Source organism: Oratosquilla oratoria, chromosome 3 (assembly GCF_046742065.1).
Source record: "Oratosquilla oratoria isolate Oo_2021 chromosome 3, ASM4674206v1, whole genome shotgun sequence".
NCBI lineage: Eukaryota > Metazoa > Arthropoda > Malacostraca > Stomatopoda > Squillidae > Oratosquilla > Oratosquilla oratoria.
The window spans coordinates 56,802,130-56,927,497 of record NC_134779.1 but is presented as its reverse complement, the minus strand read 5'-3'; the positions used below and the strand labels follow the sequence as shown (position 1 = coordinate 56,927,497).

Here is a 125,368-nt window from a genome sequence, read left to right as displayed (position 1 = left end):
CATTGGTTTGTCAAACTTCATAACGAAAAAATTGACATCAAATTAGACAAACAATTCAATCCATTAAATACTATCTATATCAACTGTCTTAAACTTAATTTATTCAAATAAACATTTAGATAATATTTTTGTATTTAACAGCTTAATCATAATTGTAATTAATTTATAATCCAAATGGTCGACGTGTTGGTCCACAATCTTTCAAATGAAATAAGAACATAAGAATGAAGGAGACTGCAAGAGACCATAAGGCCTACACTAGGAACTATATAATTTTCTTACTTTTATGTGATTTTCTGTTCTCATCTTTTACTTTATCTTATATTATCCATTTACTTATTTAAGCATTATATATTTATTGATTCACTTGTACTTATTCACATTTTATTTCATATACTTTATTATATATTCAGTTATTGGTGTTTTTATATATTTTATTTGTTCGTTCATTTATATTCATTTAATTTATTTATCCATTTAGGTCAACCCAGATTTAGTGCAGATCAATGGCCAACCACTCCTCTTGGTTTCATAAAAGATTAAGAAAAAAATAAAATAAAAATAATAATAAATAATCGTTGGTCAAAACAAAAACAAATGTGTTAGTCTGTAACCCCCTTGCTTCGGAGAATTAAGGATTCTCTCTTCTTTGTTTGACCGACATTCCTCTTGCATTCAATGCTTCACCGTCCACCTTTCTCATTCTTGGTCTTCCCCTTATGTTCATTCAATCCACATCTACTTTCCACATTCAATTTTCTATTCTTTCCTTACAACATCCAATAGGATTGTTCATCCTTCTCAATACTAATCCTAATCCTGACCTTAATTCTAACCCTACCCTTGACCCTAATCCTAACCCCATTCCTGGTCCAAATCCTAACCTTTAATTTCAGCATCGCTACACTGAGAGCCGACACTCCAACTCTGGTTTACATCATGCCGCCCGTGAGCGGGCCTTAACGGATCCCCAACAAGATAGAAGATTCTTTCCATATGCCCAAACCATCCCAGAACTTTCTCATCAACACTATCTTCACCTCTTTCCACCCCCGTTCTCCACCTCACCTCCGTATTTCTCACTCTATCCATCCTCGTAAAATATACTTCTCAAACACCCTTAGGCTCTTCCCTCCAGTCTCATTCAAATACCATATCTCTGTTCCATAAAAAGCCGTGGGCACAATCACCCCCTTACACGGGTCGACGTCACAGTGGTACCATTCGCGACCGGTAACCCACCGGTCCGAGTTCGATTCCCGACCAGGGCTGAAATAATTTCAGCATCACTTCACTGAAAGCCAACACTCCAAATCTCGTGAATAGAGTTTTGCGTGTGTGTGTGTGTAAGGTCACAACATTATCCATAGATCGGGCATATACGAGCTCCGAGCTCTCAATCGGAAGGGTAACAGCTATCGATCACGAGTCCAACACGAGATCCAAAGACCGCGATGAGTCACAGTTTTCTCCTTAGGTTAATTCCCAGAGACCCATTTCTCAAAACACTTTTCACCGCCCCTCCTCCCTCCCTAGACATTTTATTCTCTATTATTTACTTCTATATTCACTCCTCCATTCTCTGCTACATGCGGCCCCAAAGACTTAAGAGCTTTCCACTTCTTCAAACCTCTCACCCTTTAAAACAGTGGTTCTTAACCTTGTTGGAGGTTCTGAACCCCGAAAGTTCCATACATGCATTCATCGAACCCTTCGTAGTTAGAATTTTTTTTTCAAATTCAAAATATAGGAACTATATACTGTATTAGTGCACAAACTGTGCCATGGATCATTTGCACACGAAATCACGGTGTTCAAAGACCAAAACCAACAAAACATGAATTTCACATAAAACAAAACATCATGAATATTTACTGCAAATCAATGTGACTTTTGTTGTTGCCTCTCAGAGACAATTTCAGAAATGCGCCGAACGCCGGAAACTGACTCACCGAACCCCTGGGGTTCGATCGAACCACTGCTTTAAAATTACTTCCAACCCTCCGTCACTTTGTCCATCCCATCACCTTACTCGTTCCTACATTTACTTTCAGCCTCCTTCTCTCACACACCCTCCCAAGTTCAATCTATCCTCAGAATTAGCTATAAGTGCAATGTCATCCGCAAACAACAACTGGCTCACCTTCCATGCTCACTCATCAACTCCAAACCCCACTTAGCACCCTCATATTCACTTCCCTCACCACACCGTCCATATACACGTTGAGCAACTATGGTGACATTACATAACCTTGACGGAGCTCCACCTTCAGCTCAAGCCACTCTTCCATTCCCGGCTCCTGCACGCGCTTTGCAACTCGTAAATATATATATAAATATATATATATATATATATATATATATATACGTATAATATATACATATATATATATATATATATATATATATATATATCCTTTCAGATATTTCCTTATCCCGCCAATCCCAAAAACATTACACAACTCTTCTCTGTCAACCCTGCCTCTTCCTTCATACAAGGGAGGTAGCCACCCAGGGCATGCACCCCACACCCATCTTAGCTCCTCGTGGATGAAGGGCCATTTCTATTTCCTGCCCGGGTCAGAAGCAACGTAGCAAGGCACAGCACACCCACAGCGGGACCAGCCGTTTCACTTACAAGATGACGGTCCCACTTCGTCCCGTCACGTGAACAATAGAGAAAACGAAGAGACATCCCTTCGAACTGCACCAAATTACCGTCCATTCACAATTCTCCACTCACATCTGTCCCCTGCCTTTTCCCTTCTCTGCTCAACAGGCATTCCTCTTTTTGCTCAAAGCCCTTTCCACCCCATTCCTTTCACGCTTTGTCTTCTGAGAAAGGAGAGTGGAACAGACCATGACAGCTCTACCATGGAAATTGAAGGTGAGGAGCCTAATACTCCAGGAGGCGCTAAGTAGTTGCGGCCGAAGCCGTCACCTTTGCCCTATGTATTTGGACTGCTGGAGCAGGTAACAACCGCTGCTGGAAATTGAAGAGAAGTGCGGGATTTGAACCCACAACTAAGCGAATGTGAGACAATCGAGATTCCGATTACGTAAGAATGAAGGAGACTGCAAGAGACCATAAGGCCTACACTAGGCAGCTCCGTAGCCTACACTAGGCAGCTCCGTAAGCCTACACTAGGCAGCTCCGTAGCCTACACTAGGCAGCTCCGTAGCCTACACTAGGCAGCTCCGTAAGCCTACACTAGGCAGCTCCGTATTACACCACTCCTGTACCAGGAAAGTTGGATAGTTGAAGACTTGTGTATAGTCTTTGGAATCAGACGAATATGTACAGAAGTGGAAGAATGAAAAAGAGTAATAAAAAAAAGAATGAGAACTAAAAATAGGAAACATGGGAGACAGAAAGACCATTCCCCACATAAACACAATCTGAGATACAGGTATACACAGCTTAAGTTTTATGTAATCAGTATTTTAGGGACTTCGTTGATATTCCTTCTGACCAGCATTATGCTGCCTTTTTATTATATTTGGATACAAAAAAATAATAATAATAATTAATAATAATAATAATAATAATAACAATAATAATAATAATAATAATAATAATAATAATAATAATAATAATAATAATAATAATAATAATAATAATAATAATAATAATAATAATAATAATAATAATAATAATAATAATAATAATAATAATAATAATAATAATAATAATAACAATAATAATAATAATAATAATAATAATAATAATAAAACAATTTTTCCATTCTACCATCTTCCTGAAATCTCTCCTTGACCACCTATACGACTCCACCTCTTCAATGTAATATTGTTTCCAAGGATAGAAACTAATGAAATACTCATGCATTCTCCCTTCACCGAAGTGCAAGAAACTTCTACTTACAAGTATTATTATGTTCACATCTGCTTCATGGTTCATTTTCAAGAGGATGAGGTCATCCATGAGGAGCTAAGAGGAGAGGGAAGAAAGGGTGGTGGATGGGAGTGGAATAGGTGAGAGTGGGTACGTGTTTTGTGACTTGGCTACCCTCTTGTAAGGGGGAAAATTCCCTTTGTTTAAGCCTGTGCAGTGGGGAAGTACTACATGATGAAACAGTGTAAGTAAAGCAGCTCTGGTGGCCGGATCCTCCCACAAAAGACCTATGCCTCGCTCCATTGCTTGTGAACATAAGCAGTGTGGCAGGGTAACAAGGTGACCTTTCATCCCCAAGGTGGGAGGTGGGGGTGAAAAGGGTTTTATTTGTTCATGATGATGAGTGTGTTTTGACTCGTCCATCCCCTCATGAGGAAGTAAAACCCTCTGATGCACAACAATTTAAGTATCTGTCTCACAACTTAAATAAAGTAACAGGTCATAAATCATATGTTCCTACAGAGCATTTTCTATTTAGAACTTTCAACTCTCAAAAAAATACATACATACATATACCAAAGGCTTTTGTCCCCTTTACATGGGGGGTAGCCAAAAAGAAAAAGGCATAGAAACCACTCCCACCCATTCCATCCCCTACATATTCCACTCCCCTCCACCCTCCTCCCTCCCTTTCATCTTGGCACCTCCTGGATGATGGGTCATCCCTACATCCTCTCCACTATCCTGGGTCAGAGGCAGTGTCGCAAGGCACAGCACATCCGCAGCAAGGCCGCTTCATTAATTCGGCAACCCCCCCTCTCTGTCCCCTCCCAAAGAAATAATAAATAAATAAAAAATAAACTAATATTTGACATATGAGATCCCCTGGGACCAAAGTCCAGTACCTGCTTGTATTGTTCTTGCAAGTTGGACAGCAAAGCTGCCCATTTTTAAAACCCATCTACCCCATCACCTCTGTCAGGAGGTGCAGCCCTGAGGGGATGACACTTGGTCTCCAGACTGAACCTTTAATCTCTTTCTACCAATTTCAGTTCCATTTCTTACACCTTTTCACACATGGAGAGCGGACAACTAGTGACCGGTCTCCTTCCGCTACTACTTTCCGCCAGTGACTCAGAAACAGTCCCACAGCAACGCAACACAAATATTCCAAAGTTTCTTGCAAGAGATATCTGTGGAAGGGCCTGAGGGCCGTTGCCAGCCACTATGAGGTAGGGATATTATACTCAATGAAACTCTAGGCTCCATGAGGAGCTAAAATAAGAGGGAAACAAAGATGGTGAACGGAAGTCGAATGGATGGGAGTAGGTGCATGACTGATTTGACTACCTCCCTTACAAGGGGGAAGAATCTCTTGATAAATAAACAGAAACTCTAGGCAAGAAATATTATTATTATAAGATCCACCAATCTATTCTTGAACACACAGAAATTTGGGGGTCCAGGGTTCTGTTGTGTCACTGGACAAGCTACAACAAACTAACTGCACTTAAGAACCTGACAATACCAAAACTACTTGTACCTGTATTTTTTTGTAAATAAAACTCAATCCACAATCTCGGGCTGAAATCCAAGAGCTTGGTGATAAATACCACAAAGGAGTCAATTGACGTTATGGCATCACACTGTGAGAAAATAAAGATGGAAACTCCTATTAGTACAAATGTACAACACATCAGCTGAGGTGTACATCAGTGGCTCTTTTGGAGCTTAAAAGTATAAATTCATTACACAAGAGATCCACAGCCCTCAGGTAACTGGCAACAGCCACCATGTGGAACCATAGGCACTGTTTCCACAATGAGATGCAGCCCCATGGGGTCTGTACCTGGTCTCCAGATTGGGCCCAGCTTAAATGAAATACTTAGTAAACAGAAAATTCCCTCTCAAGTGAGACAAGAACGATACTGGTATACAGGTACTTGTGTTCAGGACACTAGTTAATCTGTTGTCTGTGATATCTCTTGCAGATGACCCATAGCCTTCAGGAAACTAGCAACAGCCTCCAGGTGGGACCATAAGTCAATTAGGGAAGAGCTATTGTGTTGTTGTCTGAGGATTGTTAATGTGAGGCATTGTAGAATGAGGTGTTCTGTCTTCTGCGTGGTGAGATACAAGATGGGTCACTATGAGCAAAGCTCCCTTTCCTGTATAATTCAACTAGGTAAATACAAGGCTCCACACTAACAATCCAGATACAGCAACACAATATTTATTCCATGAGTAACTTATGGGCCCACCTATAGGCTCTTGCCAGTTACTTGGGAGCCATGGGTTTCCAAGAAGAAAGACGAAGAACAAAGGACTGACTGACTTTTTTGCAGGAAACCCATAATCTCCTCAGTGAAGAGATTCTGTGTTTTTGTCTAGAAGGGAGGAGAGTAGGGCAGTGTAGTATGAAGTGAGGTGCTCTATGTTATCATGTAATGATTGTATCTGGAACAACTGGAGTCTGGAAGCCAATTCATATTGTTTTAACATGGGGAGGTAACCTGACGTAGGTGTGTTTGTGCAATTATTTCCTGTCTTGCAAGTGGTTTCTCGGCCAGATTAATTTCTAGGGGATTTTAGGAATGTATAGTATTTGGTGGTCTATTAGGGGATGCCAGAAGTGGAGAGGCTGGAATTTATTTCATGCAAATAGGTCTCATAACAAAGCCAGTCATCTTTCATATTATTTATTTCTCATAAAGTTTTCAACAATTAAAAGACTAGGAACAGGAGGGGGAGTTTTGTACCCACAACAGAAGGCTATCTCTTAATACAGTTTGTTATGAGGCATATACTAATAATAATAATAAAAAATAATAATAATAAAATGTCAAGCCAGTTTGAGCAAGCTTGGTATGAGAGTTGCAATTGTGCCACAATAATAACATTAAGTTATTCTGCATTATCACGTGAATTTAACCTCAACAGTGGCATATTCTTAAGGTCCTGTGTTTAGTTAATGCCTGATAACTCAACTGTTGTCAGGTATTTTCAATTAATGGAGACTTGCAGTTCCTTTAAATGAATCAAATTCTCTCACAAGATCTATAAAATATGCTACTGTGTTGAGGGGTTTAAAGCTTCACTTAGAATAGAAAATTGTAATTCCTTTGTAGCTTTTGGGTCCCCCTGTGAAGGAACCCTCTACAGCAGCACTGAGAAATGCGGAAATAGTCACTGGCCAGACCCACAGATCATTTAACTCCTTCAATACAGTGAGGCATTTTATGTCATCTTCCTGCCAAAAGTTCTCTATCTCATCTAGCTGAGGGCTCGAACACAGGTTTTCAGGGGGTCTCGACCGACCAATGCCCCCTTCGGATCAGAGACCGGGTCCTCATTTGCATAAAACAGTCTTTCTTTAGACAGAACAAAGACCCGCCAATGACGTCACCATGTTGAAGGGGTTGATCGAGACCAATTCAGTCCAGTTTTTGGTTGTAACAGAAAATAGTATATTCAAGAGTAAAACATGTACATAATACAGGAGCACCTACATACCAAAGTTGATTTTCACAAAATGATGAATTTGAGGGTCATTTGAAAAAATCATCATTCAATCAATTCGTTCAGGCAATGGCCTTGATAAACTCGTGGACCAATTTAACTGTCAAAATATGTACAGGACCAAGTACCCAATAAAACAAATACAAAAGAAACTAGTTTGCTATGCTAACCCTATGAGTTGTACCAGTCAAGGAACAGGATGGTGAACGACATAACTATGAGGAAAAACATGATCCAGACTCGGAAGCCAGCATCCTTCCGCATTGCCTCACGCACCTAAATAAAAGAATGGATAATTGGTTAAGACAACAACATTAGACATATGGATAAAATGTATATCAAATGCTCTCATAGTTTTATGCTCTAGGCAGGTCCTAGCCAGGTCAATAAAATGGTCTTAAGTCAGTCAAACATTATCTATAAAGTGATTTTCCATACAAAATTATTAATGTTTGTAGTGCACAACGCTTATTTTAGAAACTTCTATACTCTCTTGATATGAGAAACACTGATAATGGTTCAATGTAGATAAATATGAGACAAATCAAGTAAATCATAAAGATTTGAGCTGAAAATAACTTGTGCAATTCCTTTTCAAGTAAACACTCAAACTTTTTCTTACATTTTGAGTAAAACCCCAAGTACAAAATAAACAACCTAAGTTATGACAAAAAAGAAAAGACAAAAAAAATGTGTCACCATATAATAAGACAGTAGGGACAATCCAAATGCTGGCGGAGGAAACTGAAAATAACTGTGGGCAAAAGTTAGATGATGAGATATACAAGGCACAATGGTTGAAGGGAAGTTTGAGGAATGAGAGACTGGTGGAAGTGGAGAACTAAGTATCTGAGGTCATGTTTGGGAATGAATGGAAGAGTGGAGGTGGAGATGAATTATGGCATGGAGAAAAATAAATGTGTGTGTGTGTGGGGGGGGCAAAGAAAAATGCCATGAGAATTGGGTATTTGGGGATGAATACAATGTCAAAGATGTATGTTGGTTGGTTAAGGAGCATCACTGAAAAATGTGCACCGCCTGGGAATAGAACCCAAGACATCCCACCATCCGGATAGGCATGCTTACTGACTACACTACATTTGCCTCTAGTGACCAATCACACCTCTCCCTTCCTTGGGCCTCCACCAGTCCAGGAATGTGCACTGCTGCAGGATCCTACTCACTGTGCCATGTTGCACAGGGAGCAGTTCTGAAAAGCTCACACCACCATGGAATTGAACCCAATAACTCCCATTGTCGAGGCAGGTGTGCTTAGTGATTACACCACAGTCACCTCTAATGACCACTTGCATACGGGATGACTGCACCCATGGCACTATTCAGGGTGGAGCCTTGACATTTGAGAGACACAGAAAGAAAGACCTTAAATGTGTTTGAGATGTATAGCAGGTATAACAAGGTGGTTCGAGAAATATGAAGGTGAGACAGTGAGCAGAAGTGGGGAGCTATTGGTCAAACTAGACTAAGGGACACTAAGATGGTTTGGGCATATGGAAAGAACAAGTGAGGAAAGGCTAGCATAAAGAGTGTAGAAGGCAGAATGAAAAAATTACACAGCCCAAAGGGATATTCTTGTCTGCTCTGTAAAATTTTGAGTGACAAAACACAATCATCTACAATCCAAAAAATAAAAACAAATAAAAATAACTTAATTAAACTGACCTGTTCATTACCCTCACGGACATTTTCTGTGGCAGCCATAACGCTGTCCTGTATGGATTCAATCTGGTGTGCTTGAATGTTCACATTTTCTGTCAGTAAATCCTGCATCTGCCCTAACTCTGCAACCTGATGGAAGAGGACTATGTTAACATAAATATATGGCACTAAAATGTATACTCCAAAAATTTCACTCCTATTAATGTTACGTACACACATACAGAAATATGACTAAAGGCACTTTCCCCTTATAAGGGGGGTGACCTAACCAAGGTATACACCCATCCTAGACCCATCCAATGTCCATTTGCTGTCCCTTTTATCTTATCTCCTTGGGGATGAAGGACCCAAAATATAAGGAATAACTAAACTTGCCCAATGGCAAAAATTCCCATGAGCTTCCTAATCACTCATATCAAACCTTTTGCTTCAACCACTTAAATAGAATGAAATTCACAAGCATAGGCAACAATAAAAACCATATAATATGTACACACAGCAATGAGGTTAGTTGACCATCTTAATCCCTGAATGACTTATGGTCCTGTCCGTAGGCTGTTGTCAGTTACCAGAAGGCCACAACTCTTCTGCAAAAGAGACTAGGGGCCCTTCACTATGACTGCATTCAGGGAGTGGACAGGATGCAAGGATGACCCGTCATCCAGGAGGTGCCAAGATAGGAGGGAGGGAGGAGCATGGAGGGGAGGTATATGTATGTATGTATGACTGCATTCCCTAAACTGAATAAGATTTTCAAATATGGTAGGCAAGTTCGTAGTAGAGGCATACTTTGTAAAATTCCTGTGCCTCTAAAAGGTTTTTACAAAGGGGCTCCACCCTCTCTCTCTCTGAGGGAGGGAGTTCCGTAATGTTAAAATGATAACAAAAATTAGCCGAATAAAATCTATTGCCTTACCACAACAAAGGAGTCAAAAGAGAAGTACCTGGTAAGTGAACCTGTCCTGGTGAAGAGAACCTACTCTACAAGAGGAACCATATCTCACCTCTTCAACACAATGACTGCTGGGAGTCCAAATGAAATCTCTTTCAGACCGGTCTTCTATTTTAAGAGAATAAAACCATCTGGCATTTCCCAAAACAAAAGCATGATGGTGAAGAATGGGTGTGTACTCAACATTTTAAAGGATTACAAAGGTAAAACATCCCAACAGGAGACCTTTTGGCCCATAACTAGGTCGGATGCAGAAAAAATGACAATAATGATAAATAGATAAAAGAAAAATAAATAAAAATTACATAAATATAAATAATAATAAATAAAATAAATAAATGCATAGGTATAGTTAAATAATAAACAGGTAAATAGTAAATAATAATAAATTGACAGATAACTGATAATAAACAAAAATCAACCAAATAATAATAAACAAACAAATAAACAAATAATATAAAATAAACGGCAGTCATTACATCTACCTTTATTGATAACTTCTCTCCATGATTTTGGTTTATCAGTTTAATGTCACAAATTCACGCTCTCTAAGACGACAGGAACACTGACTCTTTGCAGAAGACCTTATTTGAAGCAAGAAATTTAATGTAATATGCATTGACTATGAACTCACTTGCCTCAAACCACCTCCCCTCTTAACCTCTCACCAAAGTAGCAATGCTCTAAGCTGTTTAGTCAGCAAGCATTCCTCCTTCATGGTACCACCATTTTCTGAACAACATTTTTATTATAAAAATATTAGATACATTTCTTAATTACGACTCCTGTTATACAGTCACTACTAAAAGTTATATCTTCCCTCTTAGATCCAAAGATCCATTTCTGTAAGCATCACTTCCCAACAAGCGTCAACCCAGGAGAGGGTTATTTTGATGAGGCTCACATGAAAAATAGGTACACAAAGAAGACATGACATATACTACTTCACTTTATTAGTGACTATCTATCTATATACCAAGGGTTTTTTCCCCCTTACATGAGAGGTAGCCAAGTCAAAAGGAACACACCCATTCCCATCCACCACAGTTGTTTCTTTCTCATCTTATCTCCTCGTGGTTGAAGGGTCATCTCTGCCCACTCCCCTGGATCAGAGACGATGCAGCAAGACACAGTACATCCACAGCAAGGCTGATTCATTTAGTCAGTGATGCCCCCTCTCCATCTTTTCATGTAGAAAATAGAGAATATGGAGAGAAACCCTTCGGACTACATCAAAATACCATCCACACACGATTGGAACAAATTGAACAGTGAAACAGTTAATGCCAGAACTATACATGAATTCAAAAGCAAACTGGATGTGGAGAGATACAAAAACGGGTCAAAACGAGCATAGCTCTAGTCCCGTAAAATACAACTAGGTACAACTAGGTAAATACACAACCTTTCCCTACTCCCACCCTCCCTTCCTTGCACCACAGTATTATCTATGCACAGCCTTTTTCTACTCATCCCTCTCTCCTGCTTTCTCCCTTCCTTTCTCAACAGACATTCCTCTCTTGCTCAATAACCCCTTCACCCCATCCATCTATCTCATCCTTGTTCATCCCCTCAACTTCACTTCTTCCACCTCTGCCTTCCACACCTCTTTTACTAATCTTTCTTCACTCATTCTTTCCATGTGTCCAAACTATCCCAATATTCTTTCATCAGCCCTATCTGCGATCTCTTCACCTTGTTTCTCACTCTATCCAACCTTAAAACCCTTACCACACTTTTCAGACAATTTAAGAACAAACTTGATCTTGAGAGATACAAAAACGGGTCACCATGAGCATAGCTCCCCTTCCCATATAATACAACTAGGTAAATACAACAAACCTGATCTGCTTCTATTCGAGACTAACAGAAATAATAAGAGAGGGATAGTTGGGCAGACTGTGCCTTTCTAGACCTACAAAAAGCATTTGATAAGGTATCACACAAGAAACTAATAAGAAAAATAGAATCAATAGATGGTATCAGAGGAAAATTACTGGAATGGATGGAAGACTTCCTGACTGGGAGAAAAATTAGGGTAGTTATTAGAGATAAATACTCGAATTGGGAAGAAATGATAAGTGGTGTCCTGCAAGGTTCAGTACTGGCTCCAATCATGTTTGCCAAATATATAAATGACATGGATGAAGGAGTAGTGCTATGTGAATTTCTTCACAGATGACACATAAATAATAAAGAAAGTAAGAACAGAGGAGGATTGTGAATCATTACAGTTAGACCTGGATAAAATCTGGAAATGGACTCGAAAGTGGAAAGTGAACTTCAATAAGAAATGTAGTATAATGGAGTTTGGAAAAAGTAAAAACAGAATATCAAGAAATTATAAAATTGGTGAAGAAGTCAAAAAAGTGAGCTCGGAAAGAGACCTTGGAGTAATAATCAGCAAAGACATGACACCGGACAAACATATCAATAAAATAGCTGGAGAAATCTCTAATCTATTAAGGTCAATGAAAGTGGCATTTGACCACTTGGATGAGGAAATTATTAAAAAAATATTAATTACACTAATAAGATCAAAATTGGAGTATGCAGCAACACTATGGACACCCAGTACTAAAAAGAATATAAAGAAATTAGAATACAAAGAACAATGGCAAAATTGGCACCAACTCTTTCCAAATTAATATACAAACAAAGATTGTCCAAATTGGAATTACCAACTCTGAAACAAAGATGGTATGGATGATGTTGTGACTGCATGAGGAGGAATTTGCGGGGGGGGGGGGGTAGTATGTGTGAGTAAATTTTGACGCAGCCCGAAGGGATTTCTCCCCGTCCTCGCCTTATATGCAAAGGGGGACGGAGAGGGGGGGTCGCCGATTAAATGAAGCGGCCTTGCTGTGGATGTACTGTGTCTTGCGACACTGCTTCTGACCCAGGGCGGTGGGCAGGGTGCAGGGATGACCCGTCATCCAGGAGGTGCTCAGATGAGAGGAAGGGTGGGAGGGGTGTGGAGTGTATTTAGGGATGAAATGGGTGGGAGTGTTTTTGTGCCTTTCCCTTTTTGGCTACCTCCCTTGGAAGGGGGAAAAAGCCTTGGTATATGTATGTATGTATGTATGAAACAAAGAAGAGAGGAGATCTGCTGACTATCTATAGAATCATGAAAGGAATGGAAATCCTAGATAGGAATGATTTACTAAAATGGGACAATGGAAAAACAAGAGGACACAAAAAGAAAACCAAAAAGGATAACTATAGAAGAGATCTGAAAAAAAAAATAGCTTCCCACACAGAGTAATGGATGCCTGGAATAATTAAAATAAAGAAACAGTGTGTGCAAACACTATTCAAGATTTTAAGAAAAAACTTGATGCTGAAAGATACAAAGACCAGTCACCACGAGCATAGCTCCCTTCCTGTATAATACAATTAGGTAAATACATGTGGTAGGGAGAAGTAAGATTACTGCCACAAGAAGTCTTATTAGTGATACATACATATACCAAGGCTTTTCCCCTTTACAAGGGAGGTAGCCAAAAAGAAAAAGGCATAAAATCATTCCCACCCATTCCATCCCTAAATACACTCCACTCCCCTCCACCCTCCCTCCCATCTTAGCACCTCCTGGATCCTTAATCCTTATTAATGATAATCCTTATTAATGATAATAGGGGTATATTCTATATCTTGATGATTCTACCATGTTTGCTCACATATTACATCATACCTCAAAACATTTCAATCTTCCACTGAGACACATATACCAAGGGCTTTTCCCCCTTACAAGGGGGGTAGCCAAAGGCATAAATCCACTCCCACCCATTTCATCCCCACATACTCCACTCCCATTCATCACTCCTCCGAACCTGAGATATTGAAAATTATTCACAGTAATCAAATAGAAGCAAGATTTTTGCTCACGAAATTTTCACTCAAATGACTGAACTGCATGAACTAAAATTTCTTGAGGGGCAACATTCACAAAAAATGGGTCTCAAATTTAATAGTCATTACTGAGGATTTTATACATTTTCCTTTATATTAGCAGTTTTAAGGTTGATGAATATGTTTATTTGTATGAGAAGAGTGTTCGCTGATTTAGTTACTTTCTTACAATGGAAAAAGGATCTTTGATAAATATAAAATATGTACATGTTTAGCAATTTTTTTTTTTTTTTCAAAAGTATCCACAGCCAATGAATGGGCAACAGACTGATTGAACTACAGATTACTATCTTCATAGGTGCTTCTTATCAGCATAATTTGAGCAACAAGACTTTTGGCAGAAAGTGTACAGTGGGTTTTCTTCACTGACTCGCGTCATGCTACGGTGGGTTCCCTTCAACCAAAAAACTTTCCATACCTGTCGGGTGATCTGTTTCACTTCCTCCTGGTTGGACTGTAATTCCTGATAGATATGTGTGTTTTCCTCCTCCAGCATCTGCCGCTCTTCCACACTCAAGTCGTTGAGAAGGCCATCAATATCCTCATCCAGCAAACTGGTTTCACTGTAGTTAAGACTTCTACCACCAGGAGTGCTTGTGTTGCTTCCAGTATCCAGTTCTCTTGTGCTTAAACCATCAGTATTGAATCTATCTGTTAATTATGGACACATCACGTCAATTCTCAGTCAATTAAACTTTATACCCTTGAATAAATCATCTCAGGGTACTGAACCCCAAAAACTATAAAATATGCCAAATGACCAAAGGGCAGTCTAGTTTTAACCCTTCCAGTCTAATATCATCCAAAACAATCTATCAAGTGATGATGAGGTTGATGCAGATAATTCTAACTCTTTTAATCTAGGGGTTATTTCCAAGGAAAGAAAGCATCTGATATAATCCTGAATTATATAAAGTATGGTACTAGATTTGACTTCTGGTAAGATAAAAAAGGAAACAAATGGATGATGGATAGGGAGGAAAGCCTACTGGTATATGGACAGAATAACTATGCCCATAGAGTACTTGGGAAAACCATCAAGAAACCATAATTGGTTAAACAAACAACAAACAAATGTACATACATACATACATATACCAAGGCTTTTTCCCCCTTCCAAGGGAGGTAGCCAAAAAGGGAAAGGCATAAAAACACTCCCACCCATTACATCCCCAAATACACTCCACACCCCTCCCACCATCCCTCTCATCTGAGCACCTCCTGTGAAGAATAATAACTCGATCTGTTATCTGAAGTCTCTTGCAGGTGACCCATATGTCCCAAGTCAATGTCAACAATCACTAGATTGGCTCAAATGTGGAGAACAATTAAGAAGAAAAAATAATAAATAAATAAATAAATAAATAAATACATACACACATATACCAAAGGCTTTTTCCCCCTACACGGGAGTAGCCAAAAAGAAAATGGCATAGACACCACTCCCACCCATTCTATTTCCTATAAATAAATACATACATACATATACCAAGGTTTTTTTCCCCTTACAAGGAGGGTAGCCAAAAAGAAAAAGGCACAAGATCACTCCCACCCATTCCATCCCTGAATATACTCCACACCCCTCCAACCTCCCATCTCATAAATAAATACATTTCCTAAATAGATAAATAAAACAAATAACTGACACATGATCCCATATGAACATCCCAGAACAGAATACCATCACCAAAGCAACAACACTCTTCAACAACTTTGAAATCATATGGAAATCCACAAAAATAGATGGCGAAAGAATAATAATGAGCATGTCTGAAATAAAACTACAGTTAGCAATGACAGTTTTGCAAACTTTTCGAGTATGCATAACGGTCCGCGTTTTTGGGATCCATGTGATATCTCATTCACAAAAACCAAGCAGAAGAAAGTGACTAACTGGCAACCTTCAGCCATCCACCCACACAATAGCCACATTAAACAAAGCCAGTCAGTGTGTGACTGTCTTTCAGTGGAGGTGTTTTTTTGTTTTGTTTTTGTTTTTTGTGTTGCCACCAAGTTTCTTCGTTTTTCCTCATAGTGTTCACTGACTTTTGGGGTGTGCACTGCCTCTGCATGATGCCTGGAAATCACAAAGTGCATGATAACATTGCTTAAGTGACTGAACTACACAAAGTGGAAAAGAATAATCGAGAAATAGCCAAGGCAAAAGGTGGGACCGAGTGTACTGTGTCCCGACTCCTAACAAAATATTGCATGGGTGGAGGGGTTGATACCGTGTCCCTCCACAAACATGCCAGGGGCAAGGCCCTGTACATTTCCCTGAAGGCGTTGAGGCTTTTAAAACATCAGTTGGACCTTAACCCTTCTACAACTGTAAAGGAATTGAGGGAAAAGAACCTTAACCCCTTCCATACGGTGACACCTACGTAGTCGTCATGAGGAGCAAGTGGGTATGCGAGGATGCCAATGTCGGTGTCTTGATTATATTTTTTGTAGTTGTACCTACGTGACCCCCATACTCTGTAAACTGGCTTCATCATATTTTCTATGGTTATCAAAATTCACGGGTGAAAGAGAGAACAATCGATACAGCGGTGACTTTATTTTTTATAATGCAAGTATTATGACACAACATCGTACATCTGCCAGCTAATGCTGCCCGCAAGATTTTGGCCCGGAGTGAAGCGGTTAAGCTTCTTGGTGATGTCTCCATCAGGACAATTCAGGAAAATATTCAGAAGCAGTTAAATTACTTGAAAGTGAAAGCACGTGTGAAGCCCCTCATCACTGCAAAGCAAAGCAATGGTGCCGCCATGTCCAATTTGCCAAGGATCATCAAGACTGGGACCTTGTTTTGTAGTGTAAGGTCCTTTGGACCGATGAAGCAACCTTTTGTATAAGTGAGAGCAAAAGAACAAAGGTGTGGAAGTTTCATACCGCGTCAGCCTGTGACAAGCAGCACCCGCCCTATCTTATGATGTGGGGCGCCCTTGGCTATGGTGGTTTGGAGAACCTTGTATTATTCCCTAAGGGCCAGACTGTCAACTCTGAGCACAATATCAACCTTCTACAGGAGAATTTAGGGAAGTGTTTTGCAAAAACCGGGTTTGAGATCCTTCAGCAGGATGGCGGCCTTTGCCACACCTCAAGGGCAGCCAAAAAGTAGCTCAGTGATAGTGAGGTTGACTACATACAATTGGCCTGGTCAGTCACCTGATATTTCCCCCACAGAAAACTTATGGGACATCCAGAAAGTGTGGGAGGAAATTCCTGCTTCCCACTGTCAGAATTTGGCCAATTCTGTCCGTCCCCAAAAAACTCCAACAGGTCATCAATGTCAAGGGCTTCCCCATCGGGAAGTAGCATTGATGGCATAAATGTTTGGTTAATTATTTTTTGCAATTTCTTAAATAACTTTATTGAAATTTTTTGCGTATATTTCCAATCATTCACCCTAAAAGACACAGAGAAGGCAATATACATCCTTAAATAAAAAAATACATACATATATGCATACACTAGAAAAGAATTCAAGGCAAGGTTTGACAAATAGAGGAAAAGAGATGGGATTCCATGAGCATTGCTTCAACCCTTTACACTACAACTAGGTAAATACATGCAAACATGCATAAAATGGGACAAAAAAGAAACAAGAGGACACACAAAAAAACTAAAGAAAGGCAGCTACAGAAGAGATCTGAAAAAGAACAGTTTCCCACACAGAATGATTGACGTCTGGAACAAATTGAACAGTGAAACATTTAATGCCAGAACTACACACGAATTCAAAAACAAACTGGATGTGGGGAGTTACAAAAACAGGTCAAAACGAGCATAGCTCTAGTCCCGTAAAATACAACTAGGTAAATACATACATGCATATATAAATGACATAGATGAAGGTGTAGAATGTTATATGAACTTCTTTGCAGACAACACAAAACTTCTAAGAAAGTAAGTACAGAAAAAGACTGAATCACTACAGAGGCCTGGACAAAGTCTGGGAATGGAACTAAAAGTGCGAAGTGAAATTCAACATTAAGAAATGTGGTATAATGGAGTTTGGAAAAAGTAAAAAAAGAACATCAGGGCAATATAAAATTGGTACAAAGGAAGTAAAGAAAGTTAGTTCCAAAAAGGACCTGGGAATAATTATCACCAAAGACATGTCCCCAGACAAGCATATAAACAAAATAATCAGAGAAACCTACAATCTACTAAGATCAAAAAGGTGGCTTTTAACTACTTGGATGAAGTAATGGTAAAAGAAATATTAGTCACACTGATATGACCAAGATTGGAGTATGCTGCGACACTATGGACACTCAGTACAAAAAAGAATACAAGGAAATTAGAAAGAATCCAAAGAGCAACAACACTTTCAAAATTGACATACAAACAAAGATTGTCCAAACTGGAACTACTAACCCTGGAACAAAGAAGAGAAAGAGATCTATCGGACATTTACAGGATCATGAAAGGCATGGAAGTCCTTGACAGAGAAGACTTATTAAAGTGGAATAAAAGAAAAAAACAAGGGGACATGAAAAGAAACTCAAAAAGGATAGTTATAGAAAATGTGAAGAAAAAAAAAAAATCCACATAGAGTGGTGGATGTCTGGAACAAATTGGATGAAACAATAGTGTGTGCAAACACCATACAAAAATTTAAGAACAAACTAGATGTTGTGAGATACAGAGATAGGTCTTAGCATAGCTCCCCTTCCCATATAATACAGCTAGGTAAATACATCTTTGATTCTATGGAAATATATCTATTTTCATGAATTAAAATTAATGCAGCCCAAAGGGATTTCTCCCCATCTTCTCCTTTTCTGGATGAGGGGACAGAGAGGGGGAGTCGCCGAACTTATGAAGCAGCCTTGCTGCGTCTTGCGACACTGCTTCTGACCCAGGGCAGTGGACAGGATGCAGGGATGACCCATCATCCAGGAGGTGCCGAGATAAGAGGGAGGGAAGAGGGTGGAGGGGAGTGGAATATATAGGAAATGTAATGGGTGGGAGTGGTTTCTACGCCTTTTTCTTTTTGGCTACCCCCCGTGTAGGGGGAAAAAGCCTTTGGTATATGCATGTATGTAGATGTTGTGAGATACAAAGATAGGTCACTACTAGCATAGCTCCCCTTCCCATATAATACAACTAGGTAAATGCATCTTTGATTCTATAGAAATATATCTATTTTCATAGATTAAAATTATTTCAAGTTAGAAAAGAATTACCTTTGGTCCTATGAACCGGAGAATCTTCTTCCCCTGACTGATGCGAGTGAATGCGGTCCAATGGTTTGCCAAGGTCTTCGGCCCCTTTATCACTTCTTTTCCTGGGACCACCAGGTCTCTGAAGTCTGAATAATTGTTCCTATAAAAAATAAATAAACAAATAAATAAATAAAAAATCAAGAGAGATCTTTGACTAAGCAACTAAAGTGCCACACACAACCTACTCCTCTAGCCCATGAGGTCAACTTTTGTACACGCATACATGCACATACCAAAATCTCTTTTTCGGTTATGAAAAGGGTTGACCATTCATGTTGTGGGGCCAATGATGGGTAACTGAAAGTGAGGGTTCTGCAGGATAAAAGTCAGAAAGAATCATCTCCATTCAAAACCTATCACTACTTCAAAAGGTCATAAACAATAATCTTCCTGTCACCCATCTTCAAAACCCATCAATATTGTCACCTCTATGTAAAGATGCAAACCCAAGTAGCTGGCATTCAATTTCTGAAATACAGTCAAAGTAGATACAGATCTTGGGCCTGGTCCGTAAATGCCCCTCAGAGCTGCACTTCTGGAGGGAAGTGAGGGTGATGACACGTTTTGAGAGTAGGTGGTAGGGAGAAGATTCTTTTTGAGGTCCATCTCACAGGACCACCACTTGCATGTACCTGTTATTAGGCCTTTGCTTTCCACACAAATATATTAATTTTTCAAATAATCTAAAAAAAATATATATATATATTAACTTAGAGCCAAGTTTGACTGATTAAAAAAAAGGAGATAGGACCTCACTTCTGCAGCTCTTCTCCTGTACATTACAAATAAGTAAATACAATAAGGTAAATACATGAAATGCAAAAACATCTCACCTTTTCTTTTCTCCTCTTCTGTCTAATTTCTCTCATTTCTTTAAATAATGAGCTAATAACTTGGAAATTGTTTCTAAGAATAGCTGCCATATTTTTCCTACATTCTCGTCCATCTTCCGATCCTTCTGCATCTTTTAGACAATCTTCTAAATTCTTCAGTTGTTCATCAATTAGCCTAAGATTTGTAGCTACAACCTGGAAATAAAAACATCAGTTTTACATTGTTTTTACAAACACTAATCTAGTAACCACTTTTTCACTTTATAAGATATAATTCAATTCAATTCTTTTTGAATTATTAAATTGAATTATTTCTTTAAAGGATAAAAGGGGCATTGGGCAAGAGGGGAATGTCTGTTGAGGAAGGACAGGAAAAGACAGAAGATAGGGGCAAATGAAGAATGATTGTGTATGGATGATGATATGATGCATGAGGGGGAGGGGGAGTGGGTGGGGGGATAGGGAGATGAGGGAGTATGTGTGAAAAATAATTTGACGTAGCCCAAAGGGATTTCTCCCTGTCTTCTCTTCTTCTGCATGAGGGGATGGAGAGGGGGGTTGCCAATTTAATGAAGCAAATTTGCTGTGGATGTGCTGTGTCTTGCAACACTGCTTCTGACCCAGAGCTGTGGGCAAGATGCAGGGATGACCCATCATTCAGGAGGAGCCAAGATAAGAGGGAGGGGGGTGAATGGGAGTGGAGTATGTGGGGATGGAATGAGAGTGGATTTTATGCCTTTGTTTTTTGGCTACCTCCCTTGTAAGGGGGAAAAAGCCTTTGGTATATGTAAGAAACAATCATTAAAGAAGCTTTAAAATTCTTTATGCATTACCTAACTGCACTAAACATAAGTTGTTGTTTTTTTTTTCAAAGATAAAGAATGAGATGAGCAGACAGTATGAAAGGGGCTTTAAAATTATTTATGCATTACTTAACTACATTTTCATTATTATTATTATTATTATTAATTTTTTTTTTTTTTTTTTTTTTTTTTTTTTTTTTTTTTTTTTTTTTTTTTTTTTTTTTTTTTTTTTTTTTTTTTTTTTTTTTTTTTTTTTTTTTTTTTTTTTTTTTTTTATGAAAGGGGCTTTGGATACATGTGGATCGTCTTTTGAGGAGGGAAATTACACCCAGAAGGTCTTTTAATCCAACACTCGCCAACCACCACTTGTGTGGATGTTTGGGCCCAGGACATAAGCTCACTTCAGTAATTGGTGGTGCCGTATGTCCTGGACCAATTCCCTTAGTGGATCTATGTCCTCCTGGACCCAAACATCTGCACATGTGGCAGTTGGCAAGTGTTGTATTAAGAGGCATAGGTGTGTTGCAAATAATAGGAGTAAATGGAGGGAGATTGTGAATGGATGAAGGGATGATGCAGACCAAAGGACCGGTCTTATTTGCTTCATTATTTATCTATGACAGGATGAAGATGGGAGAGGGGGATCATTACATGGCAAAGAAATAGGGCAAAATCAACTCCTGCAGTCAGGCCCTACTGTGGAAGAACTGTGCCTCACTGCACTGCTTTTGACCCAAGCATTGTGGTGATGACATGGCAACCCCTCCTCCGTTAGAGGTTTGAGGAATGTTTTATTTAATTTTTTTTTTTTTTTAAGTAGTTTTTTTAAGTCATTTGTCTTGGCCACCTTCCTTAAGAGGGAAAAGGGCCTTTGATATATGAATATATATTTGAAAACAAGATGGCAAGACACAAGCCAAGATAGCAGAAAAGGGAGAATCAACTTGACATTATTACAACAAAAACTATATTCAAAATAATTTTGGTTCATCAGCATTACTATAATTACAAATTTTATATTCATTTCTTGTAAACCTTTCTAAATGACACTAGTTAGTGAACAATAACGTATCTACTTACCACTCCCTGTATGCTAAAACAATTACAGAAAACTAACCTTCTCCATATAATTTCTCTCCTGATTGGACATAGCCTGGTCTTGGTCATTCAAATATTTCTTTTTGTGTTCATTTAGTAAATTCTTGTGACTGTTGATATTAGATTGAATGTCTCGTACCCTGCTATAGAACTGTGTAGATGCCGTTGGTAAAATTTTACTCTGTGGTAACACAATACCCATGGCTTTATTTCGAGTGCGAATAGTTTTTACGCACGACTTGAAAAGTGTCGTCACATCTATTGCTGCAGACCCCTCCACCGTCATCTGCATCATAGAAAAAAATAATAATAATAATAAAGAAAAACATCAATGCAGAAATAAGTAAATATGTATTTTCTGATATATTGTATATTTTTTGTGAATAAGCACTTTTTCTTTTTTTTGGGCTTAACATCTAAATTCTAGATATTGTACCATAAAACACTGAAGTATTGAAGTATTTCTAACTGACCTTCAGATATACTTAAAAAAATTAAGCAGAATACACATATCTGTGTAACAAAATCTACAGTTCTCATTAAATTTAGTTCAATTCGAATCATGCCATCTTATTAAATACTTAGCACTAAGAAATAAATTTTAGGGAAGGGGACAGATTGGAAGAACAGTAAACTTAGTGTTACAATCAATCAAGAACTACTGTTTGTCTCAAGGTTTAATAGATCATTATTAATCTACTGCAACATCACTCAACAAAAACCATGCACAGTAGGTGTACAGCACATCTAAAAGATGAAAATTAAAATATTTTCCAGGTTCTCAAGCTAACTTTCAATCACCTATTATTCAAGTATTAAGTCATCATAAAAGGTTCACCATATGTGTGTGAATTCACATATTGGAAAGACACACATCACAAGGGACAGGTGTATTTACTGTCTGTGAATTCATTCTATGACAATTTTTTTACTTATCCCTCATATACAAGAAAGAACAAGTATGTATATGTATATGTGTGTGTATATATATATATATATATATATATACATATATATATATATACATATATATATATATATATATATATATATATATATACATGTATTTACCTAGTTGTATTTTACGGGAAGGGGAGCTATGCTCGTGGGGTCCCGTCTTCATATCTCATTTTATCTAAACTATTTTTAAATTCATGTATTGTTTTTGCACACACCACTTTCTCATCTAACTTGTTCCAACTGTCTATTACTCTGTGAGGAAAGCTGTTCTTTTTCAAATCTCTTCTATAGCTGTCTTTTTTTTTATTTTCTTTCCGTGTCTAGTATTTCTGTCATCCCATTTTATCAGATTCTCTCTCAGTAATTTCTATGCCTTTCATGATTCTGTAAATAGCTATCAAATCTCCTCTCTCTCTTCTTTGCTCTAGTGTCTGTAGTTCAAGTTTTTCTAGTCTCTCTTCATATGATAGTTTTGAGAGTGTTGGTGCCAGTTTTGTAATTGCTCTTTGTATTCTTTCAAGTTTTTTTATACATTTTTTTGTACTTGGTGACCATATCGTTGCTGCACATTCCAATCTTGGTCTTATCAGGGTGATTAGGATTTTCTTCACCATTTCTTCATCCAGGTATGTAAATGCAACTTTAATTGTTCTTATTAAATTATAAGTTTCTCCAAAAATCTTATCTATATGTTTCTCAGGTGACATATTATTCATAACAATGACTCCCAGGTCCTTCTCATTTTCTACTTTTTTTATTCCTTCTTCTCCCAATTTATATGCTCCTGTTATTCTGTTTTTGCTTTTTCCAAATTCCATTATACTACACTTTTTTGTATTGAACTCCATCTCCCATTTCCTACTCCATTCTTGTACCTTATTTAGATCTCTCTGTAGTGATTCACAATCTTCTTCAGTTTTCACTCTTTTCAGTAGTTTTGCATCATCTGCAAAGAAGCTCATATAGCTTTCTATTCCTTCATCCATATCATTAATATATATAGCAAACATTATTGGGGCCAGAACTGTTCCCTGCGGAACACCGCTTATTACTTCATCCCATTTTGAGTGTTGGTTTTTTTATCACTACTCTCATTTTTCTTTCTTGCAAAAAGTCCTCCATCCAATTTAGTAGTTTACCCTGTATTCCTCCTTCAGTTTCTAATTTCTTAAGCAACTTCTTATGTGGTACTTTGTCAAAAGCTTTCTTTAGATCTAAAAATGCACAGTCCGCCCATCCATCTCTTTCTTGTATTATATCTATTAGCCTTGAATAGAAACATATTAAATTGGTGACGCATGATCGTCCTTGTCTGAATCCAAATTGCCTTGGATTTAACACTTTGTTTTTTTCTAAATATTTTACCCATCTACTTTTGATAATTCTTTTACAAATTTTTGCTATTGTACTTGTTAGAGAGACTGGTCTATAGTTGGTAGGTTCTTCTTTATTTCCTCCTTTATATATAGGTACTATATTTGCTTTTTTCCAATCTTCTGGAACTTTTCCTTCTTTCAAGGAACTATTTAGTATGCTATGTATTTTGTCTGCCAGTTCATTCCTGCATTCTTTTAGTATCCAGTTTGCTATTTCATCTGGTCCATAGCGATTTTCTGACATCAAGATTACTCAAGTGTGTTAATATTTCATTCTTTGTTACTTCTATTTCTTCCATAGGGGGGACTTTCTCTTTCCATTCGTTCTCTTCAGGTTGTATGTTCTCCCTTGTAAACACTGATTTAAAATGTTTGTTCATAATTTCCGCCATTTCCATTTCCTCAGTGTATTCAACTCCCTCCTGTCTTAATTTCTCCAAGTCTTGTTTGTTTTTCAGTTTATTGTTTACAAATCTGTAGAATAGTTTCGGTTGATCTTTACACTTTTCTATGATATCTTTTTCATATTTTCTCTTTTCCTCTCTGCACATTTGTACATATTCATTTCTATAGCAGGTATATATTTTCCATTTTTCAGGTCTTCTGTCTTTTTTCCATCTGGTCCAGGCTTTGTCTCTTTTGTCTTTTAACTCCCTACAGCTTTTGTTGTACCAGCATTTTACATATTCTTTTTCTTGTTTTTGTCTTGGGACATACTTTTCCACTCCTTTTTTGTAAATTCTTGTCAAAATATTCCATTTCTCTTCTACTGTTGTTTCTTCTTTGTATATTTCTTCCCAGTTTTCCTTTTGAAAGAATTCTCTTATTTTATCAAAGTTTGTTTTTTCATACATCATTCTTCCTTTTCTGTATTGTTCATTTCTTTTCATATATTTTTCTTCATTAAGTTCCAGTTCAATCAATATGTGGTCACTTTTACTTATTGGTGTTTTATATTCAATTTTGTCCACTATTCTAGGTTCGGATGTAATTACTAGGTCTAGTTTTGATGGCTCTTCTTCATTTCTATACCTAGTGTTCTCCTGTATCCATTGTGTCATTGTATGGTCAGTAACCATCTCAAGTAGAGCGTTTCCCCATGAGCCGTCTCCACCCTTTACTGTCATTTCTTCCCAGCAGATTTCTTTGCAATTAAAGTCGCCCATCATAACTATTTTTCCTCCCTCTTCCATTATCTTGTTTAATGTTATCTTTGTGTCCTCTAACATACTTTTATGTTCACTCTCTTCCCATGAGGCTGTTTTTGGGGGCACATAATTTATCACAAACTTTCTGTTCTTCTTATCTCTGTCTTCTACTTCCATCATTATCATCTCTACTGTATTCTTTCCATATGTGACACCCTTCACGTTTATATCCTTCTTAGTCAGGAACATAACTCCACCCCCTTCCTTTTTCACTCTGTTTCTAATCCAATAATTATATGCATCATGTCCTACACTGTTGGGTGGTAGTGGACCTTTTAATTTTGTTTCTACAATTCCCATTATGTCTGGTTCTTTTTCTTTCAAATAATCATTCAGTTCATTCAATCCTGTTATTAATCCATCTATATTTGTGTAAGACACTCTTAGTTTTCTGCCACTTCCATTGTGTTCTCTGTTTCCCTTTTGTTTTTCTCTTGTATGTCGACTTTCTTTAGTTTCATATTCACTACTCTCCAATAGAATCTCTCTTTTTCTGACTCCGTTCTTATCTCGTTTTTTTTCCTTTGCTTCAAGTCTTTTCTCTTTATCTTCCTCTCTTTCCTCTTTATTCATTTCCCTTTTTATCCATACCTTTTTATATTGTTCACTTGTTGCTAGTTTCCCTGTTTTGGATAAGATATTCTCAGCCGTAGTTTGTGACCTGAATTTAATCTTGATTGGTCTGGTCTTGTCTGTACTATATTTCCCTAGCCTGAATTTCTCTTCGATTTGTTTCATTATTTCTGGTTCATCTTCCTGAACTAATTCTAGTAAATTTCTTACTTTTTCATTTTCCTCTTTGATTCTTGTGGTTCTATCTGGGTTATGTTTCTCTTCCATTCCTAATATAATTATACATTTCTTTTGTCTGCTAAGTCTCTTACTATATTCTCCTTCTGTCTCATCACTTTAATAACTGAGTTTTCAGTTTGTTCATTCATTTGCTGTCTGATTATGTCAGTGAATGCAACTTTGCTATTTTCTTGAATTTTTTTCCAACCCTCCTTGTTCTCCTTATTATTCTCCTTTAAGACTTTATTCTCATCTTTTACTTCTTTTAACTGTTTTTTTAATTCTTCAATTTCCTTAGTTAAGTTTTTGTTCGCCTTCTCTAGTTCTTCCAATTTTTCAACTCTTCGTATAATATTGTCAACATGACCGAACCTACGCTCCAAGTCCTCGATCATCTTATCGACCTTCTCTTCTAGTCTTGTCAGTCGGGGGGGGTTTGTGTCCCCCCCACCCTCTTTAAATCCCTGGAAAATATTCTCATCACTTTCTACTGTATTGCTCTTATCTATACTTCTAATCTTTACATTCTTATTAGACATTTCATCGTCGTCGGGAGGCCTTTTGTTTACCTTTCGCCTGTCTGCCTGGGCCAAGTCTACTCCTTCCTCATTTCCTTCCATTTCCCTCAGTAATCCCTCCCCCTTTCCTCTTTCCCTACTTTCCTACTACTCCACGAGCAATTTCCCCCCACCCTGTAAATACAATAGGCACTTCTCTTTGCGTTGGGATCCACAAACTTCAATTCTCTTCAGAACGTCTTCTAAGCCGTCCATTCGTTGAAGTGTGTGTGTGTGTGTGTGTGTGTGTGTGTGTGTATATATATATATATATATATATATACATACATATGTAGAGGTCTGTCAGGAAAGTATCCAGCCATTATGTATGCAGAACTGGTAGTGCAATCCTAACAAAAGTTGGCAGACACTGACAGAAGACCCTACTGCACATCTGTGAGCGGCCATAGTCCCATGTGACGACTCAATTACCAGCCAGACACAGTTGAGTGAAGGTGTGTACTGTTTGACTGTCACATTGACAATGACTGAGTAGATCAGCAAATCTGTGTCAAGTTTTGTTGCAAACTTGAATATTTGTCAGCAGAAACCATTCAAATAATTAGAATGGCATTCCAAGATGATTCAATGAGTGAAGCATAGATAAAGATGTAGTACAAACGTTTTAAAGACGGCCAAGAATCTGTCAAAAGTGATCCACATTCTAGTAAGCCTTCAACAAGCAGAACACCCAAAAATGTTGAACATGTGAAGACTGCAATCAATGAGAATCAGCGACTGACAGTCTGAGAATAAGAAGATGATCTTAGTATCACACGGACAAGTGTTTCAGAGATTTTGATGAAAGATCTTGGCATGACACACATGGCAGCAAAATTCATTCCGCATCTCCTGACCCATGAGCAGAAGGAATATCATGCTAAAACATCACAGGACATGCTTCAAGCTGCTACAAATAACTAAAATTTCCTGAAATAAGTAATAACATGAGATGAGTCATGGGTCTATGGCTATGACTCAGAAACAAAAGCCCAGTTTAGCCAATGGAAGTCACCTGCATCTCCACGTCCAAAAAAGGCACAGCAAAGTCAAAGCAAAGTCAATATCATGCTGACAGGTTTTTGGGGATTATCAGGGTGCTGTCCACCATGAGTACACTTCTCAAGGCCAAACAATAATAAAGAAGTATTACATTGAAGTTCTTCACCATCTAAGGATGCAGTTAGAAGAAAATGGCCACAGCTGTGGGCTAGTGGAGACTGGACCTTCATCATTCTTCACCATTCTTCATGTGTCATGCATGGAGTTTTGGCAAAACATTCCATCACCCAGCTCATTCAGCCCAGATCTAGCTCCCTGTGATTTCAGGATTTTCCCAAAGCTAAAATCACCATTAAAAGGAAGGAGATTTCAGTCCATAGACGAAATTAAGAAGAATGCAACAAGCCAGCTGACAAAGATCCCAAAAAAGGAATTTGCAAAATGTTTTTAAATGTGGAAGGGATGCTGGGAGAAGTGTGTGAGGTCCAAAGGAGACTACTTCGAAGGAGAGTAGAGTGTCATTGTCCTATGCTAGAAGCATTTCTTGAAATTGTAAATGGCTGGATACTTTCTGGACAGACCTTGTGTGTGTGTGTATATATACATATGTGTATATATATATATATATATATATATATACATATATATATATATATATATATATATATACATTTATATATATGTAAAGAAAAATTATATTGGATACACACACATGCACACAAGAGGACATGAAAAGAAACTAAAAAAGGATAATTATAGAAGAGACCTAAAAAAAAAAAATTCCACACAGAGTGGTGGATGTCTGGAACAAATTGGATGAAACAATAGTGTGTGCAAAAACCATACAAGAATTTAAGAACAAACTAGATGCTGAGAGATACAAAGATGGGTCACCATGAGCATAGCTCCCCTTCACATAATACAATTAGGTAAATACTAGGTAAATACACACACATATGAGTATACACACAAACATTTATCTTCATCATATTAGTCATGTTCATAAAATAAACTATCAGAGATATATACCAAGACCTTTTTCCCCCTTATAAGGGAGGTAGCCAAGTCAGAGGCATGTATCCACTCCCACCCACTCCACTCTCCTCCACCACCCTTTCCTCCCTCTCATATTAAGTAATGCAGCACGACACAGTACATCCACACCAAGACCACTTCACTTAATCAACAACCCCCTCTCCATGAATATCTTCACATGTCCTGATATCCAGGTTTCTTTTCAACACTGGGCATCAGAAACAATGTATTATTATATTTCAATTATCAAATTTTTGTCACATAAATCCAAGACTATTAATCAAAATATCTATCTATGTACCAAGTACTTCTTCCCTGTCATAAAGGGGGTAGCCAAGTCAATGGCATGCACCCACTACCACCAATTCCACTCCTATCCACCACCCTTTCCTCCCTCTTATCTTAGCTCCTCATGGATGAAGGGTCATCCCCACCTCCTGCCCACCAACTTAGTCAACTAAGTCGCAAGAAATGCAGCAAGACATAGCACATCCAGAGCAGGAATGTCCCACCCACGTGATGAACCCCTTTCCCTGTCCCCTGTCCCCTCAGGTGGAAACTACAGAAGATGGGGAGAAATCCCTTTGGACTGCATCAAAATACCATCAACACATAACCATCTCCTATCAAAATATATGTTAAAAAATTCACTGCAAACTAAACACACATTAATACAGCCTGATACAAAGCAACTCTTCATTTTTTGTTATTGCAACAGAATAAACTGGCACACCTGTTAAATTATTTAGTTTATGAGTATGACCCAAACTATCAAATCATGTCATCAAATTGTTACGACACTCAACTCCATCTGGCACTTCCCACTTCTTAGAATGCCTTCGCTTTGTTGTCATTGTTGAGGGCAAACAACTCACAAGCTAAACTTAATGCTGGCAAGGTAATAAAAATTATAAAACATGAGAATAACAATTATAATCACATCAATAAAAACCCTTTAATAAAAACTTATTAATGTAATCATTACCAAAAAGAGACTCATAAAAAATCATTCAGATTTCTTCTCCTTTACCAAAAATTTTGAGATCTAACAGGGACAAATGACAGGTATCTGCATGTGATGGTCCTGCAAAGATAGCAAAGCTGCCTTTTTTCAAAACCCATTAACCCCTTACCTCCATCAGGAGACGCAGCCCTGAGGGGTTGGCACTCCGTCTCTGGATTAGGCCCAGGGCCTCCCTATCAACTTCAGATGTATTTCTTACATTTATTTTTACACATGGAGAGCTGGCAACTGGTGATTGCTCTCTTCTCCCTACAACTTTCAACAAGTGACAGAAACAGTCTCACACTGATACAACAAAGACAACAGTACACAGTTTCTTCCCAGAGAAATGGCTAACTAGGGAAAAAAAATACAAAACTAAGAGATTTCAAAATATGTATGACCCCACTCTTTTCCAGAAGTGTATTGAATGCCAGGACCCCTACAAGGTGTTTATCTTTTTTTTTCTTAGTCATTCAGGGCTACACTTCTGAACTCATGCCATATTATGGCTATAACTATTTTGCAAAACAAGTGTGGCCCTGCAACAGCCAAATAAAATAAAATTACCATCTGGAAGAACATACACACATACACACAAAAGCAGGAAAGAGCAATAAAGGAAATATAGTAATCCCTCCCATATACAAACTAACTGGGCCACAAGAAGTTTGGATCTGGTGCTAAATGAATGACAATAAAAACACTCAAAGAACCAAATTAATAAGTATTTTATTTGACTTGAAATACGTATAATACTGAGGGTATCTATATATGTATGCCTCCTTCATAATCCTATGTGGTATAACCATACCCACATGGTTTCAGGTTAAGGTAGGAAGCACCATGTGTGCTATCGAATAGAAAATATGTAAATCAGCCACAGCATGCAAACAATTTAAACTACTCAGGGAGCACTCTTCAGATTCATGGGGCCTGTTTGGATATTAGTGAGATTTCAAATAATGGTGGTTCTGATGATGATGATTCATATAATGGAGGGATTACTGTATTGGAATAATTACCAAAGTATGCAACCTATACCCCTACAGCATACCAGTATATGGTGCTCAAGTTGCCAGACCTTCACTTTGAGATATGAAGCTCACAGCATTTTCATACAATATTTCTGTGACCCAACCAAATTTAGGGGCAATGGGAAGAGGCCTAAATTCCTATCACACTAACTCTAGATGTTTTTTATAGAAATAATGATATAATGCTTCACAAAAGCCACCTTTCTAGTTCTTCAGGGAGCAACTATGAATACCTACAAGTGGTGGTCCTGCAAGATGGATGTCAGATAAAATAATCTTCCTGCTGTCTATCTCCAAAACTCAATATTCGAACTTTTATTTTTTTCTACTTCTTCACATCAGAAGGCCTGACAACTAATAATTACTCCCATCTTCCTATTACTGTACACTGGTAAGAGAGAGAGAGAGAGAGAGAGAGAGAGAGAGAGAGAGAGAGAGAGAGAGAGAGAGAGAGAGAGAGAGAGAGAGAGAGAGAGAGAGAGAGAGAGAGAGAGAGAGAGAGAGAGAGAGAGAGAGAGAGAGAAAGATAGAGATAGAGAGAGAGAGAGAGAGAGAGAGAGAGAGAGAGAGAGAGAGAGAGAGAGAGAGAGAGAGAGAGAGAGAGAGAGAGAGAGAGAGAGAGAGAGAGAGAGAGAGAGAGAGAGAGAGAGAGAGAGAGAGAGAGAGAGAGAGAGAGAGAGAGAGAGAGAGAGAGAGAGAGAGAGAGAGAGAGAGAGAGAGAGAGAGAGAGAGAGAGAGAGAGAGAGAGAGAGAGAGAGAGAGAGAGAGAGAGAGAGAGAGAGAGAGAGATACAGACCCATATTAATGCAACATAGACACCTGTTCAATATTTCTTCCTAGAAATCCATGGGAGGACCTGAAAAGTATTGCCATCCACTGTGAGGCTCTCCTGTGTACTAAGCAGATTTCTCCTTGCTCTGTCTTCTCATATTCCACCAGAGATATCTTCCTCCATCTTTTTTTTTTTTTTCACCATTTTGGTCACAAAATTTCCCCAGTACTTCAACCTGCATTCCCACAAATCTCCCAGATATTGGCCAAACAAAAATCTAAGAGTACTGGTACACAATGGGTGCAGAGGAAATAAAAACAATGAGAGATCTGGGGGTGTGGATGAGTGATGACCATAGCTTCAAAGCATACATAACCCGCACCACTAGTTCTATTCGTAAAATGAGTATGTGGATCCTCCAGACCAGCGTTTCTCAACCAGGGTTCCCCAGAACCCTAAGGTTCCATAAAAGGTCCCTAAGGGTTTTGCGAGAACAAGTGAGATAAGCTAATGCACTTTTGATTTTCTATTTAATTTCATATACATAATATAATTAAATACGCACAACATATTCTTGGTTATTGTAATAATATAATATAGACATCATCCTATTTAACCTATTATTACGATAAAATTAGAAACATATGGTATATGTGTTTTTTTTTTGCACAAGGGTTCCTTGAGACATGCAATTTAATTTAAAGGTTTTACAAGGGTAAAAAGGTTGAGAAACACTGCTCCAGACATTTGAGACCAGGAAACCGGAGCACTTGCTACCTCTGTGGAAGACACTAGTAATGTCAAAGCTAGAGTATGTATTCCAGCTATGGTCTCCACACAAACTCAAGGAGATACAAGAACTTGAATAGGTCTAGAAGATACTCATAATGAGGTTGGTAGTGGCTTCCCTAAATTACTGGGAGAGGCTGAAAATCCTCAAGCTTTATTCAATGCAGAGACACAGAGAGCATTATATAGTGATTTACATCTGGAGAGTCCTTGACCCTAGAGGTTCACAAAATAAAGGAGATGGTATCAAAGGGAAACACCATCCCAGGTATGGTAGGACCTGCAAAAGAAGATCCATAAGCAACTGCTTCCAGCGACTAAAGACAATCCAGGCGGAAAGCTTCCCTTGTGCCATCCCCACACTCTTCAACTGTCTCCCAAAAGTGATAAGGGGGCTAATAGGAGTCAACACAGAGGTTTCAAAAGGAGGCTAGATAAATTCCTGGACAACATCCCAGATGAGCCTCCAATCCTGCATAGGCATAGCCCAACTTCACGAGGAGTGGCAATGTATACGATTACAGATCAGTTCCAATACGTGAGGTTCGGGCAGAGATGTGGGAATGGCTATGGCCATAACACCAAAATCTAAAATCTACGAAGACCTAAATAATTATGATGTCATCACACTGGCTTCTATTACTCCATCCCCCTTATACGTTGTCCTTACTCCAAGATATATGGGAGGAGCGATGGCTTGAGTTGGGGCAAATTTTAATAGTCTTCGGACTATAGTCTACTTACCGTCTTGTGTTAATATAAATTGGATTGACACTAAAAGAAATTTGTTCCCCTAAAGAGAAGATTTTTCATCATTCAAATACTACTTTCCACCATACTATTAAATAAATAAAAACTTATCATACACCATATGTTTATATAATCTGAATTTTTAACTCAAAATTGGTAAATATCGAGTAATAACCTTGAAATTATCGTGACAATACACGAACTCCAAAGTTTATGCCTCAGTGTTGTTTTGAATCAGCTGGAATGCGATTCCATCAATACATTATTTCTAGCATGCAGTGCACATTTTCTTTGGTTGATCGAGATACATTACCTAGAAAATAATATCTATTGTATTGATATGGTTAACAAACTTTTTGATATTTTTTACAATCGTAAAATACACGTCTGCATTCAGAGATACCAACTGTTGCACAAAATAATATTTGCTAGCACCACTAACCTTAGCAAATAAGTTTCGAATATTTCATATAAAAAATGAACATATTTACTAGATATACTTATTCATAATCGTGGACATTTCTCCATATGCGGTAAATTCCCTCCGGGCATATCATTTATAAGGTTGGTACTGGAGGAAGCTGTCAGCTCGGGCACAATTGTCAACATGGCACAGCAGGGAGATGTCGATGAACTTTACGAAGTTAGGAATTCCTACTATATTGGGAATTATCAGCACTGTATAAATGAAGCCCAAAAGTTACAAGTAAGTTTTAACATAGTTTTCATCAATACCCAGTGTTTTAAACATTTTACAGGTAAAATATATTTATTTGATGGTGTCAACGATCGAGACGCCCAACTTCCCAAGCTTGGTACTGAAATGGATGCCATCACCGGCCTTAAATAACCTTTGAATTACAGAATTGAAAGTCATATGATTACTTCATTTGTGTTTTATTATACTTATACACTACTGAAAGTTGTTTGTCATAAGTGAACATGGTGAATCAGATAAGAGGGTAAATTGATTTAATAAAGTTGTTACCTCATTATGTTTTCATTAGTTTAACAAAACTTGGTGATAAGTGAGTGCGACACTCGAAAAATTTATTTTATTCTAGTTTTATATGTTGCTTTGAACATTTGAAATACGAAACATTAATAGGAACTGACGTCCCAATTCCTTTGTTTACCCAGCCCACCAGCCTTGCTGCCTTCCAAGGCTTTTAAGGAAGTTTTCCAAGTTGTAGGAAAATACTTGCATAACCTCAAGTTAAACTGGCATACTGACATATCATATATGGTAGAGCCGAAATAGGTGTTTGAAAAGTCAAAGAGATTTGTTTCACTTGGGAGTGGAGAGCTGGTGTGATGGATGAGGGGAAAGTTGGTTAAGTAGCACAGGAGAAACTTATCCCTAGATGACTATGTGACACCAACCATCTTCTGAAGGTTATCAAACTTTTAGTTTGATAACATTACAAGTATTCAAAGCTGTGTTTGAATGAATAATTATACTGAATGTACTATTCAGTAAGGGTTATGTAATGAGCTGTCTTGTAAATTAGGCTAGGTTGTATTGATATGCTGTATTAATTATTTGTTTATTTACAGTGTAGATTTGTTTTTTATTCTTTTGTATTATTTTTTTTCATTACTTTTGATGATTATAGGACTTGAGCTTTAAAGATATTACTCTGAGATTGGTGTTCCTATATCACCTTTGAATTATTAGTGTCAATTTCTATTTGCAAAAGTTTAAGAACATGTAGTTTTGATCATTTCAGTCAGTGATTGGAGATTCAAAAGCAAAACATAACTGGTATTATTGTATTACTACTCCTTTATTGATAAACTCAGATTTCTCAAACAGAATGTAGAAAGGTGTGATAGAATATTATGCAGGAATAACATAGCAGTTAACAGTCTTACAATGCACAAGGATATTGGTTAGTTGATTGTTTGGTTAACAGATATCTATTTCTAACCATCTACTCTTTCTGTTACCAGCCAAGCACAGCTGAGTTGAGAATAGAGAGAGACATCTTCATCTACAGAGCTCTGATTGGTCAACGTAAATATGGAGTGGTGCAGATGGAGATTACACCATCAGCAGCACCTCCTTTGCAAGCACTCCGACTTCTCTCAAGATATCTTCAGTCCCCAGCAAACAGGTATGTGTGCTTTTCATGTAGTAGTCCAGTACCACACATTTAGGCATATTTTAATTATAATCTATTTTTATTATTTTCCATTTCATTGAACTCTGTATTAGGTAAAGGGAATCTTGAGGTGGATCACAGGCAGTGGGAATTATCTTGGCATAACTATTCTTGGGGTTGTGAAGTATTATTTAGTTGTAAGGGGGATGGAATGGGTAGGAATGGTTTCTGTGCCTGTGTTTTTTTGTCTACCTCCCTTGTAAGGGGGGGAAAACCTTTGGTATATGTATGTAAGGGAAGGTGGGGTTGGCATCAACAGAAGGACTGGCCACTGCCATTTAACATTTGGGGATGGTCAGCCTCAGAAGTAATGTTAACCCCTTCGATACGATGATGCCTACATGGGCGTCATGAGGAGCAAGTGGGTACGCGATGATGCCGATGTCAACCTCTTGATTATATATATTGTAGTTGTACCTGCATGACCCCCATACTCTGTAAACTGGCTTCATCATATTTTCTATGGTTATCAAAATTCACAGGTGAAAGAGAATGAGCAATACAGCGGTAACTTTATTTTTTATAATGCGAGTATTATGACACAACATCACACGTCTGGAGGCTAATGCTGCCCGCGAGATTTTGGCCTGGGTGAAGGGGTTAATGACAGGAGAAGAGGGACAGTCTAATGAAGTGCGTACAAAAGGAAGGAGACTTGCATGGCTACATCAAGAGATGTAGGAATGAAGTGAGGCATAGGTGGCACAGTGCAAGTGCAAAAATAAGGAAAGATAGGGCAAGGAGTGATCTTAGGATATTAAAGAGAATAAAGAACTAAAGGAAGGAGGTGAGTAAAATTAGAAAACTAAAATAGAAGAGAGTAGGATCAATCAAACCATTGCTCCAGCTTACTTGCAAGAGACCTAAAACCTCCAGGAAATGACCACAATTACTGGTTAAGCTTGGAAGCTTCTCAATTAAGAGATTTTGTGTTGCTGTTAGGAAAGAGTGAGTGAAAAACTGTTGCACAAGGTGCTCAGTATCTTCCATGTGATAGCTTTATCTGTGGCAAATTGTGTCTATGGCCAGGCCATTTCTCTGTTGGGTACTGTTTTAGCTAGCATGTGGTAGTAACCTGAATGTGGGTGTGTCAGTGAAGTTCTTGCTTGTCTTGGGAGTGATTGCAGGTTTAATTTCTGAGAAAGTTTGGTGAAGCATAGAATTTGAGTGTTGTGAAGTGCTTGTTTTGTGATCTAAGTATGTATGATTTTGTAAGGGTGTATTGTGTTGGTGTGGGAGTAGGTCATTGTAGAAGGCTGTGTTTATGTAATGTGGGTGATCATGTTTGATGGCTCTTGCATAGAACTGCATGCATTTCATTCTCGTGTGCTGCTCCATGGGAAGAACTTTGTTTTGCAAATGTAGATATTCTATTTGTATTGTTTTCAAGTAGTCATTTATTATTAGTAACACTTGTGGTCAAGATGCTGAATGTGAGAAAATGTGTGTGTGTGACAAAGAGAGGAATATTCCATGAGAGAGTTCTGTTGGGGATGACTGGCATTAATTTTGTGAAAAAGTGAAAAAAAAATAGAAACTTATGTTTGTTATAGTTCTAAGAACACTTTTATTTGCCTCTCTGTGAGGCTTCCTCTGTATGGGGGGTTAGGATGTCTTGTGTGTATCAAATGCGAGGACCTGTATCATTAGGGTGTTGTCCAGCTGAAGAATTTATTGTGTAGAGAGAGTACTAGGTGCCATTTTTAATCCTTGTTTGGAGTAAGCAGAATTAATGAGGATTTTTGAGGGATAAGGAGGTAGATCAACATATGATGAAGCTGCGGGGGTAAACCAGCCATAGCTCTTAGCCTTTGCTGTTAAAATGCTGTCTCTCTACCTTACCTTTGACCTTAGTAGTGAGGGGGAGAGGGATTTCATCCACAAGGTGTGGAAATGGGAAAGACATTAAATGTGTTTTGATGTATACAAAGTGGATGTTTGCTTTGATTTGGCTACCACTTTATAAGGGGGAAAAGGCCTTTGGGATACAAGTTTAAAAGACAATGTATTTGGTATGCACTTTCCCAGTTCTTGCCCTCATTCTTTGTGAATATGAACAGGTGTGAAGATATAATTTGAATTTTAGTTTGATGTTGTTCACAATACATTTACTCTTGTTTTGCAGGCAGTCAGTGGTCAGTGAACTGGAGACGCAGTTAGGTGGCAGTGTTGACCTGAACAACACGGCACTCTTGGTTGTTGCCGCCACCATTTACTGCCATGAAGACAACTATGAAGGAGCATTGCGTGTCCTGAACCAGTCAGATGCTCTCGAGTGGTGAGTGTTAGTTTTTTATTTAAGGTTGATTTGGTTTAATTTCACAAACTTCACCCTCTGATAGAGAGCAAGGATAGTGTCTGATTATAGAGGATTTCTTGAAACAAGGAATCTAAATGTAGTATCTCCTTACCATAAACTCGTTTAGTACAAAGGAGCCACAAACTTCCCTCACGACTGAAACCTTGTTCAAGAAGTGATGCTCTAAATCACGCAACCAGTAAATATCCCCAGGTCAGGGTAATAGATGATAATAACTGTTGCCTCAAGCTACTTGAGCTAGAAACCCACAGTCCTACAGCAGTTAACAATGGTCTCCCACCCACCCCCATCATATATATATATATATATATATATATATATATACATACATACATACATTCATACATATTCACACACACGAGAGAAAGAAGAGGACACGATAAGGAGCTAAAGAAGGACAGTTACAGAAGAGACCTGAAAAAGAACAGTTTCCCGCACAGAGTGATCGATTTCTGGAACAAACTAAACAGTGAAACACTGAATGCCAGAACTATACATGAGTTAAAGAATAAACTGGATGTGGAGAGATACGAAAACGGGTCACAACGAGCATAGCTCCCGTCTTGTAAAATACAACTAGGTAAATACACACACACACACACTATGAGATTTCTTCCTCCATATAAGGGAGGTAGCCAGCTAGGGCATGCAACTACTCTGGCACATTTCACTCCCATCCAATTATCATTTGTTTCCATTTTATCATTTGCTTGTGGATGAAGTGTTCACCCACTGTCAGGTGAAAAACAGTGGAGCAAGACATGGTATCCACAGCAGGGCCAGCCACTTCATCTGCATGTTCGAATGTAGAGAAAATGAGGAAAAATCCCTTCAGGCTCTGTAAATTTATAATCCACTTGCATATATCTCTTGCCTTCTTCCTTTCTTGCCTAACCTCATCAACACAATTCAAATTGTCATGCACACCATCAGATGGCTGATGTAAGATGATTCAATGATGCATCACAATACTCACATTATTAAATATAAAGTTACCACCAATTTACTCATTCTCTCACTCTGAGTAATGATAAACACAGAAAACGCTATCAAGCCAATTCACAGAATTTGTGGGTAACTCCGCTACAACTACAAAATAGATATAATCAAGACACCGATGCTGGCACCTTTGTATACCCACTCATGTTTCATGATGCCCATGTAGGCATCATCATATGGAAAAGGTTAACAGACAGTGGAATTGCCCATTTTCAAAACTTAACCCCCTCACTCCTGAGGGTTTGACAATGTGTCTCTGGACTGGTCCCAAGATCCCTACCAACTGTATTTGTATTTCTTGTACATTATTCACACATTGAGAGCTGACAACCAGCATTTGCTTCCCTCCTACTACTATCAATTGGTGATATAGAACATCCCATACCTATACAATGCAGACTGGTTCAAATTTTCTTTTTAGAGAGGTCTGTGGGAGAGCCCAAGGAACTTTGTCAGTCACTGTGAGATTCCAGATTTTCCATTCAGTGGAACTGGCAACAGTTATTATTGTTATTATTATTGTAGAGTGTCTGAAGAAGAGAACTACAGTAATAGTGGACTGGCTAGTGAGGTTTAAGGGGTGTCTTAAGGGAGGGTAGAGTGTCAAACGAGTAGAGGAGTGCCTGTATAGTTCTACTTTACAAATGTGAGTGTGGTAGTTTCAGAGGGATCAATTTGTTGAGTGTAATTGGGAAGGCTTATGGGAGGGTTTTAATTGGGAGGATTAGGAGAGGAACAGAGGGAGTAATTGGTGAGAAACTGTGGGTTTAGGAAAGGTAAGGGTTGCATGGATCAGATTTTTGTGGTAAGGCAGATATGTGAGAAAGCTTTAGGAAAAGGTAAGGATGTTTTATGGGATTTCATTGATTTGAAAAAAGGCTTATGACAGGGTGGACAAGAAGGCACTGGGAGGTTTTGCAGATATATGGGATTAGGGCAGTCAAGGGTTTTCAAGAGTAATTGAGTTGGTGTTAAAGTGGAAAATGGAGAGAATGAATGGTTCGAGGTAAAGGTGGGACTGTGTCAGGGATGTGTCACCATGGCTGTTCAGTGTGTACATGGATGGGGTGGTGTAGGAGGTAAAGGCAAGGGTAGTGGGCAAGGGGCTGGAGATGGTTAAAGAAAATGGAGAAAAGTGAGAGTTAAACCAGTTGTTGTTTGCTGATAACACTGCACTTGTGGCAGGGTCAGAGGAAGAAGTGATGGAGTTTGGGAAGGTTTGCAAGGAGAAAGTTTGAAGTTAAATGTGGGTAAAGGCAAGGTGATGAGTTGTACAAAGGTAGAGGATGGCAATGAGTTGGAAGTAAGTAAAAGAAGAGAGGCTGGAGAAAGTGGATAGATTTAGGTATTTAGGGTCATGGATGGGGAGGTAAATGCAAGGGTAATGTGTCAGGGATTGGAGGTGGTTAAAGAACATGGAAAAAAGTGGGAAATAAGCCAGTTGTTGTTTGCTGATGACACTGCACTTGTAGCAGGATCAGAGAGAGGATTGAAGAAGTTAGTGACAGAGTTTGGGAAGGTTTGCAAAAGAAGGAAGTTGAAGATAAATATGAGTTAAAGTAAGGTGATGAGATGTACAAGGGGAGAAAAAGTGGCAGCAGACTGGAAGTGAGTATTAAGGGAGAGAGACTGGAGTAAGTGGATAGTTTTAGATATTTCTGGAGTAAGTGGATAGTTTTAGATATTTGGGAGTGAATGTGGTGGGAAAGGGAGGAATGGATGTGGAGGTAGAATGTAGATTGAGAGAAGGAAGTAAATGCCCTGGTGGATTAAAAAGTGTAATGAGAAACAGACATTTGGTAATGGATACTAAGAGGAGATTGTATGAAGGATCGATTGTGCTGACAGCACTACAGGGCAGAAACATGGAACATAAAAGAGGAGTTGAATGTGTTTGAAATGAAGTGCCTGAGAAGTATGATAGGGGTTATTAGGCTGGGTAGAGTGAGAAATGAGGTGTGAAGGAGAATGAGGGTGAAAAGGGTGTTGGGAGATAGTTGATGAAAGAGTATTGGGATGATTTGGACACATGGAAAGAATGAGTGAAGAAACATTAGTAAAAAGGTGTGGAAGGCAGAGGTAGAAGTGAACATGAGGGGGCAACCAAGGATGAGATGGATGGATGGGGTAAAAGGGGCATTGGGAAAGAGGGGAATGTCTGTTGAGGAAGGATGGGAGAGGACAGAAGATAGGGGTGAATGAAGAATGGTTGTGTATGGATGATGCTGTGATGCATGAAAGGGAATGGGTGGGAGATGGGGGTTGAGGGAGTATGTGTGAAAAATAAATAGATGCAGGCCAAAGGGATTTCTTCCGGTCTTCTCTATTTCTGCATGAAGGGATGAAGAGGGGGGGGAATCACCAATTTAATGAAACAGCCTTGCTGTGGATGTGCCATGTCTTGCAACACTGCTTCTGACCCAGTGCAGTGGGTGAGATGCAGGGATGACCCGTCATCCAGTAGGAGTTAAGATAAGAGGGGGATGAATGGGAGTGGAGTGTGTGGAGATGGAATGGGTAGGAGTGGATTTGATTCCTTTGTTTTTTGGCTACCTCCCTTGTAAAGGGGAAAAAGCCTTTGATATATGTATGTAGTTAGGGTCACATGTGGCAGGAAAGGGAGGAGTGGAGGTGGAGGTAAATTGTAGATTGAGGGAAGCAAGTAATGCCTTGGGGGATTAAAAAAAATTATGGGAAATTGACATCTGGGAGTGGATGCAAAGAGGGGATTGCATGAAGGGGTGATTGTGCTGATGGCATTGTATGGGCAGAGACTTGGAATTAGAGGCAGAGGAGAGAAGTTTAAATGTATTTGAGATGAAATGTCTGAGAAATATGGGAGGGATTGCTAGGGTGGATAGAGTGAGAAACAAGGAAAAAAGCAGGAGTGGAAAAGGAGATGGCAGATAGGGCTGATGAAAGATTATAGGGATGGTTTTGGACACACGGGATGGGTAATGAAAGATTAGTAAAGGAGGTGTGGAAGGCTGAGGTGCAGGGAGTAAACTTGAGGGAATAACAGAGGATGAGATGGATGGATGGGTTGAAGGGAGTATTGGACAAGAGAGGAATGTCTGTTGAGCAAAGAAGGGAGAAGGCAGGAGATAGGGATGAGTGGAGAATGGTGTTTAGTAGATACTATTGTACAAGGAAGGGAGGGACAGGGAATAGGTGGTTAGGAAGTGCTTATGTGTGAATATTTTGATGTAGCCCAATGGGATTTCTCCCCGTCTTCTCTTTTTCTGCGTAAGGGGATGGAGAAGGGGAGTCACTGATTAAGGGAAGCAGCCTGTGGATGTACTGTGTCTTGCTACATTGCTTCTGGCCCAGGGTAGCGGGTGGGATACAGGGATGACCGGTCATCCATGAGGAGCTAAGAGGAGAAGGGGGGAGGGAAAGGGTGGTGAAGGGGAGTGGAATGGGTTGGAGTAGGTATGTGTCTTTGATTTGGCTACCTCACTTATAAAGGGGGAAAAGGCTCTTGTTATATAGATAGGTAGATGATTACTATTATTATAATTATTGTTATTTAACCCCCTTTCTATCTGTTTGTCATGGGCTTTTTCCTCCCTTATATAAGAGGTAGCAAAGTCAAAAGGCGATATTCTCATCCTGGAACACAAAATCCTAAGGACAAAATAAAGAGGTGAAACCAGAGGGGTTGTAAAAGAGAGATTTCAGGAGGACAGACATTAAAGGTGGTCAGTAATCGTGTGTCTTGTTGCATTGCTTCAGACCCAGGGCAGTGGACGGGATACAGGAATGACCTGTCATCCACGAGGAGCTAACATTAGAGGGAGGAAAGGCTGGTGGAGGGAAGTGGAGTGGGTGGGAGTGGATGTATGCCTTTTGACATTGGCTACCTCCCTGGAAAGGGGGGGGGGAGCCCTTGGTATATAGAAAAGAGATTTAATTTCTCCAACTACAGATGAATGCCAAGTTACCAGTCTGTACGGGAATCACTAAAGTACTTTAAAGTGTTTTTATATTTTCACAACTATTTCTTTTTTGATTAATGAACATTTATGTGGTTTTATTATTATTTTATTTTATTTGTTTATTTAATATATATTTTTTTCTTTATTTCAATTTGTTAGCCGAGCCTTGATGGTACAGTGTTATCTGAAGATGGAGAGGCTGGATGCCGCTCGGAAGGAGATCAAAACACTCCAGGGAAAAGATGATGATGCAACTCTCACACAACTTGCTCAGGCTTGGGCACACATTGCTGCAGTAAGTGGTGCTTTTTGGTACCCAAATCTTATGGGACACTTTAGTAAAATTGTAAACACAAAATATCTGTTTGTGAAGATTTACCTTTTATTGAATTAAGCATAAATTTAATTACACAGAATTGGACTAGTTGTAAAATATATATTGTTGACCTCACTGAGGGTACATTGCATTTATTCAGAATTTGTCTATATATATGTGTAATTATGTGATTCACTGTGGTCTTGGATCATGTGTTGGACTCATGATCGACAGCTATTTCCTTCCCAGAAGAGCTCAGAGCTTATGTATGACTGATCAATGGGTATTATGTGTGTGTGTGTGTGCGTGTATGTACATACATATACACACACATAAACACACACACACCATGAGCTTTTTTCCCCCTTATAAGAGAGGTAGCCAAGTCAAAGTGACCTACTCACTCTCATCCATTCCACTTCCCTCCACCACCCTTTCATCCCTATCATCTTTGCTTCTCATGGATGATGGGCCATCTTTGTATCCTGCCCACTGCCCTGGGTCAGAAGCAATGTAGCAAGACACTACATCTACAGCAAGGCCACTTCACTTATTCAGTGATCCCCCCTCGCCCCACTCCGTCCCCTCCTGCAGAAAAAGATGAGGAGAAATCCCTTCAGGTTGCATCAAAATATTCACACTTAAGCACCATCTACCTCCCCTCGCCTGCCCCTCCCTTCCTTGTATAACCATATATTCTATACACAGCTACTCTCCGCTCATTACTTAATTCAGAATAAGTAATGGTAATGTTTGAGGGACATGGGACTATGCTTCCTAAATATGTTGCATCAATGAAATAGTTCTCAGTGGTCAAAGGGTAAAATCCACCTCTCTTTCTCTCTCCAGGGTGGTGAAAAATTGCAAGATGCTTACTACATCTTACAAGAACTGATCGACAAGAACACGAGCACATCTCTGTTGCTGAATGGCCAGGCCTCCTGTTTCCTGGGTCAGGGCAAGTATGAGGAGGCTGAGTCTGCACTCCAGGAGGCTTTAGAGAAGGATCCCAACAATGCAGACACACTCATCAATCTCATGGTACTTGCACATCACACATCTAAACCACCTGAGGTAAGTAAAAAAATAAAATAAAAATAAATTAATGAATAAATAAAAAAAATCTGATGTCCAATGCATACAATCTTTTCCAGTGGTGCATATCAGACAGAATTATCAATTTGATATTTGTTCCAATCCAAAATTATTGATATATGATGTTCTTTCATGTGTATCATAATGACATTTCAAATTATTATAGTAATGTTGTTTCATCTAGTGATATAATACCAGAATTATTTTATTTTGTTAACAAGTTCAAGTGTAATGAAAAATAGACATTTGGGAATGGATGCTAAGAGGAGATTGTATTAAGGGGTGATTGTGCTAATAGCACTGTATGTGGTAGAGACATAGAACATAAGAGAGGAAGAGTTTAAATGGGTTTGAGATGAAATGTGTGAGAAGTATGGTAGGGGTTACAAGGTTGGATAGAGTGAGAAACGAAGAGGTGAGGAGGAGAGCGGGGATGGAAAAGAAGATGGGAGAGAGTGGTAATAAAAGAGTATTGGGATGGTTTGGACACATGGAAAGAATGAGTGAAGAAAGATTAGTGTGAAAGGCAGAGGTGGATGGAGTAAACATAATGGGATGACCATGGATGAGATGGATGGATGGGGTAAAAAGGGTGTTGAGCAAGAGGGGGATGTCTGTTGAAGAAGGAAGGGAGAAGGCAGAAGATAGGGGTGAGTAGAGAATGGCTGTGTATAGATGATACTGTGATGACTGGAAGGGAGTGGTTATGTGTGAATGAAATTGTGATGCAGCCTGAAGGGATTTCTCCTTGTCTTCAGTGTTTCTGTATAAGGGGACAGAGAGGGGAGGGTCACTGATTAAATGAAGTGGCCTTGCTGTGTCTTGCTACATTGCATCTGGCCCATGGCAATGGGCGAGGTGCAGGGATGACCCATCATCCATGAGGAGCCAAGATGAGAGGGAGGAGGGTAGGTGGATGGGAGTGGAATTATGCCTTTTGACTTTGGCTACTTCCCTGGTAAGGGGAAAATAGCCCTTGGTATGTGTGTGTATGTATCTATGAGTTCAGGGAAGTCCTCTAGTCTGAATAGAACATTGTCTTTTATTAAGTTCCTATTGTCTTCTAATGAAAGTCATTTGTAATATCAGGTGGCTAACCGATACTTGGCTCAGCTACGAGATGACCACAAAGCACACAAGTTTGTTGAAGCTATTGTCAAGAAAGAAGAAGAATTCAGCCACCTTGTTAAACAGTATTGTGCATGAAAACAAATTGTTCACTTGAAAACCTGCATTAATATTTAATTATTTTGCATCTTGTTACCTTAACGACTAAGTTTTAGTTGTTAGTACTGCATTGACCATATTTATAGTTACAAGTGTTAAGGAGTTAATTTATTGGTTAGCACTATTTAATTAGAAAAAGTCCAGCTTTAGCACTTTGAGATATGTAGCCTATTTTTTTAGTTGGCTGTCAGCAGAGACATTCCTTAAGAAAAATGTTATCAATAATATTAAGTTAACATTATGTATCTCTTGATTTTCAGTTTGAAGTTACACTGTTCTGAGTTCAAAGTTTTTGATGTTGAAAGTTATTAAATTTTAAAATAATATGTTTGTTTTTGTTAAAACCTCAGATATATTTTGATTTAATTGACCATTACCTACAGTACATGGTGGCAATGGCATAGGCAGAGAAAATCATCTATTCCAACTTGAACCATGTAAAGATTGACCTGTATACATTTTTGTTACATTATACTGTATTCACTGATTCCCAGCAGTTATTGATACCTGCCCCAACAGTCCAAGCACATAAGGCAAAAGTGACTGTTTCGATTGCACCTAAACACTTTTTCACATATGAGCCCTCACCTATACTGTTTCCTATATCCAGTGTGAGAAATGAAGAGGTAAGGAGGAGAAAAGGGATAGAAAAGGAGCTGAGAGATAGGGTTGATGAAATATTAGGATGGTTTAGGTACATGGAAAGAGTGGATGAAAAGAGATTGGTAAAAATGGTGCGGAAAGCAGAGGTGGAAAGAGTGAACCTGAGAGGCAAATAAATATAAGATAGATGGGGTGAAAGGAGCTTAGAGCAAGAGGGGAATATCTTGAGGAGAGAAGAAAAAAGGCAGGAGATGTGTGTGAATAGAGCAAGTGGGTATGGATAATGTTTTGACACAGCCCAAAGGGATTTCTCCCCATCTTCTCTATTTTCTGCATAAGAGGACAAAGAGGGAGGGTCTCCATGTAAATTAAGTGGCCCTGCTATAGATGCACTGTGTCTTGCTGCATTGCTTCTGACCCAGATAGTAGCCAGGAGACAGAGATGACCCTTCATCCATGAAGAGCTAAGATGAGAGGGAATCGACAGGAGTGGGGTTGTGCCTTGGCTGGCTACCTCATGAGGAGGAAGAAGCCTTTGGTATATAGACACCAATCTTGAAGATCTCTTTTTAAACTTCATCTTGTATCTATCATCACCCAACACCCGTGTTTTCTCTGATGATGGGTCACTGTATGTTAAATTTACTTTTCTCCCCATATTCCTCTCTCCATTCCAAAACTGCTACCCAGTTTCAGTCTCTACCACCTGTATTTTTCCATGGGGACTTCAATTGCAGATATACCCTATGAGGAGACAATTAATTCCTTAGACCTGGTCTCTTTTGTAGAAGACCTATGGCCTCCAGGAAATGGGAAACAGACTCCATGCAGGTCCATAAGTCACTTAGAGAAAGAAATATTGTATTGTTGTCTGGGAATAGTTGGTGTGGGGCATTTGTTTATTATTATTTGTTTGATTCTCATTTATTATTAGTTATGTCAATTTATTATTATTTACTGTTTACCTGTTTATTATCTAACTATACCTATGCATTTATTTATTTTATTTACATTATTATTGTTTTTATTCATTCATTTATTTGTTTATCATTATTATGATTTTTTTTTTTTTTTTTTTGCATCCGACCTAGATATGGACCAAAAGGTCTCCTGTCGGCATGCTCCACCTTTGTAATCCTTTGTTCTGTGTCTTCTATGTGGTGGTCGCATCTGGGGCAGTTTGAATTTCTGACCAGGCCTATTCTTTGTTAGTGCTGTCTCAATGAGGGATGGTGACTTGATCACAGATGTGCTAGTGTAGTTCTTGTCTGGTGTGTAAGGGGCTTGTATGAGGAGACAGCCTAACAAGAGACCGGGCAGTCAGTGAATAAATTGAATTCATTATATCTATTGGGCTGATGCCCCCCTTTTACCTATTAAAGTTATTGAAGAATGGGTGAAAATAAATTAGTTTATGCATTGCCATGTTATCAGGAATAGAGACAGTGATACTGTCATATCAACAGCAGTACGAATGGCAAGATGCTCATCTTAACACACCAGGTAAATGAAAGCAAGTATGATGGATATCGTGATATCATTGCTCGGTGGACTACTGATCAACACCTCTCACCAAGACCCCTGGACATTGCAGCTGTTCAGTATAATGTAGTCAAGACGACTTACTCATATGTTATCCATATGTTGATGGATACTAACAGCATATTTTAGAAAAAAAATTGTAAATGAATTTTAGCCACAGGGCTATGTACTGTGTCTACCGTTTTTTGGTGTAATAAATTAGTTGAGGATTTTTGCTGGTCAAGTGGGTTAGAATGTCGCAATTTGCAGCGGAGATTGCGGTGACAGCAGTTCAAACCTGGGCTCTAGCAAGTTGGACCAAGGGCATAGTTGATTAAATTCCACACTACAAAGTCCTCTGTAAGGGGAACCATCCTAGCCTCCTGATAGGGGGAGTTTACGACATTAAACCAAATCAAATTAGTAAAACTAAATTCACCCCAGACCCATTTAGCCATACACCACATGGATGTCTTCTAATCAAAGCTCTATTTGTAGCAAGAGTATGGCCATACAATTAGAGAATATTAGACAAACATAACTCCAGTCCTAACACTGCCCCATGTAGACACCTTTAACAATATGCTTATGAACACTTGTGGAATTCTTGTCCATTCCCGTAGAAGAACAAGATAAGAAGGGATGCAGTCTTAAGACTGGTAGAGGAGAAAATAAGGACAGCAGGTTCCATAGGACTTGCTTTGAGTAATTACAAAATGGGATTGCTGGTCGACTTTGCTATGCTATATGTTTGGCCAGTTTTACTTTTAAAATCAGGCACATAGTCAATTCCAGTATTTTTAAGGTGATTACTCCCCCTATTCTTTCCATAGGCTTGTTATGTGTTTGACTGCCATACAATCGGATTTACAAGAATGTGACCCAATCATATAGCAAGGGAGACCTGTAATTGAGATAATAAGAATTCTGTTATCAAAGGGCCTGGTCTTATGCAACTGAATCAAATTGCCTGGCAACAAGTAGCTTACAAAGATAAGAGCCATGTGGCACAGACGGGGCTAATCTGAGAGGTGATAGAACCCAGATCTAAATGAGACCGACTGAGGATGTGTGATCACCTACATTTTAACTTGTAATATACAAGGAAAAAACGTGAACTCCAACTCCAGCTAAATATGTAATCCAACCAAACCATCACTTTCTTGTAGTTTATCCACCACTTTTGAGTGAAAAGTTAACACAAATAATACATATGAATATGATGTAACTCTGAAACTTAATTGATTGTGTCACATTTTTTTTTCTTATCTTGTCAAGATAACTTAACCCACTTTTTCACAATTCTCTTACAATTGGCTATCATGATGATCAAAGACATTGCTTCTTAAGAATTGACACCTGATAGGTTATCTTCCAATGTTGTGTCTTTGACTTTGGTCACAAAATATCTTTGAAATTTTAAGTTTGAATTTGTAGTGGTTTGGTTCGAACAAGCCAGGGAAAATGAAATTCACTTTGGTCTCTTATTCTAATCTCTTTGGTAAAACAACCACAAGTAATAGCCACTGCTTAGTGGATCTGATCAGTCGTAGCTGGACGGTGAGCCTAACGTCAGAGGCGGTGGTGTTGATGACGGCGAGGCTCGATGGGACTGCTACAAGACTGGACGAGATGTTGTTGCTGCTGCCGTGGCTATTACTATTCTGCCCTGACTGGCCGCCGCTGCCCTATTTAAGGGTCGCTCGCGGCTCAGCGTAGTTGGCAAGAGAGGTCGCTAGCCGCTCGAGAACCATTTGCTGGCTCCTGATTGGCTAGCTCATATTCACCTCTTGCCAACTATGGGAAGTGTGTGACCGCCTGTGGCTGCGTCACTACACCACTCCCCCTCTCTTCGAGAGCGGGCGTCGAGGGAGATAGGGGTCGGTTGAGTATGGAGCTGTGGAGACATAAGGTTGGGTGAGAATTGTTGCATTGCATGGTAGAGTGGGGGCGTAGGGTGGGGAGGATCTTGCGGGGTGCCGGGAACAGTTGTAGAAGGATGTGGTTGCGGGGTGGGAGAAGGAGAAGGGTTCGCTGTCGTGTGCGTGTGATCTGTATATGGTGAAGAGTCAGGGGCAGGAGGGGAGTGTTGGTTTGGAAGGGAGAGTGTTTCGGGGGGTGAGGAATGACTTGGTTCGGTGGTGAGGATGGGGTTAGGACCATGTTGTAAGATGTATTGTAGTGGCCCTGGAGGGGAGTGTTGGTTTGGAAGGGAGAGTGTTTCGGGGGGTGAGGAATGACTTGGTTCGGTGGTGAGGATGGGGTTAGGACCATGTTGTAAGATGTATTGTAGTGGCCCTGGAGGTTTGGTAGGGGGATTGATGGGGAGATGGGCCGGCTTGAGCCTGTCGATGGAGACGCTATCCGGTTTGGCACCTCGGTTGATCACGAAGTACTTTGGTGATCTGCTGAGGACTCGGAAGGGGCCGTCGTATGGGCGCTGAAGAGGAGCTCGTGTGGAGTCTTTCCTGACGAAGACGTAGTCACTTGTAGACAGGGCCGGGGGAAGGTGCTCCGGCTGTGGTTGTGGTGGACGAGGGGGTGTTGGCGAATGTGTCCTTGATGAGTTGGAGGAGGGCGTGACGATCCGGATCGCCGACGGCAGGCGTGGCAATTTCCCCAGGGAGGCGAAGGTTCTCAGCGTAAAGTAGCTGCGATGGGGAAATGTCATTGTCGACCTTAGGTGTGACGCGGATCGTGAGAAGCACCAGGGGAAGGGCGTCGACCCAGTCGCATGAGGGTTGTGCCTTCAGCGACTCCTTCAGTTGGCGGTGGAACCGTTCCACGAGTCCATTGGCTTGGGGGTGGTAAGCGGTGGTCCGGTTACGTTTGGTGCCAAGGAACTTGAGGAGGCTGGACCATAGGTCAGATTCGAACTGGGGGCCCCTATCGGTGACAATGATGTGAGGTGCGCCGAATCTGGATACCCATCCAGAGAGGAAAGCACGGGCGGTCGTCTCGGCGGATATATCCGGAAGGGGGATCGCTTCTGGCCACCTGGTGTACCTGTCGATACACGTAAGGAGGTAACGCATGTCGCGAGAAGGCGGAAGGGGCCCCACAATGTCCACATGAACTGACTGGAAACGTGCCGTTGGTGCAGGAAAACGCTGGAGTGGTGCGTGGACGTGGCGCGTAACCTTGGCCGTCTGGCAGGGGAGGCAGGTCCGGGTCCATTGTCTGACATCCTTGTTGATGCCTGGCCAGACGACTCGATCCGTGATGAGGCGTTGTGTCGCGCGGATGCCCGGATGACTGTGGTCATGGAAGGAGGAGAAGACGCCCTTACGGTGACAGGCGGGGATGTACGGACGGGGTTTGCCTGTGGAGATGTCACACCACAATGGGACGGGGTTGTTGGGAAGCTGTCTTAGCTGTAGGGATGAGGTGTCGTGCATACGTAGGAGGCGGAGTTCACCGTCGTTGTTCTGAGATGCGGCGATGCGTGCGTAGTCTATTTTGTGTTTAGGGAGGATGCAGGAGGTGATTCTAGACAAGACGTCGGATACCTGGTTATCCTCTCCCTTGATGTATTCAATGCGAGTATCAAATTGGGAGAGGAAGGACAGCTGCCGGGAGACTCTTGGGGAGTGATGGTCGGAGAATCTGTCTAGGGCATGGGCGAGTCTGTAAGGATAACGAAAGGCCGGCCTTCCAGGAAGTAAAGGAAGTGCTTGACAGCCGAGACTATGGCTAGCAGTTCCCTGTCAAAGGCGCTGTAGCGAATTTGAGGAGGGTCCAGACGTTTGGAGAAAAAGGCGATAGGCTGGAGCTGGCCGTTGATCTTCTGTTGGAGGACGGCGCCAATTGCTGTGGAGGAGGCATCAGTGGTAAGGAATGTGGGTGCGTGAGCTACTGGGTAGGACAAGCGGGCGGCTTCAGCGATTGCCGCCTTGGCTTGGTCGAATGCCTGGGTCGCTTCGGAAGACCATCTCACAGGTTTGACCGACCGCTTGGAATGGTTCTTGGTGAGGTCGTTCAAGGGAGCAAGATTTGCAGCTGCGTTGGGGATGAATCTGTGGTAATAATTGACGATTCCTAGGAATCGTCGGAGCATCTTGATGGTTGTTGGCTGTGGGAAATCTTGGATTGTGTCTACTTTCTGAGGGAGAGGATACAGACCTGCTGTTGAGATGCGGTGTCCGAGGAAGTCGAGAGATGAAACTCCGAGGAGACACTTGGACGGATGTACCCGGAGGCCATAATCTTGGAGGCGGCGGAAGAGGAGGCGGAGGTGTTGGCGGTGTTGGTCGTGGGTATCGGAGGCTACGAGGATGTCGTCGATGTAAACGGTGATGAAGTCGAAGTCTCTGAGGGCATGGTCTATGAACCTCTGGAACGTCTGGGCGGCATTCCGGAGGCCAAAGGCCATCATCTTCCACTCGAAGAGGCCGAACGGAGTGGCTATGGCTGTCTTCTGGACGTCTTCCGGCGCTACAGGGATTTGATGAAACGCCCTGACCAGGTCAATTTTGGAGAAGACCTGCTTCCCGTGAAGCTTGAAGTGGAAGTCTTGAGCGTGAGGGATGGGGTAGCGGTCGGGCTTCGTGATGCGGTTAAGTTGACGGTAGTCACCGCAAGCCCGCCATTGGTTGGGCGGTGGGGGTGGCTTGGGAACCATGTGGAGTGGTGATGCCCAAGCACTCTCCGATGGTTGGATGATGTCCTGGTCTAGGAGTTCTTGGAACTCCTGTTTGGCAGCGGCCAACTTCTCTGGGGAAAGTCGTCGAGGCTTGCTGTGTACTGGCGGTCCAGATGTCTGGATGTGGTGCATGATGTTGTGAGGGGTGGTGGTGGTGTTGGTCTTGTCTGGCGATGTTAGCTGGGGAAACTCCTGCAGGATGCGTACATAATCGCCAGCGGACTGGAGGGACGATATCTGGTGGGATTTGGCGTTAGTGGTGGTTCCCGGTATGCTTGTCGTGCCGTGGTACAAGCAGTTATCCTTGGCGCTAACTACCATATCGTAATGCTGGAGGAAGTCGTAGCCAAGAATGGGGTGCTGGACCGCTGCTATGACGAATGTCCAAGGGAACTTGACATCGTGGAGGTCCAGGACGCTGTGGTGGCTGCCGTACGTTGCAATGGGCGTACCATTGGCTGCAAGCAGGTCGTAGGATGGCCACCGTGTACCGTGGTTGGGTTCTTCCGTCGGGGGGGGTATGATGCTGACGGCTGAGCCCGTGTCTACCAGGAAAGAGAGGCCAGAGTGGCGATCACGCACTGAGAGGAGGGTGTGAGTATGGTTAGCGGGGGTAGGAGTGCTTACCGACCCCCGCGTTTGGCGTTTCCCTGCGACCAGCTGCATGGTTGTGTGCATCTGAGCGCCTTGGCTCCGAAGCGGGTATGGTACCAACAGGAGGCAGTATCCTGTCGTGGAGCGGGGCTAGGTGGTGGTTGAGGGGGGGTTCCCTTCTCGGCAAGCAACTGGTTGAGCAAGGTCTTCATGTCGGCGACTTCCTGCCGTAGTTGCTGCATACTTTGGTCACTGGCACTATATGACATGGGAATGTTTTCACTCACAGCACTATGGTCGGTAACACCTGGGTTGTCACTACACTTTGCACGAACACTATGCACTGGTTTGTGTACCGAGGTATGTCGCTGGAACAACCTATCTGCTATTTCGCAGTATTGTTCGTCGTTCTTATCGCCGGCTAGAGCTTCCAGGTGTAAGTGGAGGGCGTCCGGCATCTTGGAGAGGTGAATGGAGCGGAGGAGTTCCTTGGGCAATGACACCTTTGCCCGGGTGTTGAGGTTGGCCATACGGGTGTATAGCTGTGAGGGGGTGGTGTCGCCGAGTTCGCTCTGCTGGATATCTCGGTAGAGCTGGTCGTCAGGCCTGGCGCATAGCTTCCGTAAGGCAGTCTTGAGGGCGGCACACTTGCCTTCTTCCGGAGGAGAAGAGACGGCGTTACGGACAAGGGCGATGACGTCCGTTGGTAGAGCGGCGATGTACGCGCCGAAGGCTTGGTGGTCCGGAACGTCACCTTGAGTGGCTAAATAGGCTTCTGTGTGAAGTAGCCAGCTCTCCAAGTCACGGGAGAAACTGGGAAGTTTCACTTGTGAATTTTCCATAATCCTGGTTGTCCTTCACCGGGGTCACCAATTTGTAGTGGTTTGGTTCGAACAAGCCAGGGAAAATGAAATTCACTTTGGTCTCTTATTCTAATCTCTTTGGTAAAACCACAAGTAATAGCCACTGGTTAGTGGATCTGATCAGTCGTAGCTGGACGGTGAGCCTAACGTCAGAGGCGGTGGTGTTGATGACGGCGAGGCTCGATGGGACTGCTACAAGACTGGACGAGATGTTGTTGCTGCTGCCGTGGCTATTACTATTCTGCCCTGACTGGCCGCCGCTGCCCTATTTAAGGGTCGCTCGCGGCTCAGCGTAGTTGGCAAGAGAGGTCGCTAGCCGCTCGAGAACCATTTGCTGGCTCCTGATTGGCTAGCTCATATTCACCTCTTGCCAACTATGGGAAGTGTGTGACCGCCTGTGGCTGCGTCACTACAAATTACTTTGATTTTTTCGGGAGTAATGTGTTTTGAATCGTTATCGGATGGCTGCATTATTTGATTCGCCCTCCTCCCCCCTCAGTAAAGAGATAAGCTCTCTGATGTATTTCTATCTTCTTCTCTGGAGAGGTAGCCTCTTGTTCAATGAAAAAAATTGAGGTGCATCTGGATCCAAATGAGGATCCAGATTTTTTTTTTATACGATATTGGGCATATTTTTACCGTAGACTAGTGTATATTTTATCTGACGATGTTTGGCTGTGACGCATTTACCTAATATAACCAACATCAAAACTATTATTTCCAGATTATTTCATCTTAGCCCTGATATTTTAAATAAAAATATCTTACACATCTTACATAAAATACATTCTTCATATTCTATGAGAAAGAACGTTGTGTAATGTTACATTTTTCTTGTTCAAGGGTTATATAGATTTTTTTATTTGCGTCTCATCTCACCGAGTTGTCTCATTCTTTAATTCTCATAATGAAATTTTGCCTCTTTTTGTTTCTTACATAAAATACATTCTGTATATTCTAAGAGAAAGTACGTTGTGTAATGTTACATTTTTCTTGTTCAAGGGTTATATAGATTTTTTTTATTTGCGTCTCATCTCACCGAGTTGTCTCATTCTTTAATTCTCATAATGAAATATTGCCTCATTCTTTTTGTTTATATTAGCTTCGCATCTTATGTATTACTGTTTTCTTTGTCTAGTATGCATTTTCCATTCATAAGTTCTTCTACAAATGGTTAGTTAATTTTTGTTCCGTTTAATATTTCAATAAATATTGTCGATTTTTGGCTCCCTGGCTATGGATGATTTTGTTTTCTTTTTTTTTTTTTACAATATGCGCCTGTATGTATATTCTCTATATACTATAGTTTGTTACTTTCAGTGTGATTTTCTTTCGTCTCTGATGTCTAAAAACATGCGCACTCCAAATTGTGGAAATTACTAGATGTCATGGACTTGGTGGGGATGACATTTATTGTAGATATAGTTTTGTATTGAAATGTGTTGTCATTATTGTGCTAAATGTTTAAATAAATATTTGTAAATCTGCATAAATTTTAAGGCTTATCTTTCGTTTGAACATTTGTATCCGCGAAGACTTTACAGTAAAATTATGATTATTTCATATTTTCTTTGACCCTGAGAAAATGTAGACACGAGAAACATGTTTTTTCTTAAATAAAAAAAAAATCTTCGTCTCCTGGAGGGAGTGTACTCATACCAATCACAAGAGCAGTAGAGAAAAAGACAAGATCTCATTGGTGCATTCTGGAAGTCCCGTTTTCCTTTACACAGTTCAGATCAAAACAAGGTCTTGTCAGCTGACCGTCAGGAGCAACTTGTGTCTGAAAGCACAATGTTGGCTATTCTAGTGTTTGACCAGTTAAATGATGTTGTATATTTGAGGTGTGACGAAAAATTTGTTCGACATGTTCATTCAATGGCTGTCGCACAAGGGCTTCTGGCCGAAGCAGAAGCAGATCAGGTAAGATATGAACGTAATCCAGGTTAAGCGTGTGATGGACTAGTCTAAGGTGAAGTTTTATTGTTATTTAATACATTTTTGGGACTGTTATTTGTATCGTGATTTGAAGATGAATGATTGTATACCACGATGTACATGGGCATTTTTATTATTCAATTACAGGATGAAAATTGAATAAATGTTAGTTATTACAACTTTAATTTTTATGTTTAATTTTGAGAGGAAGGAGTGACTGACATGAAGTATATACTATATTGTCAGATGAATTTTAACTGAAGTTGTCGAGTGAATTTTAACTTAAAGCATTTCAGGTGGAATTAGTTGTAGGAAATTTATGTCAATACTCGTTTTACTAAATTACTCTCACCAAGATTCATAATTTTGTGGTTTAGTAAACTTAGTGACCTATTCAGCCTGTTGAAGATAGAATACTTGTAGAAAAGTTCTAGGAGGTTTCCAGATTATTTCATCTTTGCTATGTGGGTAATGAATTATGTCCAGCAGCTTTCATTGTTTGTCAATGAGATTTTTTGAGGGTAAATGTTCAGTTTTGTACATGGACACAATATAGTGTTAGAAAATGAATTATTGATTTTGTAAATTATAATGTATCAACATAATATCCAGTTTTCTTGACAGAAAAAAAACAATAAAGATGCTAAAAAAGATTTTGTAAGTAACAAAGTCGCACCGGATGAATGGTACACCATGTTTATTATGATAGATGCCGATGTCGAAGAAATGAAAGGATGATAAATTCGTCTAACCTAACCTAACCTAATTATTTAGTAAATCAGTACCTGTAATTAAAGGTCATCCGGGTCGTCATCATCGTCATTGTCATGGATGTTGACGGCCTGTTCAATCACTCTTTCTGATTGCTGGGTATATAGGTTTTTCATAGCTTGAAGGAATGCATGGATTTCAGCTCCATAGCATTCCTTCAAGAATATATATTTCGCAAATATATACATACATACGTATACCAAGGCTTTTTCCCCCTTACAAGGGAGGTAGCCAAAAAGGGAAAGGCATAAAATCATTTCCACCCATTCCATCCCTGAATACACTCCACACCCCTCCACCCTCCCTCTTATCTGAGCACCTCCTGGATGACGGGTCATCCCTGCACCCTGTCCACTGCCCTGGGTCAGAAGCAGTGTCACCAGACACAGCACATCCACAGCAAAGCCGCTTCATTAAATCGGTGACCCCTTCTCTCTGTCCCCCCATTGCATAAAAGGAGAGGATGAGGAGAAATCCCTTCGGGCCGCGTCAAATTTTGCTCACACATACTACCTCACCCCCCATCCCCGCCCATTCCACCTCATGCAATCACATCATCCATGCTGAGGCCTCTTCTTCCTCATCTTCTCCCTGAACCTTTTCAGAACAGTAAGGTAATATTCCTTACCGACGGTTTGACCCTGAGGAACCCATTCAATGTGAATGAGCCCCTGGGAGTCAAAGAAAGGAATGACCATGGCCTTCTCTTGCAACCTGCTCATCTTTGCCTTTTTGGGTCTGGGGGAGGTCGCATGCTTCCACATGAGGATGTCAGCATCAGTTAATGAGGTTGTTCTTTGTTAGCTTTACTAATAGTGCTTCACAGATACTGTTTCAAAATTGTAGCAATACCTCAAAGTCTATGTTCTCATGTAGAAAAAGACATACCCTCCTATGGGATGTACCTATTTTATCAGCTCTAATCAATACATAATCTTTAAGCTGGATTTCTTCATCACTAATTTCATTGTGCAAGTGTGTTTCAGTCAGTGCAATGAAGACTGTACGATGATTAGTGATATCCTTTAGTAGACTGAGTTTGCTTTTATCAGTTCCACCTTTTCTTAAAGTTCCATGGACATTTACATGCATGAAATTGTTGTAATCTGAACATTCCAAGTGATCTGACCAAGATAATTCACTTTCATGGTTGTCTGAGGAGGTATATGGGTCATAACTGAGTTCCTTTGGTGTTGGTTCATAAAATGTACCAGCACTGGCACTTGTTTCCCCGAACTGATGGGGTACCAGGTTAGCCTCTGTAGTGTCCGAGATTGGTGCATTAGTTGCTGTATTAGAATATTCAAAGTGGATCACATTTCCTTCAGGGCTCCTAAAAAAGCTTCTTGTGGCTGGATTGGTTTTTGCCTTTTTGTTACTGCTGGTTGGCTGGCTGGTGTTCTTGTTTGTGTACTTTCATGGGGTTGCCCCCTGCTGTTGTTTTCAGTGGTTCTCTGTCTGTTTGTGCTACTTGGATGAAAGAATTTACAAGATCTCGTGTTGCCCGGAACTTGTCTGCAGAGTTTAGGATGGAAATATGTGCAATCTGATTTTGCACAGTTTCCTTTAATGAAATTGAAACATAATTTAGGGTGTACGTACCTGCATTGATAATCAGACTTTCCATGTTTACACCTATGTTGCAGATAAAATTTACAGTTTATTGATTTGGTTATATTTGCACTTATCTTTGTTACAGTGCACTGGTACTTGTAACCTGCTCAGTCTGCAATATAGCAGTAGAAAATTAGATATTAATTTTGTAAATTATAATACATCAACATAATATACTTTTTCTTGGCAGAAAGCAATAACAGAAAAAGTTGCTAAAAGCGATACTCAAACGAACGTAGCCACTGGAACTGCTTGAGATACAGTCTTTGTTTTTGTAGATGCAGAGGTCAAAAAAGTTAGTGTGATAAATTTGTCTATTCTAACTTACCTAACCTAACCTAACCTGCATTTAGTAATGCATTACCTGGAGTTCTAGAGGTCGTTAGAGTCGTCTTCTTCAACCTCCGAATCTATCAAAACAAAGATCATCTCAAGGAATCGCCATGACTGTTCATTTGTGTATTGCTTTTACCAACGTTTTCTGTTATTGATTTTTGCCAAGAAAAATGTATATTACATTAATGTATTATAATTTACAAAATAGATATTCAATTTTCTATTGCTATATCATGTAGGTGTGCACTTCTAAAAAAAAAAATACCATAAATTGTTAGTTAAGAAGTGTAGATTACTACCAAGCCACAAAGTTATTTGTTCAAAAACACAATTTCTTCCCTCATTTCTCTGGTGTTAAAGGGAGCAAAATAATGTGCTTTTTGACAGATGTGTTCTCAATAGGACCCCATATTTTGTCCAAACAAGTCTGGAAGAACACTTAATTTGGAAAATACAGTAGAGTCTCGGATCTTGACAAAAAAACATAATTTTTTGCTTCAGTAGTTGACCAAAATATTAGTTCTTGACCAACCTGAATAGGGAAAAATGGAAAATAGAGGGATTCAATTTTTTTTGGGAATGTATCACCATGATAAATCGGTATCCAGTAGATCACTAAACTTGATTTAGTCCTCAACCAATTTGGTTATGAAACAGTTTTCTAGAATGAATTGTGGTCAAGATCAAGAAATGAGGCTTTACTGTAACAATCTATGTCATCCTGAATATTTACCATTATATTCATATCTGTCCCACTTTCTTTTGTTTAGTGCAGTAGTTCCCAAGCTAGAAGGGGTTGTTAACCCCCTCAGGAGGTCAGCAGGGGTGAATCAGTCTGCTCAAGTTTAAGATATTGCAAGTAAAGACATACACAAACACACACATGTTGGACTGACAGCGAAGATTGGAACTCTGGGGGGAAAAAAATAATATATTTGTGGATTACAGTGATGAGGGAGTGCCTGTGTTGTATTAGTAGAGAAGGGGAAAGCTCGTGGTGTAGTGGACAGGTGAAGAAAAATGAGAAGAGGGGACATTATTGAGGAAAATGGAAGAAAATGAAGGGGACGAATGGGCACCGGATGTCAAAAGGGGTGTCAACAAAAGGTGTGCAAATCACACAGACGAGTTAGAACAGGGGAGCAGAGGTATTAAAAGTAGAAATATAGATAATAGCAGCTCAATGGAAAGAGAAGATAATTACTTTTATGGATTTAAGGAGGGAGGGGATGACAACCTCCCTCGAATAGTAAGTCTTGAGGAGAAACTAAAAAAAAAAAGAATTAATGAAGCATGGGAGGTTAGGTTTAAACAACACTAGTTACACAAAAAGTTGATAAACTAGAAGAACTAAAGAAGGAGAATCGAAATCTAAAGAAATAGAAGAATTAAAAAGACAGTTAAAAGAAGTAAAGGATGAGAATGAGGAATTAAAGAGGATTAATAAAGAGAATAAAGAGTCAATAGCAAAAAAAGGTAAGTGGTTGGAGAAAAGTCCAAGAGAACAACAAAAGTTAATTTAGAGATATAGTGAAACAACAGATGAATGACCGAACTAAGGACACAGTTATTAAAGTGATGAGAGAGAAGGAGAATATAGCAAGAGACTTAGCAGATAAAAAGAAATGTATAATTATATTAGGGATGGAAGAGAAGCATAATCCAAATAGGACTACAAGAGTAAAGGAGGAGAAAGAAAAGGTAAACAAGGTATTAAAAGTAGTTCAAGAAGATGAACAAGAAATAGGGAAAGAAATTGAAGAAATATATAGACTAGGGAAATACAATATAGATAAGACCAGACCAATTAAGGTTAAATTCAGGTCACAAACAACAGCAGAGAATATCTTATATAAAAAAAAAAAAAACTGGGAAACTAGCAAAAAGTAATCAGTATAAACAGGTATGGGTAAAAAGAGAGATGAATAAAGAGGAAAGAGAGGAAGAGAAAACAAAAAGAACAGAACTAAGGAAAAAATGAGAACAGAACAGTCAAAGAGAAATTCTATTGGAGAGTAGTGGATATGAAAGTTAGGAAATGGTTCATAGCAGAGACAAATGGAAGGGAAACAGAAAACAGGATGGAGGTAACAGAAAATTAAAGGTGTCTTTCACAAATATAGATGGCTTAGTAACAGGCTTGAATTAACTGAATGATTACCTGAAGGAAAAAGAACCGGACATAATGGGAATTGTAGAGACAAGATTGAAAGGTCCATTACCACCCAACAGTGTAGGATATGGTGCATATAATTATTGGATTAGAAACAGAGAAGTAAAACAAGGTGGTGGAGTTATGTTCCTGACTAAGAAGGATATAAATGTGAGGAATGTTACATATGGAAAGGATAGAGATGATTATGATGGAAATAGAGGACAGGGACAAGAAGAGCAGGAAGTTTGTGGTAAATTATATGCCTCCTAAAACGGCTTCTTGGGAAGAGAGAGAACCCAAAAATATGTCGGAAAACACAATAATAACACTAAATAAGATAATGGGAGATGGAGGAAGAAAAGTTATGATGGGTGACTTTAATTGTAAAGAAATCTGCTGGGAAGAGATGACAGTGAAGGGTGGAGACAACCTATGGGGAAATGTACTACTTGATATGATTATAGAACATACAATGACGCAATGGATACAAGAGAATATTAGGTATAGAAATGAGAAAGAACCATCGAGACTGAACCTAATAATCACATCAGAATATAAAATAGTAGACAAGATTGAATATAAGACACCAATAAGTAAAAGTGACCACATATTGGTTGAACTGGAACTAAATGAGGAAAAATACATGGAAAAAACGAACAATATAGAAAGGGAAGATTGATGTATGGAAAAAAAATTATAAAATAGAATTCTTTCAAAAAGCAGACTGGGAAAGGATACACAAGGAGGAAACAACAGTAGAAGAGAAATGGAATATTTTGACAAAAATTTATAAAGGAGTGGAAAAGTATGTGCCAAGACAAAAACAAGAAAAAGTATATGTAAAGTGTTGGTACAACAAAAGCTGTAGGGAGTTAAAAAACCAAAGGGATACAGCTTGGATAAAATGGAAGAAAGACAAAAGACCTGAAAAATGGAAAATATTTACTAGTTATAGAAATGAATATGTACAAGTGCGCAGAGAAGATTTGTAAACAACAAACTGAAAAACAAACAATTAGTGAAACTACGACAAGGAGGGGTTGAATACACAGAGGAAACAGAAATGGCAGAAATTATGAACAAGCATTTTAAATCAGTGTTTACGAGGGAGAACATACAACTTAAAGATGTCGAGTGGGAGAAAATCCCCCCCCCCCCCTATGAAAGAGATGGGTGTAACAAGGAAATAGATTCAATTTGGAAGTAGGTAGAAACAACTTTGCCAACCGTGTAGTTAATGAATGGAATAAACTTCCTGCACAGGTAGTGCAATGTAGTTCAGTTCGAAGCTTTAAGAATCATTTAGATAAATACCTAAGTAAGATGCTGTAATGATTATAATTTATCTTGTATTTGTTTTTGTTTTGTTATCTTTTGTCTGTCTGATTTTCATTTATTATTAGTTATATGTCAATTTATTATTATTTACTATTTACCTGTTTGTTTATTATTTAACTATACCTATGCATTTATTTATGTATTTTATTTGTTATTTACATTATTATAGTTTTTATTTATTATTTTATTATTATGATTTTTTCGCATCCGACCTAGATGTGGACCAAAAGGTCCCCTGTCGGCATGCTCCGCCTTTGTAATCCTTTGTAATAATGAATCACTTGAGTAATCTCAATGTCAGAAAATCGTATGGACCAGATGAAATGGCAAACTGGATTTTGAGAGAATGCAAAAACGAACTAACAGACAAAATACATAGACTAATAAGCAGTTCATTCAAAGAAGGAAAAGTTCCAGAAGATTGGAAAAGAGCAAATATAGTAGTAACTAACCATAGATAACTAACATGATAGAGTAACTTTTATTTTCTTCTTCGTCTTCTCCTTCTACTTCTACTTCTTTTTCTTCTCCCTTTTCTTCTTCATTTTCTTGTCCATCTTTTTCTTTTTCTTTTCTTTCTTCATCTTCTTCCTCTCCTCCTCCTCTTCCTCCTCCTCCTCAGTGATGTAGTTATAGGTTTCATTTATATATATATATATATATATTTTTTTCTTCTCCAATTTACACATGCATGTTTATTGAATTATCAAATAGTAACACATAATTTATATACATAAAAAAGAAAATAGGGGGGTGGGCATGCAGATTTTCCTAGAGAAATAGAAAAGTACTCTGTCAAAAAAAAGTTTGGGAACCAGAAGAGCATCTCACTTCCTTTCTTTTCTCTGCTGAAAAGCAATTGAAAAGGTGCATTTTTAGTTGGTTTCTGAACACTTAACTATGATTTTTTTCATATAATTATTTTTAAATTCTGTACATAATGATACTAACGTAGAATTAGCAAGGAAATGTGTTGTTACAGATGTCTCAGCTGGACCCAAACATTGTTGTGCAACTCTTCTCACCCCTTGTCACATCGCAGCGCATTATGGCAGCACAATTCAACAACCCCTACACATCAGTCTCATGTATGGATGGCACCACTGTGGTGTTCAAGGAGGTAGGAACAGTCCATGGTGTAAATCTTTTTGTAATTTGTTTCAACAACATCTGTGGAGATTTAGTGGAGAAGTGATTGATTGATTGGTTGAGCAATTTAGATGTGTATATATATATATATATGTATATATATATGTTTATATATTTATATATATATTTACATTTACACAATATATTTCTTAATTAAATGTATTCATAAACCTGTACAAAAATTTGCAAAATAAAAAATATAGAGATGAATTTCATTATAACTTGAATGTGTATAATAAAAAATTCACTGATGCAATGACTTTATACCACAGTATGCCTCATATTTATTTGTGGGTGTCGGCCAAGAATCTGAAGCTCATCTGCAACGCATCACAAGTGTTGCCATCCGTATGGTGCAGCTTATTGTAGGCCCTTGCATCACTTTGTGAGTAGCATTCATCATTTCCAATTTATAATGTTAATTATTGCATCATATTTGTATCTATACACCATGGGTTTTTCCCCATTATAAGGCTGCGTTTACACCGAGCGAGTCTCAGCTGATTCTCATCAACTGTTGTGAGTTTGTTTGAGTAGAAACAACATAGGTTACAATCTTTTGTTTTTCAATCTTCAGAAGTCAAATTACCTTTGTGTCATATACAGTACTATCTCTCATTAACGGACTAAAAGGGGGGGTAACGGTGTCCGTTGATGTGAATGATCCGTTGATTTGGAGTGGTTTTTGGTAGTGCTGGGCAAATATCGCTAATTTCAATATCGAAATTATTAGTGAACAACAATACAGTTACCGAAATTACATACATACATACATATACCAAGGCTTTTTCCCCCTTCCAAGGGAGGTAGCCAAAAAGGGAAAGGCATAAAAACACTCCCACCCATTTCATCCCTAAATACACTCCACACCCCTCCCACCCTCCCTCTCATCTGAGCACCTCCTGGATGACGGGTCATCCCTGCACCCTGCCCACCGCCCTGGGTCAGAAACAGTGTCGCAAGACACAGCACATCCACAGCAAGGCCGCTTCATTCAATCCAATCCAAAGTTACCGACAGTTTACCGGTAAAAAACTCGTGAGGTAGTAGTGACGTCACAAGTTCGAGTTGAGTTCGAAAAATCAATGTTTTTGTCCTTTAATAAGCTATATCTCTGGTTCTATTTTACATATTGTTTTTACTGTTATGTCATTGTAAAGGGAAAAGGTCATACTTTAATTGGTGCTACTATAGTATGCTATCTACCGCGCGAGTGAGTGAATGGAGGGTGTCTGAGGGTGGGTGTGGTGTATACATTTTCGTTCGCGTCTGTTTGCATGCATGGGTTCATGTTTGGAGGTGGTAGTGGTAGGCAGCTACCGGTAAAGTTACAGGTTTTATCCAACAACCTTAACGATAGCTTACCGGCAAACATTCTGCTACCGTTAAAGCTTCGTTAACCGATAACTCGATAAGCTATACCATAACATTCAGAGAGCGGTAAGCACGTCTCGGCTTGGTGGTACTGAGTGACGGGCCCAGTGCCCCGCTAATTTTACCGGTTAAACTTTTACCATTAAGCAAGTATGTACCGCTAAGGTCTCGGTCATTTTTTTTTACCATTAAAACCGTTTTTTCGGCACTTTTTTAATTTCTCAATAGAATTAATGTTATTTCTGTGATCAGCATACGAAACTGTATTAATTGTGAAAGTTTCATAAAAAAAATTCCGCGTGTCGCCAAACGAAGACCCATATAATATATGGGTCTTCGTTTGGTGACACGCGGAATTTTTTTTATGAAACTTTCACAATTAATACAGTTTCGTATGCTGATCACAGAAATAACATTAATTCTATTGAGAAATTAAAAAGAGTGCCGAGAAAAACAGTTTTAATGATAAATACTTACCGAGACCTTAGCGGTACATACTTGCTTAATGATAAAAGTTTAACCGGTAAAATTAGCGGGGCACTGGGCCTGTCACCACCGTCACTCAGTACCACCAAGCCGAGACGTGCTTACCGCTCTCTGAGTGTTATGGTATAGCTTATCGAGTTATCGGTTAACGAAGCTTTACCGGTAGCAGAATTTTTGTCGGTAAGCTCTCATTAAGTTTGTTGCCGATAAAACCGGTAATTTCACCGGTAGCTGCCCACCACTAGTTTTTGAGTGGCATTGTGATTGCACAGCACAAAACAACAGCACTGAAAACACCGCAAACACAATTAATTAACATCCGTTAATGAGATGTAGTACTGTATTTAGAAACTGAACGGAAAAATGAAAGGAGCTAAACCTCTACGAATGTTAGATTGATGAAGTGTTCTTAGAATGCTGCAAGCAAAGTCTTCTTCTAGGTATTCAAATTCACAGCATTTGGCAAGAATCGGCCCAGACTCACTCAGTGTAAATGCAGCATAGGGGGGTAGCTAAGTCGGAGCCACGTACCTATTCCCACCCACTTCACTCACCTCCACTATCCTCTCCACTCCTCCCATCCCAACACTTCCCATTTCACTGACTAGAAATCCATAGCCCCACAAGAGCAAGGAACTGTCCTCAGGTTCTCTCATAGATCTCCCTGGGAAGAAACAGGCTTTCATCTGTAATTTATTGATGCCAGTATTTCTGTGTGACCAACCAACTGATAAGAAGAAAAAAAAGGGGGGGATGAGAGGAACAGTCAACAGTGGGCAGCTCTCCTTATGCAAAAAAATTGAGGAAAGTTGTCAAAATTATAAGGAGGGTGCATGTGGTGATGATAGGATTTAAAGATGAGTGGGAGGGAGATGATTTTCACCCTTGTCTATCTTCATGATTATTTTTACAATGCTATTATTACTACAAATCTCAACAAATATGATTTGATGTACTATTAAACTTTTATTCACAAACAATTCTTCTAGGTTGAAAAAGAGCTCGGAGAAAAGCCGACTTCTCGACAGTTTGTTGGAGGCATGGCAGAACCTATACATGACAGAGCAGTGTTATCTGGTGGAGGCAGTTGAGCGATTGGTGGTGAATGCTGAGCTTTCAGCAGCTTCTATCAAAGTGCTTGGTAGTGTAGTGGATAAAGTTAAACCCGCCAAAGATCTTACTCCTAGTCATGCAATTTTCTTCGTTCGGAACAAACTTTTGGCGCTGTATTCCAGGTAAGTGTGATGTGCAATTTCAAACGATTGAAGTCATGGCATTTGGAATAACTAATAAAGTTATAGAAATGTAGTAATGATAGGATAGTACTTGTTCCTGAATTGTGATGATAAATGTTATGGATTATGAAATCTTTCCAGTAGTAATGTGTTACTGCAGCTAAATAGAGTTGTAGCATCTAATTCCATGGAGTAATTAAGTCATTGACCTTTGAAATGAGTCAGTATAACCATTACATAATGCTTGTTTATTTATTGTCAGCCGCAATGCCCAGGAACTCAGTGCCTCAGACGTCTTATTTTTGAACTTGTTGGTGGAAGCTGGCAAAGTACAAGCCCTTAAAACAGATGAAGGTTTAGAAGAGGCCGTGGCTGAAGAAATTAACAAGGACGAAAAAGAAGAAGATGTGGAGATAGAGAGCAGCAATTCTGGAGAATTTTTCAGTCCTCCCAACTCCCCATCAACTACGAAAAAACAACTCAGTGAAGGCGGGAACTGTAAGTGCAAATACAGTGAGACCTCTCATTAATGGACTTAAATTAGCTGCGTTTGCAGTGTTTTCGTGGTGTTTTCGGTGCTGTTGTTTAGTGCATGCAATCTCTATGCCACCCAAAAACCACTCCAAAACACCGAAAACACAACGGAAACACCTCAAACACAGCTAATTAACGTCCGTTAATGAGAGGTCTCATTGTAATGAGGATTAAATTTTTTCCACCCCTTTTTTCAGATGTACATATTTCTTAGGTGGGATACAGGGATGATTGTCATCCACGTGGAGCTAAGATGAGAGGGGGGAAGGGTGGTGGATGGGAGTGGATGTATGCCTTTTGACATTGGCTACCTCCCTAGTAAGGTATTAGAAATTACGTAAGGGGGAAAAAGCCCTTGGTATATGGATGGGTAGATGGATATTTCTCAGACATTTCATCTCAATGTCTTCCTTTTTTCTTCACTTAAAATCCAAATCTCTACACACAGCACCACAGGTACAGTCCAATTTTACAACCTTCTCTTCGCATTCATCCTCAAATATCTATTCATTTCTCCTGCCTTCTTAAACCAAATCTTTACCATCTCCAAGACTCTTCCTCTTAATTTTCTGATACCCCTGTGGTGGAGGGGGAGAAGAATACAACCATTGTGTTAGTATATGTGCTATAGAAGGCAACGTTTTGGGACAGTGAGGGGACTAGAAATCCCTATCTTGGTATTTTCCTCATGCAAATGTCCACCACTGCACCATGAAACAGATGTCACATATTTTATGCAAAATTTTGGTAAAGTTTTATAATGCAAGTGAGCATGAAAATAGTGTTTGAATATATTTACATGTCCAGTATGAGTAAAGTGGTGAGGAAATAGAAAAAATATATTGTAGCCTATTTTTTTATGACATATATTCTATCTTCTTTATTTAATTTCAGATGTTGAGGTTGCTACGAGTGAAAAGGTCAAAAGCACAGTTCTTCTTCTACAGACAGATTGCTGTAATCTCACTCCACATGTTGTTCATTACGAAACTATATCAGATGGCTTGTCATTAGTTGTGGTGTCAGAGGTAGGTATTAAGAATTCAGAATAATGTACTATTATATTTTAATGTGTTTGGAAGGGTAGCAGAGAACTGACTAACATCATTTCACAGGGCTCCATATATGATAAGATTCTTACTAAAAGTTTTGCTCTCTTTAGCCTGTAATTGTATTGTCAGGAACTAATCATATGTCCCATTGTTTAATTTTTGTGGTACTTTTACTTCTCAGGTCGGAAGAACACTGTTGTCTGCCCAGCTGACGACACTGCTTACAACACTAGAAGGCCTTACATGTGGGCGAGTGGCTGGACAAAGTAGAGCTGTCCTTGATGTGTGTGATGGATCACTGAAGAAGGCCATTGATCTTGCTAAGCGGCTACCAAAAGGAAATTCTGCTGATAAAGTAGAGAAAAGCCTTCAACAGGTAAGAGAAGTATGCTGGGATTGTTTGGATTGTGTACAGGGTTGGTCATAGGCAAACTGCCCTAAACAGAACTTGGGAAGAACTCTGTCTATCAATTTGTTACCCCAGGTCTCTCTTGCAGGAAACCCACAGCTCCTAGGTATCCAGCAACAGCCACTCAGATATGATATATTGTGTTGTAATCTGGGTAAATGTGGTATTGGTGCTGTTATACTGCAGCCAGTTGTTATTCTTAATGCCTTTTGGTGTTCTTTGTCTGTTGTCTTTCTACTTCATCTTCTTTTTCTTCTTCTTCCTGTCTTATTCTTATTGTTCTTGTTCTTCTCTCTCATTCTCTTTCACCTCCTTCACTCAAAAAGAATACTGATCACTTTTATCTTCACTATCCTACTACTGTGGTACCTGCCTTTAACATTCCTTTACCATTTCTGTGACCATCTCTTCAGTGCATTTGTTGCAGACGAAAGAACTCTCTCATATCCAAAATGGGATGGTTTAGACATGTGGAAAGAACGAGTGAAGAAAGATTAGTAAAAGAGATGTGGAATGCAGAGATGGATGGAGTGAACTTGAGAGGATGACTGAGGATGAGATGGATGGATGGGGAGAAAGGGGTGTTAAGCAAGAGGGGAATGTCTGTTGAGGAAGGAAGGGAGAAGGCAAGGATAGGGGTGGTGAGTGGAGAATGGCTGTGTGTAGATGATACTGTGATGCAAAGAAGAGAAGGCTTATATTTGGCCAAAGCCTTCTCACATTTACCTCCTGTACCACCCCATCCATGTTTACATGGAATAGCCATGGTGACATGACACAGCCCTGATGCAGCTCCATCTTTACCTCAAACCACTCACACTCTCTATTCTCAGTTCTAACACAGGATCTACTACTCTCATAAAAAGTCTTTACTGCCCTTAACAGCTTTCCCCCAATCCTATATATATGCAATACCTCCCACAGTGCCTTTCTGTCTACCCTGTTATGCCTTCTCCAAATCCATAAAGCCCCCAAAAAACATCCTTATATTTGGCCGAAGCCTTCTCACAAATCTGCTGTACCACAAAAGTCTGATCCATGCATCTTCAGTGCAGTGGTTTATACAAACATCAAGGGCTTTTTCCCAAACTCAAAAGGCATAAATCCACTCCCACCCATTTTATCTCCACATACTCTACTCCCATTCACCACCCCTCCCTCCCTCCCTCTTTTATTTTCAGTGGTTTATAAGATGAAAAGAGTGTTTTCCACTTAATATTTCTCATATACGTAATCAAGCATTCTTGTTTTCAGGTCAGCAACAGATGGGATGGAGTCAAACGTAGCGGTTTAGAGGAATGGTTGAAATCAGGAGGGGATGAAAACCTACCCTCAAGAGTAGAGGCCTCTCTGTCGGCATCCCTGGAGGCAATGCGAGGAGCTTGGCGAGCTTCTTGCCTCGCTATTACCACTCCTCATGGGGATCCACTTGTTCAGTCAGCAGTAGAACTAGCAACATCCAAGATGGAAGACTACTGGCACTTTTTAGAGGTTAAGGCATTGCGTAACATGACACTGGGCTGCCGATCAGCTCTCTCAATCAACAAGTACTTAGAGGAGTTTCCAGGCTTGGTTCATTTCCTATACATTGATCGTTCTAATCATCAGCTGACAGCTCCAACTCTTCATATCGAAAATGAAGACTCTGAAAAGGAGGATGACACCCCAACCAAGAGTCCACAGGCCCTAACTGTTGCCCGTGTCTGGTCCATGGTACAGTTTGCACGTTCGCATTTAGCAAGAGGCCACTTGTCTCTTATGTGGAAAGATACCACTTTCAACTATGCCTACTTCCTTTGGTTCGAGGACAGTGGAGGAAATCCTATTAGACCAGCCGTGACCCTCGACGAAAGTGTCTTGGAAAAGCTGCCTTTGCCAGGTGTCCTGTGCCAGGACTTCTACAAGGCACTGTGCCTGGAAGCATTCCCAGGCACAGACCCGAGTCGGCTTCACATGTACGAATTGCTCTGTGTGCACTTAGGTCTTGCGACCTCTCCATGTGTATTGGAACATACACGACGATTGGCAGCAACTATATGGGAGGTCGCAGGGCCAGCTGCTGCAAATCCAGCAGAACTTTTGTAATTATAAACTTGCCAAGCTACCCAGTGCAGTTCATATACGAATACATCATTCCTTTTTTATTTTGATAGATTTTTTACAGGTGTGCTCAAACGTTTCTTTACAGGGAAGATGAGTTTCATATTTTGTATTTATAAATCTAGTTTTTGTGTTCATGCAGTATTCTTGTGTACATATACCTGCATGCACACATTGCTTCAAAAGACACTGCACCCTATTATATAACATTTCAGTCATAATACTGTGTTATTTCGCAGTAGTTCAGTCGTTATAGCTTTAGTCTCTAGTTTTTATTACATATTTATATATATTTTCTAAATACTGGACATTTTACTAACTCTGAATATGATGAAATCAGCACTTTTGGATTCAAATACGTGTGATTACAGAGATTTGGTTCTTGTGTACCAGTAATAGAAATACTGTAATTTTATATTTTATTTAAATGGCAAGATGACTACCTTCACATTTTTATGATAAATAAAAAGTGATTTATCCAAAGTGGTTCTTCGGCTAATAGGCACTTTTTTTATTAGCAATCTTAGATTATTTTGAAAATTAAATTCCTTGTTTTGTAGAAATATTTTATAATCTTTAGATTGAGAATTACAAGTTGTTAAGTCTTTGTAGAAACTATTTTTGTTTTGTTGTTGTAAATGTTGCATATCTTGTCACATTTTAGTATCACATTTTTTTTTTCTTTTCTTTATTGTAAGAATGATGCAATTCATCTACTGATCTGCCAAAGTTCTTAAACTCTACTCATAGATGTGATAACGAATACACTGTGTTTAGTTTTTATAGCATTAGCATTCTATTGTGGATTACTGTCCCTCATTCTGTTGTGACAAACAAAAGAATGCAAATATTATTTATAGAATCCAATGCTCTTAATTTAAAAAGTAGTTTAGAAATCTAGATGGATTTGCTTCAATTGTAGCCAAGTAAGGCAAATTTTCATGTCAGTTTCAGTGAAGCCAGTTCAGTGAAATGAGCTGGCTTGATTCCATGTATGCTTAGGCTTGTACTACATACATACATATATGCATATACCAAAAGACCTTTTCCCCCTTATAAGAGGGATGGCCAAGCCAAAATATGCACCCACCATACATCCATCCCCTCCCATATTAGCTCCCCATAGATAAATGGTCATCCCTGTCCCTTGCCACACTCATACTGCTCAGGTCAGAGGCAATGCAGCAAGACACAGCACCTTCATAGCAGAGCCTGACTGTTGGAACTGGTTTACCCCCACTGCTTCATTACATGGTGACACCCTCTCTCCTCCATCTCATCCACTTTTGCTACAGAAATATAGACACGTAGCAGCATACACCCTTAGATATCTGGGCTGTACATGGAAGACATTTGGAAACCTCCAACTTTCATAGTGGCTTCATAACTATATTTTCTGGACTTTTTTTTTTAAGGCATGTGTTTTTTATGATATTGTGATATATGGCAGCTGTGAATACATACATATGGCTTTTTCCCTCTTACAAGACAGGTAGCCAAAAAACAAAGGCATAAATTCCACTCCCACCCATTCCATCCCCACATACTCCACTCCCATTCACTCCCCTCCCTCCCTCTTATCTTGGGTCATCCCTACATCTCGCCCAATGCCCTGGGTCAGAAGCAATGTAGCAAGACAGCACATTTATATCAAGGCCACTTCATTTAATCAGCAACAACCCCTCTCCCACCCTCCGTCCTCTAGTGCAGTAAAAGAAAGGATGGGGAGAAATCCCTTCGGGCTGCATCAAAATATCATCCAAACATACTCCCTCTCCTCAATCACCCACCCACTCCCTTCCATGCATCACAACATCATCCATACACAACCATTCTCCACTCACCCCTATCTTCTGTCTTCTCCCTTCCTTCCTCAACAGACATTCCCCTCTTTCCCAAAGCCCTTTTTACCCCATCCATCCATCTCATCCTTGGTCACCCCCTCATGTTCACTCCTTCCACCTCTGCCTTCCACACCTCTTTTACTAATCTTTCTTCACTCATTCTTTCCATGTGTCCCAACCATCCCAATACTCTTTCATCAACCCTATCTCTCAATTCCTTTTTCACCCCTGCTCTCCTCCTTACCTCCTCAGTTCTCACTCTATCCAGCCTAGTAACCCCTAGCATACTTCAGGCTGTGAATACTCCCATTAATTATTGTGGGATGTGAGGTCTGCAAACTCTAGTGCTGTGTAAGTGCTACATGTTTCTTAACTGCTCCATTCAATTGTTTTTAGTTCATATGCTACCCAAGTAATTTAATTTATGATGCAATTCAGTTATTTTTCATCTCCCTCGACTCCAACTGAAGTGCATGTTCTTGAATTCACCCAACATGCTTGTATCTTGTCTGCATTTGTATATTGTATTTTGCTTTTACCATAAGGAATACAAATTTGTATCCAAGTCTTGATGGAAGTGACTTTGTAAAAATTTGTATCCAAAAGTTGGTGGAAGTGACTTTGCCAGTCTGGATGAGGAAAGTGAGCAGGTTCTTATTCATATGTCTGACTGTCTTGTATATTCAGTTGTCAAAATCTGTTTGCTGATCACTCAGGAAATGTCATCAAAGTTGTCTAGTTGTCCTCACGTGAAGGTGATTTGGTATAATGCTGCAAGCTCCTCCTATGAGGAGGCTAGGATGGTGCCCCTTACAGAGGACTTTGTATCATGGGATTTAATAAACCATGTCCTTGGTTCAGCTCTCTGGCAACAGGGTTCAAAGTGCCATCACCTCAGCCTTCATCGCAAATGGCAACACTCACCTGCTAGTCCAGCGAGTATCCTCATGTGGAAGTAGAAGGTAAAATTGTTGCTCCAACCACAGTGTTCAATTGTTGAAGTCTCCTTTCTTCATTTTGCCCTATTCCTCTTGAAAGACATCAGTAGCACTTGCTGGCATATGTCCAAAGACTTTTTTTTTTTATATGATGTGTTCTCTTTAGTTTCACAAAACCTTGAGGTTATCCAGAAAGTAATGCACACCCTGGAAGAAAGGGATGATCAAGTTGCCTAGCATCATTGTGCAAACAACCTTCATGTCCTCAAGAAGCCTTATTGGATAGTGGCAGGAGCAGTGCTCAATGTTTTCACTATAATAACAACAGAGAGGTAAATTGTGGCATCTAAGCAAATTGCAAAACATCAGAACCTCTACCAGCAGTATGTGTTTCTGTGGACAAGGTACCGACAGATACAAGAAACTGACTGGTTTAAAATGTATGCGTTGTTTTGTTTGTCTTTTTTGCTGCATATATTTTTTTTTTCCACTGTACATCATATGTCTGGTCTTGTTTCCAGTCATTATTTACATTGGTTCACCAGCTCAAGTACATGTCTAGTATTTCTGTATTGAATGGACTGCAAGTAGGGATGTATCTCGGTCAGTGAGGTGAGAAATAGGCATTAAAATGTTGTATTTTTTTTTTTTTTTTTTTTTACCAGAAAATGTAGAGATGGAGTTGCTGAAGTGGTTCCTCAGTAAATGTCTATAAAAGTTGGGATCAGCCTGGCTGGTGTTAGGGTCATTGTGCAGTTGGCCAGTTATGTACAGTCCAAATATATAGGTCTATGAACTTTATCATACTTTTTTCAGTTTTCTTGCTATTACTTGAAACAAATAAGTCCCCCTTTCTTCTTTATATATATATATGTATGTATATATATATATCTATCTATCTTTGAAGGCAAACCCACAGTATGGTCAACCTACCCTATAAGAACTAAGTTGGAAGTTTTTCTCAGCTGTATTTAATCAACATAGAGGAAGGTCTTTAGGAAGAGAGTAGATACTAGTCATTTGTGTGGACCAGCTTTTGAATTGGATCAACCTCAAGACAGTTTAAACTTTTTGAGTACACAGCCACATGTAAATCACTGCCCTAAAGCATGTGAATGAAAATGATATGAACATTTGCCTTCAATTATTCCCTCAAATCATATCAGCAAAACAATCATATCTGCCAAAGATGTGCCATAAATTTGCATTTGCAGTCTGCAGCTACTAAATGGCAGCATGCATGATTGGATGGTGAATGCTACTTGTAACTGCTCTTGTTTTCCAGACCAACATGGATCAGCAGTTATTTCAAACATAATATTGAGGACGTACCTTGTTTAAGCTGATTTTCGTCCTTCATTGAAACATTTTGTGATTTTTAAAAACAATTTTGTGCATAGAAGACATTATAAACTCTTTTTCAGCATATCTTTTTATTTAATTTGAGACTCGTAGCTTCTTTTAAGATATTTTAGAAAATTATTTTGAGTATTCAAAAATTCACCATGAGCATGTTAACCTGTACAGTCCCTGGGGTGCTAGGGCCCATCATTGTGTTCTTCTTGACCCTATGACAGCTGTTATTGCCCATTGGGGTCTGTTACAGAAGTGTTGGAAGCTGCCTACGCTGGAGTAAAGAAAGTAGAGATGTATAATATTCTAAGTTGATTTACTATGGGACTGGACAGGTTAGATTCATACTGTCAAAAAATCTCAATTTATCATTTCATTTGTAAGTCAAAATACCATAACAGTATTAGTGGTTTGTAGGACTTTGGTTTCCTAACACATTAACATGGAATTTGGGAAATGTCGAGTATATCAATCAGTCCATTGCTCCAGGTCTCTCTTGCATAGTTGGACTAGAATTAAAAAGTGCCAAATGTGCTCCCTTTTTTTATGTTAATTAGATCTGCATTTTTCTGCCCTATCAAATTGGAAATGGCTAGTGAAGTTGTGAAATTAAAGTTAGTACAAGTATAAGCAGTTAGCTACTAAATGTTTATCTTCAGTGCCTCACTAGTATCAGTGAGATTCATAGAAATGTGAACCTGAAAATATGGACACATTTAGTGAACTAACTTGGTGACTACATGAAGCTGCTTCTGATGTTTCATATTCAGACTATATGAATCTGAACTGAAGTAGTGCCTTCAGGTAGGGAAGATAAACAAATTGTAGTAGTTGACTGTTGTTCAGTGAAGTAGATTCCTCAGTAGATATTCTGATTTTAAAATAGTATGTTAGTGTTCATATTCCATTGTTTATTTCAGGTGTTAGTATTTTATATAAACGTTCCATGAGAGATCTATATTGGTAACTAGAAAAGCGTAGAAATAGTTTGATACATTATTCTACCACATACAATAGGTGAAGTAAAGTGTTTCCCTCTAATGCAGAACTTCAGTCGTACAATCAACTTCCACTTGATCTTTGTAATTTCCAACTAATTGTTCTGGACCCGTTTCATATCCGTATTGTTCTGTCAGAGTGCAAAATGGGCAAGTGTCATGTTCAAGTTTTAAAAGCACCAACGTTAAAATTTTTATATTATCAATTATCTGAGGCTGTAATCAATCCATCCATCTGTTGCCCATGGTCTCTCTTGCAGAAGACCCACAGGTCTTCCAAGATTGCTTGTGGAAGTGAATGGAGGAGTGGATATGGAGGTGAATCGGTCAATTATTCCAATCCCCCAGGTTTCCTGCAGGAGACTCGCATCTCTATTGTGGTGAATTACTGAGTAAAGTGAATAAATGTCTAGTGGAATGAAACATGTTGAGAAAGAGGCACTTGAAGAAGAATGCAAAGAAGTTGGATATAGGAGTGATTGTACCCACAGTACTACATGGAGCAGGAACTTGAATATAAATGTGGTGAAAAGGAAGATACTTTTTGAGAGGAAGTGTCAGAGAAATATGATAGGTATTACAAGAATGGATAGAGAAATGTGGAGGTAAAGCAGAGTACAGGGATGGAAAGGAAGGTGTCAGGGTAGAACACAGTACAGAGGTGGTTTGGACATAGAAAGAGAATGGAAGAAGGAAAACTAGCAAAGAGAGAAGTGGATGGAATGAGCTTGAAAGCAAGACAGTGTGATGGTTAGGATGATGGAGGGTTTTGAATACACTTTGTTGAGCAGTGAAGTAAATGGAGATTGTGATTGGATAAAGAGATGATATTCTCATCTGCTTCATAATTTATTTTTAGTGGATGAAGAAGTGGGGGTAAACCAATTTTTGTTGTCAGGCCTTTCCATGGAAGAGCTGGCCTTGTTGCATTGCTTTTGACCTGAGTATTGTGACAGTAGGGTGAACCATCATTCTCAAGGTGGTGAGGTAATAGGTGTATTGAATGGGTTTTATTTGCTATATGTCTCACTGCATTGCCTTTGGCCTGAGTAATGTGGCTGGGGATATGTGTAGAGCTGTTGTTTGGTCTCTACATTGGTGAATGAAAGTCTGGGAGTTGTTTTTACATTAATGTTCTAGACTGCTCTCTTGTCTACATATACAATGCAACCTCCAAGGGAGACTGGGGGGTGCCAGATCAGATATATTTACAAAGGGTCGCCATATATGCATAACAAAAAAGGTTTGGTTGAGTGACAATGACAGGTGCAAGATGCAGATGTCTGGGAGTCTCTATTACACACTGGCAGCTTCTTTTGTTAAAGCAGATGTTTCGGGCATCTGACCCAAAATGTGGCGAGACCTATTGTTCACTTCAGGGCATTGGCTGGAAAATCTAGTGCCTCGGATCACTAGGTACAATAGATTGTCCCCTGGGAGATCTGGAGGACAATAGATGGTCTCAGGAGAGTTGGTTGGAAGACATTGGAGAGACATTCAAGTACTTCTGGCTCCATCTGCGTGTATGTGCACGCTGGACATCAAAGGTGATAACACAGGGATGACCCATCTTCCATGAGTTGTGATGATGGGAGGGGTAGTGAATGGGTTTGAATGGATGATGGGGAGGATAGATCCTTTGACTTTGCATAAGACCCTTTGATATGTATGTAAATGTGGGTGTATGATTGATTCGACTGCCACACACACATATATATATATATTGAGGAGAAAAAGGCCTTGGGTATAAAAGTATGAGCTCGACCTCTTGGTGCCAAATAATATTGTTGTTCAGGTGACTTGGGCCCAAGAAACCTTGGTTCTCCCTCCACTTTCCATTTTATCCGCTAATGTATATTTTTAAAGGCCAGTTTGGTCACATTTTGGCATTGGCTCTTTTTTGCACCCGGACAGAAAATTGATGCACACATGAAGCATAATTCACAAAAAAATAAGTAAATAAATGACATTAGCAGTGCCCATGCATTCCATGTTACCTTTCTAATTTCTTTTTACATTCCATTTCATTCCAATATTATATTTTGGTAAAATTATTTATCTTGTATAGAATGTATAATTAGCTACTTTGTTTACATAAGATATTTACCATTAACTTGAACATTCTATCGAAGATTGTAGTTGGAAATTTGTGTTTACATATATTTGTGCCAAAGATTTAATTAGTTTAGATATGTGTATTTGTAAAAGTAAGGTTACCATACTGAATAAAATGGACCAACATATTTGTCATTTTATTATCTTAGATTTCTTTCAGCTAGATGATAGAGCTCTTCTGACTGTTTCATTGACTTCCTTCACTCTACCCTTTGCAATTACAATAAACTCCATAAGTGTTTCAGATAAGAGAAGATGTCCGCCCGATTTGTGTGTTGCTGCCACTGTTCCATCGTCGAGCATTACTACACTCACTTCTCCACTCCCCTGCTCTTCATCCTCAGCTGTTGGGTCTACCAGCTGAAAAAATAAAAAATATATAATGATAAAATAAACACAGGGGGTAATATCATTAGCAATAATAATAATTGTTTGTCTCAAGTTTCAATGATGGGATATCTGGAGCCCCACAGTAGACAGTGATTAGCACAAGTCCTCAACCCTTCCCATAAAAATCTGAGAACAAATGCTGGACAGTTTATCTGTGTTGTGTTAATGTGGGTTTATTCCTATATCACCAGCTAATGGGGAGAGAAGATAATACTGGCTATCAGCTCTCCTTATGTGAAAAGTAAGGGGAATACTGTCTTAGTTTATAAGCAGTTGGGGAATAGAAGAAGAGACCTTAATGGTATGAAGAAGAGGTGAAGGTAGTGGTGACAAAGAAGGGAGCATAGGAAGATTGGTTGTTAAGTAGAATTTGGGGAGTGTATGATAGGTTACACAAGAAAAGGTGGAAGCAAATGAATCAGCCTTTAAGAGGGAAGGCTGATTCACAGCATACACTTGTCCAAAATCCCATTCCTTGTCCCTCCCATCTTAGCATCTAGAAGAAAGGTCACTCTTGTTCTCTGCCACAATGCTAGGGTCACATGCAATGCAGCAAGGCACAGTGCCTCCAAAATAGGGCCCAACATCCACAGCTGGTTTACCCCACTGTTTCAATTTATGGAGACCCCACCCCTTCAATAAAAATAAAAAAATTATGAAGCATACAAGAACATCCCATTGGGCCACGTCATCTCCCCATGCATTTAACTACTCTCCACTCATCCCCATCTTTTGTAATCTTTCTTCCCTACTCCACAGACACTACTTCCATATTCAATGCCCCCTTCACCCTATCCATTCACCACACTGTATTTCCCTCAAGTTCCCTCCATCCACTTCTGCTTTCCACACAAACATTTCCTGCAAAGTTCGTAGAAACATCTAGAGTGTATTCAGGGATGGAATGGGTGGGAATGATTTTATGCCTTTTTCTTTTTGGCTACCCCCCTTGTAAGGGGGAAAAAGCCTTGGTATATGTATGTAATAAAGTCAACCCCCCACTATCTTGGACCTAGTAACTTTGACTTCTGATGTGCAGACCCCCCAAAAAAAAAAATATATATATATCCAAGGCATCCTTATGGGAGTGTCTGCCACAGCCACCTAGAGCTTCACAGAGATATACACAGTTGCAGTAACATACATAATAATTTTATCGTACATATACCAAGTAATAAAAATAATAATAATAATAATTATAATAGTAATAAATAATTGTGATACCAATAATGATAATATCAGTAATGATAATAATAATAATAACAATAACAATAATAATACATACATACAAATACCTGGGCTTTTTCCCCCTTACAAGGGAGGTAGACAAAAAGCAAAAGGCATAAAATCATTCCCACCCATTCCATCGCCGAATACACTCCACACCCCTCCACCCTCCCTCTTATCTTAGTACCTCCTAGATGACAGGTCATCCCTGCACCTTGTCCACTGCCCTGGGTCAGAAGCAGTGTCGCAAGACACAGCACATCCACAACAAGGCCGCTTCATTAAAGCTGCGACCCCCCCCCCTCTCCGTCCGTTCCCCCCCATGCATAAAAGGAGAAGACGGGGAGTCCCTTCGGGCTGCGTCACATTTTGCTCACACATACTACCTCACCCCCCCATTCCATCTCATGCATCACAACATAATCCATATACAACCATTCTCCATTCACCCGTCTTCTGTCCTCTCCCATCCTTCCTCAACAGACATTCCCCTCTTCCCCAAAGCCCCCTTCACCCCATCCATCCACCTCATCCTAGGACGTCCCCTCATGTTCACTCCCTCCACATCTGCCTTCCATACCTCTTTTACTAGTCTTTCTTCACTCATTCTTTCCATGTGTCCAAACCATCCTAATACTCTTTCATCAACCCTATTTCCCAACTCCCTTTCCACCCCCCGTTCTTCTCCTCACCTCCTCATTTCTCACTCTATCCCAACAACTGACTACATTGGACAGAAATTCACCAAATTTTTCATTGTGATACTGAGGGTCAACTAATTATTTGTCCAAAATATTTGATTTACATAACTTAATTACATTACCTGTATATCATTACTGTAGATTGTGAATGTTGTGGACACTGGGAAAACCTGTGAATGTATAAATATATGCATCATTAGTCATTATCAACAATACTAGTTACTTATTCACATCAAAAACGACAATAACCACATGCATTCACTTATGTGTATTGAGTTAAAAAACAACATGGATGAAATCAACTATGAGTATGTTTACAGAGACTAAAAATAGACTAGTTTACATAATTCCTGTTCCTGGAGTTTTTTACCCAACAAAACGCCACAAAGGTTCAACAGGAACAAATAAATATCATATACACACAAAACCAAGAGAGGGTAGTACCGTATATCTTAGTTACACTTGTGAGCCAAGATCCACAAATTATTGAAGCACATAAACTGGTATTGTATAGGATGCTCACCTTTCAGAAATGACTAGTGGTGTCATAATGAAATTCCCTATATATCTGTTTTGCCCTTCTCCTTTTGTAAATGCTTCTGTACGGATGTATTGTGTGTACAGTGAGAGAGAGGAAGTTGTCTTGTACAGAATGCTACAGGGGATTTTTTTTTTTTTTTTTTTTTTTTGTGGATTCTGTTTGTGATGTGAGAGTTTGGAGAGTTCAAGGGGCTCCCGCACAGATCTGAGCCCTAAACTCCATACCAACCTGATTCACCCAGATATCTGCCTAAAAAAGAAATCCCTACCATGACAAGCAAGAACCATATTGGTATGACTGCATTCAACCCGCCACCCAGCTTTGACACAGCACAAACACTAAATAGGCCTGGCCACAGAACATACCTCCATTTAGATTTTGTTCCCATTCAAAAGCAATTTGGAAAATAATATTAAATACAGAACAAATATACCTTTAATGTAAGGGCAATAGTTCTCTAATAGGCCTGGCTACAGAACATACCTCCATTTAGATTTGGTTCCCATTCAACAACAATTTGAAAAATAATATTAAATACAGAGCAAATATACCTTTAATGTAAGGGCAATAGTTCTCTCTTTCTGAACTTCAAGGAGTTCTTTGTCTTCATCCCATGTGGTTCCTGGTAGTCTTAAATCTTGCAATGCTGCGATTAGTGCCACCAGGGTTGCATCACTCAAGTTGCCGTCATAGTCAAGACAGATGATGTCACAATATAAGCACCAAGCATATTTATATGGAATAATACCAAGGTCTTTTAACTCCATAACATTAGAGTTTTGCAATGTATTCATAAGAAATTGGCTGGTAGCCATTGCCTTCTCTCCAGGGGGACCTGCCTGAAATCATAAAATAATATCAGTTACATGGTGCCCACACAATGGCCCATTGTCAATCAATCTGTTCTCTAGGTTCTGCATTGTCTAAGGTTCTGCTGGTCTCCTGCAGGAGACTAGTAGCTTCTTGAAATCTAGATACATCCACCAGACTGGTCCACACATCACTCAGTGCAGAAAATTTGTATTGCAATCTATGTGTTGTTAATACTGGGGTGAGGGGAAAGCCCACCCTCTTAGGCCAAGAGTATGTTCTCTTTTGCCAACTTGGCATGGTCTGCCTTCACTCTGACATGTGCAGATATACAGAAAGCTTATGTGTACAGGTAAAGTATGAACTTAATCAGAAGACTTGCTTTGTTTGTGTATTCCTCTAACTTTAATATACAGGAGAGGCAATGCACTTACACATAGTGTATATATGAAACCTTACAACCAATAGGTGAGTGAATAAACAACAAAAGAATTATTGACAAATAAACTTACCCTAAACAGTGGTGAACAACTTGGATACAACTCCACATTAGGGATAACAAACCCTTTGTCTGGATTTTGTCGTGTGGGCATACAAATCTCTGCCTTAATTCCACAGACAACAGAGGTGTTGCCCATACGAACAGTTGCCGATCCTTCTGCTGTTGTTATTGTTCCAACACTCACTTTCATATCTCTGTATTCCTTCAACCCCCGGCCATCTGGTCTCTCATTCCTCTCGAGGAAATATCTGCAAAAAATCACATTAGTTTTGTAGAAATATTCTATATTTTCACTTCAACAAAAATAATAGGATTTTTACTTCTGAAACTTGCATTAATTTAATGTTGACATACTAATTAAAAAAGATTACAAGTAGTTTCTGATGCATGACCACTGACAGCATAGTGGAACTTTTAAAACTAATGAACACATTACAGCAATTATTTATTGTAAGGAACCTGTTATCTAACACTTTGGATCTATACTGCCATAAATACAGAGTACAGTAAACTCTCAATATATCAAACTAATTGGGGGAAGGCTTGGTCATTATAACTGAAAGTTCGACATATCCGAAGGTTATTATATCAAACTTTCTGTACATATCAAATTTGGGGTTGGTTTATCATAGTAATATATACAGTAAGCTCTATGTACTGAACTAATTAGGGAGAAGGCTTGGTCATTATAACCAAAAGGTCTCCCTCCTGCCACCTATACCAAACCTTGCACCACGTATAACCTTGTTCGGTATGTGTATACATTGTGACGAATGTGGATAGGAGGTAAAGGGAACATGGGCTGAGGGAAATACTTTTATTCCTGACTAGTGTTGCCTGAGTGGCTTCTTCAGAGGAACCTAGTCAGGAATAAAAGTATTTCCCTCAGCCCGTGTTCCCTTTACCTCCTATCCACTTGTTCGGTATATCAGACAAATGGTCAATAGGTCTCACTAGGGTCACTACAACCAAAATTTGGTGTAATGAGGTTCAGTATAACAAAGGTTTACTGTATCATCAGTTACCTGGTCATTTCACTTCAAGTCCCACATTGGATGCCTCTATGCACTACCACCCCTAAGCAATTTTATTAAGCTGAGGGAAACACCTTCAGACCAGAGTTACAATATGGATGATGCCATTTTCAATGTACAGTGACCTTAGTCTAGTGTGTTATTTCTACTGTATAGAGATTATAGAAGTAATTTCAAATAGTTTTGTGTTCTAATTGTGATTAGACAATGAGTAATTTTTCCCATGCACTTACTAGATGGCTCAGAATAGTGTATGATTGGTACATTTCAGCCAGAACTATAGATGACAATATCATTACTGCTACAGCAATTCCTGACAGAAATTTTGCCAAAAATATGACACTTCTAGAACATGCAGATCCTTTACAACAAACATTAGATTTGCCCAAATCACCAGGAACACTACAGAGAAAATGTTTTTCACTTATACCAAAACCCATGTCAATTCTACATTAGTGAATAATGGTGGCTTTGTTGAATACTACCAATTTGAGCCATGGAAATTACTCAAGGTAGTGTTAATTAATTATTTTTCTTATCAGCAGGAAAACTATCGGACAAATATGTTTTTCACACTGTCAGAAACTGTGCTAATTTTACATCAGTGAACAATGGTATATTTCTTGAACACTGCTATTGTGAGCCATGGAAACTGCCAAAGTTAGTGTTAATTATTCTATTTCTACCTGTAAATAGAAACCAATTTATGCACCCCACAGGGGGGGGGGGTTTACATGGCTAGGCAACCTACACTGCACTGGGTGTTCCAGGGAGGTTTACCCATAACCCACCCATAACTCCCTATCCCAAGTTCCACCCCATGTATCCTACTGGGGCTGGTCCATATTAAGTGAAGGCACAGCTTAAATTTAAGACAATAGGTCGAAAATTTTGTTTTTCAACAGCTTTCTTGCTGGCTTAATGAATCACTGGACAAGACCCATAACACAGGAATAATAAAAAGCTATGCCATTTTTTTCCCCTTCAACACCATAATTCAATGGCCACAAAGGATCAGTATCTCTGTCAATAAATGATTACAAGATTCTGAAAATTCCAGCCAGTATTTAGCAGAAACCTTCCTAACTTAAGGGGGTTAACTCTCATTTCGGTGAAAAATACTCGATTTTGTCAAACTTCGTGTGTGGACTGGTGTGGTGTCCCTGAACACCATGGGACTGGTTTCCAGACGTATAACGCCACCCTTCTCAGGTAATGGTGGGTTTAAAGGGCCAGAGATTTAAAGGTCCGCCCGTCAGCCATGCCCCTTTCTTTGCTATGGTTTGTTTTCGTTGTATTTTGTCGTTTTTTTTTTTTTTTTTTTTTTTTTTTTTTGAGAATTTTATACTCTGATATTGTTGTACAATAGGTTAGTGCGATCGAAAAAGGGTTCAGCGTATGCGTGCGTAATTTCTCCACGTGCTATCCTGTTTTATACATTTCTTGTTTATAAATTCACTACTCCATAACTAAATATGTCAGATGTGATAGTTGCCGAAGTATTTTGCTCCATTCTGAACCTGAGAAGTGCAAGAATACTCACCTTAGCAAAGGGATTGTAATGCATGTGTACCATTCATTATGTGAAGGATATGGAAGGTTAGGATTGTCACGATTCTGAGCTGGTATGGGTAGAAAAGAAATGTAATGAACATTTGCTGCTTACTTCCCAGAAATGGTCAAAGGATTATGTAAGTAGATATGTGCATTTGATACTCTTTGGAGGCACTTTTATGGAGTAGTGAATATATGAACATAAAAATGCTATTTTCTCAAAACTAGTTTTTTCGCACAAAAGTAACTATAACTTCATGTGTAAATAAGCAATTTTGATCATTCTTGTTGGAAAATTATCGTGATACTTATATCTAACAATATTAGTAAATTCATTCTTAACCTACTTGATATATATTTTTGAAAATTTTTTAAAGTTGTGATTTTATGGGGTTTTTTTTATATAATTTGCTGTAAGGCTGGCTGACTTTCTTTTTCACTTATAATTATGAGTATACTAGTTTAGGTACATCTGGATGTCTAACTGTACACCAAAGGAAATCATTATTCTCCTCATACTTTTGGAAAAATAAATGTTATTTCAAAAATAACTCAAAATTGCAAGTAAATCGTCTGTTGTGTAAAAATTTCTAAATGGATTTCAATGAAATTTCTGTCACAGATGCACCCCATTTCCCTGCACATTGTGTTAAATTTCCATTGTCTTACATAAAAAGATAAGGTTGGGAGGACCAGAAATATAATCCGATCGAGCGAATCACCGAAATGAGAGTTAACCCCCTTAACCTAATCTAACATAATCATTAACATATCACCAAGCTTTTTTCCACAAATACATAGCAATAGGGTGAAAACAGCATGTCATACTATTGATACCAATGGTGAAAACACTTCAAATGTTGCTAACCTACTAAGTCCCTAATCTCGTAGTTAAAGGACTAGGTTATCCTCCTACTTAAGTCTCCAAAAGCAGAATCACCTAAATGTGAATATTTATAACATAGCTACTGTCCAATAGCTCCTAATCTAATATAGCATATTATAAAATAACAATAATTCCATAGAATCTTTCAAATGCAAAACAGAAAAGTAAATTTTTAGTTGTGTACACCTATGCTATGTAGCAATGGATAACTAATTATTAATTTTGTAAATTACAAGTATAATACATCAACGTAATATGATATTTTCTTGGTAGAAATCAACAACAAAAAACTTGCTAAAAATAATTTACTAACAAACAAAGTCGCGGCAGTTGAATGATACACCATGTTTGTTTCGATAGATGCTGAGGTCGAAGAAATGAAAAGATGATAAATTCGTCTATTCTAACCTAACCTACCTAACCTAATCTAACCCACCTAACCTAACCTATATCTAGTAATTCGGTACCTCAAATTCTAAAGATCATTTGGGTTGTCATCACGGATGCTGACAGCCTGATTATTATTGTACCTTGGGCAATTAACAGATGACAGCAGAACCCCGTGTTCTCTCATAAAGTCCAAGGAAGCCCTATTGTCTTTGTAGCAGCCCTTATTGACATCACCTGTTTTTGAATAATTATAATACCTGATCCACAATGTGAAAGCCATCATCTAACTGACAGTGACTGGACTGGACAGACAACAGCATGGCATCCATACCATATTCTAGCAGCTTCATTTGATAGTAGATATGCTTGTAGCAAGCTTTTAGTTATTTATTCCACCAAGAAAATCGCATATGTTCATGTATTATCATTTACAAAATTAATATTTAATTTTTTAATGCTATTTACATAGGTGTGCACAACTAAAATAATAACAATAGAAAGAAGTGAAAAATGTGTCTGCATGATATTGGGATTGAACCATAGGTTTTATAATTCTAGATGAATGAAATGTTCTGTCAAAAATGAAATTCAAACCTGAATAACCCAGTCTATAATTTAAGCTGACATTTACTTTAATGAACAAATATTGATACCCATTGCAGAATACCATGACGACTTGTGTGAGGTAAACTTATATTTCATCATTCAAAGCAACATTGTTACATTTGAGAACCTAAGTTCCAACGTCCTATCATGCATTTGACAGTCACAATGAATTATCTTCTTTCATTTGAGCAGTTACTGGAAAAACTAGATAATATTACTTACTTATAATACTCATCAGGCTCAAACGTCTTCCAGAGACCAACTGGTGTACTGAGAGGTCCTTCCTTAACTTCTTTCGTAAAAATTGAAGCCATTTCTGATCGTCTTACCACACTTGCCGCTACACACTGTTTATTTACAATAGTTTGCTGCGTTTTGTCTGTGAATCAGTACGTACGTGTTGCAACGTAAAAACATTAGTGTGTTAGCATAATATATAATAATAAATACATTTATTTGGCAAAGAATCAATATGCATGAAGTGCAGATGATGACAAGACCACGTAGTTCGAAATAATAATTGCAAATTGCCGAGGATAACACAAAAAAGCATGTACGCTTATTTCCATTATGGTACTCAATTATAGAATATAGATATAATTTTTATTACACTAAAAGATGAAATATCTCTTCCAATTATAAAATGAGATATATAATCGTTTGTTCATTTTAATTTGTCCGTTCTATTAGTTTCCATCAAGGAAAGTTTTATATTGTTTTCTTCGGTTTATTAATCATAACTTCAAGTTCTATATCTATCAAACATAAATATCTTACTTTAAGTAGTTATGTTTCAGGACTTAATAAGCTGGAAACATACAAGGTCAGTTTTCAAACGTTGCTGGTATATCATCATTTTCTGAGCTACGTTGCTTCGCAACCAATTCCCCATGCAGACACACCTATTCCAGAGCTTACAGATGGAAGAGTCGACTTGCTCAGTCAAGAGTTCTGCTTCCCCTTCGTCTCCACCGAGGATTGTTTCTCATGGAGAACCCTGTGAGCAGGGAAACGTGCCAAATGCACACATTGTCGGAGTTGACGTTTATGAATCGTGCTGATAACGCGCCTTGCCTGGGCTTGGTTCGATATAGTCATCCTTTTAAGTAATCCATGATCTTCTGAAGGTACTTGAAACGAGTTCCTAATGGCCTTGCTACGCATAGACTGGGCTGTATTATCCAGAAAGCCCCCAAACGCTTTCGTCCAGGAGACTAATAGTAGTAGTCTCATTTCCCTATGACTTCAGGGGTACAACTAGGATAAGCTTGGTGACCTTATTGTTGCCAATGGATGTTTCGCAATGACATTGATTGGCAATATTTAGCCCCAAACTGACAGGATTTGTTATTTACATGATATTTCGGATGTATAATGTGGTTTAGAAGTAATCCATCTGCAATTTTGAAATTTCACAAATCCATTAAATCTAGTAATCTTCAGGTCCCAGTGGTGTTGGATTAGTGGAAGTATAAATATGATAAGATCCATCCACCCCGTTCGTGGAAATTCCCTGGTAACTGCAAAAATTTAAGACAAAACAGACTCCACTACATGTTCCCAGTTCTACAAAAATAACAGCTTCGTAATAAGATAAATGTTGATGAATTTCATAATCATTTAATTTGTTCGTTTATTAATTTATTTTCTATTTTTTATTAGGTTGTACTTGTGTGGTGTAATGTTCAATGGGAAGGATTTGGGTTTCTGGGGTGGTTGTGCATCTTGCTTGTATCATCAACGTTTTATTTTGTGTAATACGTAAAGTGTCTAGGTTTGTTTTCTTGGTCGTAAAGGAACCATAATGTGGAAACGTAATCAGCTGTAAATCTAAAAAAGTCGACTGTGGTTAGAGCTTCCTTGTGCTGTCAAAAGCCCGTGTTTGCGATTGACCGTTCATTTTCTTGTTATTTTTCACTATCAGGTCTTTGGTGTATGGGCTGAAATTTATTTGTTTATTTATTTATTTTCTATTTTTATTAGGTTGTACTTGTGTGGTGTAATGTTCAAAGGGAAGGATTTGGGTTTCTGGGGTGGTTGTGCATCTTGCTTGTATCATCAACGTTTTATTTTGTGTAATACGTAAAGTGTCTAGGTTTGTTTTCTTGGTCGTAAAAGAACCATAATGTGGAAACGTAATCAGCTGTAAATTTAAAAAAGTTGACTGTGGTTAGAGCTTCCTTGTGCTGTCCAAAGCCCGTGTTTGCGATTGACCGTTCATTTTCTTGTTATTTTTCACTATCAGGTCTTTGGTGTATGGGCTGAAGGTCATGTACCAGAAATGACGTCCAGAACCTTTAGGTTCTTTTCCGATGAAAGGGATGATAATGATGACGAAGACGACGACGACGACGACGATGATGATTATGATGATGATATTGATGATGACGATGTTGATGATGGTGATGATGGTGGTGGTGGTGGTGATAGTGCTGGTGGTGGTGGTGGTGGTGGTGATAGTGCTGGTGGTGGTGATGATTATGATGGCGGCGTGGAGGTGAAGGAAGACGAGTATTGGTCTAAGTTCATCATCAAGTACTTTCGTTAAAGGACTTCTTCAGAAACTTCTGTGCAAAAGAAATCGGTAATAAACATAAGACAGAGAGAGAGAGAGAGAGAGGAAAGACTCTCATGATCCGTTATGGACCAGAAGGTCTCTTGTCGTTTCTCTCCTCCACCATATCCCAGTGTGCAACAACTCCTGACAGAGATGGAGTTCGGGCTAAGCAGTTGCTTCTGCCGGGTCGGGTGGCGACAAGAGGAATCAAGATGGACTCCGCCGTATTGCGTACTTCCCTCGGAATCGCCGGCATCACCGCGACCATGCTGGGGGCGTGCTCGGGTACTTCGTCAGGAGTTCGAAGCGGCGAAGGAATCCTGAAGGCGTGTGAGCGCGTGGGCGTCAAAGGTGTCTTCATCCTACCCGTGGTCTTAGGAGGCGCTTTAATGGTCTACGGCCTTCTTCTGGTGATTCTCCTCATTGGCCACCTGGACCAGGACCTTCCTGTGAAGGTCTACGTAAGGGACCTTGGTGGTGGATGTGTGTTGGGTGTAGCCTGCTACTTCGCGGGATCGGCCATCGGTGCCCTTGGAGCCAACGGCGCAGGTCCTGTAGTTCGGCGACAGGAGGACCGGACGGCCTTTAATCTTTGGCTCTTTGCTGTTGTCATGGCAGAGTCTATAGCCATGATTGGTTTTGTACTCGCCTTTCTTATCTGTAGTACGTGAAGTGAATTCCCAGTGTGGAAAGTATCGAGCAGGATGAACGACTGAAGACGACATGACGTCATTCTTAATTTGGATACTTTCCTTTCGAGACAAACATTATTGAATTTTGTAAATAATAATTTCTTTATCTACAACGGCAATGTATGGAACATAAATGTAACAAACACGGCATGACGTAGTTTTTTAAGACTCCCGAGATGATGATTAAACCCAACGCTGTTGACTAAGTTCCTCTTGACATTATGATTTGCTCATCAGCAGACTATGACGGCGACGTTGAGAACAAAAGGAATTTTACTTACAGGCTTCGCTTCATGTGGTGGCGGTGTCATCGGAAACGTGCTGCTCTCGCATTCCCTTAGTGGGTTGATAATGGGAGAAAGTGCAACTGCGCAGTCACCCTCCACCTCTGCATGTATCATCAGCAACACCTGATACGTTTTCTTCGTGACACGCTGACCTCAGCTTTCTTCGGCAGCTCGCCAGTGCCGCCTTTTAAATCATAATAATAACAATAATAATAGTAATAGTAATAACAAATAATAATGATAATAATAATAATAATAATGATGATAATAATAGTAATAACAAATAATAATAATAATAATAATAATAATAGTAATGATAATAATAACAATAATAATAATAATAATTAATAATAATAATAATAATAATAATAATAGTAGTAGTAGTAGTAGTAACAAATAATAATGATACTACTACTGCTACTACTACTACTACTACTACTACTAATAATAATAATAATAATAATAATAATAATGATAATAATAATAATAATAATAATAATAATATTGGGTGCTGCATGATTGAAGTCCGGGCGGGTGACAGCCTCGCAAAGGTTAAGAAATAGATAGACAAATAAATAAATTAAATGATAAATAAATAAATGGAAATAGTAGTAGAACGGGGCGAAGTCGGGATGGTGGGTTTTGGGGCTTAGGGGTTGGGTGACTTCACGGGTTCCCGAATGTCGACTCGTTCCGTAGCGGGTTTCACTTTTCGCTCTCTCGATCCATAACGAGGTCGCGTACAGGAAGAAAAAAGGATATACACATATATACCAAAAGGTCCTTTACCCCTTTACAAAGGTGTATGTGTGTGTGTACGTGCGTGTGTATTGACTTAACTGCATTTACCTGCTTGTAGTATATGCTAAGGAGCAATGCTCACTAGGTCCCATCTCTTACTCTCCAATTCGTCACACCCTAGCCTCAAATTCATTTACAGTTCCAACTTAATCTCTATCCTGAATTTCCAGTTATCATATTTAGATTTTAATTTATGTATTGTTCGAGCTTGGGCGTGTGTGTGCGTATGTATGTATGTAGGTAGGTATGTAGGTAGGTAGGTAGGTAGGTAGGTAGGTAGGTAGGCAGACAGATAGGTAGGTAGGTAAACGAACAATCACAGGGCCCTTACAGAGCAAGGGCCCCATAACAAGGTGTGTTTTATTTTGAAGGTGTTCACATTAATGAGACACACACACACACACACACACACACACACACACACACACACACACACACACACACACACACTCACGCACACACACACAGAGACACTTGCAGACACACAAAAACATTCACACACACATGCACACAAATATACCTTCACACACATACACACTTACATACACATACACGCGCACGCACACACACACACACACACACACACACACACACAAAGGATTACAAAGGATTACAAAGGCGGAGCATGCCGACAGGAGACCTTTTGATCCATATCTAGGTCGGATGCGAAAAAAAAAATCATATTAATAATAAAATAATAAATAAAAACTATGATAATGTAAATAACAAATAAAATACATAAATAAATGCATAGGTATAGTTAAATAATAAACAAACAGGTAAATAGTAAATAATAATTAATTGACATACAACTAATAATAAATAAAAATCAGACAGACAAATGATAACAAAACAAAAACAAATAATATAAGATGAATTATAATCATTACAGCATCTTACTTAGGTATTTATCTAAATGATTCTTAAAGCTTCGAACTGAACTACATTGCACTACCTGTGCAGGAAGTTTATTCCATTCATTAACTACATGGTTGGCAAAGTTGTTTCTACCTACTTCCAAATTGAATCTATTTCCGGAGAGTTTAAGACCATTGTTTCTTGTCTGATTCTCATTCAATGTAAAAATTTGGTCACTTTTGATGTTGTCAATTCCCTTTAGAATTTTAAAGACCTGTATCAAGTCACCTCTGAGTCTATGTTTTTTTAGGGAAAACAGATTCATATGTTTTAGTCGATTTTTGTATGATTTATTTTTGATATTTGGAATCAGTTTTGTGGCTCGCTGTTTTACTTTTTCCAATCTGACAATGTCTCTAATGAGATTCGGTGACCATATGGAAACAGCATATTCCTAATGTGGACGAACTAACAATTGCTTGTTAATGAGTGATGGACTTTTGAAATCAAAAGATCGCGCAATCAGTCCTAGAATCTTATTTGCTTTCTCAGAGGCTGAAATACACTGCTTGGGTGATTTGAGGTCGTTACTGATAATTACGCCGAGATCTTTTTCACTATCCACTTTTGTTAACGAATTTCCAAATAACTTGTAATCGTACTTACTGTTATTTTTACCTATGTGCATTACCTTGCATTTACTTGTGTTAAATTTCATTAGCCACTTTTCAGACCATTGCTGTAATCTATCTAAATCTTCTTGAATATCTAATTGGTTTGAGTGATCATTTGCCACTCCGCACAGTTTTGTATCATCAGCAAATTTGGAAACAGTAGATTTTAGTCCATGGTCTATATCATTTACATATACTATGAATAGAAGTGGCCCAAGAACGGAACCCTGAGGAACTCCACTTGCAACACTTTTCCATCCAGAAGTTTTTCCATTTAAAACAACTCTCTGTTTTCGACCTTTCAACCAATTACTAGTCCAACCTAATAGGCTACCACTTATTCCATGCAAAGCTAATTTAGTCATTAGTCTTTCGTGTGGGACGGTATCAAAAGCTTTTGCAAAGTCTAGATAAATTAAATCTATATTGTTTCTTTTGTCATAATTCGAGATAACTGTGTTGTAGAATTCGAGTAAGTTAGTCACGCAAGAACGTTTCCGTCTGAAACCATGCTGGCTATCATTTATCAAACGGTTACTTTCTAAATGATGTTCGATAGCATCTCTGATGATAGTTTCCATTATTTTTCCTACGATTGAAGTCAAACTTATAGGCCTATAGTTATTTGGCTTCTTTTTGTCACCTTTTTTGAATATGGGAGTAACGTTAGCTAGCTTCCATTCTCTTGGGACATCTCCGGATATGATGGATTTCTTGAAAATAATTTCTAATGGAACAATCTCATTTTTCATTTCCTTTAAGATTCTTGGATGCCAACCGTCAGGCCCTGGTGTTTTATTAACTTTGAGTTTGTCTATACACCTTTTAATTTTTTCTTTTGTTATATTTACCGTACCGAGTAAGTTTACCCTAGACTTTTCACAGGTTTCAGTTTGGAATTCACCTTGAGGTGTTTCGTTTACGAATACCGAGCTAAAATAATTGTTTAAGATATTACACATTCCTTCATTTGAATATTCAAGTTGACCGTCAGCAGATAATAGTGGACCAATGTGATTCCTAACAACCTTTTTATCTCTAATGTAACTATAGAATTCTTTTGGATTCTCTTTGGATTTCTCAGCGATGTTCATTTCGTATTGTCGTTTTCTTTTTCTTATTGTCTTTTTTAAATCTCTCTGTATTGATACATAACTTTCATAGTCATTAGATGCACCCGAGCACTTATATTTCTTATAAGCCTGTCTCTTTTTAGCAATACTTTTTTCAGTTTCTTTGTCGAGCCAATTTGGGCGAGCCTGATTTGGGGGACGTCTGTCCTTAAAAGGAATGTAAGTTTGAATCATCTTAGTGAGCGTATTTTGAAATATTTCCCACATCTGATCTACAGGTCTTTCGTTTAATTTTGCCTCCCAATCTGTAAGCTGAAGCTCCTGACGTAGTTCTATGAACTGAGCTTTACTGAAATCGGGTATTTTAGAAACAAGTATCTATTCTAAAATTGTTTAGGAGTTTGAATCTAACTAGGTTGTGATCGCTATTTGCAACAGATTCACCGACTTCTACATCAGTTACCATGCTTTCGCGGCTAGTGATCAAAAGATCGAGTAAGTTTCCATATCTTGTGGGCTCTTTTACACACACACACTCACACACACACTTATATATATATATATATATATATATATATATATATATAATATTTTTTGTCTGTTGAATAATACAGCATACTCGGCATTAGTAATATTCATTCTAATGCTTTCAATACTTCTCGCTATCTTTCTTTCTGCAGGGGGAAGGGAGAACACTACATTACCAAATGAATCCATGGTAAATTTGTAAATAAAAACAAATACATAACTTACAACGTTTCGCCTATACTTTAGGCATCTTCTGGTAATTTATTTTCAGAATTTACAAACTGTGATTATATATGACACTACATGAAATGGGAGAGGTGCTCTTAGTTTCTCCTTGGCGCGCCGTGGGGTGCCCCATATAGCTCCAAGGTTCCACACATATTTTGTTGTATATTTATTTCTGGCTGAATATGTCTCATCAATAATGCTTCCATATATTTTAGTTTTGTTTTATTGTCTTTCGCCAGTATCATTGTGTTTTCATTTAGGTCATATATATATATATATATACTATATATATATATATATATATATATATATATATATAATATACATATATATATATATATATATATATATATATATTATATATATATATATATATATATATGCAGAAAAAACCACTGGGAAATAAGAAGCTTAGTCCGAACGTTTTCGTCTATTTAAGACATTATCAAGGAATACACAGTTACAGAGACAAAGGTGGATATATACATAAAGTAAAAGACAAGCTAGGAACATGGGAAGTACACACAAGATGCATAACAATCAGGTAGAGCCGATGTTTACATATACGGACGTTTGGTCCATGATATGTAAACATCGGCTCTACCTGATTGTGATGCATCTTGTGTGTACTTCCCATGTTCCTAGCTTGTCTTTTACTTTATGTATATATATCCACCTTTGTCTCTGTAACTGTGTATTCCTTGATAATGTCTTAAATAGACGAAAACGTTCGGACTAAGCTTCTTATTTCCCAGTGGTTTTTTCTGCATAATATTTTTTTTAAGTGTGCCTTGTGAATTACTGCAATACATATATATATATATATATATATATATGTATGTATGTATATATATATATATATATATATATATATACCTACATATCTATAATACAGATAAACTAATGAAAACAGTATCAATAATTGTATACGAGTATATTATGACTAATATTGAACATATCTAGGTTGCGTATACTGATGTAAATGGATACACGTTGTTCACTTTTTCGATCACTACTTTCGGGGCCAAGAGATTTTTTTTTTTTTTTTATGATGACAGTCTGTTATTAGCTGGTGGGATTCCCGCCTGAGACCACACCAGTGGCCCAAGCTACGACATGAAGAGCCTTTAAAAAAGGTGCAGCAAATATATTGCTGTGACCGAGGCTCCAGCTGGTGGAATTTTTCCCGAATTCCTGCAGCGACATTAATTTTGTCCTGCATGGAGTTTCCAGCTTTAGCTAACGGGATCGAATCCCTTGGCTCCTTGAGAGTCTTTGGTGGATCAAATATTTGCAGTCGCCAGAAGACTTGAAGGTAGTAGCCGAGGCTCCAGCTGGGCGGGGATTTTTCTCGCACGCCTACAAGAAAAAGGTTCTCCAGCTCCAGCCAACAGGACTGAAACCTGTGGCCGATACTACCACCTCCATGTTATGTGGTGCAGCAAAGTTGTCGCCACTAGAAGAATCCAATCCAGGAGGTTGCTAAATAGAACCTCGCTGTCAGAGGTAATGCACCAGAGTCCCTCACAGGCATCTCTGGGTCTTTGGAAAAATGTCGCCTGGATCTTTTGCGTAGTCATCAGTGTGGAATAAGACGCCTGTGAGGGACCCTGCTGCATGACCTCCGACAGCGAGGCCTATTTAGCAATCTCCTGTATCCATTTACATCAGTATACGCAACCTAGATATGTTCAGTATTACGTGTCATAATATACTTGTATACAATATGCTTAAAAGTGATTGTGTTGAATTTAATTATTTTAAATTCCAGGACAGTTTCTTCCACCAGAAATTTGGCATGGCCATGGGCTCTCCATTAAGTGCAGTCCTGGCTAATTTATTCATGGAATTTCTAGAAACAGGACCCTTTGCCAACATCGTTCCCGAGCATGTGACCTGGCTGCGATATGTGGACGATATCTTACTCATCACACCCAGGCGTTTCAATCTTCAGCGCTTGCAGACGGCCTTAAACGAAGTGGAGCCCACCATTCAGTTTTCCCTAGAGGAAGAAATCCACGATTCTCTTCCTTTCCTGGACACACACATCTTTAAGTACGGTAACCAATTTGAATTCAAAGTGTATAGAAAGCCTACCAACAAAAATGATTTAATTCATTTCTACTCCCACCATGATATAAGGACCAAGAGAGGAGTAGTAATAGGTTTTTTCCTTAGGGCATTTAGGATATGTAGTGCAAAATACTTAGAAGAAGAGTGCAGGTTTATTAAAGAGACCTTTTTAACACTAAAATTTCCAGAGTTTCTTTTAGATAATTGCAAACAGCAGGCCGCTAAGATTCGGGAAAGCCGTAGGCAGCAGGACAGCACAACTAGACGTCTCGTGTTGCCAACCGGCGACATTGCCACCAACCTGACACGTCTTTTAAGAACCACCAACTTGGAAATAGTGTGTCAGACAAGCAGAACAATAAAAGACATCACGAAGACGGAAACACACAACAATCAGACACCGAGCACCAAAGCCGGTGTTTATCGTATTCCGTGTTCAGGATGTGATAAAGTTTACATCGGAGAAACGTCACGTGACCTGAATACACGAATACGTGAACACCGTTACGACGTCAGGCATGATGTCACCACCAATGCATGTGTGACACATAGAAACAAGGAAAACCATCTTATGGACTGGAAGAATGCAGAGCTGCTGATGCGGGAACCAGACAAAATCCGCAGGAAGTGTTTAGAAGCAGCAATCATTCAAGGAACGAACACTATTGAACAAAACAGGGGCATGTTTAACATATCTCCTCACATTATTCCCCTAATACCCATGGCCAGCAAAATATTAAATACTTAAACCACCCTTTGTGGACATTTCGCTCACGGACGTTTGGGCCGGCATTCTCATCCTTTCCCAGTGTCCATCCCCCCACCCTCCTCCTCCTCCTCCTCCTCCTCCTCCTTCCCCCCCCCCTTTTTCTCTCCCCGTTCCCTCCTTTCCCCTTATTTAATCTCAAGCATTTGTATCTCAACTTGTACTTGAAAAAGCTGTAATAAGCGAAACGTCGTACAAATAAAGGCTCCGTCCTCATATGGTGTTTATCTTGTATACAATAACTGACCGTCTTCATTAGTTTATTGGTATTATATATACATGTAAATATATGCATACAATACATACATACATACTGTACATACATATATATGTTTATATATATATATATATATGTGTGTGTGTGTGTGTGTGTGTGTGTGTGTGTGTGTGTGTGTGTGTGTGTGTGTGTGCCTGTGTGTGTGCGCGTGCGTGTGTGTGTGCGTGTATGTGTGTGTGTTTGAATATTTGTGTGTGCCTGCGTTTATTTGCATTTGTTTGTGTAATTCACCATCACGATGGTCTTGGATCACGTGTTCAACTCGTGATTGATAGCCATTACCCTCCCGGAAGAGGGCTCAGAGCTCGTATATGACCGATCTATGGGTACTGCTGTGACTTTACACCCATACATACCCCCAACTCTCCGCCCACGAGAGTTGGAGTAACGACTCGAAGCGCAGCGATACTGAAATTATTTCAGCCCTGGGCGGGATTCGAAACCGGACCGCCGTAGTGACAGACAGGGACTCTACCAACGGCACCACCGAGTCATGTGTGTGTGTGTTTACCTAGTTGTATTATACGGGAAGGGAGCTATGCTCGTGGTGACCCGTCTTTGTATCTCTCAGCATCAAGTTTTTTCTTAAAAACTTCTATAGTGTTTGCACACACTGTTTCGTTGTCTAATTTATTCCTTATATCTATCAATGTGTGGGAAGATGTTCCTTTTTAAATTTATTTTGTAACTATCTTTTTTTAGTTTCTTTTCGTGTCCTCTCGTTTTACCGTTGTCCCATATCAACAAGTCATCCCTATCTAAAACTTCCATTCCTTTCATTATTCTGTAGTTTGTCAGCAGGTCACCTATTTCTCTTCTCTGATCTAAAGTTGGTAGTTCTAATTTGGACAGTCTTTGTTCATATGTTAGTTCGGAAAGAGTTGGTGCTAGTTTGGTTGTTCCTCTTTTTGGTACTGGGTGTCCAGAGTGCTACTGCGTACTCGAGTTTTAGTCTTATTAGTGTGTGTGTGTGTGTGTGTGTGTGTGTGTGTGTGTGTGTGTATTTACCTAGTTGTATTTTACGGGACGAGAGCTATGCTAGTAGTGACCCGTTTTCGTATCTCTCCACATCCAGTTTATTCCTAAAATCGTGTATAGTTTTGGCACTCACTGTTTCTCCGTTCAGTTTGTTCCAGACATCAATCACTCTATGTGGGAAGCTATTCTTTTTCAGGTCTATTCTGTAGCTGTCTTTCTTTAGTTTCTTTTCGTGTCCTCTTGTTTCTCTTCTGTCCCACTTTAATAAGTCGTCTTTGTCGAGAATTTCCATCCCTTTCATAATTCTGAAAATGGTAAACAAATCACCTCTTTCTCTTCTCTGTTCCAGTGATGACAGATGTAATTTTTCCAATCTTTGTTCGTATGTCAGGTTTGTCAATGTAGGCGCCATCTTTGTCGCTGCTCTTTGTATTCTTTCTAACTTTCTTATGTTTTTCTTTGTGCTAGGTGCCCATAGTGTTGCAGATTATTCTAGTTTAGGTCTTATCAGTGTAACAACTATTTCTTTAACCATCTCCTCATCTATGTAGTCGAAGGCCACTTTCCTTGACCTCAATATATCAGTTATGTCTCTCAAAATAATTCATTGACATGTTTATCAGGTGTCAAGTCACTTAAGATGATTGCTCCCAGATCCCTTTCTGAATCGACTCTTTTGACTTCTTTGTTTCCAATTTTATACTGTCTCGATACTCTATTTTTACTTTTCCCAAATTCCGTTATGCTACATTTTTTAATGTTGAAATTCATCTCACTTTTCCGACTCCATTCCCATATTTTGTCTAGGTCTTCTTGTAGCGATATGCAATCTTCTTCTGTTCTTACTCTCTTTAGTAATTTGGCATCGTTCATATAACAGTTTACTCCCTCATCCATATCATTTATATATATGGCAAACATTAAAGGAGCCAGTACAGAGCCTTGTGGGACGCCACTTTTCACATCTTCCCAGTTCGAATGTGTGTGTGTGTGTGTGTGTATTTACCTAGTTGTATTTTACGGGAAGGGGAGCTATGCTCGTGGTGTCCCGTCTTCATATCTCATTTTATCTAAACTGTTTTTAAATTCATGTATTGTTTTTGCACACACCACTTTCTCATCTAACTTGTTCCAAATGTCTATTACTCTGTGAGGAAAGCTGTTCTTTTTCAGATCTCTTCTACAGCTGTCTTTCTTGATTTTCTTTCCGCGTCCTCTTGTATTTCTATCATCCCATTTTATCAGATCCTCTCTATCAATAGTTTCTATGCCTTTCATGATTCTGTAAATAGTTATCAGATCTCCTCTCTCTCTTCTTTGCTCTAATGTCAGTTGCTCAAGTTTTGCTAGTCTCTCTTCATATGATAGTTTTGAGAGAGTTGGTGCCAATATTGTAATTGCTCTTTGTATTCTTTCAAGTTTTGTTATACATTTTTTTGTACTTGGTGACCACATCGTTGCTGCATATTCCAATCTTGATCTTATTAAAGTGATTAGTATTTTCTTCACCATTTCTTCATCCAGGTATGTAAATGTTACTTTGATTGTTCTTATTAAATTATAAGTTTCTCCAAAAATCTTGTTAATATGTTTCTCAGGTGACATATTATTCATAATAATGACTCCCTGGTCCTTCTCATTTTCTAATTTTTTTTAATTCCTTCTCCCAATTTGTATGACCCTATTATTCTTAATTTTTTTTTTCCAAATTTCATTATACTACACTTCTTAGTATTGAACTCCATCTCCATTTCTATACTTTATTGAGATCACTCTGTAGTGACTCCCAATCTTCTTCAGTGTTCACTTTTCTTAACAGTTTTGCATCATCTGCAAAGAAGCTCATATAACTTTCAATTTCTTCATCCATATCATTAATATATATAGCAAACATTATTGGGGCCAGAACTGTTCCTTGTGGAACACCACTTATTACTTCATCCCAATTAGTGTTTGTCTCTTCTCACTACTCTCATATTTCTTTCTTGCAAAAAGTCCTCCATCCATTTAAGCAGTTTGCCCTGTATTCCTCCTTCAGTTTCTAATTTCTTAAATAACTTCATATGTGGTACTTTGTCAAAAGCTTTTTTTAGGTCTAGAAATAGACAATCAGCCCATCCATCTCTTTCTTGTATTATATTAGCCTTGAATAGAAACATATTAAATTGGTGACGCATGATCATCCTTGTCTGAATCCAAATTGCCTTGGATTTAGCACTTTTTTATATATACTTTACCCATCTACTTTGGTAATTCTTTCACAAATTTTTGCTATTGTACTTGTTAGAGAGACTGGTCCATAGTTGGTAGGGTCTTCTTTATTTCCCCCTTTACGAGTATATATAGGTACTATATTTGCTTTCTTCCAATCTTTTGGAACTTTTCCTTCTTTCAAGGAACTATTTATTATGGTTTGTATTTTGTCTGCCAGTTCATTCCTGCATTCTTTCAAAATCTAGTTTGCTATTTCATCTGGTCCATGGGATTTTCTGACATCAAGATTACTTAAGTGTTTCATTATTTCATTCTTTGTTACTTCTATTTCTTTCATAGGGGGGACTTTCTCTTCCCATTCGATCTCTCCAGGTTGTATATTCTCCCTTGTAAACACCGATTTAAAATGCCTGTTCATAATTTCTGCCATTTCTATTTCCTCTGTGTATTCAACTCCTCCTTGTCGTAATTTCTCTAATTCTTGTTTGTTTTTCAGTTTGTTGTTTACAAATCTGTAAAATAGTTTTGGGTGATCTTTACATTTTTCTATGACATCTTTTTCATATTTTCTCTTTTCTCTCTGCACACTTGTACATATTCATTTCTATAATTAGTATATATTTTCCATTTTTCAGGTCTTTTGTATTTCTTCCATTTTGTCCAAGCTTTATCTCTTTTGTATTTTAACTCCCTACATCTTTTGTTGTACCAGCACTTTACATATTCTTTTTCTTGTTTTTGTCTTGGGACATACTTTTCCACTCATTTTTTTTTTTTTTTTATAATTTTTTGTCAAAATATTCCATTTCTCTTCCACTATTGTTTCCTCTTTGTGTATTCTTTCCCTGTTTTCTTTTTGAAAGAATTCTCTTATTTTATATATAAAAAAGAAAATCAATACATCAATCTTCCTTTTCTATATTGTGCATTTCTTTTCATGTATTTTTCCTCGTTTAGTTCCAGTTCAATCAATATGTGGTCACTTTTACTTATTGGTGTCTTGTATTCAATTTTTTCCACTATTTCTCTTGAATCCATTGTGTCATTGTATGGTCAATAATCATCTCAAGTAGAACATTTCCCCATGAGTCTTCTCCACCCTTTACTGTCATCTCTTCCCAGCAGACTTCTTTGCAATTAAAGTCGCCCATCATAACTATTCTTCCTTCATCTTCCATTATCTTATTTAATGTTATCCTTGTGTCTTCTAACATACTTTCATGTTCACTCTCTTCCCATGAGGCTGTTTTTGGAGGTACGTAGTTTATTACAAACTTTCTGCTCTTCTTATCTCTGTCTTCTACTTCTATCATAATAATCTATACTGTATTCTTTCCATATGTGACACTCTTCACGTTTATATCCTTCTTGGTCAGGAACATAACTCCACCCCCTTGTTTTATCTCTCTGTTTCTAATCCAATAGTTATATGCATCATGTCCTACACTATTGGGTGGTAGTGGACCTTTTAATTTTGTCTCTACAATTCGCATTATGTCCGGTTCTTTTTCCTTCAGATAATGGTTCAGTTCATACAATCCTGTTATTAATCCATCTATATTTGTGTAAGACACTCTTAATTTTCTGCTATTTCCATTGTATTTTCTGTTTTCCTTTTGTTTTTCTCTGTTATGGTCCATTTCCTCACTTTCATATTCACTACTCTCCAAGAGAATTCCTCTTTTTCTGACTCTTGTTTTTTCATTTTTTCTTCCTCTCTTTCCTCTTTATTCATTTCTCTTTTTATCCATACCTTTTTATATTGTTCACTGTTTGCTAGTTTCCTTGTTTTCGCTAAGATATTCTCTGCTGTCGTTTGTGACCTAAATTTAATCTTAATTGGTCTGGTCTTATCTGTACTATGTTTCCCAAGCCTATACATTTCTTCAATTTGTTTTCCTATTTCAGGTTCATCTTCCTGAACTAATTCTAATAAACTGTTTACTTTTTCTTTTTCCTCTTTAATTCTTGTAGTCCTATTTATTTTATACTTTTCTTCCATCCCTAAAATAATTATACATTTCTTCTTATCTGCTAAGTCTCTTACTATATTTTCTTTCTGTCTCATCACTTTAATAACTGTCTTCAGTTTCTTTCATCTGCTATTTTACTATTTCATTAAATGTAACTTTGTTGTTTTCTTGGATTTTTTTCCAACCCTGTGCTTCTTTTGCTATGGACTCTTTATTCTTCTTCTTTAATTCCTCATTCTCATCTTTTACTTCTTTTAACTGTCTTTTTAATACTTCTATTTCTTTAGTTAGTTTTTGATTCACCTTCTCTAATTCTTCCAATTTTTCAACTCTCTGCGTGATCCTCGTGAGTTCACCGAACCTATCCTCCCAATGTTTGACAATTTTTTCAAGTTTTTCTTCTAGGTTTGCTAATCTGGGAGGGTTGGCTTCCCCCACCCCCACATTAAATCCTTGGAAATTGTTATCTTCCCTTTCCATTGTGCTGCTCTTATCTATATTTCTAATCTTTACACTTTTGTTAGTTCCTTCCTCGTCAATGAATTCTGGGCCGCGTTTGTTTATATGACGTCTGCCTGCCTAGACCAAGTCCTCTCCTTCTTCATTTCCCTCAGTAATCCCTCCCTTTCTCCTTTTTCATCACCTTCCCACTACACCACGAGCTTTCCCCTTCCCTGTAAATACAAAAAGGTACTTCCTTAACATTGAGATCCAAGAAAATTTCACTTTTTCTTCGGAGCTCCAATCCTCGCTGTCCATCCGACGAATGTGTGTGTGTGTGTGTGTGTGTGTGTGTTCACTAAAGGGGATGTACTGCATTGACAGAAGAGATATCCTTATTCAAGATGGGGAAGGGGGCTCTAAGAGGTCATGTGATCAAATTAAGGAAGATTTCATGCCCGAAGAATGCGAAAACAACAACAACACAATTTTCAATATAGATACATAAATACGTGAAATAGCTTAGGAAGTGATATAGACCATACTCAAACAATACTCCAGCCCAAATCTAGATATCCATGCATACATACATACATACATACACTAAGGGTTTTTCCCCTTACAAGGGAGACAGCCAAAGTCAAAGGCATAAATCCACTCCCACCAATTTCATCCCCACCTCCATCTTTTCTTGGCTCCTCCTGGATAACGGGTCATCCACTCATCTTGCTCACTGCTCTATTCCCCATCTCCTTGTTTCTCTGTCCAGCTTAGTAACCAATGCCATACTTCCCAGTCATCTCATATCAAATACATTCAAACCCTTCTTCTCTTATATTCCATGGTTCTACCCCATACTTTGCTGTCATTACAATCACCCCTTCATACAATCTCATCTTAGCATCCATTCCCAAACGTCTATTTCTCGTTACACTTTTTAATCTTCCAAGGCAGTTACTTGCTTTTCTCAATCTACATTTTAACTCCACCTCCACTCCCTTTTTTGCCACATTCGCACCCAGGTATCTAAAACTATCCACTTCCTCCAGTTGCTCTCCCTTAATACTCACTTCCAGTCTACTGCCACTTTCTCCCCTTGTACATCTCATCACCTTACTTTTAACCACATTTATCCTTCTTTCGCACACCTTCCGAATCTCTGTCATTAACCTCCTCAATCCCTCCTCTGATCCTGCTACAAGCTCAGTGTTATCAGCAAACAACAACTGGTTTATCTCCATTTTCTTTTACCATCTCCAATCCCCGACCCACTAACCTTCCATTTACCTCTTGCACCACACCTCCCATGTATAGATTGAACAGCCAAGATGACATAACACATCCCTGAAAAAGTCCCACCTTAACATCAAACCACTCACTCTCTCCATTTCTAATCTTAACACAAGCTCTACTACTCTTGTAAAAACTCTTGATTGCTCATAAGAGCTTTCCTCCTATCCCATATATCTGCAATACTTCCCACAGTGCCTTCCTGTCTACCCTGTCATAAGCCTTTTCCAAATCCATGAAATCACCCCAAAATCCTTACCTTTTCCTAAAGCTTTCTCACATATCTGTCTTACCACAAAAATCTGATCTATGCAACCCCTACCTGTCCTAAACCCACACTGTTCCTCACCAATTACTCCCTCTGTTCCTCTCCTAATCCTCTCAATCAAGACCTTTCCAACTACTCGTACATTGAACTATATACTATAATTAAGTAAATACAAAAACTTGAACCATGCAATCCATACCTTTCCTAAACCCACACTGTTCCTCACCAATTACTCCCTCTGTTCCTCTCAATCAAAACCCTCCCATAAGCATTCCCAACTACACCCAACAAACCTGCATAGAGCCAGGATATAACACCTCACCCTATACTATACAACACATAATGGATGACTGCATTATACACAATCATGCATGCAAACAACACAACATACATTCTATAAAGGATTTGTGGGAAAACCCCATTCCGGGCATGGCATTCCTTGGGGAGATGGAACTGCTTAGACAGTCTAGGGAACAACACCACCACCCAACAAACTGATCCCTCTGAAACTATTACACTCACCTATATCCCCTTTTCCCTTGTAAAGCAGAACTATACAGGCACTCCTCCAATCTTCTGGCACTATACCCTCCCATAGACACATTAAATAACCTCATTAGCCTGTTCTCTATTACTGTACCTCCTCTCTTCAGACACTTATCCAACCCAGGTGCCTTACCTGTTCTCAATCATTTTCAAAGCTACTTGCACTTCATCTTATTTCTCCTCCACTTTCCTCTCCCATCCCTGTCATTTTCTTAGTGCCTCTGTTTACAAACAGTTGTTGGGACCTGATTTCATTGCTGTATAAAGTTCATTTTTATGCTGATGTAACAATATGTAAATTAAGTATCTGCATTGAATTCCAGATTACTCGAGTAAGCAGTATTGCATGCAGGGTTTTGTAACAGCTGTTCTGATTGGAAAACAGGTGGAGGAGAAACAATTGTAATATCATATCCTTAGGGGAGGCTCTTAAATATAACATTAAAGATCATTAGACTAAAGAAATCATGTCATTGCAGAACTGACCTAATACCCAAATTGAGGATTTCCAATGGGAGTCCCTTGGTGTAATTTAAGGAACCAAATGTTGAAATATTCGGGAAGAAAGAAAAATTAAACTGTTTAATTCCCTTCTCCTATACAAGATAATATTAAGTGGAACTTGGCAAGTCATATGTTTGGAAGCACAGAACCTTCCTACGGATGAAAATAGTGACAAATCATACATAACGAAGACAGTGGTGAAAGGAAAATATAAAGTAAAGCACAAAAGAAAGACAGCACATGGACGACAACAGCCTTCCACTATTACCACCAATCCCTCCCTATCCTCCTCCACATTAAACAGCTCTCTGAAATACTCCACCCATCTGCCCCTTACCACCTCTTCTGTTTAAGATCTGTTCATCTGCACCTTTTACCTTTTCTTCTTTAAATACATAGTAACAGAATGTCTTTTGCTCAGTTGTCCAAGGCATTTTTCACTGTATTTCTAATTATGATCTCTTCTGCCTAAATCTGAATACAAAAGGATAAGATTAATTTTTTTTAGATTTATGAATAAATGTGGGTAAAAGTAAGGGTAATGTGGGTAAATGTTAGTAAATGTGGGTAAAAGTAAGGTGATGAGATGTACAAGGGGTGAAAGTGGCAGTAGACTGGAAGTGAGCATTAAGGGAGAGCGACTGGAGGAAGTGGATAGTTTTAGATACTTGGGTGCAAATGTGGCAGGAAAAGGTGGAGTGAAGGTGGAGGTAGAATGTAGATTGAGAGAAAAGAGTAAATGCCTTGGTGGATTAAAAGAGTGTAATGAGGAATAGACATTTGGGAATGGATGCTAAGAGGAGACTGTATGAAGGGGGGATTGTGCCAACAGCACTGTATGGGGCAGAAACATGGAACATAAGAGAGGAAGAGAGGAGTTTGAATGTGTTTGAGATGAGATGTCTGAGAAGTATGATGGGGGTTACTAGGCTAGATAGAGTGAGAAATGAGGAGGTGAGGAGAACAGGGGTGGAAAGGGAGTTGGGAGATAGGGTTGATGAAAGAGTATTAAGATGGTTTGGACACATGGAAAGAATGAGTGAAGAAAGACTAGTAAAAGAGGTATGGAAGGCAGATGTGGAGGGAGTGAACATGAGGGGATGTCCTAGGATGAGGTGGATGGATGGGGTGAAGGGGTCTTTGGGGAAGAGGGGAATGTCTGTTGAGGAAGGACAGGAGAGGACAGAAGACAGGGGTGAATGGAGAATGGTTGTATATGGATGATGCGATGTATGTGGAATGGGCGGGGGATGGGGAGTGAGGTAGTATGTGTGAGCAAATTTGATGCAGCCCGAGGGATTTCTCCCCGTCTTCTCCTGTTATGCCGGGGGGGGTCGCCAATTTAATGAAGCGGCCTTGCTGTGTCTTGTGACACTGCTTCTGACCCAGGGCAGTGGACAAGGTGCAGGGATGACCCATCATCCAGGAGGTGCTAAGATAAGAGGGAGGGTGGAGGGGTGCAGTGTGTATTCAGGGATGGAATGGGTGGGAATAATTTTAGGCCTTTTCCTTTTTGCTGACCTCCCTTGTAAGGGGGAAAAAGCCTTGGTATATGTATGTTATGAATAAATACATGGGCTCCACCTCTTGTGCCCCACCCTAAACCTTACCTGGCACACTGAGCAGTATAATACTGCAGTAGTTGCAATCCTGCCAGTCCCCTTCCAGATTGGGCAGATTCATCTATTGGTGGACTGGCAACCGCCACTTGAACATCAAGGGGAAGCTGTCCACTTGGTGGACTACCTATGAGCAATAGCTCAAAGTACTCAACAAGGAAAGGAGCCATGTCCCTCTACACCTGACACAAGTTGGCCATTACCTGTTCAGATTGTGCTCCCCTGGGTCACAGATTGGGAGCAGTTTCTTCAGGGCCCAGCAAGTAGACCCTCTGCACTGAAATGTCCCTCAACCTCCTTAACAATTTCCCTGACATACCTCTCCTTATCCATCCTTATGAGAGCTATAGTCCTCAGTTTGAGTCCTGTATTGGTTCATATCCCAGGTCATTCTCCAATGACACTACACTACTCCTTGACCTTGGACACTAACTTATTCCTCAGCAGTTTAAATGTTCCATAATTCTTCATGTCCTCAAGAGTGGCAAGTAGTTCAAACCAATTCTTTGTCTTCTCTTCCCCTCCCCCTCGTATCTCCACGCTCATGGACACGTGCATCATTCCTGTACTTCTCCAGATGAAACCCAGGTGGGTTGTCTCCGAATTCTCCTGGATTTGCTACACAGTTGAGTGTTGTGACCTCATGCCTATGATCTGTTTCAAAGAATTCAGCACTATGATAAACCCTTCACTTCTGTAGGATCTTTCAAAAGTACTAACAAGTACTCTCTCACATATACACTAATCACATACAAAATAAGGTAAAATAAAAAAAGGTATTTTGATATTTGACTTTATTTGAAGTAGAACTAAGTATTTGTTACAACTGGTCACACATAACCATGTTTTGTTTAATACACATTTTACATTCATTGGCTCCATACATTTGCAAGGGGCTATTCCACACCCCTTTACAATAGAATGTTTATGATCTTCATGATAGACTGACTATAAAAAGGACCTTGGGCAGTAGAGGGTGTTACTAGGATGAAGAGGGGGAAGGGGAGGGTTCAAGATGCAAAAACAAAGTTGCAAGAAATGATCACCAAACGAGAAGAAATCACCCACTTTCATTTCCGTGAGCTGGGCTGGTAGGCTCCCAATGCCACTCTACAGATCTGTGGATTTTTATACATATATATATTTTTTTTAATTACAAGTAGGCCACTAGTAGATTTTTAAAAATTTTAATTACTATTAATGGTAATTTATAAAGTGACTACCAAAGTTGTCATAACCACAAGAAATGAAAAGGTTTCTTGAGAATGTAATGTTACTTCAGCCTTTAATAAGCCTTTTTTCAATGAAATACTGTATTACTGCAGTTGTGCTCACTTTTACCTAACAAGATCCAGCTAAAGGATAAAAAAGAAAAGAAAAATAATAAAAAATAAACAAATAAAAAAAATAAACAAATAAATCAATCTCTGGTCCTACAAGAAAGGAAAAATCTAATACTGAACTATACAGACTGAAGACAAGTACAAATAATTTCAACAAATTTACTCAACAAAAAACAGTTCTTTATTGCCATATTGGAACCCTTCTGAATCGACCATTCACGACAAAGCCTCTTGCCATGAAAATACTCAATCCCAAATATCATATTCCCCTTCATGGCATATGCATCGCACATGAGCATCCATGATGTGTGTATGTGCAATTAATATCACTACCTTCCATACACAACCCCTACCCATCATAATCATCACTGCACTATAGCCATGCAACAATGATACCATGTTTCAATGTGAGTATGGGTGGAATGCCTTAAATTAATATACACATATCTTGAAAAGCCTCACATTTTCATTGGACAAGGCTTTTCAGATAGTGTATCACACCTTTCACACCCAAGTCTCACTCCTAATAAGCTATTGTAAGTAAAAAGTGGGACAAGTGGAGGGGATGAGGAAGGAGAAAGATTGAGGAGAGCGAAAATAATAATAAACGAAAAAAAAAATAATAATAATAATGCAGAATCTTAAACAAGAAATGCAATTGCTTGGAGGCATCTCAAGCATTTTCAGCCTTATGAAGGGGTTCATCATCATCATTGTCCATCCCACTGTCCCACTCAAATGATTACCCAATCAGGTCCTGAATGACTGACTGCCTGCCTGCCTGCCTGACACTCTTTAGACCAACTGTGGCATCCCTTGGAAAACCTGCTAAAACATCATCAATGACTTCAAATGCACTCAGCTGGTTTATTGTGTAAGTTGTCTACACCAGTCGAAAACAAGAGAGAGAAATGAAGGGGGGAGAATAACTCACTTCTACGGCTTTCATCTGTTGCACTATCATTCACCATCCTTTCAAGTCTTGGTTTCAACATGATCACAAAGTGAATGAAAGTGAAGTCATGGATTGTTCCATCAGTCACATTATAGGAAACCAACAATTTCCACTCATGTACATGCATCATTGTTTTTATACAGTATACACATTTAATATTAACTCCGACACAAAAATGCTGTAAACCACTAGAATGTTCTTATTGTGAAGTGTTGAAGCAGTAAGCAGCATTTGAGTGAAGTACGCAGCATTTTTAACTCATCCTGTCTAAGGACACCACTCCACACTGGTCTGGTTGGGTTTGGCTGAAGTGGAGAAGGTGGTAATAATAATGGGGGTTCCCTGCAGCACAAAAATCCCTTACAGGAAGTAGTCGGGTGTGCGGCGTGTGACATGGGGTTCTCCTCTCCTGGGTGCAGGGTCGAATTGCAGGCTGTAATAAAAATGACAAATATTCATACATATATATACCAAGGCTTTTCCCCCCTTACAAGGGTGGTAGCCAAAAAGAAAAAGGCATAGTCATTCCCTGCACCCTGTCCACTGCCCTGGGTCAGAGGCAGTGAAGCAAGGCACAGCACATCCACAGCAAGGCTCCTTCATTAAATCGGCGACCCCCCCCTCTCCATCCCCCCATGCATAAATATTCACCTCCATTATGTTACAACAGTCAAATATAACATTACACACTATTTTGTTATAAGGATGAGAGGAAAATATGAGAAGAAAGTGTGATGCGCTAGGAAGTACAAAACATGAAAATGTGACTGATAAATAAGGATGAACACCTGTGATATAAAAGAAATAAAAGTGTGTTTTTGAAAAGTAAGGAGCATGTGGAGGGTGAAAGTAGTTGTCAGTGGGCAAGAAGATTGTATAAGATTGGCCAAGTATTTAAAAGCTGTTGCCTCAAGGAGCCAGAAAAGAAGAACCTACACATACCTGATACAACATGTAAGAGAATTATAGTTTGCATTATGCAGACAAATATGGTGAGAACCACCATATAATATGCCTCCACAGCAAGATTCCCAACAATCCACAAATTAAACAAACAATTTACAAATTGCAGAATGGAACACAGAGCTATGACAGGATACACCAAAACCATCCCTACAAGACACCTACATTCATAAACAAAAATCCTCCCCATAGAACACATGAAAATGATGAGAACACTGTTCTACAACAGAACCCTATACAACACACCTTTCACACTACATTGCATGAGCACTACTAACAGAAAAGCAGCCTACTCACTCATCTACTACAACCTAGCACTCAAATCACACAAAGCATCTACACACAAATGTATTTGCAACCTAATTTATATACAAAGAGCTTTTTCCTCCTTTTACACTTAGATATCAGTTATTGCACTAATAGTAATAAGATGCTGTAAGCAATATCATCAGCAAACAACAACTGGCTTACCTCCCATTTTTCTCTATTTTCTTTAACCATTTTCAATCCCCAGCTCATTACACTCTTGCACCACCCCATCCATGTATAAATTGAAAAGCCATGGCGACAAGACATATCCCTGGTGAAGTCCCACCTTTACCTCAAACCACTCACTCTCTCCATTTATTCTAGCACAAGCTCTACTATTCTTGTAAGAACTCAACTATTAACGGCTTCCCTCATATCCCAAATATCTGCAATACCTCCCAGTGCCTTCCTGTCTACCCTGTCATAAACCACCTTTTCCATAAAGGCCCAAAAATACATCTTTACCTTTTCCTAAAGCTTTCCCACATATCTGTCTTACCACAAAAATCTGATCCATACAACCCTTACCTATCCTAAACCCACTGTTCCTCACCAACTACTCACTCTGCTCCTCTCCTAATCCTCTCAATTAACACCCTCCCAACTACATTTAAACTGATCCCTCTCAAACTACTACTCACACTTGTCCCCTTTTCCCTTGTAAAGCGGAACTATACAGGCACTCCTCCAGTCCTCTGCACTCTACCCTCTTTTAGACAAACATTAAATAACCTCACCAGCCAGTCCACCATCACTGTACCTCCTTTTTTAGACACCCCACATGACACCCATCCAACTTAGATGCCTGACCTGCTCTCATCATTTTAATAACTGCTTTCACCTCATCTTTTCTTATTTATCCTCCATTTTCCTTATTCATCACCATCATTTTCTTAGGGCTTTCCACTGCTACTACCTTTCCCTCCCTATCCTCCTTCACATTTAGCAACTCCATAAAATACTCTGCCCATATTCCTCTTACTACCATCTCTTTCATCATCTCTCCATCTGCACCTTTTACCCTTTCTTCTCTAACTGATTCATCTCCTCTTCCTCTAATTTCTTTCCAAAACATCTTTTTATTACTTTCAAAAATTTCCGTCATACTATTACCCCATTTCACATCTGCACTCCTTTTTCTCCATTATCTTATGATTTACTTTTTTTTTTTTTCTTTGTACCTCTAATATGATTTGCTCACTATATTTTGTAACCAATCTATGAATGCTTGCTTACTTTTCCACAATCTTCTTTGTTTCATCCCACCACTCGCTGCACTTCCTTCCATTTCCTCCCTTCATCCTTGTTCCACACACCAACTTTGCACAAATGACCTTGAACCATCCCCATTACTCCACTCCTAGCTCTATCCTTTCACTCCCACTCCTCTCTCAGCTTCTTGTACTCCTTTTCTTTCTCATTTAAGCAGTTTACTCTAAGCACCTCCCTACCTTCTATCCTTTTCCTCTTTCTCCATTTATCCTCCATTCTCAATTTACTTTCCACTAAAAATTACCTGATATTCCCCCACTCTCTTCCCTTAGAACATGTACATCCAAAATTCTTCCTACTATTCTCTGGTTACCACTATGTAGTCCATTAAAGCTCTATCTACCACCCTTCCATGTGTATTTATGCTCGACTTTCTTCCTAAACAATCACATGAAGAATCGTCACCCCAGACTTTGACAGGGTGACAATTCTTCATATGGGCCATCCTTGGGTGACAATTCTTCAAGTGGGTCATCCTGGGTTTACAATTCTTCAGTTGTACAAGTTGATGACAGTAAGCATAACCCTCATTCAACCTAACCTAACCTAATTTATCCTAATATTTACTCCACTGTTGATATTCAGCATACTGGGGTGACAATTCTTCAGGTGGGATCTCATAGGGTGACAATTCTTCAGGTGGGATCTCATAGGGTGACAATTCTTCAGGTGGGATCTCATAGGGTGACAATTCTTCAGGTGGGATCTCATAGGATGACAATTCTTCAGGTGGCATCTCATAGGGTGACAATTCTTCATGTGGCCCCTGTATTTACTATCCTCAATTCTTTCTAGACACATCTCCACCATCAACTCTCCATTACAATTTCTCCCTGGAACTCCTCACATTTCCAACCACTCATATCCTACCCTAGCATTAAGATCTCCCAATACCACTACATTGTTATTTTTCCCTAAACCCTCTATGCACTTATTTAAATCTATCTTCTCACTACCAGGTCTCTTCACATACTAGTATAGCCACCCCTTCTGTCCCTCATCCTCTCTTCACTCCTGACACCCAACTACACTTCCAAACTCAAACACGCCTCTCCCTTTCAGCTTACACTGCGTGCCAGAATTATATGCAAATCGATTTTTATGTTCTAACTCCGATAGTTTTTAATAGAAATTAGTGAAATTTGGCATGTTATATGGCAAAATTAACACATGCGCAGATCTAAAATTTTAAGCTAATCTGCGCTATAGTAATCAAACAGCAGCCATTTTGGTGACTTGCAGCCTGTTTAAGCGTGCAAACTTTATATGCAAGATGGGACGTAAAGGTGCTTTGAGTCAAGCTGAGAAGTCTAAAATTGTCCAAAGTATTCATAATAAGATATCTACCTTAGAAATAGCCAAAGAATTGGACCGTGATCATCGTACAATAAAAAAAAATTGTTACTAACCCTGAACTTTGCAACAGACTTTCTGACAAAGGGAAAATTCGTAAGAAAGCACCTGTGTTGCGTCGAGCCACGAGTAGGATCAAGAGAGAAGTCCGCCATAACCCTCTTGAAACTAGCAAAAAAAAAAATTGAAAACGCTGGCGTTCCTAATGTGCCCAAATCAACTCGATGCCGTATCCTGAGGACGGTTGCAAAATGTGGAAAGCCAGAGGTTCGCCCTCCATTAAAGGATATCCACAAGAAAAAGAGGATGGAGTGGGCAAGGAATCACATGAAGGTAAATTTTCAAACTGTTTTGTTCACCGATGAGTGTTGAGCGACCCTTGATGGACCCGATGGGTGGAGGAGAGGATGGTATCGTAATGAGGGTCCACGTCCCCACCGGATCAGGCGTCAACAAGGTGATGGTGTGATGTTTTGGGCTGCAATCATTGGTAATGAGCTGGTAGGACCATTTAGAGTCGCAGATGGAGTGAAAATGACCACCAAACTCTACATTGACTTCATTAAGGAACACCTCGAACCCTGGCACAAGAAGAAGAATTTGTCATTCTGGAAAAAGATGGTATTCATGCATGATAAAGCACCGTCTCATGCTGCAAGCATAATCACTGAATATTTGGAGTGTGTTTTTGCCAGACATGGAAAAATAATGCAATGGCCAGCCTGTTCTCCAGATTTAGATCCCATCGAAAATCTGTGGAGCATCTTGAAAAGGAAGATTTACTCCGGAGGAAGGCAGTACACCTCCAAGGATGACCCCTGGAATGCCGTTCTTACTGCTGCCAAGGAAATTTCATCAGATGAAATCGAAAGTTTGACATCTTCAATGTACCAAAGGCTTTTTTTCTCTTGTTAATAAAAATGGCAATTATATACAATATTGATTGTACTATGAAACCATATTGAACATGTTTGCTCTGTATTATTGTTGTTCTCAGATTATATATTCCTAAAATAATCAATGTTTTAATTTTCCGTCACCACTTCACCATATTTGACACTTTAGCAATGATTTGCATATAAAGTTGGCACGTTTAAACAAGCTGCAAGTCACCAAAGTGACTGCCGTTTGATTACTATTGCGCAGATTAGCTTAAAATTTTAGATCTGCGCATATGTTAGTGTTGCCATATAACATGCCAAATTTCACTAATTTTTATTAAAAACTATCGGAGTTAGAACATAAAAATTGATTTGCATATAATTCTGGCATGCAGTGTAGTTTCACTCAAAGGCAACATATCTTTCTTCTAACAAGCATACTGCCCATCTCTTCCCTTTTACTCTCATCTATACCACATTAAAGACTCAAAACCTTAGGGTTCTGATTGCTTTGTTTAGGAGTGTCCCCTTTGGGGCTACAAAGAGTAGATGCCTAGTCCTATACCCATTCCATTTTTGTTGCTTTTTATGACTCAAGTGGAAACACTTGGTGGCAGCATTCATCTCCCCCACCACATATATATAAAAAGCTTCCACTCAAAAGAAAATAAAGAAGGGAGAGAGAGAGTCCTGCCACAAGCTAAAACTAGATTAAAATGAAGCAAATACTTACAATGAGTATTTCAGGGCATCATCTAACTCCATTATAGCAGCTTGATTTCCACACCGATAGCAATAGTTAGGCGCAGAGAAGATGGTTACCACATTTCGGTCATGGCACCAGTTGTAGCCTTCCATAACTAATTGATGCGCACGTGACACAAGCGTCAAGCCATTGGAGTGGTTAAATGTTTCTGAAATGTCTTGCCCAAAGGTGTAACCAGCACCTCGAGGGGAGATGCCCCAGCCGCCCCTATCATCGGGGTCAGACCAGAGCAAATCACACATGGGACCCTGTAAAGATGAAAATCATGAGTGTATGCACCCTAATCCAAGTAATTTTTCTCAAACTAAAATCATGTTCATCATTACTAGAGGTGCAAGCCTGAGGATGTGAACTTAGCAAGACTGATAACTATTCAAAAGTATACACCTCTTCTCCCTCCTTAGAGGGGAAGTAGTCAAGAAAGGCAGGCACAAAGCCCCACCCATCACAATCCTATCTATCACCTTTCATCTTAGCTCCTCGTAGATGAAGGATCATCTCTTCCTGTATAAAAGTAGTATATAAACACGTACAAAAAGGCCCTTTTACCATTACAAGGGAGGTGACCAGCCAAGATAATCCACTCGCCCCTCCTTCCAGTAACTCACCTCATGTGGCACTTCTTGAAGCCGATCCAATGCTCTGATGTGGTCAAGTGTGTCTATGGAAGGTGACAAGCCTCCATGCAGGCAAAATATCTGACTGTCAACTAAAGCTGTTAGAGGAAGGTAGTCGAAGAGATCGGTGAAGTATTTCCAAACATTGGCATTCCCATACTTGCGCAGGCATTCATCATAAAATCCATACACTTGGGTGATTTGCCGTGACTCATGGTTACCTCTCAGAATTGTTATCCTTTCGCGATACCGAACCTGTAATCAATGATTCATTAGGCATTCAATACATAAGTCAATTTAATTGTATATATTTTTTTTCATCCAATACTTTTGCTTAACAGAACGGACACTCACCTTTAGACATACTAGTAAGGTTACTGTCTCCACAGAATAATATCCTCTGTCTACATAATCGCCCATAAAGAGATAATTTGTGTCTGGAGACCTGCCGCCAATCTTGAACAATTCCATAAGATCATGAAACTGTCCGTGCACATCTCCACACACTGTGACTGGTGACTTGACCTCTTGTACATTGCTCTCTTTGGCTAACACCTCCTTGGCCTGGAAAAAAAAAAAACAATAATAATAAATAAAAAAATAAATAAATAAATAAAAGAAAAATGGCATAGGTATAAAGTTAAGAGCAGTCAAGAGTTTTTACAAGAGTAGTAGAGCTTGTGTTAGGATTAGAAATGGAGAGAGTGAATGGTTTGAGGTAAAGGTGGGATGTGTTATGTCGCCCTGGCTGTTCAATCTTTACATGGATGGGGTGGTGCGAGAGGTGAAAGCAAGGGTAGTGAGTTAGGGGTTGGAGATAATTAAGGAAAATGGAGAAAAGTGGGAGGTGAGCCAGCTGTTGTTTGCTGACAACACTGCGCTTGTAGCAGGATCAGAGGAGGGATTGAGGAAGTTAGTGACAGTTTGAAGTGTGTGAAAGAAGGAAGCTGAAGATAAATGTGGGCAAAAGTAAGGTGATGAGATGTACAAGGGGAGAGAGTGACAGCAGGCTGGAAGTGAGCATTAAGGGTGAAAGACTGAAGGAAGTGGATAGTTTTAGATACTTGAGTGCAAATGTGGCAGGAAAGCGAGGAGGTAGAATGTAGATTGAGAGAAGCGAGTAAATGCCTTGGTGGATTAAAAAGTGTAATGAGAAATAGACATCTGGGAGTGGATGCTAAGAGGAGGTTATATGAAGGAGCAGAAACATGGAACAGGAGAGAGGAAGAGAGGAGTTTGAATGCGCTTGAGATGAAATGTCTGAGAAGAATGATAGGGGTTACTAGGCTAGATAGAATGAGAAATGAGGAGGAGAACAGGGCTGGAAAGGGAGCTGGGAGACAGGGTTGATGAAAGAGTATTAGGATGGTTTGGACACATGGAAAGAATGAGTGAAGAAAGATTAGTAAAAAGTGTGGAAGGCAGAAGTGGAAGGAGTGAATATGAGGGGGTGTCCTAGGATGAGATGGATGGATGGGGTGAAAGGGGCATTACAAAAGAGAGGAATATCTGTGGAGGAAGGAAAGGAGAGGACAGAAGATAGGGGTGAATGGAGAGGGGTTGTGTATAGATGATGCTGAGATGCATGAGGGGGAGTGGGTGAGGAAGGATGTATGAGAAAAAATTTTGATGCGGCCCGAAGGGATTTCTCCTCGTCTTCTTCTCTTTTCGGAAGGATGTGCTGTGTCTTGCGACTTTGCTTTTGACCAAGTGCAGTGGAAAGGATGCAAGGATGACCAGTCATCCAGGAGGTGCCAAGATGGGAAGGAGGGTAGGAGTGGAATATATAGGAAATGGAATGGGTGGGACTGGTTTCTATGCCTTTTTCTTTTTGGCTACCCACTTTGGTATATGGATGTATGCATACACTAAAATATAAAAACTGTTCCATGAAAGGGGTGAACCATAGATGAATGGCAGAATACAAAACAAGTGCAATTTTTTTCTTCTTTAAACAGGACTGAATGAAAAGGATGCATAGCACATTCCTTTCCCACCAACCTTGATTTCCAGGTAAAAGATTTTTGATTCAGGGAAAAAAAGTGAACATCTAACGCCATACCACAAAATACATCTTTACTTCATGAACATATCTAAAATACTGGATTTACTAAATCTATAAAATCAACGATTTGATCAATCATCTCTCTTGCAGGAGACCTATAGCTCCCAGGTAACTGGTAACAGCAACCGGACCAGCCAACACATCGCTCAAGGAAAATACCATTAGTCAGAGTTGACATAATGTGAGGATGGAACCTCTGTTAAATGTACATTTTGCTTGTTCAAGCCTTCCCAATTACACCTTGAAAAGGCTTCAACAAGCGAAACATTGCACATTTAATAAAGGCCCCATCCTTTGTGCGTTTTGCTTGTTGAAGCCTTTTCTAGTACACCTTGGAAAGCTTCAACAAGAAAAACATTGCAGAAAGTTACAGAAAGCTTCCATAACATGGTGTCTACTCTGACCATTCTGTTGGCAATTGCCATTTTAAATAAAATACTATGTCGTTGTCTGGGTATGGCTTGGGTGGAAGGGGCACTGGAAGATGAGGTGTTCAGTGTCTGTGTGATTGTTGCATCGGGGGGGTTCTTTGGTACTGACTGCAGTTATCCTGTAAGGTTCTTGGTTCCCTTGGGAAGGAATTTTCTGTGTGGCTAATATCTGGAGGGATCTGACAGGGCAGTGTGCTTGGTTATCCAAATGCAAATGTACTCCTATATGGACAAGATACGATACCAGTACAGTAATAGCTAAGATAATACAGCCCAAGTTAAAACCAAAGTGAATTCATCATGAAAATTCTCAAAATATACACCTTTACATATCAGCCAAATTCTAAACTATACATCTAACAACGAGTGGACTTTCATCTAACTAAACAAACCCTTCAAGAAAGACCACCAAACTCGGTACTTCAACAATCCCCAGATTCAAATTCCACAGAGAAAAACACTCCCACACCAGCACACCTAGGCTCAAGACACCATCCATCATCAAATATGTACCAACACAGAATAGGTCAGACCAAAGATTCAAACTGCCCAAGTTGCAACCACCACACAAAAGTTACAGAAAGCTTTATACTATAATACCACCAAGCAAAACCCCTTCTCTAAATTAATTATGACCCCCCTGGAGTCTGTTGCCAGTTCCCTGCAAGAGACCATGGGCAACAGATTAATTGACCATCTAGGAAAGTACAACTGACACTGCTTGCAAAACAAATTACAAAGTTAGACTAGTCCCCTGAATCCAGAAGTTTGTCAGTAGATGATCAGAACCAAATAACAGAGCTAGCATGCCCTATTTTCCCTTTTAATACATTATCTAGCAATCCACAATAAGACACCTGTCAGCAACTTAATTCAGAAGTTATGAACTGCAAATGAAGACCATGGTAAGACTTCAATCATGCAGGTGGAATGCTTATTTGTTGCAATTTAAATCATCCAAAATTGCATGTTAAATAGGTCACGATCACGAATCTCTTAACCCCCCGGGGTCGTCGGGGCACTGCATCGATGAACAATACACCAATGACCTCCATCTTTCACGGTCGTGGACAAGGGCCTGGGTCTCTGCAAAGTTCTTCCCTGTCCATTCTGTGATATTGTCTACCCACTTCTTCCTCTGCCTGCCTCGTCTCCTTTTCCCTTGAACTGTCCCTTGGAGGATGGTTTTTGATAGTCCGCTGGACCGTGTCACATGTCCATACCACTTCAGTTTTCTCTTCTTCACTGTGGTCATGTCTTCATAGTGCTTCACATGCTGTGAGATCGTCTTGCGCACTTCTTCGTTTGTGATGTGATCTGTGTATGAGATGCCAAGGAGTCTTCTGAAACACCTCATTTCCATTGCCTGGATCTTTCTCTGCAATTCTGCTGTAAGCGTCCATGTCTCACATGCATACATGAAGATGGACAGGACTAATGCATAGAGTAGCTTCAGCTTTGACTGGAGACAGATGTTCTTATCTCTCCATTTGGGTTTCAGCTTTGCAAGTGTTGTTGCCGTCTGTGCTGCTCTTGCTAGAACTTCAATCTTTGATCCTTCTTCGTTGTGTATGGCTCCAAGGTACTTGAACTGAGTCAGTCTCAAGTTCTTGTCCGTTGACTGTGATCTTTCTTTCGATTGGTGTTGCGCTGTTTGTCATCAACTTTGTCTTCTCAGCATTGATCTCCATTCCAAATTTGGATGATGCTCTGTCCAGGCGGTTCACCAAGGTGGCGAGTTCCTTTTCAACCTTGTTCAACATCTTCCTTGAACGCATAATGACTTAAGCCCTAGAGGATCATCATGGCACAATCAGCATTGGAGGCCGGACCATCACAAACTTGAGGTTCGCCGACATCATTGATGGGTTGGCTGGAGTTAATTAGGTAGCTACCATTTAACAAGCAAAAAATAGTCACTAAACTTGTTCTTGTCACATCCACATTATGGGAACATGCTATAAAATATATCAAAGCCCCCTAATAAAGATAACCACAATCACTCAAGTAATTGAACAACACTGTACAATATATATTAGGCTGGGACATTTCTAACATTTCATCATACATAATGTCCAAGGGAGGTACCAATGATGGGTACTTGCATGTGGTGATCCCACAAGATTGTCTACAATGCTGTGCAGTTTCAAAGCCCATCAACCCTTTTCACTTCCATCAGATGTGGGAGTCATGAGAGGCTGGCCCTCAATCTCCAAATTGAGAACAAGATCTTTGTCTACTATCTTCAGATGTAATTCTTACATTTTCTCACACATCAAACCTGACAACTGGTGACTGACATCCTCTTCCTACTACTTTCAGCCATTGATACAACAATCCAAAGATCCTTCCCAGATTTGTGGGATGCTCTGAGGACCACTGCCAGCCACTGTGGAACTTCAGGTTTTACATACATATACCAAAGGCTTTATCCTCCTTACAAGGGAGCAGCCAAAAAACAAAAGGCATAGAAACCACTCCCCCTCTACCCTCTTATCTTAGCAACTCCTGGATGATGGGTAATCCCTGCATCTTGTCCACTGCTCTGGGTCGGGTCAAAAGCAGTGTTGCAAGACACAGCACATCTACAGCAAGGCCACTTCTTAAGAGAAACTCTAGGTAACAACTGACTGAATGATTGATCTCCAAAGGATTCAAGAGTTAAAAGTAAAGAAGGCAAGTATATATAGAAAAGGGTTACAAGAAATAGGGTTATGAGGAAGAACAGAAGGGGCAAGGGAGTGACTGCGCCCAAGGATGAGGGCTTAAATGTGCTAGACATGAGTGTCTGAGAAGTATGGTAAGATAGGATCAATAAATTCATTGCCCTGGGCAGATAGTGAGAAATGTAAAGGTTGGGTGGAGAGAGACCTGTTGGACAGGATACAGTGCCCAATGTGTAAATACAAGCAAACTGTGTGGAAACAGGTTCACCTTATTATGAACCAGTGTACAGATAAACAAGTCCTAGTTGTCAGGCCATGCTGCATTGCCTTTGACTCCTGCAGTGTGGCAAGGGACAGGGACAAATTCTATGCTCAGATGAGAGTGAGAAATGCCAAGATTTGGGTGTAGGTTTTGACTTGCCTCCCTCCCTCATGTTTTTTAATGATATGACTGAACCCTTCCTTTATCATTTGATCAAATTAGCCATTGCTGCACTGTCAAACCACACCTTTCCACCAAATACCCTTTGTGAGATCTAATACAATTTGAACATTTCATAACAAATTAGTGGGAATTTGTTTTGCATGGGATGGGTGGGGGAGAAAATCATGTTTCCAGATGGGACCACTTGGGACCCTACTTCTAAATTGGTGCTGGGGTGGCATCAGCACGAGTGAAATGCCACACCCTTTCCCCCATCCCCATGAATGTTCCCTTGGTAAAATCACATCCTCCTTGAAATTACATGTCGATACAGAAATTCCAAGGTCATGAAGAAGTTCAGCTTAATTTACAAGGTTTGTGCAGAACACAGTAAGTTTTTGGAGTACAATCTTTCAAAGTTAATCTTCCTCAACTATAACCAATTTGTGTATCCCTAAATATCCTCAAGTCTACAGAATTACAATACATTAACTCCTTGGATTCTGTGTATAAAGATGGTTTAATATTTAATTTCACACCATGCATTTTGAAGCACCTCCAGTATTAGATGTGAATGATTCAGTAATCCTTGCCTTCAGTGTTTGAAGATCACAAACTGGTGCACTTTGTCCTTCACATACACCACAGAAAAAAGGGTTAATGTCCAGAAGTAATCACATGTGTAACATTGGAGATGCTTCAAAACACACGGTACAAGATTGAACATTTAGATGTTCTCCAAGCAGTAAGAGCTCATGTCAAGGTGTACTGAATGTCATGTGTATGTGAAAAAAATTCTAGATATATGCTATTAAGTATCCCAAAAACTATTGTTTTATCTGGTTAAGTTTTGGTTTAATAAATGTCTGAAATCAGGGACAGACTTTATGCTCACCCAGAATAGTCAATACCTAAAGGCCATAACTATCTATGAAGCTGATCAAATTACTTGCATAATTGCTAATGACAATGCTGTTGAAAGTGAGGCAAGCAAGATATGGCTGCCAGGGTACCAGAAAGAAGTTGGGCCATCTGCTAATGAGTCACTGATATCTGATCTTGATAAGCCAGACCAAACATATCTGTCCAACCAATTACCTCTGATCAACCTAATGACTCAATTACTTTTCTTCCAAAGCATGACTGAGGTTCATTCACATCCTCCAGAATACTATTAAAGATCAATCTCCATGGTCTATGCCACAGCTGCCTATGCTCATAAGAAAGTCCATCCATACCTCTGACCTCTAAAAGACTACCACAAGTTATTCACTACCAATAAACTTGATAGACTAGTTAGTTGAATATGACTTTTTCTATTTTGGCCATACCACCAACCCCTGGGCCACAATGAACTCAGCTCTCATCATGATTGTACAGTCAAATTTTAGATATTCGGTGCCCCTTCTAAGAGGCAAGCAAATTAAAGGGCCAGAATATAGTGGTGACTTATTATACCTTATTATCCCAGTCATCCAAGGTCTACTGATAACCCTTAATTCATTAGTCGAAATATAACTGTTGCCTGTTTGTAGCTCTCAGACCATCTTCAGATGAAAGACTGATACAGTACCAGGAATGTATCATCTTTGTTCTGGTCTATCTACTTTATTCACAGTAGAAATTACAATGGCCCCTGGGTGGGTCCACAAATCACTCTGGGAAGATAATATCGTCTAGGATTGCTAGTGTAAGAGGCATGGTAGTATGAGATCTTCAATGTCATCTGTGTGGTGATTGCATTTGGCACAGAATCTATTACCAGGCCTATTCTGTGTTGGTACAGTTTTCATGTTCATTGAAAAGTGTAGATCTTATATGTGTGGTTGTTTTTTCTGCGAGACTTATAAAGATTTTGTATGGTAAAGGTAATAGGTTTTTATAGATGTTTGAATAGTATGTCGCTGGTGTAGTTTTTGGTTGTATTCTGTTGGTGGTGCTTGTGAAATGTAGTAAGAAGCGAGTGATGTTTAGGGTTCTGGCATAGAATTGTGTTCCTGTCATTTTTACAAGGATGATTTTGATTTCTGTGGGTTGTGTGCTGGTAGGGCAGTCTTCATTGAATCCATGTCGGCCAAGAGGTAGGTATTTCCGACTTGATTTTGTTGTCAAGTCTTTCAGTATTTTTGCCTCTTGTAGAAGACCAGAAGCCTCCAGTCAGGACCATAAGTCACCTAGAGAAAAGATACTGTATTGTCTGGAGACTTAGTGTGAGGCATAGTAGTATGAAATGTTCTAAATCTTCTATGTGGTGGTTGCATTTAGAGCAGTTTACATATGTGCTGTTACTGTCTTAAAGCTGGACATTGTCCTGAATAGTCATGTTAGTGTAGTTCTTATCTGGTGCGAGAGATTTCTCTATGGGACTTATATCTGGGGGTTGTTGTAGTATTGAATTTGGTGGTCTTGTTTAGTTATCTGGGTATGTATATGTTTGCAATTTGGATAAGTTGTGGTATACATTTGTGTAATATGCTGTCGGTGTAGTTATTTTGTTGCAATCTGTTGGTGGTTATTTGTGCACTGGTGATAATCAAAAGCATCCTGATCTCGTATTTACTTAATTGTGGGTTCGAATCCCACACTCCTCTCCTATTCCCAGCAGTGACCGTTACCTGCCCCAACAGTTCCAAAGCACATGGCAACGGTGGGGGCTTCAGCCGTAGCTACACGACTCCTGGCACAGGCTCCTCACCTTATTGGTGATACACGAGAGATGTAGCGTGAGGGCGAGTGTTGTTTGGATATTGTGGGTGGTAGCAAGATTGGTCAGTATGATGTAGGGTTTTCAGGAGGTTTGTCGAGTTTCAAGACCGGGATTATGGGAACCTTATGCCCCAATGTTCGGGATTTTGTGTAACCAGTTAAAAATATCAGTTAATGCTCTTATGAATGTTTGGCCAAGGTGTCTGTGATCTTGTCCAAGCCTTCAGCTCTTTAGTTTTTCCGAGTTCTTCATGCCCACTTGTGAGTTTTGGGGATATTTCACCCCAAATTGCATCAACAGATTCATGAGGTGGGGGTTAATTTTGATTTCTTGACAGTTTTTACAGCTCTCCATATTTTGCCAGTATCAAGTTTTCAGTACTTTGCTGGCCATTTTTCAGATTTGTTTGTTATTAATTAGATATGGTGGATCAATTGTAGAATCCCCCCCTCCCCACCAATCAACAAAGGTCTGAAGCACTCCGCCATCGCCCTATGTCATCACTTAGGACATGGTAATGTTTTTCTGTTACTCAATTTATGGTTTGGGAGTACTAATGGTTAAGGCTAGGTTATGCCATATAAAACATCCTTACCATGACCCGAGTGACTGTGCAGAGCAACAGCAGAGCACCCGGACCCTCACCAATGAGTGAGCGTGGCAAGGGAAATTCTACAATTGATCCCATTTGATATTTACACTACCTTGTAGACATCTACAAGGTAGTACAAGCAACATTATTTTTCTTGTTCTGTTAAGCTTTTCCATCTTTTTTTTTATTTCACATATACTAATGCCTTTGCCTTTTTGGCTACCTCCCTTGTAAGGGGAAAAAGCCTTGGTATATGTATGTACATATATTAATAAATTAATCAAATCACCAAGTGTAAAATAGATTCATGGTTCTCTATTTTGTCATGTTTAACGCCAGAGGGAGACAGAGGTAGCTGATGCTGGATAGGCCCACTATCCTTCAAGTGCCATATATTCTACAACTTCCTAAAATTAAAAGTGGGATTTAACTTCAATGATGTCTACTCAATTCTTGAGACTGTGACGAGTCAGTCTGTCTACCATGGAACCTACCCTTGTCAATAAACAAGACTAAAGACGTGCACGTATCTCGTCTTTCAATTACCTTTCCTGTACAATATGCAAACAATTTCATTCCAAGTAGTAAATTCCTGATGCTTCTTGAGATTAATGAATAAACAAATGATCAAATAAAATGTTAAATGACACATACATCTACTTTACAAGTGTAGGTCACTTAAACTTTTTTCTTAATATAAATAATACACATGTGCCTACAAACATCAGTGGAACAACATAAAATTTTAATCAACACCCTTGCCCAATGACATATTACCTAAAATACTACAAACTTTAAACATTAAACCCCCCTCTACTAAACTACAAAATTTTAAATGGCTCAAAAGGAACTGGAATGCACTTCAATAACCAAACACCACAGACCTTGACCTACAACCAACCACGAAAATCCTAGCTTCCCAAAATAACCATGATTGACTACAATGAACCAAGTACAATGGTTATTGCTTCTCGCAGCCTCTTTTTACTGTTTATATTACATGAAACTGATGCGAACACTAAAAAATCGAAATGACACTTGCAGAGGACGTAGCACGGACAGCCGCTATAAGGCGGATATGATGCCACAACTTCCTCATGGTATTTTTTGAGACATTCATGCAAACAACACTACATATAAATTAATTGTAGCAATTATTCTTTGTACCTAAGCCGGTGACTATGATCGTACCGGCACATATGATAAAATAACGAGGGAAAAAACAATATAACATTAATCATCTACTTCCCGGCCTTACCTTTTCACACAATGTTTTTACTTGATTTTCCGCCAACTGTTTACACTCCATCAACTGATCTATCCATTGATCTAGCTCTTTCATTTGTGCTTTTTCATCCATATTGATTGTTTCGGTCAACCTAAATCTATATCAAATTTAATTGGATCAATATAATTCACTCCAATCTTCACTTTCGTCCCAAGGTATCCACCACCACAGCGAATCACCTCTCCTCAACAATATGGCCGCTATCGAGTCTGGTTCATGACGTCATTTCAGTGTGACCAACACCACAGCGAAACCTCT

The 125,368-nt window shown here is 39.2% G+C and overlaps 5 protein-coding genes across 9 annotated transcripts; 2 read left to right on the top strand and 3 right to left on the bottom strand.

Annotated features, from left to right (window-relative positions):
- Nucleotides 1-4,741: 4,741 nt before the first annotated feature.
- Syx18 (syntaxin 18) lies at nucleotides 4,742-33,441 on the bottom strand. Of its 4 annotated transcripts, XM_076181634.1 has the most exons (9): nucleotides 33,344-33,402; nucleotides 29,624-29,707; nucleotides 21,907-22,173; nucleotides 19,987-20,181; nucleotides 19,115-19,253; nucleotides 14,335-14,567; nucleotides 9,056-9,181; nucleotides 7,543-7,648; nucleotides 4,742-5,499 (listed from the first exon to the last, which is right to left on the bottom strand). In XM_076181634.1, the coding sequence occupies exons 2-8, from the start codon at nucleotides 29,669-29,671 to the stop codon at nucleotides 7,544-7,546; spliced, it is 1,113 nt and encodes a 370-aa protein (XP_076037749.1). In that variant the 5' UTR covers nucleotides 29,672-29,707; nucleotides 33,344-33,402; the 3' UTR covers nucleotides 4,742-5,499; nucleotide 7,543. The 4 variants fall into 4 exon arrangements, with proteins under 4 accessions (XP_076037749.1, XP_076037741.1, XP_076037764.1 ...); XM_076181626.1 differs by lacking the exon at nucleotides 4,742-5,499 and having other exon boundaries at nucleotides 6,539-7,648; nucleotides 33,344-33,407; XM_076181649.1 differs by lacking the exons at nucleotides 4,742-5,499; nucleotides 29,624-29,707 and having other exon boundaries at nucleotides 6,539-7,648; nucleotides 33,344-33,441.
- A 274-nt stretch (nucleotides 33,442-33,715) lies between these two features.
- On the top strand, nucleotides 33,716-45,552 carry epsilonCOP (coatomer subunit epsilon). The gene is made up of 6 exons (XM_076181657.1): nucleotides 33,716-33,874; nucleotides 35,122-35,285; nucleotides 37,459-37,611; nucleotides 42,750-42,885; nucleotides 43,756-43,980; nucleotides 45,091-45,552. The coding sequence occupies exons 1-6, from the start codon at nucleotides 33,776-33,778 to the stop codon at nucleotides 45,205-45,207; spliced, it is 894 nt and encodes a 297-aa protein (XP_076037772.1). The 5' UTR covers nucleotides 33,716-33,775; the 3' UTR covers nucleotides 45,208-45,552.
- A 9,549-nt stretch (nucleotides 45,553-55,101) lies between these two features.
- HPS1 (Hermansky-Pudlak syndrome 1 protein) lies at nucleotides 55,102-77,318 on the top strand. The gene is made up of 8 exons (XM_076181602.1): nucleotides 55,102-55,374; nucleotides 62,586-62,723; nucleotides 63,025-63,137; nucleotides 65,602-65,847; nucleotides 66,110-66,345; nucleotides 67,276-67,409; nucleotides 67,615-67,809; nucleotides 69,097-77,318. Exons 1-8 carry the CDS (start codon nucleotides 55,246-55,248, stop codon nucleotides 69,925-69,927), a joined length of 2,022 nt encoding a protein of 673 aa, XP_076037717.1. The 5' UTR covers nucleotides 55,102-55,245; the 3' UTR covers nucleotides 69,928-77,318.
- Nucleotides 73,359-86,217, bottom strand: LOC143023112 (exosome complex component RRP43-like). 2 transcript variants are annotated; one of them, XM_076181616.1, is made up of 6 exons: nucleotides 86,054-86,197; nucleotides 83,939-84,017; nucleotides 81,372-81,609; nucleotides 80,601-80,888; nucleotides 79,631-79,678; nucleotides 73,359-77,550 (listed from the first exon to the last, which is right to left on the bottom strand). In XM_076181616.1, the coding sequence occupies exons 1-6, from the start codon at nucleotides 86,064-86,066 to the stop codon at nucleotides 77,347-77,349; spliced, it is 870 nt and encodes a 289-aa protein (XP_076037731.1). In that variant the 5' UTR covers nucleotides 86,067-86,197; the 3' UTR covers nucleotides 73,359-77,346. The 2 variants fall into 2 exon arrangements, with proteins under 2 accessions (XP_076037731.1, XP_076037727.1); XM_076181612.1 differs by lacking the exon at nucleotides 83,939-84,017 and having other exon boundaries at nucleotides 86,054-86,217.
- A 21,040-nt stretch (nucleotides 86,218-107,257) lies between these two features.
- Nucleotides 107,258-125,329, bottom strand: mts (protein phosphatase 2 catalytic subunit mts). The gene is made up of 5 exons (XM_076181597.1): nucleotides 125,081-125,329; nucleotides 115,292-115,501; nucleotides 114,929-115,192; nucleotides 114,288-114,568; nucleotides 107,258-109,209 (listed from the first exon to the last, which is right to left on the bottom strand). The coding sequence occupies exons 1-5, from the start codon at nucleotides 125,180-125,182 to the stop codon at nucleotides 109,137-109,139; spliced, it is 930 nt and encodes a 309-aa protein (XP_076037712.1). The 5' UTR covers nucleotides 125,183-125,329; the 3' UTR covers nucleotides 107,258-109,136.
- Nucleotides 125,330-125,368: the final 39 nt, after the last annotated feature.

What these genes read in the sequence shown, in the direction of transcription:
- Syx18 (XM_076181626.1), bottom strand. Translation starts at nt 29,671, where the DNA reads ATGACAACAAAGCGAAGGCATTCTAAGAAGTGGGAAGTGCCAGATGGA. An exon ending in AGTGGGAAGTGCCAGATGGA is followed by an intron (nt 22,174 to 29,623) that starts GTTGAGTGTCGT and finishes TCTATGATGCAG; the next exon opens with ATGACGGTGGAGGGGTCTGC. An exon ending in TCCGTGAGGGTAATGAACAG is followed by an intron (nt 7,649 to 9,055) that starts GTCAGTTTAATT and finishes TCTTTTATTTAG; the next exon opens with GTGCGTGAGGCAATGCGGAA.
- epsilonCOP (XM_076181657.1), top strand. Translation starts at nt 33,776, where the DNA reads ATGGCACAGCAGGGAGATGTCGATGAACTTTACGAAGTTAGGAATTCC. An exon ending in ATGAAGCCCAAAAGTTACAA is followed by an intron (nt 33,875 to 35,121) that starts GTAAGTTTTAAC and finishes TTCTGTTACCAG; the next exon opens with CCAAGCACAGCTGAGTTGAG. An exon ending in ACACATCTAAACCACCTGAG is followed by an intron (nt 43,981 to 45,090) that starts GTAAGTAAAAAA and finishes TTGTAATATCAG; the next exon opens with GTGGCTAACCGATACTTGGC.
- HPS1 (XM_076181602.1), top strand. Translation starts at nt 55,246, where the DNA reads ATGTTGGCTATTCTAGTGTTTGACCAGTTAAATGATGTTGTATATTTG. An exon ending in CCGAAGCAGAAGCAGATCAG is followed by an intron (nt 55,375 to 62,585) that starts GTAAGATATGAA and finishes GTGTTGTTACAG; the next exon opens with ATGTCTCAGCTGGACCCAAA. An exon ending in ACTCAGTGAAGGCGGGAACT is followed by an intron (nt 66,346 to 67,275) that starts GTAAGTGCAAAT and finishes ATTTAATTTCAG; the next exon opens with ATGTTGAGGTTGCTACGAGT.
- LOC143023112 (XM_076181612.1), bottom strand. Translation starts at nt 86,145, where the DNA reads ATGGCTTCAATTTTTACGAAAGAAGTTAAGGAAGGACCTCTCAGTACA. An exon ending in GTTGTTCACCACTGTTTAGG is followed by an intron (nt 80,889 to 81,371) that starts GTAAGTTTATTT and finishes TTATGATTTCAG; the next exon opens with GCAGGTCCCCCTGGAGAGAA. An exon ending in TCTACAGTAATGATATACAG is followed by an intron (nt 77,551 to 79,630) that starts GTAATGTAATTA and finishes TTATTTTTTCAG; the next exon opens with CTGGTAGACCCAACAGCTGA.
- mts (XM_076181597.1), bottom strand. Translation starts at nt 125,182, where the DNA reads ATGGATGAAAAAGCACAAATGAAAGAGCTAGATCAATGGATAGATCAG. An exon ending in CCTTACTAGTATGTCTAAAG is followed by an intron (nt 115,193 to 115,291) that starts GTGAGTGTCCGT and finishes CATTGATTACAG; the next exon opens with GTTCGGTATCGCGAAAGGAT. An exon ending in GATGCCCTGAAATACTCATT is followed by an intron (nt 109,210 to 114,287) that starts GTAAGTATTTGC and finishes TTTTTATTACAG; the next exon opens with CCTGCAATTCGACCCTGCAC.